The 137,531-nt window shown below is 36.3% G+C and overlaps 24 protein-coding genes and 1 pseudogene across 38 annotated transcripts in view; 10 read left to right on the forward strand and 15 right to left on the reverse strand.

Moving 5' to 3' along the window:
• Positions 1-1,362: 1,362 nt before the first annotated feature.
• On the reverse strand, positions 1,363-3,686 carry LOC114720234 (O-acyltransferase WSD1-like). The gene is made up of 5 exons (XM_028905864.1): positions 3,525-3,686; positions 2,825-3,394; positions 2,226-2,588; positions 1,938-2,075; positions 1,363-1,790 (listed from the first exon to the last, which is right to left on the reverse strand). The coding sequence occupies exons 1-5, from the start codon at positions 3,660-3,662 to the stop codon at positions 1,629-1,631; spliced, it is 1,371 nt and encodes a 456-aa protein (XP_028761697.1). The 5' UTR covers positions 3,663-3,686; the 3' UTR covers positions 1,363-1,628.
• Positions 3,687-8,342: 4,656 nt separating this feature from the next.
• On the reverse strand, positions 8,343-10,127 carry LOC114720235 (O-acyltransferase WSD1-like). Its single transcript, XM_028905865.1, has 4 exons — positions 9,589-10,127; positions 9,124-9,474; positions 8,814-8,951; positions 8,343-8,563 (listed from the first exon to the last, which is right to left on the reverse strand). The coding sequence occupies exons 1-3, from the start codon at positions 10,060-10,062 to the stop codon at positions 8,886-8,888; spliced, it is 891 nt and encodes a 296-aa protein (XP_028761698.1). The 5' UTR covers positions 10,063-10,127; the 3' UTR covers positions 8,343-8,563; positions 8,814-8,885.
• Positions 10,128-17,773: 7,646 nt separating this feature from the next.
• Positions 17,774-19,277, reverse strand: LOC114720200 (probable bifunctional methylthioribulose-1-phosphate dehydratase/enolase-phosphatase E1 2; annotated as a pseudogene).
• A 3,095-nt stretch (positions 19,278-22,372) lies between these two features.
• LOC114720201 (early nodulin-like protein 2) lies at positions 22,373-23,083 on the reverse strand. Its single transcript, XM_028905815.1, has 2 exons — positions 22,894-23,083; positions 22,373-22,788 (listed from the first exon to the last, which is right to left on the reverse strand). The coding sequence occupies exons 1-2, from the start codon at positions 23,081-23,083 to the stop codon at positions 22,373-22,375; spliced, it is 606 nt and encodes a 201-aa protein (XP_028761648.1).
• A 1,454-nt stretch (positions 23,084-24,537) lies between these two features.
• LOC114720202 (switch 2-like) lies at positions 24,538-30,456 on the forward strand. The gene is given in 9 exon segments (XM_028905816.1): positions 24,538-24,944; positions 25,764-25,870; positions 26,179-27,094; positions 27,776-28,023; positions 28,540-28,666; positions 28,784-29,058; positions 29,130-29,401; positions 30,045-30,082; positions 30,084-30,456. Coding segments are annotated over 9 exon segments (2,685 nt in total). The 5' UTR covers positions 24,538-24,554; the 3' UTR covers positions 30,396-30,456.
• Positions 30,457-30,773: 317 nt separating this feature from the next.
• On the reverse strand, positions 30,774-34,994 carry LOC114720237 (RNA polymerase II subunit 5-mediating protein homolog). The gene is made up of 13 exons (XM_028905866.1): positions 34,699-34,994; positions 34,529-34,588; positions 34,264-34,431; positions 33,978-34,044; positions 33,443-33,666; positions 33,192-33,284; positions 33,066-33,099; positions 32,827-32,942; positions 31,722-31,763; positions 31,552-31,629; positions 31,423-31,464; positions 31,268-31,345; positions 30,774-31,154 (listed from the first exon to the last, which is right to left on the reverse strand). Exons 1-13 carry the CDS (start codon positions 34,900-34,902, stop codon positions 31,098-31,100), a joined length of 1,263 nt encoding a protein of 420 aa, XP_028761699.1. The 5' UTR covers positions 34,903-34,994; the 3' UTR covers positions 30,774-31,097.
• A 2,076-nt stretch (positions 34,995-37,070) lies between these two features.
• LOC114720222 (transmembrane E3 ubiquitin-protein ligase FLY2) lies at positions 37,071-44,829 on the forward strand. Of its 2 annotated transcripts, none has more exons than XM_028905848.1 (14): positions 37,071-37,705; positions 38,706-38,772; positions 39,455-39,582; positions 39,708-39,823; positions 40,445-40,505; positions 41,154-41,220; positions 41,317-41,394; positions 41,592-41,749; positions 41,844-41,903; positions 42,051-42,144; positions 42,708-42,875; positions 43,543-43,871; positions 44,339-44,455; positions 44,538-44,828. In XM_028905848.1, exons 1-14 carry the CDS (start codon positions 37,526-37,528, stop codon positions 44,637-44,639), a joined length of 1,725 nt encoding a protein of 574 aa, XP_028761681.1. In that variant the 5' UTR covers positions 37,071-37,525; the 3' UTR covers positions 44,640-44,828. The 2 variants fall into 2 exon arrangements, with proteins under 2 accessions (XP_028761681.1, XP_028761682.1); XM_028905849.1 differs by lacking the exon at positions 37,071-37,705 and adding an exon at positions 37,775-38,195 and having other exon boundaries at positions 44,538-44,829.
• A 1,385-nt stretch (positions 44,830-46,214) lies between these two features.
• LOC114720224 (leucine-rich repeat extensin-like protein 4) lies at positions 46,215-47,695 on the reverse strand. Its single transcript, XM_028905851.1, has one exon. The coding sequence runs from the start codon at positions 47,693-47,695 to the stop codon at positions 46,454-46,456; it is 1,242 nt and encodes a 413-aa protein (XP_028761684.1). The 3' UTR covers positions 46,215-46,453.
• Positions 47,696-49,872: 2,177 nt separating this feature from the next.
• On the reverse strand, positions 49,873-54,237 carry LOC114720223 (mitotic checkpoint serine/threonine-protein kinase BUB1-like). The gene is made up of 14 exons (XM_028905850.1): positions 54,125-54,237; positions 53,898-54,045; positions 53,344-53,501; positions 53,159-53,249; positions 52,775-52,885; positions 52,574-52,661; positions 52,130-52,233; positions 51,971-52,042; positions 51,798-51,887; positions 51,565-51,722; positions 50,732-50,786; positions 50,525-50,659; positions 50,326-50,447; positions 49,873-50,136 (listed from the first exon to the last, which is right to left on the reverse strand). Exons 1-14 carry the CDS (start codon positions 54,196-54,198, stop codon positions 49,947-49,949), a joined length of 1,596 nt encoding a protein of 531 aa, XP_028761683.1. The 5' UTR covers positions 54,199-54,237; the 3' UTR covers positions 49,873-49,946.
• Positions 54,238-55,176: 939 nt separating this feature from the next.
• LOC114720227 (squamosa promoter-binding protein 1-like) lies at positions 55,177-56,595 on the forward strand. 2 transcript variants are annotated; one of them, XM_028905854.1, is made up of 2 exons: positions 55,177-55,716; positions 56,138-56,595. In XM_028905854.1, the coding sequence occupies exons 1-2, from the start codon at positions 55,421-55,423 to the stop codon at positions 56,331-56,333; spliced, it is 492 nt and encodes a 163-aa protein (XP_028761687.1). In that variant the 5' UTR covers positions 55,177-55,420; the 3' UTR covers positions 56,334-56,595. The 2 variants fall into 2 exon arrangements, with proteins under 2 accessions (XP_028761687.1, XP_028761688.1); XM_028905855.1 differs by having other exon boundaries at positions 56,183-56,595.
• Positions 56,596-61,157: 4,562 nt separating this feature from the next.
• Positions 61,158-63,661, forward strand: LOC114720225 (probable protein phosphatase 2C 58). 2 transcript variants are annotated; one of them, XM_028905852.1, is made up of 5 exons: positions 61,158-61,239; positions 61,948-62,196; positions 62,439-62,715; positions 62,971-63,125; positions 63,236-63,661. In XM_028905852.1, exons 1-5 carry the CDS (start codon positions 61,207-61,209, stop codon positions 63,371-63,373), a joined length of 852 nt encoding a protein of 283 aa, XP_028761685.1. In that variant the 5' UTR covers positions 61,158-61,206; the 3' UTR covers positions 63,374-63,661. The 2 variants fall into 2 exon arrangements, with proteins under 2 accessions (XP_028761685.1, XP_028761686.1); XM_028905853.1 differs by lacking the exon at positions 61,158-61,239 and adding an exon at positions 61,262-61,316.
• A 4,427-nt stretch (positions 63,662-68,088) lies between these two features.
• LOC114720203 (zinc finger CCCH domain-containing protein 2-like) lies at positions 68,089-69,375 on the forward strand. Its single transcript, XM_028905818.1, has one exon. It carries the CDS (start codon positions 68,089-68,091, stop codon positions 69,373-69,375), a length of 1,287 nt encoding a protein of 428 aa, XP_028761651.1.
• A 6,190-nt stretch (positions 69,376-75,565) lies between these two features.
• On the forward strand, positions 75,566-78,061 carry LOC114720241 (reticulon-like protein B17). Its single transcript, XM_028905870.1, has 8 exons — positions 75,566-76,111; positions 76,225-76,378; positions 76,479-76,553; positions 76,642-76,783; positions 76,872-76,941; positions 77,072-77,137; positions 77,228-77,350; positions 77,597-78,061. The coding sequence occupies exons 1-8, from the start codon at positions 75,601-75,603 to the stop codon at positions 77,827-77,829; spliced, it is 1,374 nt and encodes a 457-aa protein (XP_028761703.1). The 5' UTR covers positions 75,566-75,600; the 3' UTR covers positions 77,830-78,061.
• A 205-nt stretch (positions 78,062-78,266) lies between these two features.
• On the reverse strand, positions 78,267-79,763 carry LOC114720204 (putative pentatricopeptide repeat-containing protein At1g10330). The gene has a single exon (XM_028905819.1). The coding sequence runs from the start codon at positions 79,761-79,763 to the stop codon at positions 78,351-78,353; it is 1,413 nt and encodes a 470-aa protein (XP_028761652.1). The 3' UTR covers positions 78,267-78,350.
• A 7,550-nt stretch (positions 79,764-87,313) lies between these two features.
• LOC114720219 (protein Mpv17) lies at positions 87,314-90,376 on the forward strand. Of its 2 annotated transcripts, none has more exons than XM_028905839.1 (6): positions 87,314-87,663; positions 88,555-88,710; positions 88,794-88,926; positions 89,009-89,048; positions 89,936-90,078; positions 90,159-90,376. In XM_028905839.1, exons 1-5 carry the CDS (start codon positions 87,376-87,378, stop codon positions 90,021-90,023), a joined length of 705 nt encoding a protein of 234 aa, XP_028761672.1. In that variant the 5' UTR covers positions 87,314-87,375; the 3' UTR covers positions 90,024-90,078; positions 90,159-90,376. The 2 variants fall into 2 exon arrangements, with proteins under 2 accessions (XP_028761672.1, XP_028761671.1); XM_028905838.1 differs by having other exon boundaries at positions 87,315-87,663; positions 90,154-90,376.
• A 1,054-nt stretch (positions 90,377-91,430) lies between these two features.
• On the forward strand, positions 91,431-92,703 carry LOC114720220 (uncharacterized protein At4g28440-like). The gene is made up of 2 exons (XM_028905840.1): positions 91,431-91,788; positions 92,336-92,703. Exons 1-2 carry the CDS (start codon positions 91,545-91,547, stop codon positions 92,524-92,526), a joined length of 435 nt encoding a protein of 144 aa, XP_028761673.1. The 5' UTR covers positions 91,431-91,544; the 3' UTR covers positions 92,527-92,703.
• A 108-nt stretch (positions 92,704-92,811) lies between these two features.
• LOC114720221 (protein NUCLEAR FUSION DEFECTIVE 6, chloroplastic/mitochondrial) lies at positions 92,812-95,987 on the reverse strand. Of its 6 annotated transcripts, none has more exons than XM_028905846.1 (4): positions 95,763-95,987; positions 95,218-95,339; positions 94,450-94,503; positions 92,812-93,160 (listed from the first exon to the last, which is right to left on the reverse strand). In XM_028905846.1, the coding sequence occupies exons 1-3, from the start codon at positions 95,903-95,905 to the stop codon at positions 94,496-94,498; spliced, it is 273 nt and encodes a 90-aa protein (XP_028761679.1). In that variant the 5' UTR covers positions 95,906-95,987; the 3' UTR covers positions 92,812-93,160; positions 94,450-94,495. The 6 variants fall into 6 exon arrangements, with proteins under 6 accessions (XP_028761679.1, XP_028761680.1, XP_028761678.1 ...); XM_028905845.1 differs by lacking the exon at positions 92,812-93,160 and adding an exon at positions 93,292-93,716; XM_028905843.1 differs by lacking the exon at positions 92,812-93,160 and adding an exon at positions 93,885-94,217.
• A 793-nt stretch (positions 95,988-96,780) lies between these two features.
• LOC114720218 (probable transcription factor GLK1) lies at positions 96,781-100,710 on the reverse strand. Its single transcript, XM_028905837.1, has 6 exons — positions 99,939-100,710; positions 99,249-99,389; positions 98,563-98,901; positions 98,036-98,092; positions 97,785-97,901; positions 96,781-97,347 (listed from the first exon to the last, which is right to left on the reverse strand). The coding sequence occupies exons 1-6, from the start codon at positions 100,422-100,424 to the stop codon at positions 97,198-97,200; spliced, it is 1,290 nt and encodes a 429-aa protein (XP_028761670.1). The 5' UTR covers positions 100,425-100,710; the 3' UTR covers positions 96,781-97,197.
• A 9,875-nt stretch (positions 100,711-110,585) lies between these two features.
• Positions 110,586-111,429, forward strand: LOC114720211 (signaling peptide TAXIMIN 2-like). Its single transcript, XM_028905826.1, has 2 exons — positions 110,586-110,955; positions 111,219-111,429. Exons 1-2 carry the CDS (start codon positions 110,714-110,716, stop codon positions 111,340-111,342), a joined length of 366 nt encoding a protein of 121 aa, XP_028761659.1. The 5' UTR covers positions 110,586-110,713; the 3' UTR covers positions 111,343-111,429.
• A 239-nt stretch (positions 111,430-111,668) lies between these two features.
• Positions 111,669-112,121, reverse strand: LOC114720205 (protein DMP7-like). The gene has a single exon (XM_028905820.1). It carries the CDS (start codon positions 112,119-112,121, stop codon positions 111,669-111,671), a length of 453 nt encoding a protein of 150 aa, XP_028761653.1.
• A 3,770-nt stretch (positions 112,122-115,891) lies between these two features.
• Positions 115,892-119,378, forward strand: LOC114720209 (NAC domain-containing protein 73-like). 3 transcript variants are annotated; one of them, XM_028905825.1, is made up of 4 exons: positions 115,892-115,903; positions 117,009-117,171; positions 117,349-117,538; positions 118,270-119,378. In XM_028905825.1, exons 2-4 carry the CDS (start codon positions 117,055-117,057, stop codon positions 118,827-118,829), a joined length of 867 nt encoding a protein of 288 aa, XP_028761658.1. In that variant the 5' UTR covers positions 115,892-115,903; positions 117,009-117,054; the 3' UTR covers positions 118,830-119,378. The 3 variants fall into 3 exon arrangements, with proteins under 3 accessions (XP_028761658.1, XP_028761657.1, XP_028761656.1); XM_028905824.1 differs by lacking the exon at positions 115,892-115,903 and adding an exon at positions 116,728-116,901; XM_028905823.1 differs by lacking the exon at positions 115,892-115,903 and having other exon boundaries at positions 116,728-117,171.
• A 2,835-nt stretch (positions 119,379-122,213) lies between these two features.
• LOC114720239 (zinc finger protein NUTCRACKER-like) lies at positions 122,214-122,950 on the reverse strand. The gene has a single exon (XM_028905867.1). The coding sequence runs from the start codon at positions 122,910-122,912 to the stop codon at positions 122,355-122,357; it is 558 nt and encodes a 185-aa protein (XP_028761700.1). The 5' UTR covers positions 122,913-122,950; the 3' UTR covers positions 122,214-122,354.
• A 15-nt stretch (positions 122,951-122,965) lies between these two features.
• Positions 122,966-124,679, reverse strand: LOC114720206 (zinc finger protein MAGPIE-like; the record flags this gene model as incomplete). Its single annotated transcript, XM_028905821.1, has 3 exons — positions 124,308-124,679; positions 123,777-124,173; positions 122,966-123,182 (listed from the first exon to the last, which is right to left on the reverse strand). Coding segments are annotated over exons 1-3 (753 nt in total), but the record flags the coding sequence as incomplete, so codon positions are not given.
• An 8,649-nt stretch (positions 124,680-133,328) lies between these two features.
• On the reverse strand, positions 133,329-134,094 carry LOC114720243 (glutaredoxin-C9-like). The gene has a single exon (XM_028905872.1). It carries the CDS (start codon positions 133,916-133,918, stop codon positions 133,511-133,513), a length of 408 nt encoding a protein of 135 aa, XP_028761705.1. The 5' UTR covers positions 133,919-134,094; the 3' UTR covers positions 133,329-133,510.
• A 2,505-nt stretch (positions 134,095-136,599) lies between these two features.
• The window catches only part of LOC114720215 (prohibitin-1, mitochondrial), a 2,903-nt gene continuing 1,971 nt past the window's right edge, over positions 136,600-137,531 (reverse strand). For all 4 annotated transcript variants that reach the window (XM_028905830.1, XM_028905831.1, XM_028905832.1 and 1 more), the window contains exons 5-6: positions 137,164-137,376; positions 136,600-137,006 (exon numbers count right to left, since the gene is read on the reverse strand). In XM_028905830.1, coding sequence (XP_028761663.1) covers positions 136,815-137,006; positions 137,164-137,376 — 405 coding nt within the window. In that variant the 3' untranslated portion in view covers positions 136,600-136,814. The remainder of the gene's footprint in view (positions 137,007-137,163; positions 137,377-137,531) is intronic.

The raw sequence follows: 137,531 nt of genomic DNA on the forward strand, positions 1-137,531 counted from the left end.
ACCAATCGAGCCCCTTCTACATTCACTCGAATGAAAATCCAGCTCTCATTCTCGTCTCTCCTCCACTTGATGGCTCAAATTATCACGGATGGGCCTGCACCATGAAAATGGCTTTACTATCAAAGAATAAGTTGAAATTTGTTGATGGATCGATTACTCGTCCCACGGCCTCTAATAAACTATTTCTAGCATGGGAACAATGCAACAACCTTATTCAAGGGTGGCTAACGAAGTCCCTTTCTCCCATGATCATTGCTAGGAGCACTCTTTGATTCGATATAGTTGCTGAGATTTAGACTGACTTGAAGTCTAGATACACTCAATCTGATATTTTTCAAATTGCAGAGCTTCAAGAAGAAATTTTCAGTCTCAAACAAGGCAACCTTACTGTAAGTGAGTACTATATATACTTTGCCTAAAGACTCTCTGGGACAAATTATCTAATATTTGGTTGATTGAGTCCTGTACTTGTGGCGTGGGTAACAGTGCTAAAACTCACTGGGAATAGGATTATATAACCCCATTCTTGAAAGGACTCAATGGGCAATACGGTAGTGTACAATCACAGATTATGCTCCTCAATCCACTTCCTTCCATCAATCGAGTATTCTCCTTAGTTCTTTAGCAAGAAAGAGAAATTCATCCCTCTGTATCGATGCGTGTTGACTCCAAGATTTTGCTAGCCAAAGCTCCAAACTGACCGCCGATTAAGTCTACTGATGGATCTTTAAAGCGGTGCTCCTACTATGGGAAACCAAGACATATGGAAGAGATGTGCTATAGGAAACATGGTTTTCCTCTGGGCTTCAAAGTTCCAATCTGGTTCTCCTGTTTTGGTGAATAATTTTTCATCTCAAGATTCTAGTAATGTTCAATTGAAGACAATTATATTTGAGATACTATGGAGTATTAAATGTGAGCACCTTTTTTAACATGATTTAAAATTTGGTTTGTCACATTATAAGGTATTAGTTCCTTCTGCTAGACTCAATTCTTATTGATACATAATTTTGTAGCTTATAAATACGGCAGATTATGATTTTCAGCAGACCCTCATTCACTTTTACGCGTGTGGATATCATACATAAATTTAAGTGTCATTGTAAAGTTTTTCTGTTGGCCTGAGGTCATTGTAAAGTTCCAACCCGGCCTTTCTCAAGTTCCAAAGTTCTGCCATTTTCTTCTGTGTTTCTGTAAGCTTTGAGGCTTATTTTTACTCTAATGAATTCAATTAATGTGAACCTTTCTTTGTTTTTTTTTTGGTTAAAATTTAATGAATTGGCTGTGTTTGGGAGAAACTTGGTTCAGTTGGTAAGAAATCAACTCAACTTATAAGATCTTTTTTTTTTTAAAAAAAAAAGAATGGCTCAAGGAGCAAAGGAAGTTTTATTTATTGCTGCAACTGACAAATCATAAATACTACTAGTAACTATTACGTGGATTAAATGAAGACATATCCCTGCGTGCATTTTCGGGGGGAAGACCACATTACCTAAACACAAGACATGACACAAATAATAGATATAGAAACAGACACAGGCAGAGCCACATCTGGCGTTTTATTTGCCGAAGAAACGCAACAGCCCTCTTAAATCTTCGCAGTTCGTGAAGGATTAGCATAGCTATTTCTACAACTTGGTTTTGTAGGGAATCTCCATTGCTGCTTTGTGGATCATTTCAAAGGCATAATTCACGTACGACGCTAATTTCTTCTGATCCATAAATCCTTCTTCTGCTCTTGTTGTCACCCTTAATATTCCCATATAGCTTGTTATGGTAATAACCAGACTCTGCAACAATATATATAGCAAGTACCAAGAGAGGGAATTTAATTTCTTCAGCACACGCACGGAGATCAGAGATATATGGTATTAAAGAAAACCCAAAGAAAAATGATGAGAAAGTGAACACGAGAGGTAACAATACATTTTATATACCTGAGGTACGCCGGACAAGGTAAAGTATAAGCTTTTTATGGGGAAATGAGCCATAGCTAGTTGATCCGAGGGTCCGACCATGTTTGATATCAGTACACTTGAGTTTCTCATCGTCTTATGAAAGTGTTTACCCACTGCCTGCAACACATATGGAACAATGCTTCATTAGCAAAAAGTATCTAGAATTAGCTAAATCTGATCAAAAAAAAAATCTAGAATTAGCTAAAGAATAACGAGAGTATATTATTAATGAAGCAGTGCAGTGAATATATACATCCGTGCACTCACCTCAGGGCCACTGAATTCATGCTCCATCTGTAGAAACATAGAAAGGAGAGAATAAACCAAATGGCCTCTCTTCTTCATCTTCATAGAATGATGAGCTTCCCAAACAAATTGAAGCGGATCGGAAACAAGGGTGTCTGTCAATTCCGGAACTGGTACATGCGTGTAGGTGAATTTGTTCCCCCAAGTACCCTTCCTGTCTATCCCCGTTCTCATATTATTCTCCTTCGTCTCGTAACTCTCAACATTTCTCATATTCAACATTGGCAGCAGGGTGCACTTTTTGGTTCTTGAACTGTAATCAACATCTTGCATGTATAACCGAATCGCGTAGGAAATTATTCCGGTGAGCACATCATTTACTGTCTGTACATAGCAAAACAAAAGTTATGCACTGATATAAATAGACACATGATGCACACTGAGTAAACAAATGGGCAAAAGGATGAAAAACCACCACATCTTAAAACAATTTCATAGTTCCTTCCATACACACACACACACGCATATTCGATGTAGGTTTGACTTCCCATATCTCGTTAAGTCCATATTCACACTGACATCTTAGCGATAACTTGACGGAAGAATTAAAAAGTAATTACCACTCCAAGCTTGGACTTGATATTTTTTATATGATCAACTGGGAATGTGATACTGGACAAGGTAGCGGGTTGAAACTCGACTCCTTCTTGTCCAGATCTTATGGGTGTTTTGTCATCTTCATCGTGAGTGCTCTTGAGTAAGCTCCACCCGAAATCTTTTATAGAAGTGTAGATATTGGGCACGAAACTGGGAATTCTGCTAAGAAAGGGTTGATCAGAAAGTGTCATTGTTTTCGATGACTTGAGTAGTGAAGGAAAAGTCACGGGGGAAGAGGGATCATCAGCTCTTTTGAGCCAAGAGAGAAGGACACTCATGAGAGTGTAGCCATCTCCAATGGAGTGATGAACTTTCAAAACTAAAGTGGTAATGGAGCTGTTGATCACATGAACTTCCCATAATGGTTTCGAATGAGGTAGCTGCGGCGTTGATATGTGAGATAAATAATCACTGAAGCATTTGGCATATTCATCCTCTGACATGGATTCCCAGGAAATTGTTGGTTCAATGATATGGTCCTCCAGCTTCACTTCAACCCGTTCCCATCTTCTGTCTCCACTCCCGTCTCTAACCTGTCATCAAACACAAGTCCTTGGTTCGTTATGATATGCACATCAGATATATATAAAAACTAGCAGGAGCTAGCTAGGTGATTAAATGCAAGTGTATGTGTGAAATTAAGGGACAGAAGCAGAGAGAAACCAGTATAGAGTCGAAGCGTGGGATTGAAAGAAGGGACTTAATGCAAGAGATGAGGTGCAAATGAGGGACAGGAACTTCAAACTCTAAAACAATAAGGACGTGTAACCAGAAGGAAGAGCTGTCCAGGGATTGTGCCATAGGACTCAGAGGCTCAGGTAAGTGATCCATTGAAGTGGACAAAGTGCAAATAGCTTATGGAAGGAGGATTTTCTGGGGAGATAGGTTACGAAGACGGATGCATTTGAACTACGTGATACGATGTGTATTTATAGACTTACATAATGTGCGCTAAACCACACACAAACGAGCAGCGATGGCTATATTCTCTCACGTTTAGATATTGATCAATTTTTTTTTTTTTGGGTTATGGTTAATGCTAGTCAACACTAACGCAAGATGCTGAGAAAATTCAGAGATTGAAAAAAAAAAAGAAAAAAAAAAGAAGACAAGTACGCGATCGGTGTAGAGAAGCAGCAATTGTTAGCTAGAAAAGCCTAAAACCAAAAGCAAGGTAGTTGAACTTTCAATTTCAGGGACACGCGTCTCCTCAAGTGGTCACTCAGTTACAGTTCATGGCATCGTACCGAGGGAGTAAATCATCACATCTGTAATTAATGTTCAAGACACGTCATTCTAATTTTATTATATAGAAAATTAATGGCCAAATTAATTCGAACATTGAAATCTAAAGGAATTTCAGGTTGGCATAGAGAAAATAAACCTATAGCTGGCGACGGTGGCACTTAACTGTCTTACTTTACGAGGAATTAAACTGTATGCCGGCCCTCTCCCGTCGCTACTGAAGTAGTACTAAATTTTCCCCAGCTGGATCCTACGCAGTAGTGACAAAAAAGGTAGAAGAATAAAGATTATTGAATGAAACTGTGTTTTATTCTGATACAATAATGGTGATAACAGAGCTATATATATACACAACTGACATAGACTTGTGGGGAAGATGCAACAGAAAGCTAACAATTAGTTGAGCTTCAACTAACCAGCTGCAACGTTAAACTAGTCCAAGCCTCCTAATTACTCCTTAACATGGTACTTGTTCACAACCGTCGTATGTTTCAGTTTACCTTCTGCGTTATTAAAGCGAAGAGACATTTATATTGTGCTGTTTCAAAGGGAGTGTCTTTGAGATTTACTTTGAAAAAAGAAAGCGGTTTATTGTTTATATATTACGCACACAAACTTAAGCTTCAACCATCTTATGGACGGAATGGTTTGTTCTGCTTTGTTAAGAAGATTTATAGCTAACTGATTGAAGTCAAATTTTGCAGACATGATAGGTTCTGAAGGAAATAATTAAATAGACGTCAGAACAATATCTATATACTCCTTCGGTCCCAAATATTCAGTTCTAAATATAAGATTTATTTTGTAGTATTAATATAACTCAAGAGAAAAAGGCCATATACGTTGGCAAAGAAAAAAAAAAGCCATATACATGATTGGTTTGATGTTTTCAGATTAAAAAGCATCAATCTTTCAAAACCCAAATGCTGAATGCTGAAACTCCCATATGACACTGTCTGTGATATTCATGATCTCTTTGTGGCGCCATAGCTTGGCGTAGACCAATCCTGCCCCAGCTGATGAAGCTATATGAAGTGAAATAATAGAAAAAGACCGTTATATAGTGCAAGTGAAAGGGAGACTTGAAGACAACATCATCAAACTAAAAAAGAAAAAAAAACACAAAATTTAAGGGGCAATGATGGCACACGACTTCAGTTTTAAAAATTATCAGCTCTCCTTCATAGTACTACTTTTGTCATCATGTTACAATTTCAATTTTTTTCCTTCATTTATAGATGATAGATGTTGAAAATGGGGACAATGCCCAAGCTGAACCACACACAATGACACAAACGAGCGCCGGCCATATCCTCTCATGTTTAAATAATGATCAACATTTGTATGGTAAAAAAAAACGATCAATATTCATCTGCTGGCCTTTTTCCCTTTCTCGATCGTCCGTGGGCCCAGATATTTCATTACTAGTACGTAACTGCGAATAACTGCTGCGCTTGGTTTGCAAAGATCTTAGTTTATTAGATGACCCTTTTCAAGGCCAACAATTAGTGTTGAAAATTGAGTGGTAGAGCCTGAGAAACTTGGAGTGCACATTATCCCGTGAACCTCTTATATTTTGGATTAAAATTTCTTTTAATCAACTTCTTACTTACATATTCTGATTTTTAATTTGGTTCTAAATATATGAATCCAATTCAATTTATCTTTCATATTTATGTATTTTTTTAGTATAGTTCTTGTAGTAGTTGTACATATTAAATGTTTCATCAAATAGTAGTTTTAATTAATACATATGATTAGTAAAAGTATTCTAAAAAGATAACACTTATTTATTACAAATAACTAATGTAACTAGTTTCTTTAATTTCTCTAAATTAGTCAACTAGGTCTTATATTAAGGAATTGAGATGATATTATGAAATAGAGGGAGTACTATTGATACATCAACTTTCACATTAATTCTCACATACTCCTCTATAAGTCACTTCTACATGTTTCACACAGATTAAGAAAAATCTTAAACTTTATTAACTCTCATTTAAAATTCAATAACTTTTCAACTTTATCTCTATTTAATATATATTATACTTCATGTAAACAAAGTCAACACAATAATAAATGAAGGGTAAAATTATACATTCATGCAACAAATTTTTCTTAATACCCTATAAATAGGATTGAAAAAATATTATCTCTCTGTAACTTAGAAATAGGATGAGATGACTATTATGCAGCCCGTCTAAACCACGTGCGAAAAAAGAATGGTGTCCTCTCAATCACGGATCATGACATTGAGGAAAAACAAAAATTCATTAACTTTTTCTGACGGAAGTGAATGAAAATTAAATTTCATATCATAGGAAGCATTTAATTGTTACGCGTTAAGCGTGGCTTAGGTAACCGAAGCTAATTGTCCAAATACAAAGAAATAATTAAAAAAGATAGATGCACATGCCTTTGAAGGTAGTTAAAGGGTTTATGTGATTCGAACTCATGTCATTGGTCTGATTACAGTAAATGTACGTTCTTTGATTTTCCAGCAAATCTCCATTGTTCCAATACGCAGTGAAGACTTGAATTGAAAACAAGGTTTAGGTTCTGATTCTTCGGAAGAGACACATTTTGAGAACATTGCTACGTTAATGTGCAGCGAAGAAGAAAAAGTGTACGTGAATATAAACTGAGTGTTTTATACAGATACAATGGTGAAATAGAGCTACTCATCTGGTTTTCTTTACAAAGTAGAGAGAGGTTTTTTTTAGTTATATTTATAAGTCACTTCATTAAATTTTTAGTATGAATGTACTATTTTGTCATTCATTTATATAATGTAAATTTTTTTTTGAAAAAAAAATATATATACTCCCTCCGGTCCTTATTATAAGCTTTAAATAACTAATTTGTGAATAACAAACAATTAGTTAAAATTAGTTAAAAATAATAAATAGGTTAAAAATATTTTTGATTTCAAATATGCCCTTGTAATAAATGAGAAAAAAAGATGAAAGAGAATATGTGGAAAAATGTGATAAGAGAGATTATGGCAAAAGAGAGAGAATGAATAATTAAGGGTAAAATTGAAAAAAGTGTGTTAAATGTTAAGACAAACACCAAATTAAATCTTATAAAATGGACTACACCTCCAATTTGAAGCTTATAAATAAGACCAGAAGTAGTATTAAATATGGATAAAGTTAAAAAATTGTTATATTTTAGTAGGATAGTTGATACAGTTTAAGGTTTTTTTTTTTAATATATGTGAAATATATTGCAAGTGCTTTATAAATAAGATTAACATAGACTTGTGGGGAAGATGCAACAAAAGAGCTAACAAATTGGTTAAGCTTCAAAGGTTTCGTATGCTTCAGTTTACGTTCTGCAACATTAAAGAGATTTATAGCTAAGTGATTAAAGTCAAATTCTGCAGACATTAAATTTGCAGTCAAAGGTTCCGAAGGAACTTATATTATATAATTAAATAGACGTCAGAACAACCACTATATTAATGCAACTCGAAAGGGCAAAAAAAAAAAAAAAAAAAAAGACCATATGCATAGTTGTTTTGATTTTCTCAAATTAAAAACTATCAACCTTTCAAAACCCAAATGCTGAATGCTGAAACTCCCATCTGATACTATCTGTGAGGCTCGTGATCTCTTGATGGGGCCATGGATTGGCGTAGACCAATCCAGCCCCAGCTGATGGAGCTTGATGGCAGCATCAAATGGATCGATAATGATAGCACTCAGCCTGATACACATTGAAGTAATTCACTAATTAAAAGCTGTGTTAATAACCTCAGTTTTTCCTCACCCAATCAGTAAAGACCTGCATCTTGGCACTTATCCACGACTCTCCCTATATGAAAACTCCATGATTGCGTACTAGCACCGCATTTGTTCTTGGGTATGCTTCAAGCTATATGAAGCACACCAATAATAGAAACATAAAACAATTACTGTACAATTGAAAGATAGAGATAGTTAATTAAATGACCCTTTCCAAAGTGCTTGTTCTGAGCAGTGATCAAAAGTTAATGTTGAAAATTAAGTGGTAAAAGCCTTACAAACCTGGAGGGCAAGATAGAGACATTCGTTTTAAAGATGAATTTCTCGCACTCAAATACAATTATTGTTTTTGGCCAAAAAAAAAACTATTGTTTACTTCTTCACTCTGTTTTGTAACTTCATTCTCACGTCTCTCACTCCACTCTTATTTTACAGCTGACACTGATGGATGTTTAACATAAGCTTACACATCTCATTTTATTTGGTGCATAAACACATTGCACTCCCACTTATAATTCTTCTCAGTTCATGAGGATTTAATTTTCAGAATTTGGTTTTGTCTGCAGGAATCTCCAGCGCTGCTTTGTGTATTATGTGAAAGGCATCATTCACGTACGACTCCAATTTCTTCACATCTATGAATCCTTCTTCCACTCTACCTGTCACTCTTAACGTTCCCATGTAGCTTATTATGGTAATAAACAGACTCTGCAGAGTAAAGTAAGCAAACGGCATTCAAATTTAATTTCTTTTCGACGCATGAAAAGAGAGGGTATAGAGAAAAAACAGGACAATACTATATGTTATGTATCCCACGAAAGAACAGGAGTACTATTACTTGGTAGGACATGATTATTTATCATTAACTGCGTTAAGCTGACTCTTCGTGATAATTAGTTGATTTTCCCAGGTCAAAACATGATGAGAAAGGGGAGGAAGAGGAAACAGTAATATATACCTGAGGCATGCCAGACCCAGTAAAGTAAAAGTCTTTTATTGGATAATTAGCCACAGCCAACTGATCCAACGGTCAAACCATGTTCGTTATGAAACAACTTGAGTTTCTCAATGTCTTGTGCAAGTGTTTAGCCGCTCCCTACACAGCACGCCACAATAATAGTTAACCTTAATCTGAAACAATATAATCCCACTAAAACCAAATGCACACACACACGCGCGCGCACACATGTATGTATATATATCCGACGAAAAAAGCGATTTAGAAAAGGCATTCAGAGTTAGCTGAAGCAAAACGAGGATCTACTTACCTCAGCGCCTTTGAGTCGATGCTTCATCTGCACAAGCGTGCCATGGAGTAAATAAACTAAAAAGTTTCTCTTCTTCATTGTATGATGAACTTTCCTAACAAATTGAAGTGGATCTGAACTTTGGGCGTCATTCAATTTTGGAATTGCTACATGCATGAAGGAGAATTTGTTCCCCCAAGTACCCTCCCCTTTAGCCTCTTTCATATTTTTGGCTGCCTGGTAACTTTGAACATTTCTTGTATTAAGTATTAGCAGAAGGGTGCTATTTTTTGTGCTTGAAGAATGATCGACGTCTTGCATGTATAACCGGATCCCGAGGGAAATTATTCCCGTGATCACATCATTTACTGTCTGTATTAATACAATAAAACAAAGTTATAAACTTTTATTGTCAAGCAAATACAGTAGAACTAACGAGAGTTTATCTTCTTGCCCGCATAAAAATATACGTTACTAATTACATACCACTTCAAGCTTGGACTTCATTTCTTTAATACGGTTCATTGGAAATTTGACATTGAACATGGCAGCAGGTTGAAGCTCGACTGATCTATTTCCAGACCTTATTGGTGTTTTATCATCTTCAACCAAAGTACTTTTGAGCAAGCTCCACCCAAAATATGTTGCAGAAGAGAAGATAGAGGATAAGAAGCGGGGAATTCTCCCGAACAAGTTTCGGCTTTCAGGCTCCATTTTTGACGATTTGAGTGAAGGAAAAGTCACAGGGAGAGAGGGATCATCAGCTCTTTCCAGACAAGAGAGAAGAACACCCATGAGAGCGTAGCCATCTCCAACGGAGTGATGAACTTTAAAAACTACAGTGGTAGTGGAGTGTTTGATCACATGAACTTCCCATAATGGCTTGGAACGAGTTAGATCCTCCAACGAGATCTTTGATAAATATTCACTAAAGCATTTGGCATATCCATCCTTTGACATGGCCTCCCAAGAAATTGTTGGTTCGGCAATATGGTCCTCCAGCTTCACTCCAACTCGTTCCCATCTTTTGACTCCTTTCTTGTCCCTAACCTGTGGTCAAGCATGAGGTCATGGATCATTAGATTTGAGAACCTAGCTAGGCAATAACGTTATAAATCAAATGCAAGTGCGTGCTAAATTGAGAGAAACAGAGCGGGGTAGAGAACCAATATCGAGGAGAAGCGTGGGATGGAAATTAGGGACCGAAGGACAGAAAAAAGAGGCGAATGAGGGAAGGCAACTTCAAATTCAAAAACAACAAGGATATATGCCCAGAGCGAAGAGGTGTCTAAGCACTGTGACATAGGACTCAATGGCTTGGTTAAGGGATCCATTGAAATGAATAAAGTATGGTACATAAGGTGAGATAAGTTTTGTGTGCACCAGTCGTCTATCTGCATAATTTGTATTTATAGAGACTCTCTCTATCGCACAGGTACAAAACATGATAAAAATATTTCTTAAATATTTCGTTATTGAAAAAAAAATCTCATAATATATATTTTCAACTATTTATTTTGTCTTTGTAAAATTTTTATTTACAACTCATTAATTAGTCTATCTGCATAATAAGTTGAACAAGCGTAAAGTTTATTTTCCAAGGACCAAATTATGCATTTAGTTTCAAATTTTGAGAATTAAATTGTTGAATCTTATGCTTCTCTCTTGTTTTCTTTTTTATTCATTTATACTTGAAAGTCACTTAAATATTCTACTTGTTTACCGATAACATCCTATTTAACTAAATTCAATACTGCCTAGATTTTCTTTTCATGAAAGTCTGATTCATGCAGATTATTATTCTCCCAGGGATATTCACAGAATTGCCTTGCATAAAGTTGAGCTCAATTTTGCAAAGAAAGAAAATCCAAATTAATCTCTTTCGGTGTTAGAAAATGAAACATTTCTAATTATAGTCATTTCTTATTTTAGCTACGTGGAGAAGTCAATTTTAATAAAAATCAAAAGAAGTGTATCCATCAGTTTTTATCACACGTATCCACAAAATTTATTATCATTGATACATCAAGTTTTACATTAATTCCTAAATTTATGTGGGTTGTTGAAGATGGGGCAAAGCCCAGCTAAACCACCGGCGCCAAAAAGAATGGTGTCCTCTCAATTATGGGTCACGACATTGAGAAAAAAGATGTTCATTGTCTAAAGCCGACGGGAGTGGTTGAGAATTAAATTTCATATCAAAGGAAGCATTTAATTTCTATGCGGTACCACCTTAATTAAGTGGCACTCAATTACAGGCCATGTCATTGTGCTGGGACTTAAGCGTGGCTTAAGTAACTGAAGCTAATTGTCCAAATATAAAGAAATACTATCTCAATGCATAATATAAGACCTAATTAACTAATTTGAAGTAATTAAAAAAATTAGTTTATTTAGTTAGTTGTAATAAATGTATCATTTTTCCTAGAAGACCCTTGCTAATCATATATATTAACTAAAACTACCATTTAATGAGATTTTTAACATGTACAATTATTATATTAAGCACCGGAGGTAGTAATAATTTGGGGGAAAAAAAAAGAAGATACTTAGCGAAGAAGAGGGGAAAAAAGGTACATGCGCATGCCTTGAAAGTATTTAAATGGTTAATGTGATCTGAATTCACGTTATTGGCCTACAAATATACGTTCTTTATTATCCAGCAAACCTCCCTCATTCCTGATGCAGTGAAGACTTGTGCTGAAAATGAGGTTTAGGTTCGGATTCTTCGGAATAAACACATTTCGAGAGCATTGTTACGTTAATGTGCAGAGAAGAAGAAAAAGCGTATCTGAATACAAACTATGTTTTATACTGATACAATGATGAGTCAGAGCTATATATATAACTAACATAGACTTGTGGGGAAGATGAAACCAAAAAGCTAACAAATTGGTCAAGCTTCAAACATGTTGAATGCTTCAGTTTACGTTCTGCAACATTAAGGAGATTTATAGCTAATTAATTAAAGTCAAATTTTGCAGACATTATATACTTGCAGTTGTAGGTTCCGAAGGAACTTATAACGGGACCTATAATTAAATAGACGTCTGAACAACTACTACATATATATATATATAATGCAACTCGAAAGGGCAAAAAAAAAAAAAAAAAGAAGAAACCATATGCATATTTGTTTTTACGTTTCTCAGATTAAAAAGCATCAACCTTTCAAAACCCAAATGCTGAATGCTGAAACTCCCGTCTGATACTATCTGTGTTGTTCATGATCTCTTGATGGGGCCATGGCTTGGCGTAGACCAATCCAGCCCCAACTGATGGAGCTTAATGGCAGCATCAAATAGAAAATGATAACACTCAGCCTGATACACATTGAAGTAATTCACTAATTAAAAGCTGTGTTAATAACCTCAATTTTTCCTCACCGTACCCAATCAGTAAACACACTGACCTGCGTCTTGGCACTAATCCATGACTCTCCCCATATGAAAACTCCATGATTGCGTACTAGAAGCGCGTTTGTTCTCGGGTATGCTTCAAGCTATATGAAGTACAATAATAGAAAAACAATTATTATTATTGTACAATTGAAAGATAGAGAGACTTGAAAACATCATCATGAAACTGTAAACCAAAAGGCAAAGGGACAAAGATGATATACCATTTCAGTTTAGAATTTATCAGCTCTCCTTCGTGTGCGGCATTCTCAATTATTGGAACCATAAGTTCGTCATAATACCCACGTCCATCAATTCCTTCTATCATTTCCATGTCCAGCACTGCGCATCTCATGAATCTGTTCACATATTTCATATATTTTTTTAATTCTTATTACTAGTTGATTATATGTATTTTTTTTCTTATTTATTTTGTTGCATTTTTTTACGGCTTATTTTCTTTCGCATATCTTCCTTATAAACAAGAACATATTTTTTTAAAGAAAAAAATTTCTTACACATTTATGTCTTCAACCAATAACAGATTTCCACATAACTAAGTTATTTTCTTTGCTACGTGTAAGTATTTTCTAATTGAAGACAATTCTATTTGAGATATTATCGAGCATTAAATGTGAGTATATTTTCAAATAGGATTCAAATTTTGATTTGTCACATTGTAAGATATTAGTTCTTTCTGCTATACTCAATCTGGTATATAGTTTAGTTATTCAAGTAGCTTAGAAATAGGGTAGATTATGATTTTCAGCAGACCCTCATTCACTTCTACGTGCGTGCATATCAATCTGGTATATCTTCTCTCTCTACCCTATGGTCCTATTTATAGGGTAGAGAGAGAAGATATATTTTGAACCTCGGGTACTGAAAGAAATTTTTTATATTGATGTATAATTTTACCTTTCATTTATTATTGTGTTGACTTTGTTTATATAGGGTATAATGTATGTTAAATAGGAATAAGGTTGGAAAGTTGTTAAATTTTAAATGATAGTTAATGAAATTTAAGATTTTTCTTGTTCTATATCAAACATGATGGAAATGACTTATAAATAAGACCAAAGTGGCATAAATTTAAGCGTCATTGTAAATTTTTTTTTTTCTTGAAGTTATTGTAAAGTTCAAACCCGGCCTTTCTCAAGTTCCAAAGTTCTACCATTTTCTTCCGCGTTCCTATAAGCTTCGAGGCTTATTTTCACTCTAGTGAATTCAATTAATGTGAACCTCTCTCTTTTTTTTTGGTCAAAATTAAATGAATAGGCTGCTTTTGTGATGAGCTTGGTTCACTCAGTAAGGAATTAGCTCATAACTTGTAACGTCCAATATTTTTTTTCAAGATTGGCTGCTATAATAAGGAGCAAAGGCAGTTTTATTTATTGCTGCAACTGACAAATCATAAATAATACTAGTAACTATTACATGGATTAAATCAAGAAATATCTCTTGCATTAATTTTATTTGCTAAAGAAACATAACAGCCCTCTTAAATCTTCTCAGTTCGTGAAGGATTAGCATAGCTATTTCTACAACTTGGTTTCGTAAGGAATCTCCTACGCTGCTTTGTGTATCATTTCAAAGGCATCATTCATGTACGACACTAATTTCTTCTGATCTATAAATCCTTCTTCGGCTCTTGTTGTCACTCTTAATATTCCCATATAGCTTGTTATGGTAATAACCAGACTCTGCAACAATATATATAGCAAGTACCAAGAGAGAGAATTTAATTTCTTCAGCACACGTACGGACATCAGAGATAGATGGTATTAAAGAAAACCCAAAGAAAAATGATGAGAAAGTGAACACGAGAGGTAACAATACATTTTATATACCTGAGGTACGCCGGACAAGGTAAAGTATAAGCTTTTTATGGGGAAATGAGCCATAGCTAGTTGATCCGAGGGTCCGACCATGTTTGGTATCAGTACACTTGAGTTTCTCATCGTCTTATGAAAGTGTTTGGCCACTGCCTGCAACACAATGTAGAACAATACTTCATTAGCAAAATGTATCAAAAAGTATCCAGAATTAGCCAAAGAATAACGGGAGTATATTATTAATGAAGCAGTGCAACGAATACATACATCCATGCACTCACCTCAGGGCCACTGAATTGATGCATCATCTGTAGAAACCTAGAAATGAGAGAATAAACCAAATGGCCTCTCTTCTTCATCTTCATAGTATGATGAGCTTCCCAAACAAATTGAAGTGGATCGGAAACAAGGGTGTCTGTCAATTCCGGAACTGGTACCTGCGTGTATGTGAATTTGTTCCCCCAAGTACCCTTCCTGTCCCTCCCCGTTCTCGTATTATTCTCCTTCGTCTCGTAACTCTCAACATTTCTCGTATTCAGCATTGGCAGCAGGGTGCACTTTTTTGTTCTTGAACTGTAATCAACATCTTGCGTGTATAACCGAATCCCGCAGGAAATTATTCCGGTGATCACATCATTTACTGTCTGTATATAGCAAAACAAAAGTTATACACTGATATATATAGACACATGATGCACACTGAGTAAACAAATGGGCAATAGGATGAAAAACCACCACATATTAAAACAATTTCATTGTTCCTTCCACACACACTTATTCGATGCAGGTTTGACTTCCCATATCTAGTGAAGTCCATATTCACACTGACATCTTGACAATAACTTGACGGAAGAATTAAAAAGTAATTACCACTCCAAGCTTGGACTTGATATTTTTTATATGATCAAATGGGAATGTGATACTGGACAAGTTAGCGGGTTGAAACTCGACTCCTTCTTGTCCAGATCTTATGGGTGTTTTGTCATCTTCATGGAGAGTGCTTTTGAGTAAGCTCCACCCGAAATCTTTTATAGAAGTGTAGATATTGGGCACGAAACTGGGAATTCTGCTAAGACAGGGTTGATCAGAAAGTGTCATCATTTTTTATGACTTGACTAGTGAAGGAAAAGTCACAGGGAGAGAGGGATCATCAGCTCTTTTGAGCCAAGAGAGAAGGGCGGTCATGAGAGTGTAGCCATCTCCAATGGAGTGATGAACTTTAAAAACTAAAGTGGTAGTGGAGCTGTTGATCACATGAACTTCCCATAATGGTTTCGAATGAGGTAGCTGCGGCGTTGATATCTGAGATAAGTAATCACCGAAGCATTTGGCATATTCATCCCTTGACATGGAATCCCAGGAAATTGTTGGTTCAATGATATGGTCCTCCAACTTCACTTCAACCCGTTCCCATCTTCTGACCCCACTCGCGTCTCTAACCTGTCATTAAACATAAGTCCTTGTTTCGTTATGATATGCACATCAGATATATATAAAAACTAGTAGTAGCTAGCTAGGTGATAAAATGCAAGTGCATATGTAAAATTAAGTGAGAAAAGCAGAGAGAAACCAGTATAGAGTTGAAGCGTGGGATGGAAAGAAGGGACTTAATGCAAGAGATGAGGTGCAAATGAGGGACAGGAACTTCAAACTCTAAAACACCAAGGACGTATAACCAGAAGGAAGAGCTGTCCAGGGATTGTGCCATAGGACTCAGAGGCTCAGGTAAGTGATCCATTGAAGCGGACAAAGTGCAAATAGCTTATAGAAGGAGGATTTTCTGGGGAGATAGGTTATGAAGACGGATGCATTTGAACCACGTGATACGATGTGTATTTATAGACTTGCATAATGTGCACTAAACCACACACAAACGAGCAGCGATGGCTATATTCTCTCACGTTTAAATAATGATCAACATTTGTGTGGTTAAAAAACGATCAATGTTCATCTGCTGGGCTTTTCCCCTTTCTCGATCGTCCGTGGGCCCAGATGTATTTCATTGCCAGTACGTAACTGCAAATAACAGTTGCGCTTGGTTTGAAAACGTCTTGGTTGATTAAATGACACTTTTCGGGTCAACAGTTAGTGTTGAAGATTGGGCGGTAGAGCCTTAGTCACTTGGAGTGCAAGATAGAGACTTTCACATTATCCCCTCACCCTCTTATATTTTGGATTAAAATTTTCTTCTCATCAACTTCTCACATGCTACTTCTGATCCTTAATATAAAAGCTAATTTGATTTTTAATTTGATCCTAAATATATAACATATAACACCAATCCAGTTTATCTTTTATAGTTATCCATTTTTTTACAATATAATTTTTATAGTAGTTGTACATATTAAATTTTCCATCAAACGATATTTTTGACTAATACGCATGGTTAGCAAGAGTATTCAAAGAAAAGCAACACTTATTTATTATTACAAATAACCAATATAACTAATTTTCTTAATCTTTTTAAATTAGTTAATTAGATTTTATATTAAGAAGCGGAGGTAGTGTTATGAAATGGAGGAATTACTATTGATACATCAACTTTCACATTAATTCTCACATATTATGTAGCCCATCTAAACCACGTACGCAAAATGAATGATGTCCTCTCAATTACGTATGGGTCATGACATTGAGAAAAAACGACATATATTCATCGACTAAAACCGAAGGAAGTGGTTGAAAATTAAATTTCATATCATAGAAAGCATTTAATTGCTACGCGTTAAGCGTGGCTTAGGTAACCGAGGCTAATTGTACAAATACAAAGAACTAATTAGAAAAGATACTTTAACGAAGAAGAGAAAAAAGGTGCATGCACATGCCTTTGAAAAGTAGTTAAAGGGTTTATGCGATTCGAACTCGTTGTTGGTCCGACTATAGTAAATATACGTTCTTAGATTTTCCAGCAAACCTCCATTATTCCAATACGCAGTGAAGACATGAATTGAAAACAAGGTTTAGGTTCTGATTGTTCGGAAGAAACACACTTTGAGAGCATTGTTACGTTAATGTCCAGAGAAAAAAAAAGCGTACGTGAGTATAAACTGAGTGTTTTATACTGATACAGTGGTGAAACAGAGCTACTCATCTGCTTCTATTTATAAGGTAGAGAAATTTTTTTTTTCTTTTGTTCTATTTATAAGTCATTTTATTAAATTTTGACATGAATATACTATTTTGTCTTTCATTTATTATATTATAAATAAACTTTTTTTTAAAAAAAGTGTATTAAGTATGAATAAAGTTAGGAAATTGTTATATTTTAACGAAGAGTTAATGCAGTTTAAGATTTTTCTTAATTTGTGTGGAACGTGTTATAAGTGTGTTATAAAGAAGACCAGAGGAGTATATATATAACTAACATAGACTTGTGGGGAAGATGCAACAAAAAGGCTAACAAATTGGTTAAGCTTTAACGGTTTCGTATGCTTCAGTTCACCTTCTGCAACATTAAGGAGATTTACAGCTAATTAATTAATTAAAGTCAAATTCTGCAGACATTAAATTTGCAGTTATAGGTTCCGAAGGAACTTAAATAATTAATGCAAATCGAAAGGGCAAAAAAAAAAAAAAAACCATACACATAGTTGTTTTGATGTTTCTCAGATTAAAAAGTTTCAACCTTTCGAAACCCAAATGCTGAATGCTGAAACTCCCATCTGATACTATCTGTGTTGTTCATGATCTCTTGATGGGGCCATGGCTTGGCGTAGAAGAATCCAGTCCCAGCTGATGGAGCTTGATGGCAGCACCAAATAAATAATGATAACACTCAGCCTGATACACATCGAAGTAATTCACTAATTAAAAGCTTGTGTTCATAACCTCAGTTTTTCCTCACCCAATCAGTAAAACACACTGACCTGCGTCTTGGCACTAATCCATGACTCTCCCCATATGAAAACTCCATGATTGCGTGCTAGAAGCGCGTTTGTTCTCGGGAAAGCTTCAAGCTATATGAAGTACAATAATAGAAAAACAATTATTATTATTATTATTGTACAATTGAAAGATAGAGAGACTTGAAAACATCATCATGAAACTGTAAACCAAAGGCAAATGGACAAAGATGATATACCACTTCAGTTATAGAATTTATCAGCTCTCCTTCGTGTGCGGCATTCTCAATTATTGGAACTATAAATTCATCAAAATACCCATGTCCATCAATTCCTTTAATCGTTTCCATGTGAGTGATCTGTTAAATTAGTGGAAAAATCTATATACCCAGAGGAAAAGCCTTAATTCACCCCGTCAAATTTAAAACTAGGCATACAGAAGCTGACTTCTAACAGCAACAGTTAAATCAGATAATTACTCGAAAATCTTTAGACAAAGGCCTGATCATAGATACTAGACAAGCCTCCATATCATGACTGTGTATAATAGCACCAGCACTGCGCATCTCATAAATCTGTTCATTCAGAGACGGGACAATACCACAAAAGCAATTAAATGCATCTATAGGGGCATACAGTAAATAAACCAGAAAGATTAATGTAAAATAACAAATTAAACACTGTTTGTGTGTGACCACCTTCATGAACAGAGGATCACAGTCGCTGCCCTTGGGAGGGTTGTGAGGATATGGCTTCACAGGAGGTGTTAGCAAATCAGACCCGTCCGAAGACTTACAAACGTCTCCTCTGCAGCCATTCTCTCCTTTTGAACCCCTTTTCATTTAAAGATAGTCATATTTTTCAGATATTGAAGTGAATAGAGTAAACTTGTTATATGTGTAAAGAAGGAGCGGTGATTATGCACCAGAAGGGGTCACGACGATGAGGCCGAGATGGTCCAATTTGACAGACATAGCTCCTCCAGTACCTGAAACCCAACCCATTCTGTAGAATTTCCGGCATAATTCTGCCACTAGAGCCATTGCATCAGTAACTTGCTTGTCCTTCAAAAATCGACCATATTTACAATGGGAATCCATTTTCTTGGCTTTTCAACAGTATATGAAGCGTAGCAGTCAATTATATAGATGCAGATAGAAACAGAGACGCATCGTTTCGTTGTTCTCCATCAAGTTTCTCAGCTTGGAAAAACTAGAAGCCTAAAGCGTCGCTTGAAACCTTTTTTCATTTGGGATTGTTCTCCTCCTGGAAGACTATAATTCAATTTATAGTTTGGGGAATCGTAAACGTCAATATTAGTATGATTTATTGGGATCTTGTGAAGCTATTTCATTTTCGATATCTGTTGTGTGTGTGTGTGTGTGTCTATATATATCTTGATGATACTTGGCAGATTTTTGTACGATGGAAACTCCTAACGGATAGGCTCCCCTCCAAACGAGACCTTTGGACTATTCAAGGTGATAGGACACTTCGAATTATGAATTATTACCAGCGAATATATGAATATTTTTGTTTCTCTGCTAGCACCGTAGTACTATTAACTAATTAATAACGTTGTGAAAATTTAACTGATGAACTTCTAATGATTGCCAATGTGAAATTACATTACAATGTACTATCTCGATCCTTAATATAAAGCTTTGTTCGACTTATTTTCTTAATCTCTTCAAATTAATTAGTTAGCTCTTATAATTAGGACCGGGGGTAGTACTATATTTGTAAGAAAATTTACGAATAAATTATTATTGAAATATATAATAATTAAAACACAACATCAAACAAAATTTGACTGTGAATCCCTTTTTGCAGAGTTGCAGATTCTCAGATTCCAGGACCTGGGGGCAGAGGAATAGGATTGAACAAAGCCATGAAGTTTAGAGCTAATTCATGCGAAGTGACAAGCAGATTAGCAGGCAAGAACCTTGCATTGGCCATATATATCCAATTAACAATCACACATTCATTACAGAACTAAAGGCGATTAACAATTCTCATCCTACGGATCTTACTTATTTTGTATACATATATAAACAAATTGAAAAGGAAGAGGTAACAAGTGATCAAGTATTGCCCTTTTAGTTGGTCGAGTTAGTTGATACACAAATGAGAAAACAGAAGAGAAGAGAGATTCAGATGATGTATATATGTCCATGCATGAAAATTAAAGAAAATGAAGAACATACATTTATACATGCAATAAATTAAATTTAAAGGGCCCATTATTATTTTTGCTTCTGTCATTCTATAAAGATCTAAAAACTGGAAAAAAAAAAAAAAGCAGTGAGAGACGTGGGATTAATTAAGACTATAAGGAAAGAGAAGAAACTATATAAATAAATAAATTAAAATTAGATGGGAATAGTGTGGTTACATATTGCATATGCATGCAGGTGCAGTGAGAATATATAGTTATAGAAAACAAGGATGGATCAATCAATCAATCAGTGTTTCTGGCGCAATGTGTAATGACGGTGCAACCACGTCGATAAGGGTTGGCCCTCCCGCGTTTGTTGCAATTATAGTAAGAATTTCCACGTCGGTTGCAGGGAATATTATCCTTCTTAAGAGCGTCGTAACTTATATACCTCACAGTCCTGAGGTTCCTGGATCTGCTCTTACCAGTAGATCTCATCATTAAAGACATTCCTTTGATCTTGTCGGAACACTGATCTCCTTGCAATCCATTGTTGTTATTGTTGTTGTTGTTGCACACTTGATCCTTCTGAAACATGTTGTTGTATGGTTTTGATTTGGACATCGAACCCAAAACCATGGCTAACAAAATTATGATCACAAGACCATGCTTCATCTTGATGATCCGATGGATGGATGGAGGGGTGGGTGGGTGGATGGATGAATTCTACTGATTGATGATGATCAGGGAGATCGATGGGGAGGAAGAAGATAAAATATGCAGGAGGGGAGAGTTTTTAGTGATACCATAATAATAGCAAAAGGTTGAGGGCCAGTTGTTGGGTTTTCTATACTGTTTTTTGTTTGTGGTTGGCAGAAGCAACAAGTGTTTGGTATTACCCTTCATATATTTGAATTTTGGATTTTATTAGCTAAGAAATAGTGATTCTGTTTTATGAATGGCAATGCATGAACTAGCGCTTGTGATCCGCGAGATCCGTTTCTATTTGTCCGGGCTTTTCTTGTTAATGTGAAGCTATATATAGATGCCATGGTTGTTTTTCGTATCGCACAATCTTTTAGAAAACGGGCGTTGAGGGTAAAGACCTATTTATGTTGCGTCAATATAATTTGAGGTAATTGTAATAGTCATTATTACTCAACGGACCTTTTGGCCCAAAAAAAAAAATTACTTAGTAGACCTCACAATTCATCACTCCTTCCAAGAGATAACTCATTGTTTATTGTGACAATACAAGGTCAGGGATCTATAAATACTTTTATAAGTATTATATGAGCATGGAGTCATACTTTGATTTTGAGTTCTGAGATTCAATTCACTTAAACTTTTTGTTATTAAAAAAAAAGAGATAACTCATTATTAATTAAGGATAAATGTTTTCAACAATTTAAATTAAGTGAATGTCGGTGAAAATATTATCGACGTGGAAAAAAGAAGATACGCATGTTTCAACTTTCAATATAATTGATGAAATAAACATCCAGTATAGTCGGATAGTAAGAATATAAGTTTTGTCTCTTTTTTTTTTTTGTTGAATTAAGTTTTGTCTCTTTACACGCACACACATATAAGTTTTGGATGAGTTAGTGAGATTTAATTTTTTTTTTATTTGAAAAAAATATGAATAGAATCACAAGGGTATACATAGATGGTAATCTGTTATCGACAAGAATTTTATTAATTAATTGCTAATTATTAGCGATATGCTTGGGGCGATTAATTTTTTAATTTGTGGTACAGGAGCCATAACCATAAACCATCGAAGTAAGATAATGCTCTTAACACAAATGGCGGGGTAAGTATACAAAAAGAATCGAAATTGTTTGGGGGGGGGGGGGACAAAAGTATCGAAATTCTCTAGATTAAAATCATACTTCCCTAATTAATGAAAGCTTGCTCTATGCTCGCCGTTGATCGAGCAAATAGATACACATACACTGAAATACCAGGAAATCAATTCCAGACACCCAGCCAAACACAAAAGAAGTCACTTCTGTTTCAACGTCCATATAACAATTAAAGCAGCCCACCAATGCTCCCAAAGATCAAGCTTATCCCAAGGCTAACCCCCGAAGCCAATCCCACCACCGGACCAGCAAGCCTCAAACCTGGGCCGGAACTAGCCGATGGCGATGAAGTTGGTGTCTTGGCTGCCGGAGATGGTGCCACAACCGGCGCCGGCGCCGGCGCCGGGGTAGGAGGTGACTGGTGATGAGGCTTGCCTCTCGCAGCCATAACGACGACGATCAGTTTTTGACCCTTCTGGCAATGCTCAGATTTGCCACTGATGAAGTAGAAGGGACCGGACCTATTAAGAATGAAAGATGAATCGCCATCCTCCATCTTCTGCAAGGGATTTTTGGTGTTGCACGAATCGTAATCCTCCTTTTTCACCACCAAAACCGAATCAGACCCTTTCTGGTACTTAAAACCTACATCCACCAGAAACAACAATCAATGATAATAATGGAGAAAAATCACACTACACATTGTGAAATCTATATAAATATGGAGAAACAAAAATGTACTGGACTTACGGAGAGTGTCATTCACTTGAAACCTCATTCTTTGAGCCCAGTGATGGTAGTCTTCTGAAGGCTTCGTTACCCAACCATCTTTGCCACCAACGTAAAACTCTCGTGCTTGAGATAATGACGCGAAAAGAAGCCATGTGAACATGAAAAAGATCAAAAAGCCTGGAAACCTGCAGCCAGATTCAGACCCCATTTCTTAGAGAAGTTAATTCCGAGCTGATCTTTTGAGAGAGAGAATTGATGATGAAGGTGGGTGTGGATTGATCCGAGTGTGATACGCTCATAGTATATATAACGGAGATTGAAGAAAGAGAGAGGGAAGTGACCGTTGCGGAGTAAAACGTGAAATATGCTGTGGAGGGTTGGCATACAAAGCTGAGGGAGGGAGCGTTTTGTTTGTGATTTCTATGCTCTGAACCAGAGTACGTTACTTCCACTTGGCGACATGCAAGAGACTCAACGGTAACACTGTTACCCACCAACCTGGATCCCCTAGAAATTTGTTATATATATATTTTCAAGTGATTGAGAATTTAATTTAATTTAATTTTTTTTTTGCCAGAGAGACTGAGAATTCGATTGAAAAGGGAGTGAATGGTTTTTTTTTTTTTTAAAGAATATGTGTATTTTTTTATCTGGGGAAAATTATTCCAAAGGTCCTTAGCATTGAATTGAGTGGAAGATATCAAGGAAATTAACATCTATTAATAATTAAGCAAGATTAATGAAAATTTAAACTTTTGAAAGAAAATATACCTTTATTAATTCATTAATAGTTTAAATTGAGGGTGTTCATTGATCAGAAAACTCTTTGGCGGTTAATGAGTTGGCAATTTGCAATATCACCTCCAAATTTTGGGAGGGAAAAAAAAACAAGTCCCTTGCTTCTAGAAAATAAATTAAGAACTCGTGTAGTGCAAAACTGAAATTTGCAAAAAATAACGTTTGTAAATTGAGGTTAGGATAAAAGTTAATTAATATAACATGATTCATAGTAAAATAACTTTTTATAAAAAAATTATGTTTAACCAACTTTTTTTGGGATAATATAACTAAAAAACATATTTAAATGTATAATGCCGGAAAATGACAGTCATTTTATTATATATATTATATTTATATAATTTGATAATTTTAGAAAATTATTATAGTTTTAATTATAATTGCCATATATTATTTAAAACATTTAGAATGTAAAATTGTATATTTAACCTTTAAATATAACGTTTAGTATATAGTATTAATATTCAGCTAAAAAAAAAAGCAATACCCTCCGCTCCTTAATGTAAAAACTTATTTGATTTTTATTTTGGTCTTAAATATAAAATCCTAATCCACTTTATTTCTCATATTTATTTATTTCTAAGATAATTTTTGTAATAATAGTAGTTCTAACCAATATACTTGATTAGCATGGATATTTTTAAAAAAATAATACTTATTTATTACAAATAAATAAGTTAATAAATTTTTTTAATTTACTTGAATTAGTTAACCAGTTCTTATAATGAAGATGGGAGGAAGTAGTCTATAGTATTATTAATATTAAAAACAGTAAAATTCTAAAATGAATTGCCGGCAAAAAAAATAAAATAAATCTAAAACGTATTAGATCAAGCGCGCTCTCAGGAGCGAAGCGGTTTCCAGAAAGGCTCTCCTCTCCCATGTCACTGCGCGCTTTCAAGGAGACTCTCAAGCCGTGCACAAGCCAACCGTCTTCTCCATCGGTTAGCCAAGCGCAATCTTCGATTTTCCGAGATTCCGACTTCCCAATCCCGAGGAAACCCCCAAAGTCCTCTCTCACCCAGCAGCTTCGTCGCCTGCAAGACCCACTTGCTCCTCCCCTAATTCAGCCTCGCAATTCACCTAAGCGAGAAAGGGAACAGAAATGTAGTGACGTCGTGGATGATGATGATGAGGAGGAGGAGGAAGAGGAGGAGGAGCCAGAATTGAAGAGGGAAAAATTCGGTAGAGCTAAATTGTGTCAATTTCAGTTCGATCATACTGGACCCTTTGAGCCTCTGGTATTGTCTTCGGATGGAGAAGTTCCAGTAGTACAGGTGGCTCCATGTTTTTGAAGCTTAATGGTTTTCATGAACGCAAATATTTTTTCGATGGAGTTTACTTTATGCAAAGGTTTCAGTCCAGTTAATATGCTTGAAACAGTCGAATAACTGTTTGGGAAGAAAAAGACTCTGGTTGCATCCTTGGCTGAATCTAGCAATTGGCTTGAACTTTAGTCAAACTTAATGGTTATTCGTGGTAAACAGGTCGATGAATTGGTTTAAGTAGGTCGTTTAAGTAGTTTTGGCAGAAAATGTGTCATCATTTCTTCCTATTTTTTGTGTATTGAATAAATAAAATCATATTCTCCTGGAACTAGTTCAAGAAATCATCATAACACCCTCGAGCTGTTTTCTTTAAGAAAAGAAAAATGACTCTTACGCACCCACATCAGAGATGTAGTTTCTGTGCATGGGTGTAATTTAGCAATTTACAGTTCGGGAATGCGGACATACCTAAAAAACAGGCTTTACTTGCCCCCCCGTCTGTGGCATTGTCAGGAGCTTGTTTGTTAATGCTATGATAGATTAAATACTGAGTCATTTGTGAGGTGATTAACGGTTTTCTTAGTTATACCAATGCATTTTACGATTTCAGCAGTGTGCTACACAGTTCTATAGGGAAATAACGGTATAGTTCAAACATTCATGGACATGAGTAACACAGTGGATGCGTTATAAATAGACGTTTACAGCTGTCTCAACATTGATAACTGTTAGACAGCATATGGCGTAAAACCTTTTGCACTGAAGTTTTGCAGTTTGAAATATGAAGAAAATTATTCTTTAAAGAGTAATTCATTGTTTCAGGTTCCTGCATCTATCAACTGCAGACTGCTTGAACATCAAAGAGCGGGAGTGAAGTTTCTGTATAGTTTGTATAAAAACAATCATGGAGGCATTCTTGGCGATGACATGTGAGTCACATGTTTAATCTTTTTCTCTTCACATATTATGCTAACTTAAGCCGTTGCAATCCATTTTAGTGAATCTATCTGTCATATATTGGCATGCTCAGTATTCTTAATCATTTCATTTTCTTATGTAATTGCTGAAACTATCTGTTGCAATGTAAATTCTTAGCTTTTACCTTGTGTGATATCGATATTGGCTGTCTTTCCTCCCTTTTTTTTGGGGGGGGGGGTGTGGGGGAATTTGGTTATTTTGCCTTTTTGTCACAATTTCTTCTGCAATTTCAATTTTTATTGTTGGGATTTTGAAACAGGGGTCTTGGAAAGACCATTCAAACAATAGCATTTCTTGCTGCTGTGTTTGGTAAAGATGGAGAATATATGCCAAAGGAAAATCAAGCAATGAAAAGAGACCCTGTATTAATAATTTGCCCAACTTCTGTTATCCATAACTGGGAGAGTGAGTTCTCTAAATGGGCAAACTTTAGTGTTTCCATTTATCATGGTTCAAACCGAGATCTAATATATGATAAATTGGAAGCACATGGAGTGGAGATACTTATTACCAGTTTTGACACATACAGAATTCATGGTAGCATCTTGTCAGAAATCAAATGGGATATTGTGGTCATTGATGAGGCTCATCGGCTCAAGAATGAGAAATCAAAGCTCTACAGAGCATGTTTAGAAATAAAAACCCAAAGACGTTTTGGTCTTACTGGCACGATCATGCAAAATAAGATCATGGAACTGTTTAATCTCTTTGACTGGGTTGTTCCAGGATCCCTGGGAACACGGGAACATTTTCGAGATTTCTATGATGAACCCCTCAAGCATGGTCAGAGGTCAACTGCTCCGAAGAGGTTTGTTGATATTGCCAACAAGCGAAAACTGCACCTTGTTACAGTTCTTCAGAAATATATGCTAAGAAGGACGAAGGAAGAGACCATTGGGCATCTTATGATGGGAAAGGAAGATAATGTTGTGTTCTGTGCCATGAGTGAATTACAGAAACGGGCATATCGGAGAATGTTACAACTTCCTGACATCCAATGCCTCATTAATAAGGATTTGCCTTGTAGCTGTGGAAGCCCACTCACACAAGTTGAATGTTGCAAGAGGATTGTATCAAATGGAATCATTTGGCCTTACCTCCACAGAGATAACCCTGATGGTTGTGATTCATGTCCCTTTTGCCTTGTCCTTCCTTGCCTTGTCAAGCTCCAACAGGTTGAGTAAGATCTTGAACATTTCTGCACCTCTCTTTTGGTTATAGCATCTCCGCAAGTTGTATATCTTAAAAGATGCTTTATTCATAGCTATGGCCGTCGTGGCTTGCTATTTTTGGTAAATTTTGTAATGATTCAGCTCAACAATTCTAACAGGGAATTGAAAGCAAAGCATTGCCTCAATTTTAGAAGATATGCATGCATGATTTGTGAAGATACAATAGATGAAGTAGGATGAGTGACTTGACTCAAAAAGGACATGATATGACTGTCTTTGTTTGAAATCTTTTGTCTAACTCATCGATATTCACTTTAGTTGAATGACTTCATTTTGCTATGTGGAGATAGCATCTACTCACTTGAATTTATCGGAGGATTTGATACAAAGGGAACTTTTGGAACCGATGCGTTTGGACGTTATGAGTATGTTAATGATTTGTGACTCAAATTGACTAATTCTATCAGTGCCTTAGATTAGCTAACCCTGTAATTATGCATGGTGCTTTTGATTTCTCAACAACTAAAATTTAGATTTCACTTTTCTTTGCAGAATGTTGAGCATTGTTGCCTTTCTGTTTAACTTGGTTTTGCTTTATTTCTTTGAAGAAAGTATACCATCTGTCTCGTGCTAATAAGACGTGCTTTCATTACTTTGATGTTACCTGTTTTGTCTTTATGCCAGATAAGCAATCACCTTGAGCTGATCAAGCCAAACCCCAAAGATGACCCAGAGAAACAAAGAAAAGACGCAGAGTTTGCTGCTGCTGTCTTTGGCCATGATATAGATTTGGTGGGTGGGAACACGCAGAATGAGAATTTTATGGGTCTAAGTGATGTCAAACATTGTGGAAAAATGAGAGCACTTGAAAAACTTTTGTTTTCATGGATCTCTCAGGGTGATAAAATACTTGTGTTTAGCTATTCTGTAAGGTGATACACCTCAGAACTTTTTACTTTTTGAGCACCTCCAGTTCTCTAGATTTAGCTTGTATGGTTCATTAGGTTTTATTGATCTTTTTTTTCTTTTTGGCCAATGGTAGACAGTGACTTTTATGTTTTAAGAATATTCTGTTTTTCAAAGTCATTGTTTCAAGGTATGGATAATAGGCCAATTGGCAATCAGACTGAACTTTTTATCCACGTTTGGAATGGCTCAAGACTGAGTTCATACATTTTACCATTATCCATAAGCAAACCCCACTTCTCTTCCCATCCCCGCTCAAAAAAGTCTGAAGACCCTTCTGCGGATTATGACCTAACTGTGGTTTAAGTAGATACTCCATGGATTGTAGAGATTTTGTTTGATCTTTTGCTTATAAACAGTCCATGAGGGCGCATGTTCTCAGATACTGAACAATACTGGGACTTGCGAAGTGCTATGCCTTCTTTTTCCTGGAACAAATTTTTATTTTTCTCTTGGTATTGTGCTCCTTTTGCACTTTGCAGAATGCTTGACATATTGGAGAAATTTCTTATAAGAAAAGGCTACTGCTTCTCAAGGCTTGATGGATCTACTCCAACTAATTTACGTCAGTCTCTGGTTGATGACTTCAACTCAAGTCCAAGCAAACAAGTGAGCCTCTCAAGATGATACTTCTTCTGGTTTTCTTTTTCGGCCGGGGCCTCAAAATGATACTTGTTTAGGGCCATTCAATTCAATTGGCCATTGGGCTCTTATTTATGATTGTAGGTATTCTTGATATCAACTCGAGCTGGCGGGCTTGGATTGAACCTTGTCAGTGCAAATCGTGTGGTGGTATTTGATCCCAACTGGAATCCCGCTCAAGACTTACAGGCACAGGACAGGTCGTTCCGATTTGGGCAGAAGCGACATGTTGTGGTATTCCGGCTTCTTGCAGCTGGCTCACTTGAAGAGCTTGTTTATTCTCGTCAGATCTACAAGCAGCAACTGTCAAATATTGCTGTCTCTGGAAAAATGGAAAAGCGTTATTTTGAAGGGTCCAGGTACCAAATCTATGCATTTTGGTTGTGGATATCTATTAACGTATTCATACATAATTCTTGAAAGTGAATAATTACTCGTTAGTATTCATGCAGGACTGCAAGGAATTTCAGGGGGAACTTTTTGGAATTTGCAATTTATTTCGAGATTTATCTGACAAGCTTTTTACAAGCGAACTAGTTCATGTGCATGATAAGGAAGGAAAAGAGCACAGGCGTAGAAGAGAGCGAGGAGAAAAACTTGTTCCTTCAGAAGAAGCTGATATATTAGTATCTGGTTCTGGGAGCAGGTTATCAACCAATTATAAGAGGACTTCAACTAGTGAAGCAGATCTGGAAGATCTTGGTAAGTCATTTTACTCTTCGTCTCCAGTGTTGAGGATCCCGTCCATTGTTAAGTCCCCTCTTTTTTGGAACACGAAACCTGCGTGTTGCCATTCAACAAATAGTTTTTAAGTTGAAACTGATTAAATCATTTTACTCTTCGTCTTCAAAGATACCTTGGTTAAAGTTTTTACTTTTACCGGCACACATCGTAATGGGGAATGGCGTATTAGAAGTAGGGGCATCCTTGGTCCGTAGCAAATTTACACTGATCAACTTCGACCTGCCTTTTTGTTTGCCTTATCATGGCTGGTGTCCAAGAGACTGAGGGCAAGTAGCTGCGTGCTTATAATGTTGGTTTTCATGGTTAGCAAATATCATTTGGTCCTGCGGCTTTGATTTTGAAATGGTGCGTTGAACCTCCTAAGATGCGCATCTTTTTTTCATTTTTCACTTCTATTTTGGGTAAGACATGAAGATGCCCCTTCAATTAACTATGGGACTAATCCTTGTCCGGCTGTGTCTTGGTCCTACTCCGATTTGAGAAGCAAGGTCATAGAGCTCAATTTGTCAACTGAACCCCACGTCTTTTTCATTTTGCTTTATTGATTTGGGGAATGACAAAGTGATTTTTCTTTATAATTAACTGATGCTTTGTGTCTTAGGCATTGTCTATGCTCATCGGAATGAAGACATAGTCAACTTCGGTTCCGCCATTCGAGGGAAGACAGACCACCATCCATCACAGTGAAAGCCAAAGCATGCCTCTTGTCCAGGGAGAAGAACCAGAGTTTGCAGTTAAAAAACAGAAAGTTCCCATCATCAATGAGAGGAAGAGAGCCCAATTTAGGCTGCTCGCTCGGTCTAGAGGCATGGGAGAGCTTGAATTTAGCATGTGGTTATTATCAGCGACTCCAAGAGAAAGAGAGGAAGTGCTTCAAGAATACAGGACTACAGGAGGAAGGAGATACCTTGAAGCCGAAGGGTACAGTCTTCCTCTTGCCAGTGAAGGCTGAAGGACTACTATACTTATTTGCACATAGGGCACTCGTTGATAGAAAATGAGAACAGTGTGCAGTATACATATCAGGATGTACAGTCATACTTGTCTTTGCCAAGAATTGCAGTAAGGCTTTCTGCATTTGATTGATTAGTCTTGATGTTATTCTTAGCTGTGTTATAGATCTCCAGAGGGCGTAATATAAAGAAAGCGAATACATCAACTACTCTGATTGGGATACCTCACTATAAACATGGGGAGAATACAAAGAAAACAGAAAAATCAACATATGTTTCTACTCCCCTCTAGCTTATAAGTTAAACCAAGGAATTATGCTTAGCAAATCAAGTGACAAAAAAAAAAAAATCAATATCCCTTTCTCCCTTGTAGAGGCTTACGAGAAATTCTATATATTTTATTACGAAAAAAAAGAAAATTCTATATAGCTAATAAAGTGTCTGTGTTCCCAATTCCACGTGAGCAAATACTAGTAGCAAAATTTGTTGACTCGTAATCATAGTCCAGGAACATCAGCAATTCCTAAACCCCCCCCCCAGTTCACTTTTACCAATGAACATTGATGCTCATTTCCCTCTTGGTTTATCCTACAATAACTCTTTCCCTTTTGATTCTACAAAGACATCGTTGACCTTGACCGAATATGGACGCCATCACCATTGCCAACTTAAAGAACCTAAACATTTTCCAAATATTGCAGCTACTTTCTCTGCATTTTGAATCTCGAGACTGGTTTCGAAGGTTGTGAACCAGAAACCTGTAAAGGCCATGACTCATGATTATAATGGGATTAATTGTCATTCATAAAAAGCATAAAGAATTATACTCATGTAGAAACACCACACTTAAATTAACAAATCTACGCAGTACCAGTGATGATGTTGAATTTTGTTCTCTTGAAGTTTTCTGTAAATTCTCAGCATGCTCTATGATAGAGCCTGTAAAAGCCTGCAGATAACATATATTTGACGGACTGATAATCTGCCGCGGAATGTGTCATGGGGAGCGAGAGATTGTAAGCATACCTTGCGACTATCAAATGATGGTTCTGAAGTCTGGCGTCCAACCTGTTAAGGAAATAATGGTACATCATGCCAATGATGATTAAGCTACCGAGCATGGTACTATAAACATTTCTGCATCAGTAAATCTACCTGTGATGCAGTTGAATTTTCTATTCTTGAAGTTCCTTGTGTATGGTCAGCATGCCCACCAATGGAGCTTGTAGAGGCCTGCTGACAACGCAGCGTACAAAATTATCAGCCAGTGCTCATTTAGTCATGGTCCTAGTACAGCAAAAAAGAGATAATAGTTGTCAACATACCTTTTGACTATCAAATGATGGGCGTGAAGCTTGGTATTGGACCTGTAAAAGAAATAATTGCACACCAAGTTATAATCTAAAATGGAGTTTTGCAAGGCTGCAATAATTTGCACATAATCTAGAGTTTTGCTCATTTGGGGTCATTTTACATTTTGGTTCCAGGGATGAGAGGCGAAAAAGAAAGAAGTAACTACTGAGAGAAGGCTAAACCAGATGCATCCGCAAAGACCTCAAGAAATTAAGATGACACATCAGGATGAGCATCTCATTGACCTTTTAGCCTCAAATGCCTAGCAGTAGCACCCAACTCTGGCAAGATATTAACATAATTATTTTTCTCACTGAGTTTCAGTTATCTGGTCCAAGCCCACAATGCCCGGCTGGCATCACAGTAAGCACAAAATCTGACAGACACTTATCGGATTCCTCACAGTCTTTGGTCTTTGCTCATTATTACTTCAATATTAGGGGGTTAAAGCACCTAAACAACTTTACGTTATATGTTAGCGACAAATCATCTGATATTACGTATTACTTACAGTCCTTTTGTCGAGAGATAACCCACTCTACACATTCAAATACCAAATTTTAAGCTCTCAATTCCTTTACTCTGGCACGCACATGATTGAATTCTCAATCGACACCTATATCAACTGTGACCTGATTACACCCTTGAATATTCCAGACCTTTGTTATTGTCATGAGGACATTATGGAATGCAAAAAAAATTTTTAAAATGTTATAACTGTTATTTTCTTTTCTTTTTTTTGGGGCTAGCAATAAGTAAAATACTTCTTTTTATGTATTTGATTTATTTGCACATCAAGCAACAAATAAAAGCAGGCATTATCAGATGTTAGAGGATGACAAACATCATTTATCACCTTGTGAAGGGCGCTCATCAACAAGCGGGGAAGTTTAATGATATTAAGAACCAACCAAGATGCAATATTTAAAAATGTAAAGAAAAATGATAGTGGCATTGCTACATGCATAACAAAAAATAGACTAATTTGCATGTCATTTCCAATTTAAGAAATTATGAATGAAATTCAGAGCACACGAGGGGATGATGCAAGAAGAATTCATCATAAGATCTATATACCTCAGCCTTCGATGAATTTCCTGCTTGAACTGTCTTCCGTTCAGGATATATAGTTGACTTTTCGCTAGCATCAGAGTTTTTCAGATTTTTTGGCATAGTTTTACCCTCTGAAGATTCTAATACAACAAAAGAAGATGTATAAGAATGAGTGACGAACAATATAGCCATTTTAAGGGACAGAGAACCACAAACACGCATCACAGCAAAATAAGAGAGCACAGAAATCATTGAAGTCTCACCTCCAACTTGAGATTGCAATGCAAGGCTTCCAAACTGCATTTTAAAATTACAATGCAAAAGAATGCTGCATTAGCTGGATTAAAGAACTTTAAACCTGAAACTAAAAGAACAAGATGATATCTTACATAATCAGCTATATCATCTTGATACTTATGCTCTTCAGGAAATTTAGTTGTTACATCATTAGTCTGCTTCAGATCCACCGTTCGTTGGATGTCCTATATGAGCAGTGATCAGAATCAGGTGATAAGCTATCATAGTCCAATGTGCTGATAGTCTCTCTCTTTTTTTCTTTTTTTTCCCCTTTGGCTCTCTTTAGCCAACTACTGTACAAGATTTATAAAATGAAATCCAACAAATTAATCTAGAACATTACTTCTGAATTTGGGAGATTGTCATCAATAGGTCCCTGATATGAGGCCACATCAAAATCACTCATAGTTCCCTCGTTTTCATCACCGTGATTACCCCTTTCAGCAGCAAGCTCTTGCTCCTCTAGTTCGTCCAACCTGGACATCATGCGAGTAAATTCCTCATCATCAGCTGAAGTTATTTCTTTCTCAGCACCAGCAAAACCAGAAACATCTTGCTTCAGTGGACCTGAAATAAAACATTGGCATCTTTTTTCAGACTAAAATAGAGACAATAATGACAATAATGAGACAGACCTCATTTCTCATGTGTCACATTCAACACAAAATAGAAGACAATAATGACACAGGAACAAAGAAGAAGCATAAAAGGTTGATCAAGCCCTAAACCGCAAAACTAAATAAGACTGAATCTTTCATAAGAGGATTAAGATTCCAATAGAACTTCCATGCTTTCTACCAACTTCATTTTACAGGGAATACCAACTATCATTTTCCCCTATCTTAAATGATGCAAGGCAACGGAAAGCAGGGACAGACCAGATTCAAATTCCTGTTTGACTGAGTTTTCCTCCACGTAATCTTCCCTTATCTCTACAAGACCCTCCTGTGCCATATTCAGCCAACACATCAGTTAATCATCCAATGAAAGTAAGCATCAACACAACAATAAACAGAAATATACCCATCATAATCCAGTGCATCCACAATTCATGGTAAAATTTGGGTACCAATAACAGAAGTCTCACGCACGAACTTAATAAAGCCGTTATCTTTATGATTTCAAGTTTATACAGAAACTGTTCCTCCACTGCACAAAACCTACCGCCGCTTCAGAAGCTGTGGCACTGAAAAATGATGCCTCGGCTCTATGGTCCTTGATAATGGCCTCAAGAGAATTAACCTGGGACTCCAAAGACTTGCCTCTTCGTCTCAAAATCTCAATGGTTTGTTTGGACGTTCTATCCGCATAATAACCTTCTCCTAAAAGAACCTGCAAGGAAAGTACTAGCTACTTTCAACTGAAATTCTCGCCTCAGCGAGCATAGACAAATCAGCAATTCAAAGAAAGGGGCACTAAAATTCAATACCAAAAACTCATTGGTGTGAATCAAACGTCCCGGGAAGAATGCTGCTTTCCCAAACGGGACCTGAGAACAATTAGACAGAGGATTCACATCCCAAGTTAAAAATTTCTTTCAGTTACCAGCAGGAAATAAGTACGATAAAGGAGAACCAAAGCTTGGTTATGTGAAAGCACCATTATATCGTGATGGAGCTCTTCGGGGAGCTTCTGAACAAGGTTGATGAGGTTATTGTTGTCCGCGATAAACCCTCGAAGACGGTCAAGTTCCTTATCCTTCTCAGCGATCGCGTCCTGCACGCGCTTCGCAGCGTTCTGAGCCTCCTCTACCGGAAAGAGAGAGGCCAGCGGAGTCACTGTCCCTTTGCCTGCACCGTCCATTTGCACCGCGAACCCTGCTAGCACTACAGTCTGCTTTCTCCACTTTTTGGTTTTGGCTCCTTTTTTCCTTCAATGTGGAGTCTTCCAAGTTCACTTCCCAGGCGGATGCGCGGGTGTGTATTCAGCACGTTGACATCATTTTATCATTTGAAAACTAAAATACCCAAATTATTTCAAGAACACAAAAAATAAAGCCGGTCAATATGAGTTTCAAGCTGTGCAAAACATCACACAAGAAGTCGAAAAAAGACCCGACTGGACTTAAATATACCAAGTATGTGAAAATACACTTAAATAAGAAATTCAAATCAACAATAATTAAATCATATTTAATCATATTAAGAAGAAAGACGCTAAAGTATCCCAAATCAAGATCCGAGATGACCTTATCAATATGAAGTTCCTGTGAACGAGCTTTGAATTAAATTTTATAATAAAATTATCTAAATCATGTAATTTAAATTCTGAGAAATAAAATGACAACAACAATGTAGTGAATAACACCAACCAAAACAATAACAATTAATGATATTTTTGTAATTTTACTACAAAATTTAGGCTCATTTAAAATGGTTTATAAATAATTTTTTCAATCTTAATTTACAAAATACTACCTCCGATTTTTAATATAAAAACTTGTTTGACTTTCATTTTGGTTCTAAGATTCTATACATTATGTCTCTCATATTTATTTATTTATTTCTAAAGTAATCATTATATTAATAGTAATTCTAGTCAATATACTTGATTAACAAAGATATTTTTAAAAAAATAATATCTATTTATTATAAATAACTAATTTAACTAGTTTTCTTAATATACTCAAATTAATCAACTTATTTTTATATTAAAAATTAGAAGCAATACTAGATAAGTATATGGGGAACTCGGCTCACTTAAAATGTGACGTAAGTGCTTACAAACATGATTTCAAATAAGGCCTTATTCTCATACTAATTCATAGGAAAGTCATAATAATCAGACCAGTTTCAAAATCCTAAATTAAGATTTGCTTAAAGTACTCCTGTATCTTTCTGCCATTACATTACTAAGAATATGGATAATTGCTTGTTTATTAAAAAGAGCGACGCAAAAAAAAAAAAAAAAAAAAGAAGCCAAATTCAAAGGGGCATTCTTTTTGTTTTTTCCCCCACCAATTCTCGTACTCCGTTCTATGCTTGAGTGGGGACAATAGACAAGCGCTTATGCGTCTATTTATTTATTTGGGGAAATTTCACTGTAAGACCGCAGAAGATAATTAATTTCAGAAAACCCCCAAAACTTTTTAAAATTTCACTGCAGGACCAAGGGGGCAAACTAATATTAATTCCACAAAGAAAATGACCCTATTGCCCCTCGTGTGAACAAGTATGGGAGAACCCATTTGCAAGTGAGGTTAGATAATTTACAACATGTATAGATATATTTACAATTAAAATTAGTCCATTTACATATTATCTTCTTCACCTGAAGAATGTGTCTGGGTGAACAAGTGTGGGATAGCCCATTTGCAAGTGGGACTAGACAATTTGCAACATACATATATTTATTTACAACTGGAATTAATCCATTTACATGTCACTTCCTTCACCTGAAAAAGGTCTCCGTGAGTGAACAAGTGTGGGAGCGCCCATTTGCAAGTGGAATTAGTCAATTTGCAACATACATACATTTATTTACAATTAGAATTAGTCCATTTACATATCACCTTATTCACCTGAAAAAGGTGCCTGTAAGTGAATAAGTGTGAGAGAGCTCATTTGCAAATGGGACTAGTCAATTTGCAACATACATACCTTTATTTACAACTGAAATTAATCCATTTACATGTCACCCTGCAATAAGTATTATGAGGGGCAATAGCGTCATTTTCTTTGTGGAATTAATATCAGTTTGCCCCTTGGTCCTGCAGTGAAGTTTCAGAAAGTTTTGGAGGCTCTTTGAAATTAATTGTCTTTTGCGGTTCTACAGTGAAATTTTCCCTATTTATTTTGTGGTGAAAGAGATTTATATTTATTATTTTACCTCTATATTGTGGCAACTAACTCGTAACTTCAATCCAGACCGACGCTCTAACGTCCCACCCGTGAGAACCACGCATATCTCTCAATGAGGAGGACAACTGCTGAATCTTTTGCTGCAACTTGCTTGATCGGGGCGTGGTTCCACTTCCCCTGGAGAGCGTGAGATATTCCCTTCTCTCCTTCCAGAATGACCCCCGTTTACCAAAAACCGGTGTGGCGCGCTTGTCAACCACCGCCGTTTGCGAACTCAATAAAGAAAATCTCCCTCGGTTGAAAAATCTAATTTTTTTTGCCTTCCAATTATTACTAATTTAGTATAACGTGAACTACAATTGTCAGAACCAAGCGGAAGAAGGAAGCCTTTGCTTGGTAAATTGCCTTTGGTGGTCTATTTTATCGTTGGGCTTTCACTTTCCGTTTCTGATCATGTTGTGACTCGTCGTTGCGCGCCGGCTAGCACTAGTGTTTTGCTCCTTTTGAAGCAACCTATTGTCCTCTTTTACTTATTTGCTATGACGGGCTTCGGGTTATTCTCCTGGATTCGATGCAATCAGCTGCGACTAAGAAGTGGCTTGTCCAATTGGAGTTGAATTTTTGATATGTTATGCTTAGTATTTGATATGGTTTACCCTGAAAAATTGAACTTTTCGTTGTTTAAGAGGAAGGAACTAGGGTTTTTATTCCAGATTGTGTATGTGTGGTGGGTTGTTCTGCTGTTGCTTCGACCTGCTGCGGGTCTGAGACCATTAAGAGAAAGAACTCGATCATGGAGCGATGAGGTTTGTATCGGAGCATGTCTTTAACCTCCGTTTTACCTATTGACCAATAACCATAGTGATTAGTATGCATCTTGTAACTTGGATTATTGATTCAAGTTTAATCTTGGTTCAAGTTTATTCACCGTAATCTTGATCATTGAGTCTGGTATTTTAATTTACTTTGATATTATACTGCTAGGGTTCCTCTATCTGCTACTGCTGTATCCCCCACTCTGTTGCGAGCTGAAGCTCGGAAGTTTGTGAATGTTCTGTTCCAATAAATTAAAGGGGAAGTCGTTTTGGGGAATGCAGTTGCACCTTGCACATTGGCGAGGAAAAACCGCACCTCTGGATAGGATAAGAAATTACCTTAGTTTCCTGGATGAAGGAATTAGTGATGGGAACCACACTTCTTGATAGGAGAAGAGAAGCGGGGAACTATATTGAGACAGTTCATATATGGTTGAAGAAGTTTGTGTCAAAATGCGCCCTTGTTATATTTGAAATTGAGGTTGGTTAATGTGCTCAGAGGCTAGAAGAATTTCACAATCACCAACTGTTTGAACAATTATTGCTTTTATATCACCATAAATCTGCTGAGAATTTGATCAAGGTAGGACCTATATCATCTCAAATGATGTTTAAGATTGGACATTTGCTTATGGCATAGCTGCGTCTCCAGACAATCACCGTACTAAAAAGTAGCTCAAGCATACATCTTCTCTTCAAGTGTAATGTGAAATAGAAAATGTGCAAATGTATTTAATTTAAAGGACTATTATATTTATTGTGCATGATATGGTTGCAGGATCTTTTCAAAATAAGGAAATTTTATTGACGTTATAGCATCTCAAGGACGTTCACTTGATCCTGTTATGATCACTTTTATTTAAAAAGCTTATATATGGTTGCTTTTGATGTAAAACAAAATATCTTTTGCTCATTGATATATTATGATTTTATGATTAAGGAAAAATCTGACAGACACGTGCTTGCGTTTGATTGATATTACTTCTTTCAGTGGCTCTTTTCAACGAAAGATGAAAGTGATCAATTTTCACAATGGAACATAACAGGAACTTACAAAGGTTTGTATGCTTCGCTGCTCCTAAGCATGTGTGGCTTGGCTATATCTTTTGGGTAAATGTTAGATGTAACCACAGCCCAGATTGATGAATGATGACAATGTTCTTTCTTTAAAACATAATCACTTGAAATTTGTATATTTTGATTCCCACATAATTTTAATGGATCGTGCTCTTTCTGGATTAGTGCCTTTTTTCTTTTTATTGACTAGATTCTCGTGTCCTGTGTTTTTTTGTTACTCATTCTTCTCTTTGATAAGCTTTCCTTTTTTTTTATTATAAAAATTTGGACTTAATTTTCTTCTCAGTGTTGTTTTTTTGGGCAAAAGATGTTCATTTGCTCTGCGCACTTTGCTTTAGTCAAAGGCACGCTTATTTGACTGCCATTGGATAGATGGTTCATGTGAAGAAACTATGGCAAAAAGGCTGGGGCCCGGCGTAATGTAGGACCCCTGATCCTGAGTTACTTTCAATTAACTTGTGGCTTTTGGACTGCTCCTGTACTGACGATTGTTCATGAGAACACTAGAATAAATGAAATGTGTACACTTCGACAAAAATATGCTTTATGTTACTGCGTTTGCATCATAGTTTTGAATGAGCTTTACGCAATAATTTATTATGTAATGAGTTTTAAGTTTGTCAGAACTTGAAGATGTCTGTGTGTTGACCTTTGGAGTTACAGGGACATGGAATTTTTTAGATACTGCAAATGGCTCTTCAAGATTTTCAGACATCAGGAAAACAAATGGCAATTCGGTAATTGAATTATTTAGTACGCCCACAAAAATAACTGGTGTGCATTATGTTCAGGTGAGATGAATGATTTGAACTAATTTCATATAGAAGTTGGCTTTCTTCGCTGTTAGGGTTTCTGATTCTTTCTATTTTATATTATTCCACTATTAAAAAAAAAAATTGTTCATGGATGTTATTAGGGGGTGGTTATATTCCATGATGTGTTTGACAATGAGTACAATGTTGGTGGTGCTCAAATCAGAGTGGAAGGTGTATATATATGGCCTTTTAAACAGCTTCGAATGGTAGCTAACAGGTGAGTTCTTAAATGCCTCATTACTACCATGATGTGTAGCTCAAGTTTATTGGACACCTTATATATAACATTGTTCAGGTTGATATATCATTAAATATTTTCTGTTCCCTCAAATTAATGAGTTAATAAATATTAATTAGGAAAAGTTTGAAATTTAAGAATGAAATGTATGTACTCATTGACTTGTGTGTCCTTGGCGAGTATGAGGAAATAGAGCTTATCGACTATAAAGTTTGAGACCTTGCTTCCTGAACTTTGCAGTTGATCATACTTGGAACATCGTAATGAAGGATGAGCTCTCATTAGGAAATATAATATTAATTACTTGTAAATTACACATTATAAATACAACACATGATTTTAAATAAGATTATGAGTATTTGAATTAATAATAAATTAGGATTAAGATTTGAGGTCTTAATGTATTTTAAAGTTCTCAACTTTATTTTTCTCCGTATATGGAACTTCGCCTTGAAACACTTCTTTTGTGTTTTTGTTTTATTGTGTAAATTCTTTTCATTTGATAGTATAATTCCATTTGCAATTGAAATATCATATTTCCTTAGATTAAACACTGATTCTGAATATTCTAAAGAGTTTCTTTTATTCCACTTATTGCAGTGGGAAAGAGGGAAATTCAAATCAGGATGAAGATTATATCTTATCTAATCCATATCATCTGGTAACACATGTTTTTTGATGTATCATTGAGCTTTTCACTATTATACTGATTATATGGCATACAATAGGTGCAAATTTTGTTTTGATCGTCTGTCTGTCATTTCATAATATAAGGAAGTGTAGTAAACTTACACTTCTTGGAGTCCAAAAACGTCCTAAGAATTATTGAATGTTTTATGATTCAAATTTGTGCCATCCTTTTCATAGGCAAAATTTTCTGCTCGTCAGATTGTTGGCTTATCCTTTACCTCTTTTGCGTTATTTATCTTATCTTTCATGCTGGACGTCAATGTTTGTAGTGGCATACTTCTACCTGGGCTAGCATGTTCTAATGAAATTCTTAGCCTTTGAAGTATGAGAATGCAGCTTTAAATTTTGAGTGCCATATTCAAGAATACTAAACGTTAGAGATTAGAATTTTTTCTTATCTTCTTCTCAAAAGGTTTCTCTCATTTAGGTTCTTTAAATGGGATTTTGAAATGAATTAGACATCATGCCATAGTTTCAATAAATCCTTGTTATCTTTAAAAGAATACCACCTCGCAGATCCTTTCTATAAATATCAGATTGTAAAGAAATACAGTTTTTATATATGTTACAATAAGCATTCAGAGTACTTACCTCCACACGTATGCCTTTCTTGGCACAGCTTGGATTGTTCTCATCTCAGGTATTCCAAGAATCCTCACGAGATAAGACACGGAGAAATAAACATTGTAAGTTATTTACTTTTTTACCATATTTTGAAGCATATTCTTCTTCTCTTTTTGTTTATCTTTTAGTGACTGCCTATTTTGTCCTTCTTACCTCAGCTCCATTATATGACATGGAGAAACATTGCAATATTGAAATTGCAGGACAGTTTTCCCGCCTATCAGCATCAAAGAATGGTACTTGAATTATCTCGGCCATATAAATACTTCCTGTGTTCCTATACAGATAGCTAATAATAGTAGATGTGACAATTGTATCTGATTTGTATCTACACCAAGCAACGAATTTTCTCCATTTCATGTTCATTGATTGGATTCTCGTTTTCACTTTCTGTCCTCTAAAACTCACCTAGTTGTTACGTACTCTCCTACAGATGGGGATCATGATCGATTCCACCTAGGAGGGTTGATGGAGAGTCCCTCAGTGGACGATGATGGGGATTGCTTTTCACCTTTAATGTTAAATGCAACTTCTGTTAACATTGAGGTCTACTATAACAAAGCAGTGAACTACACCTTGATGGTTACCTTTGTATCCTTTAATTGTAAACATTCATTCAGGTTAATGGTACTGTTATGTTGTTGTGGTCCATCACTTCATGAGCTCCTTAATACACCTGTATCAGATCTCTTTCTTGCAAGTTCTTCTGTTGATTCGGCAAATGGAACATAGCAACACTCAATCTGTAAGAGTTTACTTCAAAAATTTTGTTAGACTAATGGATGGAATTGAAATGAAATTTTTTATATTTTAAACAGATGTACTTTACACCTATTTCATATTTCACAACAATGATTATGGGAATGACTATAATTCTAATATACCATTTCAGGGAGCTGCTAAGGTTTCAATAATAATGATTGGCCAACAGGCTATAATGGATGCTTACCTTTGCCTATTACATCTGACTGCAGGAATACTAGTTGGTAAGTTTTTCAAATCAATGCTAGAAAATACTGTTACTACTCGAGATTGCTCCATGGGCTCAGATAAACACACACACACACACACACCCCCCCCCAAAAAAAACCGAAAGAAAACAGGGAAGACAAATAAACATAAACTTATCTCTTGCGTGCCTATGGACTGAAGTTGCAGCTTTGGAGTGATATAAATATATCAAAATATCTTCTTCAACTCAGATCGTGCCAATTTTTTCGGTAGTAGATTTTTGCCTGCCTTGCATGAGACGTAACATCTGCATCATCACAACCCAAGATATAGACCGACTTGCAGCTTTGGAGTGATATAAATATATCAAAATATTAGTGCTTTACTTTAGTCTAAACCTTTCCATCTCCATCATCACAACCTGAGACCTCCAGAAAACCGCGGTTCCCAGGTTTCCTAAATATGTTTATATTTGCATATATTTTTATTCCCTCCCAATTGTTAAGCAAAAAGATTTTGTGGTTGATTCAGGCTTGAGTGGCTAATTATCTTCCTCTTTGCATCATTGGATCAGTAACTGTTGCTTTCTGCCTTGCAGAATCCTTATTTAATGCTTTTGCAACTGCTGCTTTTTTCAAGTTTGTGGTCTTCTCAATATTTGAGATGAGGTATCTCCTTGCGATATGGAAGGCAAATCGGCCTCTGAGTAATGGAGAAGGCTGGGAGACAATGAGGCGTGAGCTTTCATCTTTATACATGCGTTTCTGTAAGTAAATATTTGAAATTACAATGTTTTGTCTTCAATCTTTGCTTTTATTTCTTCAATAATGGTTTGCCATAACTCATTAGCTTAGGATTCATGATCATGTTATGTTATTCCTGAACCATTGAACTATGACAGTTACTCTACTCAGGAGCCTATCAGCACCGGGTTACACAATTTTTAATTTTAACAGTCAAGTCTCAGTAATAGCTTCTATTTCCCCCTTAAATTATCAGAAAGGTATAGTATGTATTTTGCTTGACAATATCATGGACATAACAAATAACAACATAATGACTGCACTTCCATTTTGTTCATTAAAATATAGATATATTAATTGAGAATTTCACATATTCTTGACATCATTTGCTTTTGGGCCAGAAATGCACTTATAGCTTGCATTAGTATCTCAGGGTCAGCACATTAAATCTAGAGTAATGAAATGGCAAAAGTCACATATAATATAGTGATATCTGTTTTCGGGCTTTTAAACCTTCAACCTTCCGTATCCACATTTTTCTGGTCCTCTCCATTGTTTCTTTTTTTGGGGGGCCAACGATGGTTCTCTTCATTGTTGAAGCATGTCGAAAAATGCTGTTTTAAGTGACGTGAAGAGTTCCTTTGTGAAGTGTGGTTCGAATTTGGGTTAATTATCCAACTTCTTTTGCAGATGGGATCCTGGTGGGAGGAATTCTGCTTATGTACCAGTTCCATAATTATTTGAGACCTATACTTCTTCTCATGTACTCATTTTGGATACCTCAGATAATTACCAATGTTATTCGTGATTCACGCAAACCATTGCATCCTCATTATATTTTAGGGATAACTGTCACTCGCCTAGCAGTGCCATTATACATATTTGGTTGCCCCAAAAACTTCATGCGCATTGAACCGGACAAGAGCTGGTGTTTGTGTTTGGCTGTATTTATTGGACTTCAGGCTACAATTCTTCTACTTCAGAACTATCTTGGTTCCCGCTGGTTCATCCCTCGTCAGGTTGGGTCAGCTCTTGTCTTTTTCATTTTTCCTCGATGCTCTTGTAAACCCTTTTATGCATTCAGAAGGCTTGATCAATGCTTTTCCCCCAGAATTTTTTTTTCTCACTAAATTTAACTTGGTTCTTGTTTGCGAGACAAAAAGAAGAGGGAGAGGATATCAGAAAAATGGAATTTTCATTTCTCGATCTTTCCCCTTCTCTCAATGTTTCCCGGGGTCTTAGTTGTAAACTGGGTTGCTTCAATAGTATCTGCATCCGCGGATGCTATTTTCTATTTTTTGTAATTCAGCTCTGGCAAAGATGGAAAAAATCATACATTCCTTATTGTTGAGATTCTGATCTGTGCACCATGGTCTCTAGTTTGTCTTTTCCCCCTCGCCAAACTCACATCATGATCTGGCATGCTTGCTTCTCTTGAATCTGCATGACGACTACACTCTTAAGTAGCTTTCTTCATTATTCTCAGATTCTGCCCGAGAAATACAGCTATTACAGGAGGTTTGGTCAAACTACAAATCATGCTACTGATTGTGTTATTTGCATGACGGTTATTGATCTTTCTCAGCGATCAAATGATTGCATGGTATTTGAATATAACCTTTGCCTTCATTTAGAATGAACTTTCCCTATTTCGAGGAAGTCAGTCTAATGCATTATCTTCACAGGTGACACCTTGTGAGCATTTCTTCCACTCTGGTTGTTTGCAAAGATGGATGGATGTAAAGATGGAGTGCCCTACATGCCGGCGCCCTCTGCCGCCTGCTTAGGGAGATTTCCACGGTGTTAATATCAGTAGGATCAACTGACACTGCTGAACTTACAAAATTTTGGTAAACTTCATGGCCCCCCTGGGGCAGCACGATATTGCTGTCAAAGTTGACATTTCAACATTTTGAGAAGGTTTCTTCTCACAGCAATTTGTAATTTGATTTTTCTCATTGATGCTACATACCAAGAATATATGATTCTGTACATAATTGAAAAGGAAATGAACAGTTACAGAGCCGCATATTTAAATTTTAGATTTACCTTTTAGTTTAGTGTTAATTATTATATAACCATAAGTCTGTAATTTAGTGCTACCTCCGGTAATTATCTAGTTGGGGGTTGGATTTAATTTTAAATATAAGATTTTAATTCAAGTTGTCTTTCTTTTTTTCCTAAAATATTCCTATTAATTACAAAGGTTCTCAGAAATACTTTAATCATCCAATATACACACATTTGTAATATGTAACTAACTTAATTAAGTTTTTTAATATACACACATTTGTAATATAAGAATTTGCTTGATTTTTATTGTGGTCTTAAATATAAGATCCTAATTCATTTTATTTCTTATATATTTTTTTCAAGATAGTTCTTATGATAATAGTAGTTATAATCAATACACTTGATTAGTAAAAATATTTTTGGAATGACAACACCTATTTATTACAAATAACCAACTTAACTAGTTTTTTTAATCTACTCAAATTAGTCAACTAGTTTTTATATTAAGGACTTGAGTAATATATAATTTTTATATTAAGAATAAGGAGGAGTAATATTGTACACGGTTTGACATCTGTGGTGTGGCATGTTGGGATAGAGACGTGTTCAGTATTATTGGTTTGTAGCTGATTAATTGTTTTAGGATCTTTTAAATGTACTACTAACTTCTTGCAATGGAAACTTCAGGCGGGACTATAATCATCTTAACGTCCGCTTGCGATTCTCTTGGTTTTTGTACGGACAATCCCCGTTAGCGATTGCCTTCTCAGAAAGAAAAGAATTGTAATTTCCATTATACTCATTCTCCCTTCCCACCGCTTCAGGGAGCAGGAAACCATGAGACTACTGATATTACTTTCTGTACTTACTTAATGTAAGAGTTAGTTTAACATTCAATTTAGTTTTAAATATAAGATCCCAATTTATTTGTTTCTCATATGTATCTATTTTTTCCAAAATAATTCTTGTAGTAGTTGTACATGTTAAAAATATTATCAAATGATAGTTCTAGTTAATACACATGATTAATAAGAGTATTTTTCAAAAAGATAACACTAATTTATTGCAAATAACTAACTTTAATAATTTTCTTAACCTACTTAAATTAGTCAACTCTTATATTAAGAATCGAAGTTAGTATAATTAGGGAGGGAAAAGGTTACATAATTAAGCTTTATAATTGGAAGAGAAGGCAATATGCTCAAAATGGAAAATTTTAGTTTTTTTGCAAAAAAAAATGATTTATTAATTAGCTTTTCCATACAATATAAATAGAGGAATGGCTGATATCGACTTTATTTAATAAAAAACGGTTGATATTAAATTTAAAGGGAAAGCAATAATTGTAGAATGTTGAATGAAGGAAATCATTATATATCCAGTATATTTCTGGTCCCCTTATGGTACGCGTTTGAGCCTATAAATCTATAAGAGGATCCTTTTAACAACACTTTTCTAAGAAACAGGACAGTATAATACAATAGGATTTACATAAAATTGAACACACAACTTAAAACATTAAAGTATATGCACACCGTAAATCATCCTCGACCTTGTTTTGCCAATGTGTATCAACAAGCACACTTGTTCATGGATAAGCTGGCGCTGTAATAGGTGAAGATACAGGCATTCCTATTGGAGATAGAACAGGTGGCATAGCCACTGAAGCAGAACTTGAACCTCCAACACAGCAAAGCTCAGCACAATCAACTGGGTGTTCAAGCACTGCATTGCATTCCTTTTGGCTCCTCTGCAATGGCTTCTCCGGCAAGCAGTTCCGGCGATCATCGAACACGATGTGTTTAGACGTCAGGTTCTGACAAATACCTTCTTCCTCGCAGAAGAAGTTATAGGAGAACGTGAAATTGTTCAAGTTTGGCAGTTCACAAACCCCCATTGGCACTGCACCAGTCAACATGTTATGTCCCAAATTTAGCTGCTCCAAATGAGACAACCCTGCAAGGCTGTAAGGTATGGGACCAACAATTTTGTTAAAGCTCACATCTAACACTCGTAGTTTATATAGAAAACCAACTTGCTGTGGCAAACAACCAGACAAACTTGTGTTTATTAGGACCAGTTCTTCCAAGGTATTCGCAAAGTTGACTATGCTTTCGGGGAGACACCCTCCAAATTTGTTATGAGCAAACACGATCACAGAGGCTGAGCTTTGGCCTAAATTTGTTGGGATTGAACTGCTGAAGCGATTGTTGTTGACGAAAATGGCATCAAAGGGTTTGTTGAATAGTTGAGGAGGCAATGGCCCTTCAAACTCATTATAGCGAATGTCAAGATATCGAAGGGTAGGAAGGGAAAGCACAACAGAAGGGAATGGCCCTACAAATCTGTTGTTGCTAAGATCAAGCTCATAAAGAAGAGTAAGGTTGCTTAGGCTCAACGGAAGGATGCCACAAAAGCGATTACTATTGAGATGGAGAAGAGCGAGATCGCAGAGTAGGCCTAGTTCATCAGGTAAGAACCCAGCTATGTCTGCAAAATTAAGATCAATGCCAGCCACAACCGTGACTTTAGGATCATCCACAGATGGAGCGCAATATATACCATTATAGTTGCAGACTGAAGGTCCTACCCAGTTCTCAGTAACGTTACGCGGGTCAGAGTACATCACGCGCTTCCATGCTTGGAGGGCAAGAAAAGCTCGGTAAAGCCGTGGGTTTAATGGAGGATTCTGGGTATGGTGGAGGTGACGGTGGTGACGGTTGGCCACACCGTGTTTTGCTGCACAGAGATTATTAAAGATGGAAGACGAATGCAAGAGAAGAAGAAACAGCACACAAGAGACAAAGGAAGAGAATGAAACCGAAGCCATCGCTTTGTGAGAATCTGGTAATGAGGCATTCAATATATGAAGGAGTCAAGGATTCTTTCACTTTCAAGCGGAAAGGCCTAGTCTTGCGCTTAATCATGTGTTGTCTTGAGGGTATATGGATTGGAACAATCCACATGCTTAGACAATGATGACTTCCAGAGTCTAAAAATCATCACAACCACCTGTTAAAAGTGACAGTTAACCGTTACAGAAAGAAAAACCTACGAAGAATGCTGCGACTGGTTGTATCTATATATTTCTGCTCTCTCATCAGATAAGCATCGTATAGAAATTTTGTCTGTCTCATGGGTCGTTGTCTGTACCAAAGAATGTTCAAAGATGACACATTCTGCTTGCACTTGACATAAATTCTGATGAATCTAGTTGAAGACAAAAAATTTTCGAGGGGTGGCCTAGAAGCTTGAAGATGGTGACTACGCGCATTACAAGGACTTACCTCCTTCCTAGTAATTTAAGATGCTCTTTAAGTGGAGTTAGAGAAGGACAGCTTCAGAAAATCTGTGGTAATGTAAATGAGAAACGGGATTACTTTAAATCGAAGGGATAACAACCGCATTTAATTAGAAGTTGAAAATTTTTAGCATTTAGCTCCGAATACAAAGTCACAAGAGGCGACTCCTCCTGTTTGAAGTTTGTCTGGTGATTGTCCGTTAACGTTAATTATTGTTGGTATTGCTAAAGCCTACAAGATCACATTGAATTGTATTTTTGGCATTATTCATATCCTGAAACCAGTGACAGTTTTTGCAATTTTTCCCTAGGCCAGGCTTGAATAATGTTCTTCATAATATTTAAGAAACAGGATTCTTTTTTTGCGTGAAGTACAAAGTTATCAAATACTGACAAAGCAGTTAAAATTGGAGTAGCCTCCGTTACTGTCAACATGTGATGTGAGTTTTAATAAAATATTAAGTGAAGTTTGTGTGAATAGACTTAAATTATATTTATATTTTATTTCATTCAAGCTATGACTAATTTTTCTAGTCTATCTTCTTTTTATTTACTCTGCGTGAATTGCCATGATTTTGAAGAAAATAAAATTTGTAGTTCAATAATCAGTTTTAACAAATATTAATAGCTATTATAATGATTATTTTGATCACAAACAATCAAAAGGAAAAGTTCTAGAACAGAACAAGGCACAAATTAAAGATTCCTTTCTCACTAGGTATATATTTTTCAATTAAAGAAAATGTCACTAGGCACTAGGTGTATAGTTAAGTCCGCATATGTAAACTTGACAAGTAAATGTAATAATTTCACCAAGAGTGTATTTAATAATATCATCATTCTAAGGAAATAGATATTTGTAGTACTCAAAATTTTTTTCAATTGAAGTGCATGTGCAAATACCAATTTTCTAATTTTGGATCGAGGATGTCTTTAGCTTCCAATTTGCAAAACCCAGTTTCCTAAAAGTAACTTTTTTTGGGTTTGCAAAACCCGGTTCTGGCTGGAACATTTTATTTTGTATAAGTCAATTTTTTCAAGTCACCTAAACAAGCATTATCAAAGCTGGGTTTTACAAAATTCAATTTGAACATTCATAAGTGTAACCAAATGCACACAGAAGTTGTAGAGCCAAATTAAAGCATGGTAGCTAGCAATATCATCATGAAAGCGAAATGCTTTAGCTGAATTCACGCCACCTCACTGGGGCATGCAGATCTGTTGTAATATTGCATGCCGAATGTCACGTACAAGGCCTCACCGCCAATAAATGAAAAATCATATTTTCCATAGAGCCTATACGGCTTCCCAACATTTTCATAACTATACACGAATGGGGGCTATTGGGCACCATTGAAACACGAACACTTGTCACTTCCTGTTGGAATCAAGCTAGTGTGAGGGTACTGAACAAAAGATTCAAACACGATGCAAATTATGCAATAGGTCTTTAGTATTATTATTTTAGTCATTGGTTTCGAAAAGCTAGCGAGATTTCTAATAAACAACACAAGTACAGTGGAACTTTTACCCTAGAAAGATGAAATTGATACACGATCGGACCAGTTTACTTTACATTTGCGTACAACCTCAAATAAAACGCCCAAATGGAGATCATTACATGCCTCCTCAAACTACAAACAAGAGGAATGAACATCATGATTGACATTATAAAAAAAGATACGATGCTTCTTTTTTTTTGTTTTGGATTAAAAAGGGTGTGCATTATGCACTCAACATGCTGCAAGAGGATTGCAGTAAAGGCTATATGGTATGTACACTAAGCAGAACACAAGGAAGACCTTTGCTTCACCAGTAACTCCTTTAGCTTCTTTATAAGCTGCGGATTGGAGCCCATATATTCCTCGAAGGACTTTCTCAACTCCTGCAGCAACCTTCTATCATCATTGCCAGGGTATTGGTTTAACATCTTGGTAAAGAAAGTCTTCCAGAGCTCAACGTTCCAGTAACTGGTATCCAACAAGCAAGATATAAGAATGAAAGAGGAAGTAGACTGCCAAAGGAAGTAACTGCTGAAACTGACCTTCAGGAAGATGGGAATTAACGGAGTTTTCACCCAACTTCTTTTTTGAAACGAATTACAAATTCATATAAAACAGAAGTAACAATTTCCTACTGCTAGATGTTGAGGAATGTACCGTTTAAACGGCAATCTGGGTAGATAAACGTGGCCTCCATCGGATGATTCTTTTTTGACAATCTCCATATAAGCATTATGCAACATCAAGTGGACAACAGCACAAAGGCCATATGCGTCTACCTGTCAGCAGGCAGCATTGAACTGTGAGGGCATTCCAAAATGAGAGCATTTGCTTACCACTTCAAAAAGAGACTGACCTGAAATTTCCATGTTCTCTTCTCTTGCATCTCAATGCAACGAAACCCAGAAGTTCTGCAGTCTCCATTAAACACTGTGTGATCCGTAAAGAGGCGTAGATCGATTCCTCTTCCCCAGTCAACAAGGCAAAGACCCTGCATGACAAAATCCTTGAATAATGAATACAATTACAATTAAATAGAGATTATTGCGGAGAAAAAACTGACCTGATCACGCCAAGGACCACTTCTGTTCAAAAAATCATCTTCTTGAAGGATACCACTGTGAAATTGCAAGAAATGTAAAAAGAACTATCAACAAAATTTTAAGATCGTGTAAGCAACTTGACGCACTGGCTATTTAGAATATGCTAACCATATAAATGCTTACTAAAATAAAATATTGGAAACATTTCCTTCATTTCATAAATTTTCTTCTCAATCGACCATGACATCAATATTTTCCATTATACATAAACTAATGTTAACACAAACCCAATAAAATCTCGCGGCTTTGCAGGCCACTATAAAGCTATAGCTCTTGGACCAAAATTCTCTTAGTTCCCCGATTTTCAATCTTTTCAAGTTCTCTTTTCCGATCTTGCGCACAAACACACACACTATCTCTAGGATCACGCTATTAAAAATAAAATGACATCCAAATTCGCATTAAATATCATTGTATTGTACAAAACCAAACCTATTCTTCCCCATTAGGTGCATTCTGTATTACAGTGATGCTTCTTCCATCGCGGCAGAGGAAGTTTTAGCGTATGCCGAGGTCCTATAGTCATGCGGATGCAGCAAATTGATGCTACTAACTAGTGGGCACAAAGTCTGTACTTTACATAACTGAATCGTGCCTTTAAATTTGGAATGAAAAACATTTAAAACCACACTTGATGCAAACAAGCCAAAGGGTAAAAAGGAATAATTGCAAAGAATAGTTAACAAATTCATGGTATTAGAATTCAGATTATTCAAGCAGGAGCCATGCCCTTAATATGTGCCTCGATATATTTCTCCTACGAAAAGTCATTAAGTAGCGCATACGTTGTTACCTAGCGTAGCGAATAAGCAGGTTATCTGGCTTGAAATCACCATGAATTATGCCAACATCGTGTAATGTCTCAAGCATATGTAGCATTTCTATAGTGTAATAAATGCACAGCACTTCTTCCATGAATTTCCCCAGGACCGCATATGAATTTATGACATCCTGCGTGATATTTTATGAAAATATTACTACTTTGGGATGAACCGGAAAGAGGAGCAAATTATGAAAACAACTGACCTGTAATGTCCCATGAGCTAAATAGTCACAGATGAGTACGCTACAGTCAGAATAGATATGAATTCTATGGGCAAAGCCATAGCTTGGTCTCTGATAAAAATACGTGTCATCAATTCACAATAAGTATTTGTTCAATGAAATGGCAGGTCGATGGCGTAATGGAAAGGACATACTTCACTCTCTAAGATACGTTGATCAAGCAGACGATAGATGTAAAATTCCCAAGGGAATGCTGGTTTTTGGATCTGCAATTTAACGTTGAATTTTCAGTCTGATGAAACAATCGGTCCGCATCAGGGAAAAAACTATTTTCAATTAGGTAAATCAATCACCTTCAGTGCGACAACTTCATCGGGATTACTATTAACATATGCCTTGTATACTTGAGCAAAACCACCTTGTCCGGCACAACCCTTGATTTGATACTTCTTTCCACCTTTAAATTTCACAACAACAATATTCGAAAGCAACGGCATCCTTAATATAGGGAACTGAACATGTATACGTTGGGGAAATAATTGAAACGCCAACTGATAATTTACATTAGAAGGGTGGCTTAGAATCACCGCATCTAACAAATTTTTCGGGTTAATTTACTCCTGGCAATCATTAGTTTTGCAAAAGGTTCCATATCCTTTATAAATATAAGAGTGCAGCTGAGGAAATAAACAAGCAAGCCCGTAAAGATGGCTCTGCTACTAGATCCTATTTATGCAATGAAAGCTGAAAAACAGTGAGAATGATATTCAGATGATATATATGATTTAGAAAATAACCTATCTCCACAATTTTATTCCTTGATGAATTCTTCAAAGAAGATAAGGCAACTTTTCCGGCGTAAGCTTTGTTACTTGAATGATACCCCTGAAATGTATAAAGTACAAAATAGAAGTCTTAGTACTTTTCCAATGAAAACTAGTTCTGTCTGATTTAATAATACAAATAAATGTAAACAACAAACTTATAAAATGTCTGACATCAAATTTTGTGATCAAAGCACGTATCCTCTTCAATAGATCATTCATGATTGAGGGGCTCCATGGATTGATGGCGCCGTTTTCAAATTTCATGGATCCATTGTCGTCTATCTGAAATATAATAATAGACAAGAATTTTTAAGGTTGTCAATGCAGTCACGCAAGTAAACTTTAAAACCGAAGAGGCATAATGGTGATTAAGTATGAGACAGAGAAACTAAAGAACAAACGGTATGTTATTTTCATGGCGTATGCAGCACAAATTGAAATCAATGACATAGCCTATAAAGTCGCAATCTTTTGGATTTTCCTTGTGATATGATTCCAGTTTGGCTCTTTCTTATTATTATTATTTTCAGAAAAGAACTGTTCCAATATTCATACCTTCTGACGTTGAGCAACAGTCACTATTTCAGATATTCTATTGAGGAACAACTTATGCGCTTTCTTTAACCATTCAATTGGTTCTGCATTCCTAGTCCAAAAAATAATAATTAAAACCATTGCAGCAGAACTTGTGATAACAAATCAAGCAGGTACTGCTGGCTGCAGGTAGACCCATCACTGACCTGGAGATGCCAAGCTGATAGACCGTGTGAGCGTCGTGCAATCTCCCTTTGGATTCAAAAAAATATGCAGACCATACATAAAGTGAAGAATGGTTGGCACATACATTACTATCCAGCAATTCTTTGAACACATTATTAAAATCCTGACTAGCATCCATCTATCAAAAACGAGAAAATCAAGCTAAGCTCTCCGATATTCTTAAGCAACCAGTATGCAAGCAGCCAAAGGAAAAAATGAAGAAGTAATTTGTGCTTGGTCAAAAGAAGAAGAAGAAGTGATTTGTGGAGAGAAAATCATGATGACATTGGCACATGCTAAAGAAAGCGAAGCTTCATAGAGAAGCCAAGTTAACTCATGAAATAGCTCTTAGTTTTGCAACAATCTTCCCTAAATCAGTCAGACACCGAAAGGCTTTCAAATAAATTATATTTAAAGAGAGGTAATGTGAAACTGAATGAAGACAAATGGAAGCTAAACAAGCATCAAGGATTTGAATGGAATATCAATAAAATGGAGATAAATAAAAAGTAAAAACGAAAGATTCACAAATTACATATAGGAGCCAAATCTTAAGAAATCTAATGTCATTGCTGTACTGGACATTGTGCTTGAACTTTCTGACGCAATCTTGTAGAAGGGTTACGAGACCCAAATTGGATGTTCGGCCGGAGATGGGATCTTCAAGAGCTTCCCTAATGGACCTAAATTCACAAATGATTAGAAGTTTACGAGACCCAAACCCAGCGTGATTGTGCCAATGTTACAGAAAAGGAGGAGTACCGAAGGAAAGGTAACAGAGGATCCTGAGCATCTTCGCTGACTCGGGAAATTAGGAAATTATCGATCATCGTCATCCTGCTCGTGGAACTGGAAATTGAAAATGTCTGCGTTTTGTGAAGCTGAGCAACTGAGAACTGAGATGAAGCCGGGAAGGCGGGAACCGCCGAATTTTGAATGGGGCTCTTTTCTTGAAATATGTTTTTTTGTCCATAAGCATAATATCCAAAAAACCCTGGGCCTCCGAATCATGGCCCACCATGATGTCCAATGGGCTAAAACCACACGAGGCTGAATTAACCGTGACTCCGCAATTTTCAATGGAATGTGCTCCCATTGACTTCTTTTGACTTATAATTTAAAAAAAAAAGAGAGAAGGAAACTAAATAATTCTGACAGTATATTTTAAAAAAATGTCGTCAGAAAAAAATTCATATATTATATTATCTTCTCTTTTTTAATTTCACACGCAGTTGATTTGAAAAGATTGAAGGAGAGTCCGTCATGAATGTAAAAGCTAGGAAATTCTACAGCTATATCCACCACGAAAAAGAGAAAAATTCAAATTCCTGAAACAAGCTTTCCAGGAAGAGGCCGGGGGTCACGCAATCGTAAATCCTCGTCCCTACCACTATCTCTAGAGGACAGAGACATATCCTCATCCTTCCGTTGCAAACCCAAACGTACTTAACACGTTTCACTTCTTCATTGGCCCCGTGAAACACTTTTAACCTACAGCCAACCATATTCTGCCACCTCACCCGGTTTCTCCCTTCGTAGCCTCATCGAGCAGCATGGGATCTGGACCCTTAAGATGCCGCCTGCACAACCAACCACACACGTACACTCACTCGTCCTCCCAACAATCTCCGGGGGGCCCACCACTTCACGGGGATGCTTCTCTCCTCCTCCTCGGTTTAATTTCTAGTTTCCTACATTCTGCGGCATCCAAATATTTTGCAGTTCCTGTAAATGATTCGGCCATTTGGAAAACAGACAAAATTGAAGGTTTAAGTCTAACGCTAATGATCAAAGCAGTTTTGTTTTCGTATTAAAAATAGCTTTTTTTACCGCGCATGTAATTGATCTGGTCTCTCTCGAGGCACAAATCCGTGTTGCCGCGTGCTTATTGCTTGCTTTTTTTCACCCGTCTTCCCCCATGGACGTACAATTACAAGAAGAAAATTAATGGAGCAGCTGGGGCACACTCCTATCTCGCTTTTTCTCTCAATATAATTCCCCCTCCTCCTCAAACTAACCACCTTGTTTCCTTCTGGATCTCCCTCTCTCGAGGCCTGAATGGATGAGACTAAACCAAAGACGGTGGTGGAGAGGGAGGCCTTGGGGGGTTACGAGGAGAAGAAAAATGGATTCTTCTGGGGGGAAGATGACCAGAGGAAGAAAGTGTCCGTCAAGAAAGGGTCTGCCGGCGGCGGAGGAAGTGGTATGCGGTGTTGCCAGGCGGAGAACTGCTCTGCGGAGCTCAGTGATGCGAAGCCGTATCATAAGAGGCACAAGGTGTGCGAATATCATGCCAAGGCTCAGGAAGTGGTCGTTTGCGGCATCCGACAACGTTTTTGCCAGCAATGCAGCAGGTTCGGGGAGGTTCGACTTTTGGGTTTTCATCCCATTTCTTTCTCTGTTACTTCTATATACTCTTGTGTCTTGTCTGGGTTTCTCATGGTTGCTATATTTTGGTTCATTTATACTCAGAGGAATATAATGATCTTCAAATTCAAAGGTTCCTGTTTTAACTTATTCTCGTGTCCCCCGTTGGGATGCTTTCTTCATCATGATTTGGGGAGGAAATATTCTTCAGAACATATCGGCTTGTCTTGTTTTTTCAGCATTGTGTCAGAAACATAGTATTAGGTCTAGTACTCCACTGATTGGAATCTTCCGTCATGCAGTTCTCTGTTGATTCAAGTTGATATTATATATAATATATTATATAACACATGTGGATATGCATCGCGCAATACGATATTTTAGTGGGGTTTTTTAATTGATGAGCAGATTCCATGAGTTGGGTGAGTTTGATGAGACGAAAAGGAGTTGCAGGAGGCGTTTGGCTGGGCACAACGAACGACGAAGGAAGAACTCAGTGGGTGAGGCTCAGGCAGAAGGGTCGGGCCAGAAAAGAACAGGAACTCATCAGCTGAAGGACGGGGTTTGTGGTGATGATAGAACCAGAATCCAGATCACTATATAAAAGAGAATGCCCTCTTTGAAATATTTTCCCAAATAAGATGAGAATGCGATATCATTCCATTTAATTGCTTGCTTTTCTATTAAAGCATGCTCTCTCTCTTCTGTCATCCCTGGGCATGTGTTCTCTAATTGCTCCTAATTTGTATGCGTTTAGATCAAAGACTAGTGTATCAAACAGGGCAATAACATTATTCCTTCACTGGACTTACTGTTGCCAATCTATCAGCAGAGATTATTATTATGATTATGAACTTCTTGTTCTACTCATTGTGTTCAGTCTTTATAAACGCTTTCCGTATATTGCTTTTCCCTCCTTCATCATGCTTTATCCTGCACTTCCACCAGAGAAATTAGACTGGTTTAGCCATTTTGGATTGTCTGGTGAGCTCAATGCTAAAGGGTTATTGTCCGGTCCATGATCATTTAGACTCTGATCAGAGCCATTGTTATGTTATTGACCGGCTTTAGTTCACTCAAATTCACTCGCATGTACTTGATGAGGAGATCATGATCATTTCAGTCGCATATACTAGATTTTATATTTATGTCCCAAGTTAGTAGCTCACTAGTACGTTGTTAACTGGATAGAGAAGTTTTAAATTTTACTTTGTGCTGAAATTTCTCGGACTGTTGAATGCTTTGCATCGACCACATGACTATTTTTATTAATTTTTATATTTAGAATCGGAATGGTATTGGAAGAAAAAATCTTGTCGGCGATGCAGGCATGGGTAAAATGTGCGTCCAGCGAAGGAGGAGAGCGAACGTGCCTTTGTATGCTAATAAACCAAGAATGAACAGGAAAACGTCTTCTCTTCCCGGCCGCTTGAGCGTAGGGCCACTTCGTGTCTTTTAATACTCCTCCGGTCCTAATTATAAGACCCAATTGACTTATTTGAGGAGATTAAGGAAGTAAGTTAAGTTGGTTATTTATAATAAATAAATGTTGTCATTCCTAAAATATCCTTGCTAATTAAGTATATTGGCTAAAACTATCATTATTAGAAGGATTATCTTGGAAAAAAATGCATAAATATAAGAGACAAAATGGATTGGGTCTTATAATTAGGATCAAATAAAAAGTCAAATTGGATCTTATAATAAGGACCGGAGGAGTAATTTATAGTACTGTATTGTAGTTTAATTTTAATCTTCTAATTGTTAAATCATTTTTTAATTTATAATATTTCTATTTTATTATTATTCTTCATACCAAAATGTCATGCACATGCCAATAATTCACCCAGATCAAAGCATCAGTTTCCCACCTGCTTGTGTCCATATAGGAAGACTGTTATGTTTTGGTTTTATCAAATTTTGAGTAAAAACACAGGCGGAGGAACAACAATGCAAATGCAGGGAAGCACCCTTTTTCAATTTACTCAAGGACTTTCAATGAAATTAATAAATTTATAAATCAATTAAGTTAATCTCTCGAATGGTGGAAGCCTAAAGACTCGGGAGGGAGACGTTGCTGGGTATCTGAACAAATCCAGCTAATAGGATCACGTATATTTATTATGAAGGCCCTCTAAGCCTTTTTTTTTTTAATTTTTTTTCTCGATATCCTGAGCCAAGACTATCTTCCAAACACATCAACAGATTCAGACTAAACCGGAACGTACCGTGGAGGTCCCAAAGGGGCATTAGTGCTGGCTACGATTCCTGCTGCGTACACATCCCCATATCAAACCTGGGACGGATGCTACAGCAACCCAAGTACCTGCCACTTGTGCTGGGTCTCGTGGTTAAGGCCCTCTAAGCCTTTAATGCATCATCAATTAGATGACAAAGCCAGATGGTAGCTGCAGAGAAAGTGACGGGGAGGAAATGGACGAAATTTTTCACGCCATACATGCTGTGTCAAATCAAAAACCTCGAAACTTAATTGAGGAAATGATGGTGAATTCATTCATTTTTTTAATTAGTTAATAATAATATTATTATTTTATAATATGTCAAATCTCATCGGTTAAAGTTTAGATCTAATAATGAATACTATCCCCGAACTTAATTATAAGAGCTAGTTGACTAATTTAAGAAGATTAAAAAAATAAGTTAAAGTAATTATTTATAATAAATAGGTGTTGTCTTTTTCAAAATATCATTGCTAATCAAGTTTATCAGCTAGAACTACTATTATTAAATGGACTATCTTAGGAAATAATACATAAATATGAGAGACAAAATGTATTAGAGTCTTGTAATTACAATCAAAATAAAAATCAAATAAGATCATATATTAAAAACTGAAGATAGTAACTTGTTTCTTTCGGGAACGAAGGGTACCTAGGTTCCTTTGTTTAATTTTGCCATTGGAAAAAGCCAGTCCATAGTCTAAGGATTGGTCAAAATTATGAGGAAAAAAGACAGAATTCAGTTGTTTGGTGAATTTCGGTAATTCAAATGCGTGTGGGTTAATTAACAAAATCCGCCCGCGGGTATTAGATGAGATCAACCAGAAGCGCAGACAAATATATATGCAGCTACGCAGCACTGCAGAATTGGAGACTACGTTGATTAAAGGGATCTCCAGATGTATATGCATAAAGTCAACTTTACCCCCGCCTTCAATTTGCCAAAATCAGTTAGCATAAAAATTACTTTCGCTAACATTAATCCAAACAAGCTTGTTTACGAAGTGTTTGAATGAAACCAAACCATAATTTGAAGAATAGTTTTTAGAAAATAAATTTTCAGAATAGATTTTGAAAGAATAAATTTTGTAAAAAAATAATTTTGATAAAGTGAAAATATTTGAGTGGTTGTTATCATAATCATTTTTTCCTGTGCAAATTACAAAAATGGACATAAGTTAATATAATAATTATAAGAAAAAGATTTTGTTTTTTAAAAATAATCTATTTTTAAATAATAAGTTGTATATAAAAAGTATAATTAATTAATATTACTTCCGGTCCTTAATATAAGAGCTAACTCGATATTCAATTTGATTTTGAATATAAAATTTTAATCAATTTTATCTCTCATATTTATTCTTTTTTTATATCTTAAACCATGGTTTTATACCTTCAAAAGTATAAAAAAAAAAAAAATTCACTTTATGAAAAACCATGGTTTAACCACGTGATTTTCAATTCAAAAGTGATTTTGCAAAAACTCATAGTGTTTGGCTATTTTTTTTTCGAACCAGGATTTTCAATCAAAAAATGATTTTGTAAAAAATTGATATGTTTCGATAGTTGGATTCCCAAACCATGACTTTCAAACATGTACAGAAACATCTGTACACTTGTAAATTTAAACAGAAATGCTATCTGGCTCGTTCTAATGGACCAGCATAAAAACTAGATGGTTCAGCCCTTAATTATTAAAAAAAAAAAAAAGAGCTCCGCCCAAGCTCATGTTTATCTTGGTAATTGTCAGCCAAAATTCTATAATTAATTATAAATCCAAGGAAATAATTCATCACTCATCACAAGTAATGAATGGTAAATCATTCATTTTCTGGTAAAATGTTAAACTAAACAAAAAAAGGTTCTTGTTTTTCTTGGGTATTTTCTCAGAGTTACGAATCACAATCACAGCAGCATCATGCCTTTGGAATACACAGGCCTTTCTGATGCATTGTATATAGACACGAACACATATCTTGTTTATCCAGCCTTTCACATGTAACTGATACTGTATCTGCATGCATTTACATGTATTATAAACTCCTCGCTCTTAATTACATGGTACTTTCAATATGTTTTATACAGGTTAAATAAAATTTTAAACCGTATTAACTCTGTCTTAAAATATAATAATTTTTTAATTTTGTTCATGAGTTGTGTGTGTAGAGTAGATCATGGTTTTGTTATAACTGGTTTCGGTTTGGATAAAGAAGTCTAACTAAAAATATTTGAGAATGTGACAATTGCATGGTTGGTATCAACTGAACATGTTTCTCGTCCGTGACTCTAAAATGTCAAATTTAACCACGAGATAACAAAAGTGTGGATTAGATGTAAAAGTACAATGCATTTTTTTTTTTCCCACAGAAGACTACATAGAAATTTGTTGCATAAAGTAAAAATCTGGATCCTTACGAAACCTTCTCATATGATACAATTATGCATCAGCAGCCAACCAATCCAGCACATCGTTCAAAAGAAGCGTTCTCTCTTTTCCCTCATTAAAGTAATCCCTTTGATCATTTCCCCGCCAGGTGGCTGCTAATGACCGACTCAAGCCATCAACCACACCACCTCATGATTGATTATGATGGTATCCAACCACGTCTCTGTAATCAAATCCCCTGTTTTTTTTAATTAATCCCCTGTCATTAAAAATCACGAACATTTTAATTTTTGATCATTTTTACTTGGTTCATGAAAGGATATTAATATTTTATACTTAAACAGTACCGAGTGGTTCAGTTGAATAAGTAGAAGGCTTAAAAAAACTAATTAGATACTCCTCAAGTTCTAAATATAAGACCTTTATAAATATACGACCCTTATACAAGTATAAGGGTCTTATATTTAGGATCAGAGGAGTAATTCATTTTTTCTGTAATAAAGAGCAAAAGAAAGAAAGAGAAATTTTGTTTTGTGTATCGGAAAAATTTTCCATGAACCCAAACAGAACCAAAGAAGGAAGTGGGAAAGAAGCAAGGGCGATATATGTTGTGAAAGCGAAAAATTGGAGGGCAGAGAAAGAGGACTAATTAATTAAGAAAAGAAAAGAAAAGTCATCCTCGAGAACGCGTTCCTTTTCAAATAACGCGGTCTATAAAATGTTAAAGCAACCCGGTTGTCACGTGCTTCCAAGTCAAAGCTTTCTTATTTATACACCTGTCCTCTCTCTCTCATAGATCTTCATTTTCCATCTCTCTCTAGACTCTCAGAATCTCTCGTTGCAATAAAAACATGACTGGCAGGGAAATCCTCATCAAGATGAAGGTAACACGACAGCATCCAATCTTCTTATGCTTAATTAAACGTGCCCAACTGTTCTGATCCTCCCTTCTGTTGAAATGGTAGCAGATTATTAGTGGAATTTGTTCATGTTTCTTTTCTGCAATTGCAATTGCTTACAATATTCTGTAGTTATCTTCAAGTTACAGATTTTTTTTTCAAATGAGTGATGCAGCATGTTTAGCCCTTCGACTAGTTTGATTAACAGTATTCGAAGTTAGAGCTTTACGTTGGCCAAAGACCAGAAATTTAGAGCTTCATCTTTACGTTGTTCATATGGGTTTGTATTCGGATAAGGATTAACTCTCCTTGAAGAACACCACGATAAAATGCTATGTGGTTATATATATCAGGGGCTTTTTTGTGCATTGCATCAGATATGCTTAAGTAGAAAGCTGAAACTGATGGCGACTATTCTTAATGGCATATTAACGTCTAAAATGGTGGCCATAAAGACCTGTGGTAATTTGAAGAAATTTAGATGTTGACCTTCCAATGAGCCGATACTGCCAAAAAAAAATTTTCTTTCAGATTCTTATTCTTTTTCAACATGAAATGACCTTGTACAATTTAATAATCCCTTTTGCTTGCCCTTTCAATATTAAAAGTTGAAGTCCACGAGGCTTCATTTCAATTCCAGAGCTTGGCTTTCAAAGGAATGAAGGCTGAGATTGATTTTACTTTTGCTTGTAGGCCAAGGCTGGGTTTGGGACATCAGCAACTGACACAGGAAAAGGAAAAAGCAAAATGTCAAAGCATATCACACATGGCTTCCACTTAATGAAGGGAAAATCAGGCCATGCTATGGAAGATTATTTAGTTTCAGAATTTAAGCAAGAAAAGGACAAAGAGTTAGGATTGTTTGCTATATTTGATGGCCATTTGGGTCATGATGTTGCAAGCTACTTGCAGAACCACCTTTTTGACAACATCTTGAAACAGGTAATTGTCAGATTATTTCAACTCAGGTGCGTTAACATGGAAAGTAGCTGTTAGGATGTGTTCGGATTGAGGGAAAGGAGGAAATATTTCATTTTAGATGTAATTGAACCTTTGTCTCTCCTCCATTCTCCTTAATCCAAACAAAATCTTAGATTTGGTGTTTTCCATAGTTTTTTTCCCCTTTCTTTTAAACCCGCTTCGCGTGTTCTTCTCTAATGCATTTTTTTCTTCCCTGCAAGCAGCCTGACTTCTGGAATGACCCAGAAAGTGCGGTAAGGAGAGCTTATCTTACAACAGACGAGGAAATATTGGGACAAGCACTTGTCTTGGGACGAGGAGGATCAACTGCAGTAACTGCAATACTGATTAATGGTCAGAAGCTCGTAGTAGGGAATGTTGGAGACTCTCGAGCTGTAATTTGCAAGAATGGAAAGGCAGAGCAACTATCAGTTGATCACGAGCCAAGCAAGGAAAAAAGGTTGATCGAGAGCCGTGGTGGTTTTGTGTCAAACATTCCAGGTAGCCAGCTGTTTGAGATGTTCTTATGATCTTCTGTCAATGTAAAACTCAATTTTTTTTTCCAAATCTAGAAAGTAGTACAGTTAAATCCCCCCCCCCCAAAAAAAATCTAGAAAGTAGTACAATTGCATGAGTTTGAACTGCTGGATCTTTTAATGCCAAGTAATTGACTTGCTGAAAATATTGAGCCCAGTAGTGTTACCTGTACTCTGAATCTGGTTTCTAAGAGCAGTTCTAAATTTCTGATTCTTGCAGGCGACGTCCCTCGTGTGGATGGACAGCTAGCAGTAGCCAGGGCTTTTGGTGATAAGAGCCTGAAGATGCATCTTAGTTCAGAACCTGATGTGGCGATCAAGGAGATAGAAGATGATACAGAATTCCTTATTCTGGCAAGTGATGGAATATGGAAGGTAAAATTTCTAGCCGTTTTCTTACTCTTCTAATCCATGCTTCATATTCTAATACACCTTAGAATTCTCAATCTTCAGTAAAGATTTAGATATTTTGTTGACGTTAACAGGTTGTGTCAAACCAAGAAGCAGTGGAGTCTATTAGACAAATAAAGGATGCTCAGGCTGCAGCGAAGCGTTTGATAGATGAGGCCGTTGCTAGGAAGAGCAAGGATGACATATCCTGCATTGTTGTGAGGTTCCAATGATATGTTCTTGAGACATGAACTTAGGAAGTCACAGCAATCGATTGTGTGTATAAATGTCAGATATGTTTCTACATTTTTCCTCAAGATTCTTTAATATGTATGTCTAAATGAATTAGTTTGGATGGTTGCAACCCCATTACAGGATCTGCTTCATCTGTTTAGGATTTGTTATTTAACCGTAAGATCTTTGTGCTTGAATGTGGCTGGCTTTTAAGTCGCCTATCCTTCTGTTTCTACCCCCTTGGAAAGTGAAAACCAGTGCACAAATAGAAGTTGGTTTAAGTGCTTCTTAGTATGAATAGTTTTTTTTTTTTTTTTGCATAGTGCACTGGGCCAGCTCTTATGTCATGAGAAACTCAACAAATCTAGACTAATCTGGATTCGAAGCATGACAGGAACCGTTAAGGTTAGAATTCCTGATTCCTAGGATGTTGCATTCTCATGTCTTAAACTCCAGACCTATACTTAAGCTGAAATAACTCTTGGCAGTCAATTCAACCTGTCGAGGTTTAGTATGAATAGTTTATCTGATGGATCCATAAAACTTAAAGTTCACAAAAGCTTTTTGATAAATCCAATTAATAAGTAATCTAAATAATAGGGAAACGAGCATAGAGAAGCATGATAATAAATTGCCCGTCATTAAATTTGCATCTCTGTTTCCTTTGTTTCTTTGCCTTTGGTTACTATCACTTTCACCAGATTGTTCTGTTGAGCAATTTTATTTGTAAATGCAATCATTTTATTCACTCTTAACTAAGCAATAGCTATAAATGATTCATATAATTCAAACTAATTAATATAAACGCATCAATAAGAGAAGTTATAGCTCAAAAGAAGAAACATGAAATACTGAGAGAGAAACATGACGAGACAGAGAGAGACGCATAAGGAATGGCCACTCTTTCTCACTACAGAGGCTCTTATTACTTCCATCTGACTATTTCTCATATTGATCTCTTTTTTAAAAAAAAAAAAAATTGGTTGGGGGCTGAGCTTTGTGTATTATTTTGGGAGAATTACAACTAAGTCCAACAGAAAAAAAATAATTATTAAAAAGTCCCAATAACAATCTGAACATTCTATAATGACAAGTCTTACAGTAGAAAATAATAACTTTTAGGACTTGTTTTGTTATTTTTTTTCTTTTATAGGACTTGATTGTAATTCTCCCTCTTATTTTGTCTCTGCTAGAGAGATGATTATAGATGTCTGTTGATTACACTCATCAAGAATGATGCTCCGGTTATAAAATAAATTTTATCCATTTATATTTATTAAGAAATTAGTTAAAATTAGTTTAAAATGATAAAATGTAGGGAATACATTTTTTCACAAATATACCCTTATTGATAAAGAAAATAAGTAAAAGATACTCCTTCGGTCCTTAATATAAGATCTAATTATGGAGTTGATTTTGGTACTAAATATAAGACCCATTTCTCATAATTATCAATTTTCTCTAAATTACCCCTATAGATACTCCCTCAACTATAATCAAGTAGAAGAGGAAGAGGGGTATTAAAAAAGATAATTATGGTATTTTAAGAAAAACGTGTCACATTTCTTATAATTAACTAATTTACCTAACTTCCTTAATCTAATCAAATTAGTTAAATTGGTCTTATATCAAGGACCGGAAGAGTATAATAAATGAATCAAAGAAGAAAAAGAATATATTAGGGGCAAAATTTAAAAAAATCATTAATAATCAGACGAAGGTGAAAGTTATTTTATAAAAAAAAAATTAAACATCTCTAACAAAGTTTATCTTATACTCCTCCGGTCCTTATTATAAGACCCAATTTGACTTTTATTTGGTCCTAATTATAAGACCCAATCCATTTTCTCTCTTATATTTATGTATTTTTTTCCAAGATAATCCTTCTAATAATAATAGTTCTAGCCAATATACTTAATTAGCAAGGATATTTTAGGAATAACAACACTTATTTATTATAAATAACCAACTTAACTTACTTCCTTAATCTCCTCAAATAAGTCAATTGGGTCTTATAATTAGGACCGGAGGAGTATTTTTTAACCGGAGGCAGTACCTTCTATAGTATGCCACGATTAATTTCTCATTTGATTTATAACATGGCCACGCATCTGATTTGCAACACCCCTTTCTTCATTTTTTTTCATTTTATTGAAAATAAAAAATACACATTACTCAGAATTTTCATATGCACATATTTAGGGATTAGGAGGGCTGCCAAATGAAAGTTGGCTCATTAAAAATGTTTTAAAAAAGCCTGCAATACATTCTAAAAGCATCTTTCTTTTTTTTGCCCGCCAACCTTAAAGCATCTTATTTAAAGTTATAATCTATATTGATTTCTATTTCCAATAAGATCAAAGTAGAAAAAACAAATAAAATCCTCTGTATATTATTAAATTAGACTTATTTTTAAAAAAAATTAAAAAAGGACCTAGTGAACAGGAGAGGGTAGGATTTATTTTGCATGACATTATTATTGAATATAAAATTATTAAATGAAATATAGTAAAATTGACTTGAAATCAAAGGGCGGATATGTTGGCTAAATCTGCTAACAAGTCACGGAAAAAAAATTTTATCTTTCATCAACCTCCACCTCTTATTTAAGAGGCGAGATTGATGAGAAAAGATATGCAACAGAGGAGCAGAAAAAGAAAACATTTTTTGTCACAAGACACTAAGAAATTTTTTTTATATAGATATACAATTTTATCTATTATTTATTATTATATTAAATTTATTTACATAAAATGTAATGTATATTAAATAGGAATAAAGTTAAAAATTATTAAATTTTAAAAAACAGTTAATAAAATTTAAAGTTTTTCTTAATCTATATAAAATATGTTGAAAATAACTTATAAAGAGGATCAGAAAAGTTGTTTTAGTCTCTTACTTCTCTGGCCCTATTTATAAGGCAGTGAGAGAAGGTTTTACTTGGTGTTATTTATAAGTCACTTCATTAAATTTTCAGTGTGAATATATTATTTTGTCTTTCGTTTGTTATGATGTAGGTATTTATTTTTTTAAAAAGGTATATATATTAAATATGGGTAAAATTGAAAATTTGTTATATTCTAATAGAGAATTAATACATTTTAAAAATTTTCTTAATCTGTGTGAAATATATTAAAAGTATTTTATAAGTAGGACCGGAGGAGTAGTACAGTTTCCTGTGATAAAAAAAAAATAGTACGGTTTCCCATTAAAAAAGGGGGACGATGGATGGATGGGAGTCAGCAAGGAGTCAATTAGAAGTGGAACAAGTGTCCACGGGAATGAATTATTTCATATTTATCGGGAAAGAAAGTGCGGGGAAGTTACAAGGCGTTGTCCTAAAAGTTAGTTGCCAGATGAGTTCCATTTTTCACGATTCGAGGAACCCTTTTGTTTAGTTTAATTAATAATATGGGCTTCACATCTCTGGGTTCACTGAAATTAATGGGCTCGGTCCAAACTCAGAGGTGGCCTTCTTCCTTCCGCTTTGCCCGCCAATTCCAGACATCTGGCTCCGTTCTTCTCTGATTGGCCCCAAACCAAACAACCACCTTTTTGGCCCAAAAAAATGTAAATCCACGTGGCAGCGTATCCCTTTATCAATTATGGAGAATTTGATGACTTTGCGTTTCACGTAAAAATCAACTGAATGTATCTCTTTTCCCTTTAATGCGAGCTTCTTCTAGATCAAACCAGTGAATGTGAGCAGTGTCCACATCTCCCTTCAGAAACAGTTCAATTTAATTAATAATCCTTGGAATCATAAAAATACGTTTCTTTGACTATCATGGTGCAATAATAATCTCCCTTGACGCTATTACAGTAAATCGGGGGAATATTTTTTTGGCTTATTTTAATACATGCATGATATTATACTCTTATTTAAGTTTTGAAAATTAATAGGTCATTAAACTAATCGATACAGTAATGTAATAGTCAAGCAATTTAAATCAACATCAATATAAGGTTAGGCCCGCTATAATTAAATTACTAAATTTTGACTAGAATATAAAAATATTCATATATAACTTTTTTTTTAAAAAAATCATATTTAAATAAAACGATAGTGATTTATAAGCAAATAAAATGGTTATGTATAAATCACACATGATTTAATAAAATGAGATTACAAAATCATGAATCTCACAACTTACCTTTTCTTTTTAACCCTAACCAATGTTATTGCTGGTTTAACTCAATAGAAATGTCCGAAACTCTCAACCCAGCTAGAGAAAAGATTGATTTACCGATTCAGTCATATGATGAATGAACTCAAATTGAATTTTAATATCGTGAATTCATGAAACGGGTTGTTTTTTAATCTGCAAGTTATGTCCTGTAAGAATATTGAAGAAAAACAAAACAAAACAAAAGGGGATATGGGGGAAGTGAAAGGGAAAGAGTAAGAGAGAGGGTGAAGTGATCTAGAATATTCAGACAGATATTTAAAGGGGAAGAGAGATGAGACAGCAACACATAAGCCGGGCTCTTATTGGGACACTGCCACATACCCTCCTTTGCATGCCCATCTCAAATCTGATGCAGCCACGCTTCTCCTTCCTCCTTTCTCTCTCCCCCTTCTGATTAACCACCTTCTTCTTCCTCCGTCTCCTCTCCTGCTTTTGGCTCTTATATATCTCTCCCCTCTCCTTTCGTTCCATTCTGTCCTCTTCTTCTTTCCCTTCAACCTTCTCACCTTTCCCTCTCTGCAACAATGAGCAGCGTCTGTGCTGATCAGCACAAGTTTCTTCCCTTCTCTCCCAAGAAATCCCTCCCCGACATCCCTCCCCGTAAGCTCCTCACTCGCCGTTCTCCCGCCTCCGCCATCCACGACCCCGACATGTTCCCTGACTCCCCCCGCTTTTCCTCCTCCGACGAGGCTTTCCTTCACAAGTTTCTCCCTCGAAACAACCTCAACGTCGACTCTGACGACGATGATTCTGATCCCTATTCCTCTGACCACTTCCGCATGTACGAGTTCAAGGTCCGCCGCTGCACCCGCAGCCGCAGCCACGACTGGACTGACTGCCCCTTTGCTCACCCCGGTGAGAAGGCCCGCCGCCGCGACCCCCGCCGTTTTCATTACTCCGGCACTGTCTGCCCCGAGTATCGACGCGGTGGGTGCAGCCGCGGTGATAGCTGCGAGTTTGCGCACGGCGTGTTCGAGTGTTGGCTTCACCCTGCCAGGTACAGAACTGAGGCTTGTAAAGATGGGAAGAATTGTAAGCGAAAGGTGTGTTTCTTCGCTCACACACCTCGCCAGCTGAGAATTTTGCCTGTTAATTCTCAGTCCCATAATTCTTCATCTGCCGACCATCACGCTTCGTGCAAGAATCATAATAAATTCCTGAACCCCACCTCTGGATCCAACAATTGCTGCTTGTTTTGTCATCATTGCGCTGCTGGTTCTACCTCATCTCCAACATCCACGCTGTTTGGAATGTCCCATATGTCACCGCCACTTTCTCCGTCGTCTTCCCCTGTTTCACCGCCTCTTTCACCGGTGAAACGCCGGTCGATTGTGAATGGAGTGTCACCAATCTCTCGATATTGTGACAGACTTGCAGGGTGCGAGACATTGTCATCTAGTAGGCTGATGAATAGTCATGGGCTGGCGAGCTATAAGGATGCTCTCACTGAATTAATGAGCTCCTTGGAGGGTCTGAATTTCATTGAAGCCAACGCTTCGCCTGTTTCTGCCACAAAATCCCTAAATCTTCCATGGCTTGACATGTCTTTGATTAACTGTGAAGACCAGCAGCAGCAGTTCATTCTTTCACCCGGCGCTTCTTTTAGCTTTGAAGATCAGCAGCAACAGTTTATTCTTTCGCCATCTGCTCATAGTACTCCAACAACATCTTCTGTTTCTTCAAGCTTCTCCAATGGGAAATTGTATCCAAACAGCACATATCTCAGCAGTGAAAGCAAGGCTGTTTCAACTGATAACGGGTCCTCTTGCTCAGCCCCAGATCTCGGATGGGTCAACGAGCTGCTGATGTAGAAGACGACGAAACCGGTGACGACGACGACGAAGGAAGTGTAAATACAATATCAAGCAACATTACTTGTCTGGCGTATTGTTATTGTCATTATTATTATTGGTATTGTTTTTAAGTTCATTTCTTTCTCTGAATTTGCAGCCAAGTTTGTGACTACATGTACCTGTGATTTAATATACGCATTTAGATTTGAATGTTCCTGTGTAAAGGGAATTGCTGATTCATGGAGTAGAAATGAGCCATGATTTTGGTTTGTTCCTGTGCATTAATTAATTATTTTACATTTTCTTCTGTCATCTCCATGCCTGAGGTATATTACGTGTCAAAGCTAACCTTAATAAAAGCCTGTATATTTGGTTTGCGAAGTCTCGTGCTTGGGATATTTTTTTGTCATTCTTTTAGACTCTGCTAGTAAGGCGAATCTTTACACATGGCAAGCATGCAATGTTTATCGTGGTTTCTTTCAGGAATTTTGTTGGCTATAAAACGGAAGTTTTAGTTTTACCCTTGTAATGGTTAATCATGATGATATAGTAGTAAGTCAAGAAAAAGAGAGCAGCCGATGTCAAAGGAAAGATAGAAACACACACACACACACACACACATTTTCATCTATCACTGCGACGTTCACATAATTTAGCCTTTGCATTAAATGCTTATCGTTTAAAGAAACAAACAAAAATTTGAGTTGGAGTAAATTTGATTGATTGTTTTACGAGCACAGATTGTACTGTAAAGTTCGTTTTACTTTCTTTTTTTTGGAGTAAATTCGTTATTATTCCTACTCATAAAGTTAGGATAATGTTAGGCAAAACAAGTGGGAGAGAAGTGCACTGTCTAGCATGCGTTGATTAAAGCTTTGTTTTGAATCACAATTATAAGCATGTAAGTCCTCGTATTTCATTCGTGATTAAAAAATTGTTTATATGTCTAAATTGACACCTTCCATCTTTTCTGAGAAACATTTTTGTTAATTTTTTCCCAACGGAGTGAATTAAGCGCAAGAATGAGACGGGAATATATAGATATCGCATTTTATTTTATTTTTCTTATTCAGATTCTTCCAAAAGAAAAAAAGGTGGGAATCAAACAAGAATTAATGGCCAAAAGTGTCCCATTACCAAACGGAATTATGACTCTAACTTGCGCGACCACCTCAATTAATTGGATGTTGAACTAAAACGTACGAATTAGTTATGCATAATGATGTTTAGGTAGTTAGCCGTGGTTGATTAGAGAAAAATATCCGTGCTTTAAAAGCGCAAGAGGTTAAATCCATTATCCATCAAATGAAAACAAGGAGACGAGAAACTTTCGAATCTTCAATGGTAACGTCAAGCTAGAAGGGGAAATTAAAAGTCATTTCATCAGCCGTAACCCACAAGATTTCCGACAACCTTATAGAGAATGATACAGTAAGCACCGTGCAAAGTATTGTTCATGGCAAAAACTACAGGGAAAATTGACGATGTAACCATGCCCACTAATTAATATTCTTCCGATTTTAAATATAAAACTTATTTTTTTATAGTAGATTGGAGAAAATAACACAAGAAAAAACCATTATTTTTCCTTTTCTTCGCCGTCTGATGAAGAAATAAAAGTTATAATATTTGTTACTATTCATTAAACATAAACAATAGGCCAATTCTGAACTCAGTGTGAAACATGAGATCAGTGTTCAGTATTCATATTGCAGGAGCTTTTTGTACGAGTCATTATTTAGCTTAGAACATGGAGATGGTCGTGCGGGGACTTCCAAGTACGAGAGACATTATTATCTACTTAGTTGCACTGTATCCCTTAATTGAAGGTTTGAGTTATGTATCTAATTAATTTCCATTATTCCAGGAATTGTTTGTTAATGTATGTGGTCTTTTTGTTAGTAATTGCATTCGCAGTTAAACATAACGAAGATAAGGAATTGTGTTATGTAAAGTTTCAAAATATACCAGTTTTTTCAAGCCATCCCAACGAGAACGTGCATGTTTATCCTAAACAGCAAACACGTATACGGGTGACTCACACTATCAATTAAATTTTATGTCCATTATATTGATTTGATGATTTGAGTAGGGTTCATGCACCTTATGATGAATCTATTTCTTTATTTTATATATATTTTTTCTAATCCAGTAAGGATAGCAATCAAGCTGCCAATCATATATACGTGTATGCATCTGTATCTGTTTGCGTGCGTTCATAAAGCACATCGAGTGTTCACGAATTTGACAAGGACTTGCTGCATCCAATAGTTAGAATGAAACAAAGCCCATTGAGTTGAAATTATATTCAAATGATAAGATAATAAATACAATGAGAACACATTTGTGAATTGGTAATCGGAATACGATTCTATTCTAATGTTTTTTGGAGTGGAAACTGTAAATGATAAAAACTGAAAAGACGGGAAAATAACTAAATACTCATGGAGAGGAAAAAATACATAATAAACTGTAATTCTTTGAATTAACATTACCATTTACAATAAACATTTCAAAATTATGACTAAAAAATAAAAAAAAACATAATTAGTTACAAGAAAATTATAATCAATCTCTTCAAATAAAAATTTAACCTCTCGTAATATTGAAAACTATCTTTGTTTACTTATTTAGAATGAAAAACCGGAAATTCGAAGAAGTGACAGTGTCTGAGGTCAGCAAAAAGGAATCATTGATTTTTCACCAAAAAAAAAAAAGAATCATTGATTCATGATTCTCTATCCAGTGCTAACCAAATTAACCTGCTTCTTGAACAGTATTTTTGCCTCCCTTTTTACCCTCCTTTCTCATTTTCTCTTACATTCATATATAGCTACGTGCCAGACTTGTAGTCAAAAAACCTCCAACTCATTAATGCTAGTTAAGAAGTAATGTAGCTGATCAAAGCCCTTGGACCAAGGTCGGCATTCACATTTACATAAAACCTTACTGCCAAGCACTTCGCCCATATATGTAGTATAATCAAAAGTAGGGTTATGTTAAGAGAGGATTCTAGCTAGACGCAAAGAATTTAAGAGAGGAGAGAGCATTTCAATATCAGAATACCATATTGGAGTATAAATCCAAAATAGGTAGAGGGGCGATAAAATACAGATCTATATACGTGTTGCTATTGATTGCTGAGTAAGGAAGAAAATTGAATCCTCCGCAGGAAAGTAGCTGAGCTAGGGCGCTGTTAGTATAGGGCACCATTCCCTGATACTGATAGAATAATACTTGTTTCCTAGGAGGCCAGCTCAATTATATCCTAGACAGGCACAGTGGTGGGGGCAATATAACCCATAAGGTGTGTTTGGAATAACTCTTTTGGTGGGGTTTGGTGACAAGGCCATTAGGGTTAGGTAGTGATTGCCAGCCAAAAACCCTGCCATGAAATGGCGTGGGATAGGGGAGCAACCCATGCTAAAACGACCCTTCCCTCATAGATAGAGGTTTGTGTGAGGTCCCCTAGCTATCTGCCTTACCTTTTGATTTGATGTGTCTCTCGTTGGACTTTAATTTCTGTTTTTATGGCACAGAATTAAAACCAAAGGCCTTTCGTGGGACAAGAAGCCCATACTGTGTTTTTGCTTCTTGTGACTTTCTTCGGCTCTGGAAAATACTGCCGACACGTCTAGATGGGTACGTTTTCTAGCTTGTCATCTCTCTTTCTGCAGTGTCTCGGCACAGAATAATTCTGATGAAGGACTCAGTATTTTTAATTGTTTCCTGACAATGGTTGGTGACGAGGGAAAAAAAAAAGAAGAACAAAAGTCTTTTAGCAGGTTATTACAACGTTGTCTTCTTGCATATGATGACATTAATTCATCCCCAGATCACCCATATGATCGAGAGACTTCTTTGCCGAGAAGAAGAAACCACGCCAGAAAGTTTTGCTCTTGTACAAACACAATGAACCCAGAGCGCTTGAAGGAGCCAACAACCAAATTATACCAATGGTTAAGATTTTGCAGATGGGGCGGCTTTTAATTAAAGACTTGTAACTTTTATATTTGAGGAAGAGAATGTATGTAACACACGCAAGTACACAGATGCGAATGTTTTGCATCAAATAACAAGGAATGAAATAGTTAGTCCAAATTAAAGAAGGAAATCTAATATAGTACACCTGTATTGTAAGACTGTGGACATATTATTCTTGTTCTGTTACATGACATATGGCCACGGAATTGTATTGTACGGCACCAGAGAGACTGACCGTGAAGAGAAAAATGGAATGAGCTAAGTTTGGACCGCCTACGTTAAAAGGGGAGACAGTTTACTTCATGTGTAGAAGGATACAAATTAATGAAGATAGAAAGGAATAAGAACAGTTTCGGTCATCTTTACATGTCAGATGCAGCTTACAAAGCCTTTCTCTTAAAATTTGAAACTACTTATATGGGACATCTATATCATATTTCACTCTCATATTTATAGGACGATATTATTGGAGTACTGACAAATTAAAATTGAGGAAAGTAAAGAACACGAAAATATATAGAAGTCCGGAGAGCATTCCTTCTATCCCTTTTTTTTTAAAAAAAAAAACTGGATTATATATGTAGGGGAGAATTCAATTTCAAATTCTCTCCATATTTGATATGGGGTATTTTGTAATTTCCCCCCTAAATCACTCTCACTCGCAAGACATCCATTGAATACCCCGGCTGCAGTGTAGGAAAATGATTATCTACTGTCAAGTGAAACAAGTGGCATGTGAGTAAATATCTCAGATGCACAGAACCATAAAATCAAAGTGTTGTAGTGTGTAGTTCTGGTGGCGCAGGAGGGAACTGGGGAGAGGGACCAGGAGAGATTCCAAGACCTCTGATGTAGCTGATGGTTGGAATGAGTTTGGATGTTCTGTTAAAACAAACATGAAAGCGCACTATAAGCAGGTACTAATTAAATTGTAATTGTAGTTACCTCCTAGTATTTGTTTGGATATATACTACTTCCGGTTCTTAATATAATACCTCGTTTGACTTTTATTTTAGTCTCAAATATAATACCCCAATCCATTTTGTCTCCCATATTTATCTATTTTTTTTCAAGATAGTTCGTCTAATAATGGTAGTTTTAGTCAATAAACTCGATTAGTAAGAATATTTTAGGAAAGACAATATTTGTTTATTACAAATAACTAATTTGACTTATTTCTTTAATATACTCAAATTAGTCAACTAACTCTTATATTTAGGATTGGAGGTAGTACATACTGGCAAGATGCATCACTTGTTTAGATGTCTACAATTGGATTCTGTATTATTGTTTATTCTAGCAATGGACTCCTCTTTCATTAAAAATAATTACAGATTGTGCTTTTAATTGTGAGTCTGGTATAGCAGCAATTTCTTTTCTGGCTAGAGATTCAAATGGCTGGCTTCTTGATGAATTCATGGCCAATATTCACGCATCCATGGCCAATGTTGGGAGCCATGGAATATGTACAGAGAAATCAGTGAAATATGATGTTATTTTTGAAATAGATAATCTTTCCCTTGCTAACTGTATTACTTCTCCTGATTAGAGAAGTGATATTATAATTGAGAACATCCTTCAAATAAGAGAATTTATAAGAATGTGGGTTTCTAAGAAGACTAATTTGATTGCTGATTGAGTCGCCAAAACTTCATTGAAAGGGTCATGTCTTGATGATTGGATTTGGAGACTCCACCAAGTTTGAAGAAGTTTTAAAATGAAGACATTACTTCTGCTACCTTTGGTGTTGGTTAATTAGTTTAGTTTCTTCATTTGAATATTTTCTTTTGAGGTTGTACTTTTGTTTCTTGATAGTTGATTTTGAGTTGCTTGCACTGTCTTGATAATAGTGAAAGTTGAGTTTTGTTGTTGTAATAAAAAGGGCAACGGAGTCCTCTTTCTTTATAGAAAAGAAAAATAAACAAGAAAATTGATAAATTATTATTATTATTATTATTATTATTATTACTACTATTTTGTAAAAAGTAAAGGCATCCATGACCGGGTCCATCTCATTGACCCCACTACCCCGCCGCTCAAATAAGCATAAGTTGTTTCGTAGGCATTTTACCGTTGAAAAGGGGCTAAATTTCAAAAAAGACCCGCCTCTCTCCAACGGCTACTACACTCTCACTGTCTACTTTCGAGAACTTCGATCTCCACGACAACCCATAAATGTTGCCACCAAATTTTCCGAAACTCTATGAAACGGTTACTCCCAATTAAATTTGCCATCAGATTTCAGGATTTCACTCATTAATGGATCCTTCTACGCCTCCATATCATCGTTCCGACAAGTCTCGAAACAAATCCTCCTCCCGCTTGGCCCGGATTGGGGATAAAGCACACCAAGAGTCCCTTCGCATTTCGCTTGACCTCGTTTCATCTCCCACCAAATCCCTATCACCTTCTGCCTTGTCTCTCAAATCTCCTCCCTCACTTCCCATCAGAGACCTCCTCCTTCTTTCACCTTCGCCTCGCAGGAGGTCTAAGACCCGCCTCACGGATCGGCTTGAAATGGCGGAAGAATTCGTGGAGCCTGTTGGCTTACATCGGCGATGCAAAGGTAGAGGAGCCCAAATGGGTACGCTAGCATCCCCGAGGAATTCTCGAAGGTCAAGGAGGCGATCGGAGCTTGAGATTCGAGAAGAGAGAGATACGGGGTTGGCAGATGAGAATGCCAAGCCTAGGAAAAGAAAGAACAGCGGGCGATCTAAGAAGGAGAAACTGAGTTTGGTTCCCTATGTCCCTGCTTCAAGTTCATCTCCAAGTATGTCTAAATGATTTTTGATTGCTTCAGCCTTCAAATTAAACGTTTCCAATATGGCAGCTAATGTGCGCTTGTCTGTTTCCCTCTTCTTTTCTGCGTGGTTTGTTGTTCAGAGGCTGATGAAGAAAATGGAGGTAATCTAGATCGTATTGGACAGCTCATAACTGATTTGATTATGTGGAAAGATACATCAAAATCAACCCTTTGGTTCGGCTTCGGCTTCCTCTGTTTCTTATCTTCTTGCTTTACTAATGGTCTGAACTTGAGGTTTGCAACTTCTCTCTGCTTTTCTTTTGTTTTGTTCAATTTCTCCACTTTCCAATCAGGCAGCGAAAATTCTAAAGCATTCTTAAACTCGTGATTGCAGCGTATTCTCCGTCGTGTCACATCTAGCAATTCTATATCTGGGTGTTTCTTTCATCTCAAACTCTATCTGTCAAAGGTAAAACCTTCCAACATGTATATTTATCCAGCATAGTCCACTATCCTTGTTTTGGATGTGTTCTAAATCTTCAAAATTTGTATTTCAGGAACCAGATAAAAAAGAAGAGTGAAGAGAAGCTGAAAGAAGATGACATTTTACGTCTCGCAAAATTGATTCTTCCCGCTTTAAATCTTGCAATTTCAAAGATACGAGAGCTTTTCTCAGGGGAACCATCCATGACCCTGAAGGTAATCCCCCACGACCAATCTTTCAGTTTCAAAGATCATTTCTAAAATTGCTCAATTCGTTAAAACAGCTAGTCTTTAATCGATGCAGGTAGTTCCTTTCCTTCTTCTAGGAGCAGAGTATGGCCACCTTATTACACTTTGGAGGTTGTGTGCCATCGGTGAGTACCTAATGGACTCCATAGCCTGTTTGTAGAGAAAAATGAAACAACATAATCATCCTTGCAAGTTGCAATCACATATGAGTTCTGTCGATAAATATCTTAGCTTTTCTGCAATATGGAATCACAGGATTTTTTGTCAGCTTCAGTGTCCCAAAGCTTTATTCTTGCTACTCTGCTCAGATGAGCCACAGAGGTATAATCCTCCCGCTTCGTGGAAACATATAGGTCTTTCCCACTTTTCAATACTTGAAAAATATTTTCTTTTGAAAAATATGTGATGCAGCTGAATGCTTCAAATTGCGGTTGATGGACACGTGGAATGGTTGCACTCACAAGAAGTTAGTGGTAGTATCGGTTGTCACAGTCTTCTGGAATCTATCATGTATAAAGACCCGAATCCTCACAGGTAATTCCAAGCCAGAGATTTGACTGTAATTCATTGCAGCAAAGATAGTAACTGGTCAGCTGCACTTCTTCAAATAACTTTGAATCCCACCTGCAAAAGGTTGAATGGCTTATTAAGCATCTATCTTAAAAATGTACGAAAACCAACCAATTTGCTGAAATTAAAGTCAATATTTACCTGGGCCAAAAATGTTGGCTCCTTATTCAACTTTGGTTGACTCACGATATAATACTCCTTCCTTTTCAGCATTTATAGGGCTCGTAATATTTAGATATTTTCGGCAACATGCAATGCAAGAAGTAGAAGATGGGGAAGAAGTGGGAGAGAAGGAACAGCAGCAAGCGCTTGCGGCGGCAGAAACAGAGGAAAAGGAACAGCAGCAAGCGCTGGTGGTGGTAGAAACAGAGGAAAAGGAAAAGGAGCAGCAAGAGTTGGTTGTGGCAGAAACTGAGGAAAAGGAAAAGAAACAGCAGCAATAAGTCTTTTGCTGCCAATATTAGCACTTAGCCATATGTTGACACTTAACACATCAATAAGTATATTACTGATGATATATATGGAACCCTTCTTAGTAATTTGGTGAAGAGGTTGAATGTGCTTTGGCCTATGTTCAATATTTTTCCGCCATATATGATCAAGAAGTATAATTTAGTAATATGATCATAGATGTGCACAAATATTTCAACTATGCAAGGAAAAAATCTTAATATATCATCGTTTTGAACTGGCTTAACTGATTCACAGTCGAGAAACATGAATGGGCATTACCCATTGAGTACAGTAGTTGCAACATTTAAGAATAACTAGAGTTACATGCACCTAATTTTGACAGGGATAGCTAAAATAACTGTCAGGAGCCCTAACTATCGTTGATTACGATTTAATACTCAGATGCAACATTATAGAACTTGGTCCCCTCCTCCTTTCTTCAAGTATCCGTTCTTCTCCTCCTTTCTCCAAGTATCCGTTTGGGTGGTCATTTGGTTGAGAAGGGAGGAAATTATTTTAAATGAACCATGCTGAATGCTGGAATTTTCTGAATTCCAATCTGCATCATTTCTTTCCTCATATCAGCAGCATGATCCCATCTTTCTTTATCTGCGTTGATGCTTGATAATAACACATATTGGCCGCAATGTTGTGTCCGAGACTCAAGCAGCTTTCTTCCCATCTCTTCTCCAAGGCTTATAGCTCCATGAATTCTACAAGCACTCAGAAGAGCAAGCAAAACAGACGTATCCGGCTGAAAAGGCATATTATTTATGATGTCAGCTGCTTCCTCCAAATGCCCTGCTCTTCCCAAAAGATCAACCACGCACCCATAGTGCTCCATTGATGGTACTACATCATAGTAATTTGACATTGATCTAAACAAGTCCAGTCCTTCCTTAACAAGTCTTCCACGAGAACAGGCAGTAAGAACTGCTACAAAGGTGATACTGTTGGGTCGCAGCCCTTCGGCCTCCATATATTCAAACATATTCAGAGCCTCCTCCTCTCTACCATTTGAAGCTAGTGAAGAAATCATTGCATTCCAAGTGCAGACCTCTCTGGAAACCATACAGTTAAAGACATTCACAGCATAATTAAGGCAACCCATCTTCCCATAAACATCCACCAGTGAAGTTCCCACAAAAACTCCCAAGAAGATCTCATTCATTACAATGTATCCATGCAGCTGCCTAGCACAATCGAGTGCTGCCTTGCCATCGAGATTAGCACAGGACGAAAGGACACTCACATACGTAGCCTCGTTTGGCATAACCAAGCGATCCAAGACATCCCTATGAGCCATCATCTTCCCAAAAAGCTGAATGGCCCTGCCAAACTTGGCGCTCCTTGCAAACCCATTTATCATAGTTGTCCAAGAAACAACATCCCGCTTACACATGCGTTCGAAGAGTGACATGGCAGACTCCATATCCCCATGTGTACAGAAAGCGTGAAGCATTGCATTACACGCCACGATGCAGACATGAGGAATTTCATCGAACACCTTACAAGCATAAGCTAGATTGTTACTACGAGCATAGAGAGCAATAAAAGTGGTCTGTACAAACTGGTCACTTAGAACGCCCCGCTTGATCACTTGCGTATGAAGAGCTCTTCCCAAAGAAGGAGAGGGAGAAGCAGCTTTGATGAGGGGAGGAAATGTATGGTCGTTGGGCGGGACTTGGCCAGCGAGCATGTGGGTGAAGAGAAGAAGGGCCTTGTGAGAGATTCCAGAAATGTGATGAGCTCTGATCAAGGCGTTGTATAACAGAGTGCTCGTCCATCTTAGATGTGACGGTGCATTAGAGTAATGGAGGAGGTGGCCATTGATGATTACCTGGGAATGGATTTGGGCGACCAATCTGGTGTGCTTGATGAATCGTTGCAGAAGGGTAAGGAAAAACTCAGGTGAGCGAGTCATACAAGCCGCTCTGCATTCCTCAAGCTCTGGGAAGCATCATTCTCTTCAACCAAAAGATAAACACGGCATCCAATCACCGACTAATTTTATTTTTTATTTTTGGTGGGAGAATGGCTGAATTTTATCAACTACGTACACTGCAGTCAGTTGGCTGAACGGAGAGAATTCCCATCCCGCCTCGAGAACGCGTCTTCCCTTGTTGACGATAGTGATTAAGATTAATTTTGTGAATTGCCTTGTTAGTTATTAGAGTTGCATAAAAAGATTCATTTGGAAACGCTCAAACAAAATATGTTGCAGAACAAAATTGGGAGACATAGGGCTGGTCTAAAATAGCTTATAAGTATTTTTTTAATAGTAATTCAAGTATGTGAAAAGAGTTTTTTTTTCAATTTATATAAAATGTGTTTATAAATGATTTCTAATATTCTGCCAAACAAGTCCCTAGAAAAGAAGATCAGAGGAGGAGAATAATAAAAAATACAAAAGAATAATTTCATTAATAATTTGTATCAGGTAATTGGAGTCGACCAAGAATATGAATAATATACATATCAATGGGAATGCTACACTCCCAAACTACATAAGACAAATGTCATTGCTTATTTCCATGTCACCTAACAACAAACACAGTCTCTCTCCCGATCTCTACCCGGCCGCATCAAATGTCATGTCCGTGAAAATCTAAGAGACCATAAAACATGTAAAACGTTTTTTAAAATTTAATTTGAACCGTTTAGATAATTATGTTTTACTCGTGGTTACAAAGAAACTATACAACGGTATGAATGAAAAGAATATATCTATATATAGTTAAAGTTTAATATTACTTTCGGTTCTAATTATAAAATCTTATTTGTAAATTACAAACAAAATCTTATAATTAGAAAACATGTTAAGAAAAATAATGAGATTTGGAAAGAGTGGATGGTGTCAATGGTGGATGGGCTGGTCGTCGCCGGAGCGGCATCCTTGAGAGGGATTACAGCCGCGGGTGTAAGGATTAACAGGTTGAGGCTTGCATCCTGCTGGGTTTCTGGGGCTGCAACCAATTGCTGTGTTTCGACGCATTGCGCCGTAGCCTATGTATTCTTCCTCCCCCTCCTCTGCTCCTGCCATTATTATTATTCCCATCACCATCACCACCACCACCATCGTCGTCGTCGTCATTTTCCCTCCTCTTCCTCCCATTCTTCTTTCTTTCTTCTGATCTGTTCTACAATTCTGCTGCGTCCGGCTATATCCTCCCTTTATATAATCTCTCTTTTTTTCTTTCTTTCTTTATTTTGGTCTATAATAAGTCTTATCCCTGATGGTGCCGACTCCTCTCTGAGCCGTAACTCCCTCCTGATCGCTACCTATACATATTACTCGTTCGTATATGCATGGGATTCATAGGTCACCCTTTTTTCCCTCCCTACTTTAATTATTTATTTATCAGTACTCACCACGTCTAATTAAGTATAAGGTCGTGATGAGTGACAAAATAATAATGGCAAAACTGATCAAAACTCTGTGGAAACTCCATACTTCAAAATGTTATATTGGCAAGAATAATGACTCAACATATTTTTATAAGTATCGGTATTTTATAGGATTTTACTATACACATAATAATAGACAATAAATTTCACCTCATTAATTTTTTGGGAAAAAAAATTACAATCTTCATGAATAGGTGGAGGAGCTCTTTGCCATTGGCGCATTGGCTTCAACCCCAGCTGTGCTGCTTCCTGTGGCCAACAAAAGGCATTTTTTCATGATTAGGCAGGTGTTCGTCAAAAATTTAAAAACAAACAAAGAAATTAAAGGCTTTGGAAGTTTAATGTGTGTGAAGATTTTGTATTAATTACCTTCTGCTTTAATTACACGCCTTAATTATTCCATTAATCTTGTCTTATTTCTACTGTTGGCCCAACTAATACTAATATTGTCTCATTCATATAATTAGAACAAATACTGCATCTTGTTTTTAATATAATAGCTAGTTTGATATTTAATTTGATCTTAAATATAGGATTTAGGATCCACTTTGCCCCTTATGTTTATTTATTTATTTTTTAAAACAGTCTTTGTAAGTTGTAATAATTACACATGTTAAATGTTTCATCAAATACTAATTCTAGCTAATACACATGATTAATGAAGGTGTTTTAGAAAAGACATTATGCATATTGATTACAAATAACTAAATTAACAAACTTTCTTAATATATTCAAATTAGTTAACTAGTTTTTATATTAATTATAGGTGTAGTATTATCTGTGAACTTTGTGATCATTACATGTATTAGTTCGCCTAGAATATAACGATTTATACTACTGTAAGACAGACCCCTTTCCCTTGTCAACAGAGGCCATGTGTTTAGAAAATATCTGTGAGATGCAAATTAAATGGCATACGAAAGCTCGAGACTTGAACACGATATGAAACAGAAATTTTTCTATTGCCAGTAGAACTTCAAAGGCTTGATTTTGTGAGTTTTCAATTCGAGCCGCGTCATTTTCTAATTTCCTCGAGCAAGTCAATCCTGCCTAAATGAATACTTTCTACAATATCAAAATTAGTTTTGATTCTAAATACAAAATATCAATTCATTTTATTTCTGAAAGTTATAATTTTTTTTTGTATAAATTCTTCCTGATAACTGTACTTATTAAAAGTGTTTTTCAGTAGTTTCCCAAGCAAATAATTAAAAACAATATTTTAAAAAAATTAATGCATATTTTTCTATAAATAACTGATTCAATTAGATTTATTAATTTGTATAAATTAATTATCTAACTCACACGTTTAGGAACAAAGAAAATAACACAAATTGGCTGCGCAGTGTTGTGTCCATGATTCAGTCGCATTCATTTTGCCATAGGAATGAGTAAAACACGAATGCGTTGGTTATGTCATTAAAATATTGTGCAGGTTAATTTGTTAATAAAAGGTGGTAAATTAAATAAAATTGCAGAACAAAGTGAAGAGAGTAGGAGAACAATAAACATAAATAAAAAAGGAATAAATTGAATTAATGATTGGCCGTAACATAGAGCTTTACAGTTGACCACATTATTAATGGGAAAATGGCTTGCTGTTTAGGGAGCAAGAGGGATAGATGCGAGAAGGCGACGGAGAAAAGCGGGGGAAATATTATTAGCGGGCGTGGGGCGGGGGTTGATCACCGCTGGAACGGCAGCCTTGAGCGGGATCACAGCCTCGGGTGTAAGGATTGGCGATAGGTTTCTGGCATTGAGACTGGGATCGGGGACCGCATCCGACCCCTCTGTCCCGACCCAATGCCCCGTTCCCGATCTCCTTTCCCTCTGCCCCGCCCGTCACCATTCCCATTATCAGCATCCCGCATATCAGCACTCCCATTATTCCCCTCCACTCTCCCATCTTCCCTTCTTCTCCAATCTCTCTGTATGTCTTTTTTTTTATTATTTTAAACCAGCTATCTGTATGTCTATTTACCTTCTACCAATCTCCCCCCCACACACACATATATATGTATGTATGTCAACTTTTTAGTAAATCCTCCCATAAAATCTCTCACTCCATATATATCCTTGTCTATAATAAGCCCTGTATATGCGCATGCATGCATGTTCGTATATTTGCCACAAAAAGGTTACGTTGTGTGTTGTGTCGTGACCTTCCCCTTCCTCCGGTATCTGACCCTCCGTCTTCGCTCCTGAATAGAGATATTACCCATTATATATATGTGTGTATATGGCATGGGATTCATATATGCATGCATACCTCTATCCATCTAACCATTTGATGGATTCAGAGAAACACTAACTCCTCCGCCTCCAGAGCACTCTCATTAAACTAATTTGAAGAGATTAAAAAGACTAAATAAATTATTTTAAAATACTTATATTTATCTTTTTTCTTCTAGATTAATTTATCAGTCTCATGAACTGATATACAATCAAATGATATTTCTATATACACGTATGTATGGCATGGGATTCATATATGCATGCATACCTCTATACATCTGACCATCTAACCATTTGATGCATGTAGAGATATACTACCTCCTGTCTTTTTATTTGACTAATTTGAAGAAATTAAGAAAATTTAATAAATTACTTTAAAATATTTTTATTTATTATTTATTTCTAAATTAATGTGCCTGTCTTATGAACTGATATACAATCAAATGATGCATATAAGTATTTTAGAGAGAGATCATGTAACATATGATATAATCAAGCAATTTATTTAGCTTTAATTTTTTAATATATTTAAATTAGTTAACTAAACTAAGTTTTATATCAAGTACAGGAGGTGGTAATATTTTACAAGACTGTACGGTCCCGTTTGGTACAAAGCGTTGAAAATTATGGGTAGATATTGGTATTAAGATTAAGAAAATCTATTAAAAAAGTATTTAGTACGAGATATTTCTTATTATATGGGATTGGACAAACTCATGTATATGGGATTGGATAATACCACGGGAGGAGAGGGTATTCTCTAATCCTACATCTGTAAGTTTGTCTAATCTCATATAATAAATAATTATTTATGCTAAATATCTTTTTGATGATTTGTTTCAATTACAATCCTAGTTTCTATTTCTAGTTTTAAATGCCTACATATGGTAATCATATCTCATATTATCTCCTATGCAGACATATATGACACTTGGCGACACGCGCGGAGTGGAGATGGATGAGTCCAAGGCGCGAGTGAAGATTCGCAGACGGTAAATTTGCCTTCAATCCCTCGAACGTCATGCAAAGAAGCCGAGAGACTTCCAACAAGCGTTGTATTTATTAATTGAACGTGTGCTAACTTTAATAGCCTGAGTACGTAGTAATTATATGTCTTTTCAAATATAGTAAATAATTTCAAATAATAAAATATTAAAACTCAAATTTCTCATTCAGATATTAAAATCAAATTCACATACTCTTTACTAAAAATATACTCTCTCTCCATTTTTTTTATAAGCTTCAATCTTTTAAATGATAAAATATTAAAACTCAAATTTCTAATTCAGATAGTAAAATCAAATTCACATACTCTTTACTAAATATATACTCTCTCTCCATTTTTTTCATAAGCTTCAATCTTTTAAATAAATTGGTTTTTTTATAAGTTATCCTTTGAAGATGTATAAACGCTTAATTTTTTTTTTTCATTTTCATCTCTAATTAATTATATATCTTTTTTTTAGTCTCTATTTCTACTCATTCTCTTTTATTCTTTTTTTACTATTCTCTCCGTAAATGTATTTGAAAAAATAAATTATATTTTTATATTTTTATTATTTTTAACTCATTTTAATCAAGTTTTAAATTGGAAAAATCATAAGAAAAGATATTGAAAATAGAAAAATTATAAACAGAAACTCATTATAATATTAGTACTGATTTTGATAATAATTTTTATAAACGGATTCCTATATGGAATTTTTTAATTTTTAGAGTTTTTTTTAGCGATTTCTCCTTTTAAATTTGTGTAATTTAATTACTTAAAGCTTATAAACATTGGCTGCATTCATCATTTACAGGGCATCCACAAATCAGTATGGTTTCGTACTTTATGGACATCGCAATTCAATTCTCATCGAAAGGGGCGGTTCTCGCGTAGGCAGGGCGACAAGTTTTGTCATTCAAACTCAAAAACTAATAAACAAACGAAATCGTTTTATAAATTTCAATTAATAAAAGAAGACCATAAAAATTAAATTATTGTAACATCAATTCATAGATGGAAAAATATCAATAATATTATCATGAATAAATTGTTAAATAAAAAATTCATCAAAACTGAACCACATTACTCCATTGGTTATTTCGATTTTTGAAGATGTAAATGTTCCGTCTGATTTAGAAATTCTCGAGGTGGAAACCGAGTGACTGGACGGCCGGAACTATTAGTCCAACTCTAAATATTAATTGCCGGTACGGCAGTCTTCAGAGGGATTACAGCCTCGGTTATAAGGATTGGCCTTGGGCTGCTGGCATTGAGATCGGGAAAGGGGTCCGCATCCGAGGGACCGGTCCCTACCCAGTGCCCCGTACCCGATTTCAGCTCCTTCTGCCCCACTCATCGCCATTCCCATGATCAGCATCCCACATATGAACACTCCCATTATTTCCCTCCACTTTTCCATCTTCCTTCCTTTCTTGGCTTCCCCTTTTCTTCTGTTCTCTTCTCTGTCTATCTTCTACCAATCCCTCTCTATATATATGTGTGTGTGTGTGGGTGTGCCAACCTTTTAGCCAATCGTCTTTTAAAAAATTTCACTTCGTAGTTCGTGTCCCCATTCTTTTTTTATGATTGTCTATAATAAGCTATACGCATATATGCATCTTCAAATGTTTACCACCAGAAGTTGCACTGTGTCGTGACCTTCGCTCTCTTCCTGCAGTATCTGACCCAGTCCTCCCTCCTAAACATAGATATTACCCGTTATGCGTCCATGCTGCCACTTTGATGTGGCTGGATTTTATTTTCGCCTTTCGTTGTACGCGTTACTCCCAAGGTTTTAATTGTCTTTTGCAGCTAGAATGGTACACACGGTTATTTTTCAATTCATTATTATTATTATTATTATTATTTTTTAAATCTCAAACCTCCTCAACAAGTTTAGGCATACTTATTGGCTACTGTGAAATTGGAAGAATAGAAGTATATTTGAGGATGAGTTTAGGTGGCCAGAAAACCCAAAAATGATAACTGATCATTATGTAAACGAAACTTTATTTACTTTAGGGAAATATGGTGGTGTGGGGGGAGGAAACAGGAGAGGAACATCATATGGGAAATGCCTATGGAGGGATGGATGAATCTTAATACTGATGGAGCAGCTAAGGGGAACAATAATCTTGCAGGATGTGGTAAACTGATCCGTGATTGTAATGGAAGATGGTATAAAGGCTTTGCTAAGAAGTTAAGTTTGTGCTCCGCTGTGAGGGCTAAAATTTGGAGAGTCATCATAGGTTTAAATACTGTAAAAGATTCTGGAATTAAATTTTTTATTGTTAAATGTAGTTCCATTCCTGTTGTTAATATTTTGCCAACCCTAGCTTTGAGACGAGTGAGGCTGTTAATGTTTTTGAGGAATCTCCTCAGTAAGTGAGAAATTTGTTGTATAGGGATATTGTAGGGGCTGCTTGTCCAAAAATGGCAACAAAGTAATGAGATGGGCTTAGACCCAGTTTTATTCACCAAAAAAAAAATCTCAAACCTACAATAACAATGAAACTGGCCACGATTTTCCCACCGGAAAATAACGCTTGAAATTTTGCCCCTGCAGCATTTTCTTGGTTTTTTAAATGGATCTATTTTGTCTGTCAAAATTCTTATTTAGAGACATTTTTTTTCTCCCCAAATTCAACTCATTTACATTTTTTCCTCACATCCTCTCCCATTTCCTTGTACCAAAAATACCCCAGAGTCAAGTCCCTGGTCCCAATCTACTAAAAAGAAATTATACCATTGTTTGAAAAATAAAATTTTAAATTTTCAGATTCTTCCTTCTTTCGAGCTAAAGTGAACAGCTTAGCCACCGCTAATAATAAAGCGCGCTTTGTTCTCTAGCCGCGCTTCAACTAGAAACACTCACTCCGATTCGACGTTTTCTTTTCTAGCAGAAATGGACGCCATCGGCAGTGGACATTACGGGCTCTGGAACTGGAATCCTTTGCCTGGGAAGCCCAATTCACGTCGTCCTCGGCGGCAACGACGCTTCGATTCCAAATCTGAATCCTATGATTCGGCCGACTCCGCCTGCAGCTCCGGTTTTCGTTTCCCCTTCAAGCAGGCCGTGGCCGCTGGCTCTCTCGCCCTCACCGGCGATACGATTGCTCAGCTGACGCAGCGTTGGAGGAAAGCAGAGGCTACGAAGAAACGCTCTGCTCTGGATTCTGGTGGGGCCGGTCAGGTCAGTGGAGATTTATTTCAATCTTTGGTCTTATTGCAATGAAGATTTTATCTGTCCACTTCCAATTTATTGTTTAGTCATAACAAGACTGTGGGAACGGATGGCTCAGGGACGCTATGGCTGATTGGAATACAGCTAGGTCTGATAATTTTTAAGACAAGTTGCCGTATAAGTTGTTAAATTTCGGCTTTACATGAAACTAACCTGACAATGTTTCTTGCTTCTCTGCCTCTTTGGGTAGGACTTTAGTGGTGCTTTATTTCAGATGAAGTGAGAAAAAGGAGTAATATTCCTATTGTTGACTTTTGAACTGCTTTCTGTGGATTGAGATAAGAAGGAACATATAAATCCACACTACTCTTTATTTAATTGAGATGAAATTATGGACCTGCAGGGAATTGTTTTTGCCTTGATAATATCGAACTGCTTAAACGATGATGACATCAATATACGTGAGGATTGTCTAGAAACATTTTGCTTATGTTATGTAATATAGTCATCTAAACTCATATTGCCCTTTCCTGGACCTGACATTGACTCTGAACACTAGCCTGTCCTTGGATGAGGAATTTGGTCTGACAGATGGTTGAGAAACTTGATGCTACAAGGTCTGACACTTGACGTTATCACTTCAAGTTATCGTTCTACTTTAGATTAGTTTTAAGGCACTTCAACCTATTGTTCCTGTATAGATTACCAAAAGGTCTGGACACACTTAGTCACCGTACAATCAATGCATCGTAGGATTTTATGTAAACTGCAAGCGTAACGGTTAAATCTTGTCAAAAGCCCCGTTTAATGGATCTAGACATTTTGCGGTCAAAAGAGGGCTCCTAAGAATTGCTTTGCTGTTGTAAGTAATGTTATTATTGATCAAAAGCTTTTTGTTAGGATGAACTGTGGAACCACCTCTTGGACCATGATTGGCTACGTGCCTTGCGAATGACTTCCTATGGTTTCCTTTTATATGGCCCTGGATCTTATGCTTGGTACAAGTATCTTGACCACATTTTGCCCAAAGCAACAGTGAAGAATATAATGGTGAAGGTATGTTTAATTTACAGCTTTATGCTTTTGACAGCCACGAAATGTTTAGTTTACATCTTTATCCTGTTTTCCTCTCTTGGCAGGTTTTACTAAACCAGATTGTTTTGGGACCTTGTGTCATTGCTGTCGTTTTTGCTTGGAACAATTTATGGCTGGGAAAACTCTCAGAGCTTCCAGAAAAATACAGAAAAGATGCCCTTCGCACACTGCTTTTTGGTAGAAACTGCTATCATTATCATGATTTGGTGATGCATATTACTTATGTGTTAATGTCTTTTGATTTGATTTTTCTATGTAGGATTTAGATTCTGGATCCCTGTCAGTGCATTGAATTTCTGGTGCGTATATACTTGTTCTCTTTTAGAATCTTTTATTGTTTCATAACCCTTTTATTATCTCTTAACCATTCAAGGTAAATGATGGGATATTTTCTGATATTATAAAATGGTGTAGAGAGGGACTGCATCTATGGATAGACTTAAAAACTTAATCAAGATTTTGGAGATTTTAAATATTCTAAAACCATTGCTCCAGGTCTAACTTTTTAAAGATTTTGTTCCCGCCAATTCATCAAGAGATCGTGGGCTTAAAGATTGTTGCTTGGATTAGGGGCAATTGCATGTCATCGTAATAAATCAATTCATGTTGAATTTGTGACTTAGTTAGTTATATTGTTACATATATAATCATGACCTCAGATTTGTTTGGTGATTTTAAAATTTGTTTTCTAATTAAAAGTTTTGCACTCTTAATCAGTGTTTTAGTAATTATTGAAGTTCAAAATTGTGCCATGGCTATTCATTTAGATGCCAGTTGGATATGCTGTATTAATAACATCTTACTTGTGAGTATGACATGAGTTCAGTTCAGCTTGTTAAAGGGCATAAGAGTTCAACCGGTAATCCAACGTCAAGAAACTTCTGTTTTTTGCTTATTAACTGCAAAAGTTTAAAACAATTTGTATGCTGTGAAACTTCTCGGCACATTTTATTGAATGAAAATGAAAGATGGTATTCTAGTCTTGAGATTGCTTGAGTAGGATTTTGTTCTATGGGTACCCCCGAGTATTGATTATGTTGGCCAAATGTAATGGGGAATTTACTGATATCACATGCCTGTTTTCGCTATTTTCTCGAGTACTATCATGTCACTGTTACATAGTGATCATAATCTGGTTAATATATTAAGCGAGCATTCATTGGCAATGTGCATGGCATCTGAGCAGGGTGGTGCCACTTCAAGCTCGAGTGGCTTTCATGTCTACGGGCTCAGTATTCTGGAATTTCTTCTTGTCATCAACAATGAGCAAGTAAAATGCGTGGAGGAAATTTTCCAGCAACTTGGGTTGTTTGAAGATTTCAGCATGAGGTATTAAATTATATGAATACATTGTCTTCTTATTAACCAGGGTAGTTATAACATCAAATCTTGTTATGTGTGTAGATTAGCTCATGGTCTTGCGGACTTGGGAAAGGATGGTTGTGTGGAACAGGCAATGATTTCAATATAACATTCTCAGGGTTCCGTTCATTCATTTCAGTTGAACGTAGGTTGCTGTGAAAGCCCCGCTGAATTTTTGTTCTTGCCGGTTTTTAAATGAATATACAGACTACAGAGACGACGATAGCTCATTTCTTAATTGTATCGCAGAATTCTACTACATTAAATAAATCCTTTTTATCCGGCATTAACTTGGAACCACGTGCATCCAAAGCACCTTTTATAAGATCAATGTAATTGTATGTAAACCTAGAGCAATAGCATGATGAACCTAGAAGTCTCCGGCCCTATTGTTAAAAAATAGGCGAGAGGCCTCGGTCAAGTTAAACAATATTAGTGAACGAATACTTTTATTTTTTTGGGCCTTTTGGAATAGAACAAATCTTGTTTCTAGTAACTCTGTTTTCTGTTTTTGGTACCAAAATTTTGTAACTCGAAACAGTCGGACGTTCATGCCACAAGATCAAATAATATGCGTGCTGCGATTGATTTTTGGGAATAAATAATCAGATTTTAGTCTTTGTATTTCGTATTTTTATTATTAAGATGTAAACTCCTAAAATTGTCAAAATACTATTCAATTTAGACTCTGGAACTGGCGAAAAATGACTTCGGAAAAATCGATTATTCGTTTATTATCATTGTTTCATTTCGTTATTTTTTGAAAATTTATAAATTTTTTCAGCGATTAAAAAGAAAAGAGAAGAAATCCATGATTCCATCGAGAAACGGTGAGATATACCCCTTGTTTAATTGAAAATCTTTGCCATGGAAAATGCACTTTGTTTTTTACCAGCATGAAAATGTACTTGTTTAATTGCACAGCATCCATATTGATATATGAAAATTAAAACAAATTAACACGGAACCAAATACTAATGATGAATCCATATGCTAATTATGAACCTGCCCCCTTGCAAGAAGAATAAGAATTATTGAGTTTTTATCCTCACGTCCATATTTCTATTTTTCTCTCTTGAAAAACACCAAATTTATAAAAAAATTTAACGCCACACTAGCACTGCAAAAATGTCAAGCATCTCTCTCTCTCTCTCTCAAAAAAATTAATATGGAAATCCTAATCAGACCTGTGAAAAACACTTTTTGGCCAAATCGTTCGTCCTAGTGGTTTTTGGGCAGCATCTTGGGCCTCAGGCGCTTTAGACCTACATTGTAATGGGTGAGTAGAAAAGCCCATTAATTTCCGCTCAGGAAATGAATCAAAATTCCCAAATCCGAAGAAACGGAGCCACTAGGGTTAGGGTTTCACTTGGACGCCTTTGATCGATCAATCGATTTCATCCTCAATCTCTGGAATCCTGTTGCTTGAAGCCATGGCAACGCCTGCGACGACGAAGAGAAAGCCAGTATTTATCAAGGTGGATCAGCTAAAACCCGGTACAAATGGCCACACGTTGACCGTGAAGGTGATCAGCTCTAATCCAGTGAAGACTGTCAACAACAAGGGCAGTCGATCGTCAATGGTCCTTGGGCGGCCTGCTCGTCCCACACTCATCGCTGAGTGTCTTGTAGGTGATGAGACTGGCACCATCATTTTCACAGCTCGCAACGAACAGGGTATGTTAACATGTTAAAGTTTAATTATCATTGCATTATTCACAAGAAGTTCGGTTCGATTCAAATGAAGGGTCACAGTAGGATTTAGGAGTCTTTTTATTGCCTGGATTATGAGCACTCGCTAAAACCTACTATATATCCCCAGAGAAATGCTGAAGACAGGCTAATCATAATTTTACTCAAACCAATAAAATCACCAATGCGGTGTCATTTCATTCTTTTCACGACTCATTTTTTCCGCGTTTTACACTGTTCTATCAAGTTATTGTAGTAGCGTGAAGCATGCCAGTGTTGGGAATTGGGACTTGTGCTGCAATTAGCGTTTTGCCTAGTAAGATGGGTGGAACATGGGGCTCGTGCATTGGTAAAGATATGATTTTCGGGGAATCTTTCTATGATCTCTGGAATTAATGGTTTCATTGATGGCTCGTACTTCTTCATGTAGTCTTTGCTAAATGCCATCTTCTCTACTTGTGTTGAAAAACACAGGAGTATATGTTTAGTCCACATGTTGTAGATGGATCATTAACCGGTGACTTTTGTACAGTGGATATGATGAAGCCAGGCGCCACCTTGATTTTGCGAAACGCAAAGATTGACATGTTCAAGGGCTCGATGAGGCTTGCAGTTGATAAATGGGGACGTGTTGAAGTAACCGAGCCAGCAAAATTTGAGGTCAAAGAGGATAACAATCTTTCTTTAGTGGAATATGAACTAGTTAATGTTGGTGAGGAGTAATTTTAGCGTCAGGAAGCGAATGCTTTGTATTAAGGGAGAGTTTCTATCTTTTTCACGTGGCCATTGAACTATTAACTGCAGCACAGTATTCATTTGGCACAGCCATGACTGTTCAGCCTTGAAATTTCTGTAGTAAAAGTAAAATTTATCTTTCAGTGAGCAAATACAGTTGCCTAACATGCTGAAGCAAATATTTTTATAGAAGACCTGTTACCAGGCAAAATAAAAGAAAATTTTCAACTCAGCAGATTCATGGATGCTTCAATTTGATGTCACGTTCCATGCTGTATGAGAGATTGATGAAAGATCTGTTCCCATTTTCACTTTGATTATACAACTGTTAACCCATGGTGGAGTTCAATAATGGCGGGGACGTTGTTGCAACATCGGGTTGCATCCTCGCTCGTCTTTTTGAAAAAATAAAGCAAAAAGAATTCTTTAACAGTTGACATCAGAGTTCTCAGAGTGGCTAATTCAGTTTAACTTGCTTGATGAAATGTGGAAGCAAGAAGAGAATAAAAAAAGAAGGATGGCAGATGTAAGAAAATAAATGTTGTAAGAAAACCAGCATCAAGAAGCTTGGTTAATCCCGAAGTCCTCTGGTGCCAATGTTGCGTTTAGGGAAGTCACAGATCTAGATAAACAAATACCCGAATCAGATTTTGAAAGAATTGAAGAAAGGCAACCGAATTTAACGTGTTCAACCACAAGTCTATATAGCCAACTCATTGAATCGAAATCGTTGATGCAAAGAAAACAAGTCGATCCTACTTAAGCCCTCATCATACTTTCATCATCTCTTCGTAATACAGAATTCTCATTTTCACCACATACTTCGTAATCGAAATCTTTAAGCGATTCAACGAGAATTCAGGATAAATTCAAAAGCAATTTAATAAATATTCAATACTTGCGACACATTTTCCCCTTATTATTCAGTTATCTGCCTGAGTTCCAAATTTTGAGCACTATGGGCGACATGGATATAGGTAACAACCTTAATGCGTCTGAAACAGAGAAAAGTACAGCTGGTCTAATCATCAAGTATCATAGTCCAATTTACCATCTTCCCCCTCCAACGGCTCAGTCAAAACTCCTAGTTTTTCAGCAGTGACGGTTTCACAACGCTGATTTGTACATAATAGATTGCTCGAATCTTCTGAACACTTATCACACATCATCATTGCAATCTGATTAAACAAAATTCATCAGTATAACCCTTCGTTATCTATTGCCCCTTAGCATGCAAGAAAATCAAGGAAACGGCATGGATTTGAATCATAGTAGTTATTATGAAAGGTTTCAAGCAGCAGCACAATCACGCTGCACAGAAATGTACAATAATTGAAGTCAGCAGCTCATCAGTTAAAAAGTGCCCTTTTTATTTTTCATAATTCCTGGAATTTGTCTTCTACAAGTGTAAAGAAGTTTGACCAGTATAACTGAAACATAGAGACATCACTATATTCCACCACGCAATGCAAGCAAGGCGTATAGTGCATCCGTTCAAAATGTCAAATCAATAAAAATTTGGAGAGCGCACAAATTGCTCTAAATAATTTTAAGCCAGCGGTTATAGGAATCTAGTAATTCTTCCTAATGATCTAGAAAAATTTGTTTAAAACCCAACACAGCAAGAAGTCCATATCATCCATTTTTGCTTCTTGATCTTCATCTAGTCTTCTGTAGGCCTACAAACAAGAGGAGCAGCGTGTATGGCTTCACTAAACGGTTTAGATGCAGGAGTGGGGAATACTAAAGACATAATCCATCAAATTGATGCAGCGGATGTAGTAATATTATAAACATATGTTCAAGAATTAATATATGAAAGGCCTCCTTTCATATGTATATCAATAGCATTCATATCATTTCTCATAAGACTCTGGTAAGTTTAACCCAAGGATTGAAAGAAACACTAACCTGAAGATTAAATTGAAGAAAGAACATCAAGGAATCCTACAGATGTTTAGCTACCTAATTCAAAAGTAAAATCCAATCATCAGGCAAGCTACTAGAAGAACTACCATCTTCAGTGCATATGAATAAGATATGGCTGCAATACTAAACATGTTTGCTCCAGGAATCCTAGCAACCCAATTAAAAAGAACAAACAAGCTTATGTTGTCAAAGCGATCATACAATTAAAGACGAACCAAGACTAGCGACCCAAACAGTCCAACAGTGGGCCCACGTTACATGATCTCTTTGGTGCAATATTTATATCCATGTTGATGTGTAAGTGGATCTTAATTTTAATTCTAAATCCAGAAAATTGTCTCCTCTACCATGCCTCTGTAAAGTTCCAACCCATGCCTCTGTAAAGTTCCAACCAGCATGGGCATTCATACTAACTATACACCGAAACAGGAGTCAGTAGATTAAGCTTCAAGCTAGAAGCATACTTCATCTTAAAGAGCCACCCGCAACTGCTTCTATACTGTCCAAACTAGCTTTTGTGGTTTTTTTGTCCACTTCTTTATTATTACACAAAACTGGCACTCACTTGCAAACGCAAGGGGGTTGTTCTAGTTCTTAATAAATATTGAAATAAGCAGAGGAGAATATTATCAAACCCATTAAGTCAAGCTAATCACAACCAGATCAACTATCTTTCACATTTCAACCTCATGAACAAAACAATCACATACGAAGAAACACAATGATTGACGCCAACGGTGTGGAAGTTACCTTCAGGAAGCCACCCACAACTGCAACGAGAGATGGAGAGCATTGATGTCATCAGTGCTGAAGCAGTTGCCGTATGATATGGCAGCATGGATTCCACACAGAAACTCAATTCGACAGGACACCTAATTTAAAAGCATGGATTCCACACAGAAACTCAATTCGACAGGACACCTAATTTAAGTAAATAAGAGAATTTCCATCCATAAATTTGTCTTATAAACAACGCTACACAACGTATTATAAGAAAAACGAACACACCATCCAGTTTTGAAGCATCCGACCCTTGCTACCATTAAGAAGGTTCAAAAGTTAAGCTAATAATCTAGCACCGCGTTTGGTTTATGAAAAATCGTCTAAAGGCAAAAAACAAAAGGTGGACAAAACCACGAATAAGTTCTCCAATGTTGTGCCAAAACAAATGCAATGGAGTTTAAAGTACATTTTACTTTTCTAAAGAAATAGATTGAAAAACAGAAAAGCATAATGTTCATGTGGCTTGCATTCTCTCCTATACCAGAAAATAATAACAATGTTATGCAGATTACCTGACAGTGGAATGGGATGAAGGTTTTCTGGATGCGAGGCGGAATGAAGAACGAGTCGCTCTTGCTTCCGATGCAACACGGAAAGCAGAGGAGCGAGACGAGCAAGAACGGAACAACGACCTAACGGCGGCTGAGGATGCCATTTCGTGATCGGAAACGATAGCTGATGCTTAGCCTTGGGAATGGTTAGGGTTCTTGGGCAATGGCTCGGCAGGGCAAGAAGCTAAAACCTTGCATGAGGGTTCGGTTACAGGGCTTAGGAATTCCTGACCCGGAAAAAATTAACACGGGTCTCTTTCGGTTCGGACCTTGCTGAAGGATCAGGAATCTGTCTTCAAGTCCAGCCTCCGAGTGGGTCGGGGTCCGATTCGCCTTCGGTTTCCCCGTCCGAAACCCCTCTCTTGGCACAACAGCCTGTTGGGCCATTAAACAACCTGGACTTCGTCTGGCCCAAAATGGACCGTTCTCAACCATAGGCCTCGTTTGAAGTCTGGGACTCCTGCGTGTATTAAATCTGGGCTTCACCATGTTTTTCAAAAAAAATGTAAAAGGTAAATTGAGCTCAACTTTTGCAGAGGAAGATAATCCATTTCCACCCCTGAAAGTAAGAAGAAACTACATCAATATGAATTTATTAACATTTAATGCCCGAGTGTTTAGTGTTTACGCAAAGGAAATAAACTAACGAAGAGATCCTAAATAGTTTCTCAGCTTTTATCAGTGAATAAGCTTTATTCAGGAGAATGAATTAGCAAAACTGGCTGGCCACAAGCGTGTGTGATGACTCCGAAGTTCATAAAATTCATTTTAACCGAAGATAGATGTGTCTTTTCTTTTAGTTTCGTATGAATATAGATGTTTTAATTCGATGTACAGTATCTGCCATATCAATTGGTGAAGTATTGTTGTGAAGAACGCATATAAATATAATCTTTCATATTTCAGGCCCAATACTATATATTTCTCATGTTCTTGATCAGCAGAGCCGACGGAAATTCAACAGTGCAACTCTTACGTATAGCACTTAACATCATATAATTTCTCTTTGGTTACGGTCCCTTAATTTCGTCAAATAAAATATCGACTTGATCCCATGCACACAGACATCGAGGCATATGAAAGTTAAAAAGAAATTAGTCTCTAAAGCTTTTCCAAACACTTTTGATCGAAGTGCTTTTATTGCCTGATCTCCCAGAAACTAAGACTAAGACAAAAATTAATTACTTTATTATCACATACACAAAAAGGCTAGTGAACAAGTTGAACTGTGATGAAAGAGAGAATCCTCAAAAGTAACTCTCTTAAGCAAGTTAATGAGAAGTCGTCGAATTAGGGTTTCGTGGGGCCTTCACAGCTGGTCAGCACGCTTAGCAGCAACCCAGAAAGGGGGAAAAACCTCCGATGTAGAGGACATCATTGCTGTTGAAAAGCGAGGTCAAGCACACGAGGGTGGAATTTTTGGAACTCCTTGTCTCTGTAATTCACCCATCACGCTGTCTAGCTCTGGAGCTTTAAGCCCAAGAGGAAGCGGCAGCCATGGCTTTGATAAAACATCTCCAATAGCTGCATCTACGCTCTCCTTTGACTGCACAAATCAGACACAATATTGTTTCATTCCACATCTCACACGCATGTAATCCATTATTTTGCTCACTCAACTGTGTTTATGTTCAAGCTATATATTTCTTCTCTTTTTTTTTTGAAACAAAAAGTTTCTTTCATGAGTTTAAATGGCAAAGTTTTTGTATTGTAACTGGCGTTGCTAGATATGACGAAAGTAGGAAGATGATCTTTAATTTGAGAAGTGCATGAACCAAACAAAATGCTGCCCTTGTTCACAAAGCACATATAGACCATTTTATAGGAAAAAGCCAGAGAGGAGAATAATATAATGAAAACAAATTGCATAATTATAGTGGTTTCTTTCTTGTGTTTAGTGGGGAAGTAAAACAAATAATTGTATAGACCTTGGGTTCTAATAGTATCCTTGAGAAAGAACGAAAGAGATGGAGAGAAACTCACTGGATGCGAATCAATGAATGGCCGAGGACTGGGTTGGTTGGTGGGGACGCCAATGCCAGGATCTACTTTGTACATGGCATGGGGTGGAATACCCGGGACAGGAGGAGAGGGAAATCTCTGCGCATATATACACAAAATTTCTTAATTTCTATATGGTGATATTTGAATTTGCTGAAGTATGCAAAGTAAAGTGAAAAGGAAGAAGACAGCCAGAGTGGCTCCAAAAGAGGCAGGAACGAGTAGTCACGTACCGTTGTAGTCAGAGGCTGAGGAAAGCAAGCTGGTCCTGGCGTTAGTGCATTGGGAGCCTGTAATGGTAACCAAGAATCTGCTGTTTAGACCCAGAAAGTTATACGCACATGGAATATTTCAAACTCTACAGACTTGGTTCTTTTCTGAAATTTCTTCACGTAACTGCCAATTAATTATTAATTGCTTTCCCTCAATCAAGCCACCACAAGTTGATTTTTCTTATTTGTGTCAAATCATTTTAGTTTCTCAACTTTGTTGAGAACTTTAATTCGATTAAGTGAGAAGAACGTTAGCCCCAATGGCTTTTGCTGTTTTTGAATTTTTATTGCGAGGACAAAAAATTAAAATTGTCAAATTAATCACCTAATAACTGATGAGAATACCTCTTTTTTATTGGCTTAATTATTCCATAATCTTTTTCCTCAAATTATATATTCTTATGTAAACGACGGGGTTTAAATTTTTGAATGGGGATGAAAGATTAAATACTAAATAAATGAACTAATATTGAAGGATAGGGAGTTACCGGTTGGTGCCAATAGGAAGGATTAGGAGGCGGAGGAGTGACAGGAGGCGCCCAAGCGAGGTGCGGCGGCGAAGGGGAGTGTGGAGGGAGATGCTTAGGCCACAATGGCAAGAAGGAGTGGTCCACGGTGGGATGGCCCCACACATGTAAGGCTCTAAAATGCTGCATTGGCGGCGGCGGTGTCACCGGAGGGAAACCAATTGTCGGTGCTACTGGGAGCCAAGGGCTTCCCTCTCTCTTCCCTCCTCCTCCTCCTATACCATAACATTGTCTTCTCTTACTCCAGTTTGCTGCTTCTGCTTCACGTGCCAACAGGTGTTTCCTGTGGGATCGATATTTCTGCGTTTCGAACCACACATCTTAGAATTCTCTCCTTCAGTATATATCTCCTATTCTATACATACTGCTCTAGTCTAAGTACCCAAACATATTTGTGTCCGTTTTTGGCTGGTGCGTGTATATATAGTAAATTCAAGCTTCCAACAATTTTCGCGTATGAAGAAATTAGGGAATTTTACTTGTTTTCTTTTTTTGGGACCGAAGGAATCTTACTAATTGGAATAAAAATATTATTACGTGATAAGATATATGCTGTAGAAAAGCATTGTTTTTGTTTGGCCTCTTGGAGCTTGAGATTTACAGTAGATGAAAACCAAAAGGCGAAGAAGAAGAAGAAGGATATATACTTGAAGATGGCTGGCTATGTTATGGCGAGTGAGACAATCGATTCCCATGATTTCCAAAATTCTCGAAGGCACCGCCTTATCTACTCCTAGTTGCTCCACTGCTTGCACGAATCGTCTGTGCAATTCTGGAGTCCAGTCCACCTTCATATCACCAAGCACAACAAATTAAAATAAATAAATAATTCAGATGAAGATGACGATGACGATGAACCATAATACTCCTCCGGTCCTTATTATAAAACCCCATTTGACTTTTTATTTGGTCCTAATTATAAGACCTCAATTCATTTTGTCTCTTATATTTATGTGTTTTTTTCCAAGATAATCCTTCTAATAATGATAGTTTTAGTCAATATACTTAATTAGCAAGGATATTTTAGGAATGACAACACTTATTTATTATAAATAACCAATTTAACTTACTTCCTTAATCTCCTCAAATAAGTCAATTGGGTCTTATAATTACGACGGGAGGAGTACTAATCATAGGTCAGTATTTCTCTCTCTTCTGGTTATCGCACCCGTGAGCTCTTTTGGAACACAGGCACTTTGTAAAAGCAAGACCGTAATTAATGACTGTGACAGAGACAGGACCTTCAGGACTAGCTCAGCCAGCACATGAACTTCATCGGAAATTCGAAACCTAACAAAGGTGTTTGTGTTGTGAGTTACGTGTAATTAATTAATTACCTTCACTTTTCTCTTCCCTTGAGAATTCTTTGACTCCGCTGATGATTTTCTTCCCTTGTCAGCTTCCTTCTGAGACGGCTTCACCACCGCGGATTCATCCCTTTTGCTCACTATCTCCTCTCCAGAATTGGAACCCGAGCCGAACCCCGAATCCGAGGACACCTTATCTTCTTCTCCTTTCTTCGTCGACGTCGTTATATTCTGGTCAACTTTATTATTGACGTTTTCCAACGAGACCGATGAGGTGGCCATCTCCGATTCCTCGCCGGCGCTGAGAGAGAATTCGGCGAAGATCTCGGGGTCCATTTCCAAATCCGGTAGGACATCACCGACGTTGATGCCGACAAAGATGTCGTCGAAGTTGATGCTTTCCAATAGATTCCCATCGGAGAGGTCAGCGAATTCATGGGACTCCATCGAAAGTCTCTCCATCTCTCCTTGTCCTTCTTCATCTTTTGTGCTTCTAAGAGGTGACACCGCGAGCATCAATAATCCCGGACTCCCACCTCTAACGAAACAAACCTCAATCTTCTAATCTATAATCTATAATTAACAATAATAACGAACTCTTCTCAAAATATACTGTAGAATTAAGCAACACAAGCTAGTGCTCGAAGTAGTGTGATTTGAAGCGACTGATGAATCTACTGGGATTTGAATGGCTTTGTTGCTCTTTTTTCTGAGTGGGGGCGTAGTGTAGAAGAATTGAAGAGTTTGGGATGTGAACCACCACTTGGAGAGAGTTTCAAAGACCGAAGAGGGATTTGCTTTAATGTTTTTGTTCGGGAGTGTGCTAGTTGCGGTAGTGTGCGTGTGTTGGTATGCATGTATATAAATTTTGGGTTTGTGGATGGGAGAGCTTTTCTTTTTTCTTTTTCCTTTTTTTTTGGGTGGAAAATTCCGAAAACGATCGTTTCGTTGATATACTATACTATAATTAATAAATGGACATTATTAACTTGATACATATGTCTGCAGCAAGCAGAGATAGTACAGTGAAAATGAAAGGGATGTGTGCTGCCTTACTGATGTTGGTGAACAAATTAATTGACCGCTGTATTTTTGTGGCTCCCTCATTAAAAGTTTATCCGTTCCCAGTCTTATCTTTGCCAATACTTCCAAATGCCCACTTAATCATTCTTAGCAGCTACCTAATCTCATGTCTTTAATTTTTTTAATCATTTTTGTCTCTCCTTACATCAGTGTTTCTTCTGTGCCTTCCTGCTTGGGATATTCTAGAGTGGTCCAGTTAGGGCGTGTGTTTCTTGGGAGTTAGAATTACTGCTCCTTGAGGTCTGTCGCTATGATTTGTGAGGTGGGGTTTGAGAGAAGGGAGGGGAGAGAAAGACGAAGGGCGAAGGTATTGAGCAAGGGAAATTGAAGGCCCAATGCACATATGAAAAGGTTTCACTAAAGTGTGAGTCATAACATGTCAAACTAAGATTTAAATTTCTGTCACGGGATTGATTTAAATAGAACGACAAATTTAGTTATCCAAAAAAAAAGAAGTTAAAGTGCAGATTTCTTCGTGATCAAAGTTTCAAAAGAAGAATATAATAATTTGATTGGAGATATCTGTAATTCATTGCCTTAAAATAATGAGTATTGATAAAATTGATAGCAGTATGAATTATATGAAATGATGCTGCATCACCAAGAGTTTTATATAACTGATGGCTCTGTTCTTGAGTAGAGCCGGGAAAACGGGCCGAGCCCGTCGGGCCGGCCCGTTTAAGCCCGTTTAAGTCGCGGGCCGGGCTTGTATTTTGAAGCCTTGAAAGAGAAGTCGGGCTTAAAAGGGCCAGTCCTGTAGGGCCGAAAAATAAACGAGCCGACCCTGTAGGGTCGCGGGCCGGCCCGTTTAAGCCCGCCAATATTTTTTTAAAAAAATTTATATTTTTTTCTTAACTTAAAAAGAAAAACCCTAACATTTTACACATAATATACTCTTAGTTTTACTTACCCCCACTGCTCACACAAATGGCATTCACAAAAAATAAATCACCATAATTCTAAGTATATTAACAAAAATGTGTTATTATTTATAAGTTGTCAAAACCTATTCAAATACTGTATGTGTTATTTTACAATCTTTATTTATCATTCTTTCATATTTTTTATACTTGAAATAGAATTGGTTAAAGAATCTTTTGAATTAAAATAAAGATCTATATCATTTTTATAGTTAGAAACAAATTTAGAACTGGGGATAATGAACTCTTTTCTTTTTTGTCAGTAGGACAAACAATTATTTTTTATGTATACTATGTTTGTTAGTTAAACTTTTTTGTTAATTATTTATAATTAAACAAGATCATCCATATTGTAATTATTTACTGAACTTAGTGTTTATTTAGTTGTTTATGTCTGTCCTCTATTTAGTTTGTTCATTCAATAGACTCTATTATATTGTGATAGATGTTTTGACATAATGATGTTTATGTTTGTGACTTATTTATATTTATATTTATATCTTTTATTAGTAATTTTATTGTTTCATTTTTATTATTTCGATAAAATAGGTAAAAATAATAATAAAAATACATTTTAGTTAAATGGGCCAAAAGCCCGCGGGCCGGCCCGAGCCCATTATCTCACGGGCCGGGCTTGGAAAAATGCTTCATTTTTTAAACTCGGGCTTAAACGGGCCAGCCCGTTTAAACCCGAGCCCGTGACGGGTTGGCCCTGTAGGGCCGGGCCAGTCCGTTTTCCCAGTGCTATTCTTGAGCAAGAATGGGAAGAATCGTCACTTGAGGGGGGGGGAAGGTAAATTAACAATGATTCACGTGGTTAAATTATTTTGATTAGTATCTTTCAAAAGATGCTTCCTCAAGAGCACATGGAAAAATTTCATTGAGATCTATGATATTTGGCATTTCACTTTTTTTTTTTTAAACATTAGAAGAATTTCAACTCTAATTCAAACTCTGCCCATGCGTATTTGTCTTGATCACCCCAAACGGTAGTATTTAATAAGTGTTTGTATATATATGCTAAAATGCATTAATTTTCAGAGAATTATATTTATTAATCTTGTACTTAGACTATAGATGACAAATTCATACTACAAGACATAATAAACAACTACCTCCAATCTTTAATATAAGATCCCGTTTGACTTTTATTTTGGTCCTAAATATAAAACCCCAATCCACTTTGTCTCTTATATTTACTCAATTTTTTCCAAGATATTCCTTCCAATAATTATAGTTTTAGTTAATACACTTTATTAACAAGGATATTTTAAGAAAGATAACACTTATTTATGACAAATAATTAACTCAACTTACTTTCTTAATCTCCTCAAATTAGTCAACTGGCTCTTATAATTAGGACCGGAGGTAGTATTGTATAAATTAAATAAGATGTTAAATAATATTTAAACACACACTTCGTATATAGGATTTTTTTGGGGAACTGAAATCAGAACATAAAGTGAGATGTTCTTTTTACTTTTTTGTTCAGACAATACATCGACCCATTTGACTCTTTTTGGCAATTATTGGCTAGATGGTCATCGACGTCATTTTGTGAATAGCAATAAAATATTTTTAAAAAAATATTTTTTTTGTTAGGTATTTTTTTATAAGAGGCAGTTCTGTTTGATACATTGTCGCTAAGTAAATATCGGAATCTCTCCCAACCATTAATATAAATCTATTATACAATTTTGTCCATATAAAATATAAAATCTATAACAGCCCAAACCCGATTCGATTGATGGATTGCCAAAAAAAAAACCCCGATGGATGGATTAAAAATACGACTCCACTGTCGGATTCCACACTATGGGAGGGAAGATACTGACTGTCATTTACTGTAAATTAAATGGCGAAGAGATCGATCGCGGATTTCGCAATTAATAGGCGGAGACCACCGTCTTCCAGAGAACTCCAGTGACGGCTTTGAAAGTGCTGATAACATTTTGCCAGCTCCCACCTTAACAATTGCATAATTTGTCACCAAATTTAAAATGCTTAACAAACTGCGATTATCTTTAGTTTATTCTTCCAAAAACAATACACGTAACTGGATGAAAATTATAAAAATTTTATAAAAGTATATATGCATGAAAAGTTATATTTCTGCAATGCTTTTTAGGTTGCTCTGCCTCTACCACTAAGTCATTTGGGGGAAAAGATTTTAATCATAAATACATATATAATTAAGTTGCTTTTTTAATGATTGTTTTCCTATTTTATCTTTATTTAATTCTTGTGTAGGAGAGAGGGAAAGAAAAGAGAGAGGTGAGAATAATTTGCAAATGTAGAGAGGATTTTAATAAAGATAAATTTTAAAAAAATTTGTATCAATTTAATGTGTTTCTTCGTGAGAATGGGTTAAAAGTGACTAACAATAAGGATTGATATTAGTTAATTAATTTGCTAACTGTATAAGGTCGTGTGTGTGGTTGATGCATTATCCAATTATCTCAATCTCTTTCAGTTATCTTTTTTTGGGTCAAAATTAAAGAAGAATCTCCGTTAATTATATGAAAATAGATAAACACTGGGATTAGGATAGATCCTGTTAATGGGTCAATGCCAACACATACTTTATTTTGCATAATGAAAAACAAATAGAAATATTTCAAGTTAACATAATGTCTATAGAAAGTTTGGATTACTCAAATTAAATTCCAATCATTCAATTTCAATGTTTCAATGTATTACAGTTACAGATCTCATAGTCATGAGCTACAGAGTAGTGGGAAACCAAATCCATAACTTTCCTTTTTTGGGACAGCCGAATCCACAATATGTTTTTTTTTTTGGTTCACAATATGTTAAACGCAACAATTATATAAACATTTGAAAGGTGTTGGTCATTATGATGAGATGAGAATAATTTAACGATGGAATAATTAGATCAACATTTACACTTCAGCCCGGGGACGTCGTTTTCTTCGGAAATATTCTTCACAAAGGCAAAGCATGAGTTTTCCTAAGATTTTTTAATAAGCTTTTTTTTGTTATGATAAAAAAAGTATGGTAAATTTTCTAGCTCCTCACAATTTGTTTTCAGTTTTCACAACCAAAATTTTTCAACTCCTTTGGGGGGGGGGGGGAGAAAGTCCTCAATTAAACATTTTAGACTTTAATGTCTCCTGCCAACTTATCTTCAAAATCAAAACTTTTAATCTTCAAATAATCGCTGGAAACTATATATATATATATATATATATATATATATAGCCCAAAAGAATCATTATACTGTAAGCTATATTAAGGATGAATGTTTAAAGTTGCACATGCATATATTGCATATCGCTCCCAAGAAATTCGTGAAGCACCCATATGAAGAGGAATACGCAAACGACAAACCGTTTCAGATCTTCTCCCCCAAAAATCTGATATCCTGTTCATGGATGCCATGGAATGCCTCTGCATAAAGAAATTTATTCACGGTTCCGAGTTTTTCAAGTTAAAGATATTCTTCAACCCTCCTAATGTCTTTTTCCCTTGCTTTCATTTTCTTTCCGTTTATTTAACATTAAATAGCTTATCTACAATATGTTTTTCTTTGGGGAAGAAAATGATACTCTACTTTTCTTTTTCTTTTCTTTTTTCCCTGGTTTGTGTTTGATATGCATCAATGTCTGTATTCATGCCATGGCATATATTGTGTTTTTTTTTTTTTTAAGTTACAAATTAGTTTTTAGTTACAATCAGTTTACATTTCTAGAAGGTTAATTAAAAATATAAAATTGGAAAAAAAATCTAATAATGCTTTCTTTACTATTTTAGGACTGGGGTGATCCTTAAACAGTGGATTCTGTGGCCACTCTTTTATCAATGACTCTAATATCCCAAGCCATTCTTTTGCTTAAAAAATATAGATTAGCGAATTGGAGTAATAATATTTTTATAAGAAAAAATTGTCCCCTCTTGTAATTAAACAAATCTTACTCGAAAATTAGTGGTTATCAAGTTGCAAATCATCAAGGTGGGAACATGCATGGAATCAAACTACTATAAGTCGTGGAAATTAAACTATTCTTTTTTCTTCATAAATATAGACAAAGCTCACTTACAAATTAATAATGACAAAATTGCATATAAAGGAATATGAGTATCTGAACCATGAGAAAGCATAGTATTTTCAAGAAGTTAAAATTTCCTCTTTTCTTTTATAAATAGACGAATCTCAATCATAAATTAGCGACTATGAAGTTACAAATTGGGAATATATAAGGGTATCATATTATTGAAAATACCTTTGATCCTAATTAAATTTGGTATTCTCAGACCTTTTACTTCTGTTTTTGAATTAATTCAATAATTTGCTTCCAAATATCAATTTCCCTCTATAAAGTCCCAAGTCGTCTCTAAGCCTCTGTTTAAGTTTAACCCATGGATGGTAACTGTAATAAATCACAAATAAAATGGCTTTGAAATTTTCATTATTTTTAATTTGTTTTAAATAGAAAGGCCAACCACTTGGATGAAGATGGTAGGACCACACACAAATGGAAGGAATCATCCATCTCTATTTAATTATTAAACCGGCACATATTCAATGAGTTCAAGATAGTTTGATGTAAAGCATAATAATTAGATCATTAAGTAGACATACTTAATTATAGGCAGTACTATAAAAAAGACATTAATTATGTCTTTACTGGAGAGCACTGTGATGATGATACATAATCTGCAGAAACATTTGTAGAAGCTTATATATATATATATATATATATATATATATATATATAAAGGAGCAATTTAAAATTGCAACAATTAATTATTGGGGGTGGTATAAACACAGGAAGAATCTCACTCTCTCTATCAAAGGGTCGCTCTCAAAGCCAATATCGAGGTCCCCATGTTCTCTCACCACTAAAATAATCCAAAACCATTTAGCACTGACACAGACCCACCGTCCTCAATAATTCAATCCAGATGGCCTCTTTATCACTATATATCATAACAGAAGATAGTGCTTTCTTTGTACACATATGTAGGCCATAATAATAATAATAGCAACAATCAATCAAACCTCTCTTTTCATTCTCTCCTTAAAGCCTTCAACGTAGTTAATCTGCTTCTCTCAATACATAATCTTAGCAATATTAATTTCTTATTCTTGCCCCACATATATGTATGTGTGTGTGTGTGTGTCTATATATATATATATATATATATATATATGAAGGTTACGTTGAAGATGAAGTAGAGCGGTGAAAAAATTATTGAGGGAGTGCATGATAGGAGGAGGGTAAAGCATAAAGGAACCGTATGTATTATATATGAGATGAAATGGAAAGAAAATGATGTTGAGAGGAACAAGACATGGGATATCCACAGATGATCTGGAAATCAAATTTTAAGAACTGGCCCTAAAGCATCTATAGGTATATGTGGAGAAGAACTTTTTGTCTTTCCTTGCATGGAAGTATTCTGAGGAGGTTTTTGTGGTGACAATTACTTTGTTTGAATCCCTATACAGTAACACACACTTTGTTCGTATCTGCCGCGTCAAACGGTGAATATATATCTATATATATATATATTATGACACACACACACACAGAGTATCATATATAAATAAATAGGTATATGTACAATACAATATATGGAGAAGGTCCTTGTTGATTTATGGCGCATCACTAAGAGACAGAGTGGGATAATGTTGCCGGCATTGGAATTGGACCCCCAGTCGCTCACCTGCATCAAATAACAGACTGATCAAGGTCAATAAATTTTAAAAGTCTTCCGGCTTAACGCGTCCTTTTCACTCTGCCTTTCTAATTAATTAGTTGGCTTGGATGATGAAATGAAACTCGACAATTTACAAATCAACTTGTAAGAGCGAGGACGACGGAGAATTAAGTTGGTTAATTATTAGTTACAGTTCTTGCCGTAACTATGAAATCAATGGGAAAGAAAAAGAAGTTAAGAGATCGAGCTGGTCTAATTGGTGAGCAGAGATGTGAAAAAATTGTAATAAACATTCAGATTCCAACAAGTTACAAGTTTAATACTCGTAGCTCGACTGCTTATAACAGCATTTTGAGACTGAGCGGGTGATAAGTATAATCCATCGGAATACCTTACAACATCTGGAGTCAATACGTCAAAGGTAAGTGTTCAGTTGATTTGTCAGAAATATTTGGTAACTGTTAATATAATTAGAAGCGCGGGAGATGATTGATATGTATTACTATTGTACGTTACATTTGGAAAACAGGTAGTATTAGCTGATGACCGGGTCGTCTGAGAACAACAATTGGAGAATGCACGTATCACAAAATTGAATGCCCGAGTTAAGATATAAAACTTTGTACATGCCAATTAACCAAATAAAAATCTATCATCCAAAAAAGAAAATCCGGGAGATGTGGACCCATGTTGTTTTTGAATTACAAATATACTAGCTGGTGGGCCTGATCCTACATGTAAGAGCTAATTAAGATGTTAATTTTGGTCATAAATATAATAAATTTTTTCCCAAACTCTCCCTGTTGATCATATATATTAAAGGAGATTTCTATAAATAGGAGTAATGATTAATGAGGTTAATACACATTTAATGCAAATGACTAATTTAATTAATTTTTTTATTTACGTAAATCACTTATCAATCTCTTATAAAGAGTATTAGACTTCAACCTCCGCACGAGCTATTAATTCATGTACTGAAAAGGAGCCCAAGAAAATAAAAATTATGAAGAGAAAGGACCTCACAAGTCCCTTTCCGGGAATGTTTGTTTGGTTGCAATTTAAGCTGCAGGAATCAGTGGGGCTTCTTGTTGTGAAATAATCTTTGCACATTTTCTTTCTTTATTTGTTTTCCGTTTTTCCTCCTTCATTTCAGGAAAAAACAAGAAAACGTTGCCTGCACACGGAGGGGGAGTGGGAAGGAGAAGAAAGGCAGTGGACACTGTGACTGTGCATTGCATTTTCTCGATTTGAAGCTATATATTTATTCATAAATAACACTACTATCACAACTAAACACATCGAAACTGTATTTGAGTCCTAAGTAGTAATTATTATAGTTTAATTTTAAACAAACACACACACACACACACACGCAATTCATATATTATGATATGTTGATTTGCTGGGGAAAAAAAGATATATTGACTCTTTTTTGGTTACAGAGTAGAAAGGAGAAACTTGATGTTGGGCTCCAACGGCCCATACTCGCAGCCGACACAGGTAATGAGTACAGAGAAATTTGGGTCGTTGGACATTTTGGATTGTTGTATTTGTCAAGGCCCAAAGCTAAGAAACTCCTCATCACTGAATCCAACCCAATACTGTGGCACCCGGATTCCACGTCACCGTCAAGCGTCAACATCGGAAAATCAGGTGCTCATAAACGTCTCTTCTAGTTTTTTTCCCCCTCCTCAAAAAACAGGATGTTAGAGCCATAGAAAAGGATTGATGGGAAAAATAAATAGGTATTTTCATTTTGCCACGGGCAGATAGGTAGTATTTATAAGGAAACATATTATTGAAATATTCCCGACAGTATATGTAACAGTCAAATTAAATTATTAAATTGGTTGAGAAGAAAAGTCAAATTAATTATTTATAATTGGTATGCAAATAATATGTGCTAATTTTTTTTTTAAAAATACTTCTTATATTTAATAATTTTTATAGCAAATAAATGCCACCTCAAATAGGAATATAACAATAAATAAGATGTTACATCATCTTCTTTCTCTTTTTTTTTTTGTGGGGGGGGGGGGTGTTTCTGTCAGATTGAAGGTGGACAGCCCAGACGAAAAAGTTAAACGTGGGAGGAGGGAGATGGCATGGCATGGGCGAACAAGTCGTGGGGAGGGCAATGAAGGTGAGAAGGAAACTTCGAGAGCGAGGTTCTCAAATACGCAAATGTAACATCCATTACGCTATGTTGGTACGGGGTTTTCGGAAGGGAGGGGAGGGAAGTTGCTCCCCTCCCCTTGTTTGGCTGGTATAATTTTTTAGGAGGGGAGGGGAGGAGCTCCCCTCCCCTCGTTTGGTTAAGATGTTTTTTAAAGAGGGGTTCTAGCCTCCCCTCCAAAAGTGGGGTTTTTTGGAGGGGAGGTGAGAGATGATATTTTAATTCCTTATATGCCCTTTCGATTTGTTAACCTCTAATCAATCATAAACATTTCTACATAATAGAGTTCTTTTGAGCATCTAATAAGAGGTTATTAAGATAATTATCTCCAAAATTAGTGAGCATTTGTAAACTTTTTTTCTCTTCTTCTAATTCTAAGAGGCCGTTGGTATTTTCTTTCACCTTCAAGGTCTTTTCTCTGATTGAAATCTATCACTTGTGACTTTTTGTCTTGATATTCTATAAGTGTGTGACTGTATCTTGTAAATCAAAATTAGTGAATTGTATTATATATATATAGTTATATCTTAACAAAATAAAAAATGAGAAAATTCATTTAAATTTTATGAGGCTAAAATAGTCAATTTTTTTTAGAACAAAATAAGGTATTATTAAAATTGCTCCCTCCCCTCCCCTCCAATCAATCCAAACAGGAGATCATTAAAATCCCTCCCTCCCCTCCCCCTCCCTCCCCTCCCCTTTGTAGCTACCCTCCCCTTTCCTCCCCTCCCCTTCCCTTCCCTTGATTAAAATCCCTCCCCTCCCCTTCCCTCCGTCGAGCCAAACATAGCGTTAAGTAATGAGAGAACATGGCGCGTACTGCGTAGAGAGTGGGGTTTTGGGGATTTTGAATGAGATTTGAATTGAATGTAGAAAATTTCGTGATTGGCGGTCGTTGACTCCTCATTTTATATTGATTTGTAGTTGTAATTGTATTGATGGTAGACGCCGTCCACACGGAATTGAACCCACATCAGTCGTCCCATAAAGACTATAATCTCTCACGCAGAATCGATTCCGAATCAGAATTTGAAAGACAGAGAGAAGCAGAGAAGACACGAGTCAGATTTTGGAGGGAGAGGATGGCGGAATGCAGGCCCTTAGGGTTCCTCATAGGATTGCCTTTCGCTCTTATTGCTCTCGTTTTAGCCGCTGTCGGCGCTGTTATCTGGGTTCTTGGGTATCTGATCTTTCCTCTTGTCTCTCATTCTCTGATTAATCACGTCAGCTTCGTCTTTATTTTTCCTTCCGATCATAATAATCAACGTATTTGATCTATTTATTCATTTTTCAAGAATCAGTCATGTCTTAAACTCGAGCCTAACAGGATCTTAATTACAACTTGTATCCGGCTGTGATTTCTTTGAGCAGCATTTTCTGTTGTCCTTTTCATTTAGTTTCTACGATTCGTTTTGCTGATAATGTTTTTGGCGATGAACGCAGGAGCATATTGAGTTGCATATGTCCGTGTTGCTTCTGTTGCAGTGCATTGGCTAATTTGGCTATGAAACTCATACAGCTTCCAGTTAAAATCATCAGATGGTTCACTGATCAAATTCCTTGCTAGCGACTCACACATAATCTTCTCCTCTCTTTATTCATTTTCATCTTGTTATTCTTACCGTCATCACATTAATACATCTCGATTCTTCAATGGCCCCTTCTCTCTTTTCCCTGGTCTGCTTTTCCTGAACTGCTGTTATCTATTATTTCTGTCTTGCAGCGTTGAAAATTATAAGCTGAAACACGATTAATTCCCCCCCCCCCCCCCGGGGGGCTGCGTTTGAATTGAGAGTACTAATTTTTTATATACCATCAAACAAATGTGCGCTGAACATTCTAATTTGCTGGCAAAAACAAAATCCATACTCATTTCAAGTATATCGCGAATGGCTACAGCGAAGACCACAGAATCGACGCGCATGCATGGAAGAAATCGATCAACTTTAGCCTGAACTTAGCTGCTTCTTCAGCCGAAAGCTTCACAGAGCCATCAATGACCCAAAGCCCATTCAACGAAGCAACCCCATATCGAACTTTCCCCCTTTCGTCCCTGAAACTATCTGTGAAGCTCAGAAGGAAGCACGAAATGCCACAAATGGCCAAGAGGCACGCCGTCATGGTCTGGCTTGTGTGTGTCTTGCACTGGCCTTGGTGTGTCACGACCGGTGACAGAATCTGAAATGACAGGACGCTTCCTGTGGGAAGAAGATTGGAAAGATTTGCTGTGTTCTTGAATGTCTTTCTTATCACCTTCTGAGTAGGCGTTTTGGGTTCTTTTAATATTGGGGCGTTTTCCAGAAGAGGTTGTTGTTGAGATTCTTGAGTGTTTACATTTGCCTCCATTGTCGATGATTAAGAGTAATCTGTTTTTTCTGCAATGAAATCCTGTTGTTCTTCAGATTTTTCTTCTACGTTGTATGGCCACAAGCAAGAAACTGTATATATAAACTATGAAAAGATCAAAATGTGGGGTTTGGTTTGTTTGAGCGAGGATTATCTTTAGTTGGAGGTTGTTATTTGTTAGGACCAAGTTATTTAAAATTGGGCAGCAAATTTGTGAAGTTATGGAACTATAAAAACGTTATGATTTACCTGGTTTATGTTTTGTGGGAATTGAAAGAGGTTAATTCGCTTTAATTAGGGAGGTTTTCACTTTTTGTTTCATTTTATTTTGGTTGTTTGTTGCTTTGGGCCTAAGGGTGGAAATAAGCCAGGCGGCCTGTCAGGGGCCTGCAGCCTAACCTATATTTGATCTAGTTTGGCCTGGCTTGTTTCAAAATAGGAAAAAGCTTAAGCTTTTTTTATGGCCTGTTTAGCCTAAGAGGTTAGGCCTAGGCTTTTTGGAAAGCCTGTTAGGCCTATCCTGACCTGTTTTTATCTTATTTTTAATTTTTAGTTTATACTTATATCTAGTCTTATTTTAATTTTGATATATAATTATAACTTGTTTTTAATAATATTAACTAATTAAGATTTAAAATATTACTTATGACATTAAAATTAAATAAAAGATAATAAAAAAATAATTATTATGTAGCATGTATTTTTATATTTTTCATTAGCTTATGTATTTTTTACTATGCATTTTAAAAATTTTAAAATTACAAGCTTTTTTAACAGGCTCGGGCCAGGCTAGACCTTTATACAGACCAGGCTCAGGCTAAAAAAAAGGCCTGTTACAGGTCACAGGCTAAGCTTAGGCCAGCAAGTTACTAAACAGGCCTGGCCTGTTAAAGACAAAGCTTGGCCTAGCCTGGCTTGTTTTCACCTCTATAATCAACCCTTGGGATTCTTGTTTACATAATCCTCTTATTAGTTTCTCAGCATATACCCTAACACTGTCATTTTTTAATAAAAAAATTACTTCTATTTATTATGTGTTAAAAATTACCCTTTTAATTAAAAATGTCAAGATAATATATTATTAATTATTTCTATAATTTTATCCTTATCTTCAATTACTAAATAAGTTAATGACATAGCAGGCACAATAAAAGGAAGCTTGACATATTAATATTATTTCTTAATTTTTGTACTTAAAGTCTTAAACCTTAAACAAGAAAAATGGGAAGGAGTGTAATAACCAAGATGCGAGGAATCCAAACACTAAACCAAAGTGAACAATGAAAATCGAATGTAGCTCTTTTTTTCTTGCCCCAGACGTGAGGAATCCCAAACAAGGCAAGACTTTACAGCTCTCAAATTATGTTCTCCCCACTTTTTTCGTCTTAATTATTTGAGCAAATTAGTCGATAGTTGATTCAGACTTTAAAACCCTAAAGATTATTAATGGGTTAAGGTGCGCTCACCCCGAACTATTTTTCCAGGTGCATCCAGTGTCCTATGTCCCAAACTAATTAAAACGGTGCATCCATATCCCGGGCTAACAGAAAAGTTAAGTTTGACTGTTAGTTGACCAAAAAATCTGACGTGACAGACACGTAGGCGTCTGATGTGTATTATTTTAACGAGTTAAGGTGCGCCCAACACCCTGAACTATTTTTCCAGGTGCGCCCAGTGTCATAAAGTAATTTTTGATGCATCCAGTGTCCCAAACTAATTAAAACGGTGCGTCCAAATCCCAGGCTAACAGAAAAGTCTCGTTTGACTGTTACCTTGTTGATTTAGCTAAAGGTTAACCAAAAAATCCTACATGACGGACACGCAAGCGTCTAATGTGTATTATTTTGACTAAAAATTCATTTATTTCCTCCTCTTCTAACATTTATCTTCTGCCAGTTTTTAAACTTAAAAAAAGAAAGACCACTGATCCACCCTCTTAAATCCTGGCACATGTACCACCCATTCAATCCCATCCTCGCCTTTAACATTTTATCCCATTTCTTCTATCACTCCGATTTGAAACCACAACCGCTGTCACACATCACACTTCCATCTTCATCTTTGTCGACTCCTCATCCAACTCGCATTTGCTTTCCTCCTCATAGAACACAGTAAACTTCCCATTGATTACTCCATCGACATCGTCGTCGCCCGAGAAAACACCCACCGCCACCAGGCTCGTCTCGGGAGCTTTAGTCAAAATAATACACATCAGATGCTTACGTGTCCGTCATGTAGGATTTTCGGTCTCAGCAAGGTAACAGTCAAACGAGACTTTTCTGTTAGCCTGGGATGTGGACGCACCGTTTTAATTAGTTTGGGACACTGGATGCATCAAAAATTACTTTAGGACACTGGGTGTACCTAAAAAAATAGTTTAGGGTGCTGGGTGCACCTTAACTTGTTAAAATAATACACATCAGATGCCTACGTGTCCGCTACGTCAGATTTTTCAGTCAACTAACGGTCAAACTTAACTTTTTTGTTAGTCCGCGATATGGATGCACCGTTTTAATTAGTTTGGGACACTGGATGCACCGAAAATTATTTTAGGATACTGAGTTCGGGATGTTGGGTGCACCTTAACCCATTATTAATTTATGATTTCGTCAATTTTGTCCTGCGGAGACAAATTCTCGAAATAACTTCTTCCCAGCCGAAGTCAACATAGTTCATTTGTAAAGGCACCATTTTTGGGGAGATAATTGATAGTTATATATACAATAGAATAGAATATATACTATTCCGATCTTAAATACAAAACCTATTTTATAGTATAAATAAGCCTTATATTTACAATCAACAGTGTGTGTATATATATATGCGCGCTCTAAAGTTATAATTATATCCAACACCTGCCTTTCAACTTTAATTTATCAATCTTACAATTCACTTTGTTTCATAGGTTTTTTTTTTTGGGGACCAGACTGTTACAAAGTTTTATCAATCATTATATATGTTTTTAACGTCTTTCAGGAAAAAAATTCCAATGATCAATGACATATTCTCACATCGGAAATTTTAATTGCAATTTAAGCGAAAAAAGGAGAAGAATTTGGACACAATGGAAAAAGGCCAAAAAGAGTATTCGAACTGTCCCATCTTTTTCACTTTTTTCCAGCTGATAATATGATGATGCAAGTCATAGGGGCCTAAGTAGCCTGTCCTTAAATAAGTCAGTGCCTTTACATCATACGGACGTTGTTCGATCTCCATTCCTAGGAAGAACACACAAGATCATAAACTTTGGGGATTAAAGTGGACCACTCTCTCTTCTATGCATGGGTCCCATCTCCAGCCATGATTCATGATCAACGTTCTCCTTATAGCAATATATAATTTTGCCAGCAGCCTATACATTCACTAGTAAGTTTATTTTTTACGTGGAGTGAAACATTATCTATATACTTCTTCTGCGTCGATCATTATATTTATACAGATATATAGAAATTAAAGCACGCTTTGTCTTCGTAATTGCTACTAAAATATTATACATTTTCAACATCTCTTCTCATGTGTCAGTTTAGGTTTGGAAAATACTACTAATGTTGTTCTCATAAAATGATAATGTTCAATAAATTGTTGCATCGCTGTGTAACATATATATATATATATATATATAGGATATTTTCCAGGGAAGATACTTTTTTTCTGAACATGAGAAAAACTCATAAACATTTGATAATGCTGATTTTTATTTCTATGTGCCTGGGCATGAAAAAAATGTATGTCCACCAGCAATAAATTAATCCCAACAATAATGGGCAACCAAAAATAGAAATGTGGGGACAGATTTATTCCGAACTTGGTGAAGCTCATGACATTACGAAATCTTTTTGGTAGATATATACAGATCAAGCATACATGTGGCATGGGGAAGATCGTGTAGAGTTTGGTGATGTTCTGAAGGGAGAAGAAGATTAAAAAAGAAAATATGGGATTCTGGTTCTTAATTAAATGTTGTCTCTTTCCTTCACCTAGTATTGACACATTATTAAGTTTTCCTTTACCATATGGCAACAGATAATATGCGTGGAACCATTGTTGACATCAAGGTCAGGACTGTCGAAATAAACTCGACAAGAGAGAGAAAAAGAGGTTTCTTGCTATGCATGAAAAGTCTACGTGAAGGAATGGAATTTCTGGTTGGCTCAACATATATGGCCTAAATATTTTTTTTCCTTCTCTTCTTCTATATATGTTTTCTCATTATCAGTTATGGTATTTATATCGTTTAGCTTTATCTACACTCCAGGGTGACTTGGGACCTAAATTCTTACTCTGTGACTTGCGTTTTATACATTAGGTTGCCCCAATCCCACTCAACTCTCTTCCACATATCTTATTTGTTTCTTTTCAAGTTAAAATCTGATGCAAGTCTTGTTTTTTCGGAAAATTCATTAAAGCTGCCTTTAGTCAGAGTAACAAAGGACAAAAACCTACATTTATTCTTCTACAAGTTTTCGTACAAATATATATACAAAGCGCACACAACTTAACTTGAGATCAAAGCAAGCTTATATTATTTTCTTTTTCTTTATTCTCTATATCTGCAACTAACCCTGTCGCTCATTTGTTTAATGTTTCATTCTTTGTTTAGTTTTTAGGTCTTTTATCTGTGTCTGTGTCGTCCCTCTTCTTTCTCGTAAGAGCAAAGGAGGTTGGGAAGGTCACTTCGTGATTCATGCAAAGCAATTAAAGCGATTAAAAGTGAGAGAGAATTTAATTCCTTCCCACTCCTAAACATGAAGTAGCATGAGGGGGCCAAACTTTATAAGAGGCAAGTTTCCCCTTTTTGTCCCCTCTACTGTTACTTTTATGTCCTCTTAATCATTCTCTTCTTTTTCTCGCTACCTCTCTCTCTATTTCCATTTTTTATAGCTCCAGATCCAGAGAGTAGTGGAATGTGTGATATTTAGAAGATCACGAGAAAATGACTCAGTGCAATGACTCAGAAAATAGTCACAGCAACATCATCGTGGAGAAACGCGAAGACAGCTTAATTACAACATGCCCTTCCTGTGGACATCATATCAGATGCCACGAACAGGTTCTTCCTCTATTTTAGAAATCCTTTGTTATAAACGCGCGCGCACATATATATCATTCCTATTCTGTGTTTTTTTGTGTAGCGTGAATGTTGAATGATCTCATCAGTTATTAATTTCTCTTTCGATAAATAGCTTTCTTTTTGGATGTAATAAGCTTTATGTATTCAACTTGTTAGGCTGGGATCCATGACTTGCCTGGACTGCCTGCTGGAGTGAAGTTTGATCCAACAGATCAAGAGATTCTTGAACATTTGGAAGCCAAAGTTCGACCTGATATTCATAAGCTTCATCCATTAATTGATGAGTTCATCCCGACTCTTGAAGGCGAGAATGGAATCTGCTATACTCATCCTGAGAAGCTACCAGGTCATTAATCAATTAATTACAAACTAGCCACAATCCATGCTTGTGTGATTCATGCTTATTTCCGCCTTTTACTTTTTCAGTCTTAGAACTACGTATACTCTCATGTTCTTTACAAATATTTTTCATTATTATTAAATGAATTGCTCGTTAGAAGTTGGTTTCTAGACTTGAGAAAATGAAAACAAGAGAAAGAAGCGCTTTCGTTGAATGAACACTAGTTATGGAAGAATGACATCTACTATACTCGTCAAAAGTCACCAGGTCATTGAGTGATCAAATATAATAAACTCCCGAAAACAATCCGTGTTCGGTGTGATTAATTTTTTATCTCTGCTTATACTTTTTCCTTCTGAGGTCTACGCTACTCATATCTGAAGTTGGTGTTCTTATACTTGCGTTAAAATGAAAACGAGAAAGAATCGCTTTCCTTGATAAACACCATGGTGTAGAAGATGTGACCATTTAATCGCCTGTTATTCCCACAACATATGTCTCTCTCTCCATATTGGGATAAAAACCTTGCAACCAACCTTGCTATTACAAGGCACCTAACCTCTGTACTTTTCCACCTTTTTTTCTCAATTATTGTCAAAGAGCCCTTCATGATAATTCATCTAATAGTGACTACCAAACCATATATATATATATATATGTATATTAATATATCACGTGGAATAGATACAAGCTAAAAATGTTGTTCATTAATTAATTTGAATATGCTTTGACTGCAGGAGTAAGCAAAGATGGTCTGGTCCGCCATTTCTTTCACAGGCCATCGAAAGCATACACGACAGGAACAAGGAAAAGGAGGAAGGTACATACTGATGACGTGGACGGCAGCGAGACACGTTGGCACAAGACAGGCAAGACGAGGCCAGTGTATCTGAGCGGGAAGCTAATAGGGTACAAGAAGATTCTGGTGCTTTACACAAACTATGGGAAGCAAAGGAAGCCCGAGAAGACAAACTGGGTGATGCACCAGTACCACCTGGGTTACAACGAAGAGGAGAAAGAAGGAGAGTTAGTGGTGTCCAAGGTTTTCTATCAAACACAACCCAGGCAATGTGGTTCCATGCTCATGAAAGATCAGCCAGTCACTCCTTCAAAACTCAAAGCCCAGGCCATGTACGAGGCTGCCAATAATCATCACAAGGGCAGTAATAATGGGTTTGTTGAGTTCTACGGTTCTTCTTTCTTGTCCTTTGACCAAGGGAACCAACACAGGTCTAGCAATTCTCAAGTGATCTCCCATTTTCCTGTCCAGGATGGTTCTTCTTTCAATATTCCCTGACCTTGAAGTAGTACTGGAAGTCGCAGCTGGGAAATGTGTGAAACATATATAGGGGATCATATTTTCACATATGATACGACAGTATTACAATATTATTATGCATAGAGAGAAGGAGGAAATAAGTTAATAACCAAAAGTCTAGTTAATTAGGAGGGGAAAAGGTGGACAAGAATAAAGAAAGAGATGTTGCTTCATCTGATCAGGAAAAATGAGAAGTCAGCGTGAGGAGGAGGAGGAAGAGGAAGAGAATCCAGATGTTGCCGTGACCTTTTTTGGTTGATGTTAATTTTTTTTCTTTTGAAGATGTCGTCTGCATCATGATTTGTACAGTGTCAGAGAAACATAAAGTGTGGGTAAACTGAAAAGTGAAAACTAACTAGCAAGCTGTACAAACATGACTTTTTACTCTGAGCAGTAATATGCATGTTCCTTTTTAATTGGAAGTTTGAATTGATATATACATGTCATATTTATCAGCTAGAAAATCCAATAATGTATGCTGTACACAAATTATATTATGAAGATTTTGGCTTAAGGCTGCAACTTCAACTAGAAACGACTATGGTGGGAACTGGAAACAGAGTGTTTGAAAGGTCGACGTGTAAGAATATATGGAAGCAGAGAGAAAGCCGATCGATCACCGACTTCACTGAAAACGCAAATCCAGATACCTGCGGTTGTTTTGTTTGTTAGAGAGATGCGCGCCGCGGCCATTCTTATCATTTGTTTTTGGGAACACATTCTTATCATTTTTCTTCACAAAACGCTGAACAGCTTCACAAGTCAGAGTTGTGGCCCAAATGGGGCCCATATGGGCCTGGGACTGGATGGGATAGGCTCCTTTACAATTTTATCCTATAAAATATTTCCTTTATGTTTTAGTCCATCTTTTTATTGTCAACATAAAAATTCATCTATCAAACTCTATAACTTACAAGGTACACACATTATTAGGAAGAAATTAGAAACGGAGAGACTCTCTGTTCGAAAAGGAAGTGCTGCAGCTTTTTTAATTCCTCACTAAGCACATGCATGTATGATCCTATTGAAGATAATTCTGTTCGAAACACTTTCGAGGCAATTGGTTAGATCTAGTATGGATTGTATATAGACAGCAGTTGGAGTCAATGGCTCCCCTGGGACACTAAATGTGTGAACATTTTTCAGCAGAAATTCAAACATCAATTTGCTATATTATGAGAAACTAATCACTCCCTAGATCATACCCCTGTTGCTAGTGTTGTGGCTTTTGATAGCATCATAAAATTGTTAAAGTAGTACTCCTCTGGTTTTATTTATAAGGCAGAGAGAGAAGACATTTTTTTGTCTTATTTATAAGGCACTAAGAGAAATTTTTTGTATAAATATATAATTTTACCCTTTATTTATTATTGTGTTGACTTTATTTATATGAGGTATAATATATATTAAATAGGAATAAAGTTACAAAGTTATTGTATTTTAAATGACAATTAATGAAGTTTAAAGTTTTTCTTAACTTGTATAAAACATGTTAAAAGTGACTTATAAATAAAACAAAATGAGTGTTAATTAATTGTAATAAATTATTGGAATTTAATTAGGGTGGGTGGAGGTTGTACGAGTCAAATTATAACCCACAAGAACCCAAAACGCAAAACGGGAAGAAAGGCTTTTTGGTGTTGATGGACAATCATCGTATGACCTAACCAATAATTTTATTCAGAGCCATTATTCTAGATAAACTCTGAGTATATACCATCCGGTCCTTAATATATAATTTAATTAATTAATTTAAGTAGATTGAAAATATTAGTTAAATTAGTTAATATGATATATTTTTTCTAAAACATCCTAATCATACTCCTTCGGTCTTTAATATAGGATCCAATTATTGAGTTGATTTTTCCTAAATATAAGACCTATTTATCACATTTATCAATTTTTTTAAATTACCCCTATAGATACTCCTTTAACCATAATCAAGTAGAAGAGGAAGAGGAAATATTAAGAAAGATGATTGTGGTGTTTTTAGGAAAAACGTGTCACATTTCTTATAATTAACTAACTTACCTAACTTTCTTAATCTAATCAAATTAGTTAAATAGGTCTTATATTAAGGACCGAAGGAGTATTTCTTAATTTTTTTACTATCTCTTCTACATGATTATTGTTGAGAGAATATCAATAAGACTAATTTAAAAAATTAATAAATACATAAAATAGGTCTTATATATAAGACTAATATCAATTTTCAAATTAATTCGACATGAAAGATAGAATGAGTGCATATATATATATATATATATATATATATATATATATCAGAAAAGGGGTTATAATGGCGAACAGTTTGATAAATCTCATGTCCCACTCACCATGTCATAATGCGTCCTAAAGTGAAAACAAAATCAAAGAGTTAGTACAGCAATAAGGCTGCAGAAATTGCCTCATTATATTCTTTTCCCTTCTTTTCCCCTTTAATTTCATTCTTACATGCATTTTTCTCTTTTTGTACGTTCTGAATCTGATTCATGTAACCCAACTGAGCATGCCAGAATATTAATTATTCTAATTAAGAGAAATTCGAGGATTAAAACGTAAGACCATTCTTTGCATCATAATTGGAGTATCATGAGAATATTTGGTGTACTTGTCTAACGCGAAAATATAAATTCAAAAAAAAAAAAAAAAAGGAAAGGGGTGATAGTTTTAAAGAAAGCTAGCAGCTGACAAATTCTGCTAGAGAGATATTAATATAATCATATATAATTCAAACTTTCTTCCCTTCTTTCTTTTATTTTTCTCATATCGTCTGGATTAAATTTCATCATTCTAGGTTTTTTTATAAATCCTCTTTTTGTATGTTGATTGAACACAAAAATAAGGAATCACTTGACATGGTTACCGCTATATATATAAAATCGAAAATATTTACTAAACTTGCGTGTATATAACCAAAAAAGGAATTTGTGATATTCTATGCAGAAAGAAAAAGTATTAGTAATCACAACGCCTGGATTCTCATTTCTTTTTCTTTTTCTTTTTGTCTTTTTCATCGGTTCTTAATCATTCATACTAATTGAGTTTTATCTCGTTAGGTTTATTTAATTTTAATAACTCAGTAATATTGATTCGTAAGGCTTGTGAAGTTGGGGTACGATAGAATTAGAATTATTTGTATGTATGTGGGTCATTGAAAAATCTGTGGTGAGCCCGGTTACGTTGGAGAGGGCAATAATGGAGTCCAAAAGCTGCCTGTACTGCTCCACAATCGCCACCTTTGTAAAAGGGGCCACCTTTCAGTATTCAAAAGAATATGCATTCTCATGCTTCCACTTTTTTCTTCTTCCTCGTTTATCCATCTCTCTCCTTCCCTCTCTCATCAAACCCTTCATTATTACGTTAACAAAAAACTTAACAATATTACTCTTTCAAGTAATTACATATGGAATATCACATTATCCATCGCTACACATGCATCATATCATATTTAGTGTTTCAATCCAGTTTGGGAATATTCTGGAGTGCCTTCTGATATATGCTTCAAATCCATCCGTTGATTGGAGCGGCATGGCAAATGGATTCTATACCCACACCCAGAAAATCCCTAGTTTGCTCTCCTCCATTATTGTTCTCTTCTTTCTGCTGTATATTCCTGCGTTTTGCTGGGTTCTCTGTCTCGCTTTCCAGGCTAGATACGAGTACTGAACCTGAACCATAGATCCCACAAAATTTGTTCCCTTCCTGTCCGTGACTGTTGCTGCATTTCAACCCTAAGGTTCCCAGGAATGATCTGTCGGTTGAGGTTGCCCCGATTTGAGCAGCTTTCTGCAACAAAGCTGTGGCAGACATGTTTGCCGAGGATGTTTGATGGCATTGCTGATGTTGGGAGCTGTACAAGGAAGGAACACTGATCAGCTGGTCTTGATGATGACGACTACCGTTCTTATTATTACCGCCAAACACCCAATTCAGCTGAGGATTTGAGCACGAAACAAGCGGGTTGTTCCCGTATAGTATTGATCCTGATGTGACTGACCCAAGTTGATGGTGATGAATCTCAAACATGTTACTGTTATTATTGTTCAAAGTATTGGCCATTGTGTCATGAGCTCGAGGACCTTGCGTTTGAGCTGGACCCATCCACAGGATAGTCCCCCAGGTGCTTGATGCTTTGTTTCAACACCAGTGTTTGAAATTGGCTTGAAAATGGAAGGAAAATGTGTGGTCATGCTTATGGCAGGCCCTTGGGAATTTTCCATGATGTTGTAACCCAGAAAGGAGTTATTCACTGTAGATGCTGCATTCACTCTTGCCGTCTCTTCTGCTAAGGCATCGCAGAATGCCCTGTGGGTTATGAAACTGTCTCTCCTGCACAACCAAATTTCATAAATTAACCTTAACTAACACAAACTAGCTAGCCAAATATCCAAAGAGGCGTGCAATTAAAAGATTCCAAATGTGATTTACTTATTGCTAGACCAGGCATAATGACCAGCTTGTAATAATAATATTAGCCTATGGGAGTCACACCTAGGTTAGTCTTAAAAAAAGAAACAAGGGTTAAGTCATTCCAAAATAATTAAGAAATAACTACGATAAGAAACTTTATCAAAAACTTGTCTGTCTTCTATCGAGATTTCCGTCTGCTCTCACAGTCCTTCTCTATTTACTGCTAAAAGCCAAATTGACAGGAACAACCCAGATACGCACAATCCCTCGGGCACCAGGCCCCAGAGAGAGAGAAAGAGAGAGAAGGGGGGGTTAATTAGGGACAACGATATCATCTTGTCTTTGTTTTCATCTAACTTGTTTGCATGAAGGAACTGTGGTGCACTATATTTTCGTCAGGAATAAAGGAGTAAACTTGTATGATTCTAGACAAGCTACCACTTTTTGCACAGAATTGATGTATCACGCTAGAATCAGACTTGATCATGAGCAAGAGGTATAGGGAATTATTACCGTGAAAAGACAGTCCCACAATCACATTTGTATTCTCTGGTGCCACAGGTCTTAGAGTGGGCTTTCCAGTCTGACTGGACAGCGTATCGCTTTGAACACTTCTCGCACTTCCATTTCTTCTCTCCGTGCTTTCTGCAAAAGTGCTTCTTTATCCCTGTTAAGTCTCCCAGAGCCCTTGAAGGGTCGTGGTGGACACAAGTCTTTTCAGGGCACACATACACTCTCTTCTTCGGTTCTTTGCTTGTCCTCTGCTTCAGCTTCCATGGAAGATTGTGTCCTCTTCGATGGAGCTGAAGATTTTGATCCCTTTGGAAACCCTTCCCACATATTTCACACAAGAATCTGTTGGTGGCCATCAGTGTCTTCGGCGACAAGGCTATGACCTCTGCTTCAGGATCTGTGATCACAATATTCTCATGGTAAATCATCATTGTGTTTTATGAAAGAACAATTGACTTTTGAATACACACACACACTCTTCTGATAGAAAGCTAATCAAAGAGAGACAGAGAAAGAGACTAAACTTATTACCTGGATTTCCTGGAAGGTTTCTCTTCCTCTTCAAAACTGGAGGAACAATATTATTACTGGATTCAAGATGATCAGTTGGGTTCTGATGAGAAAAACCACTTGAAATTTCTGCTTCATCCATCTTTTGTTGCAGAAGCATCTCAAGCTATATTTTTTCTGGAGTTTGACTCTGTTTAGAAGGAACCCAGAAACACTTAAAGCTGGGTAAAGTGAGAGAAGGAGTCCTAGTGAGCAACAATGAATTATGAGACGAACCGAGAGGATGGGCAAGCTTCTTATTTATGGTTCGAACCCTAAACAGCACAAACTGAGTTGATATATGCAAGATGGGATCTCTGCGAGAGTTGGAATAAAATAAAACTATAAGATGCTATAGCAGGCAGGGAAAGTTAAATTAAAGTAGAGAGAGAAAGATATAGAAAAGAGAAAGAGATAGTGGGTGTAAAGACTAGGAATTAGAAAAGGGAGGGAAATACGACCCCCCAGAAAAGATAGCAGAGAGGAGAGGAAGAAGATGAAGCAAAGGTGTATCATGACCATATGATGAGGTCGGAAAAATAAAAAGTTCATCTCCATTAGGAATTAATGATTATCCCATAATTGTTCCTTTTTGTTTTGTTATTTTTCTAATCCTTTCTCGTCCAATCACCGTTTTTCTGTTCATTATTTCCTTTCATAGATTTGGTCATTTATAATTACTTATTGGTAAGTAACCCCACTAATGTTTTTTAAATGCAAATTATGCCCAACGACGTATTATATCGCACACACACACCACACTCCACCCTCTGCAAAATCGATTTGTTGCTAGCAACATAATACAAAGTGTATATAGTCAGAAAGAATCACAAACTCCTTCTTCAACGCACATTTTACGCGCAAAAGTGGGGAAATGGGACCTATTTTGAACCTATCTATTAAAAGTGGAAGTGTCCAAAGAAGATTGCTGCTAGTAAGCCAGAAATGTTGTGAAATGCATGCATGCCCTCTATATTGGATTATTCAAGGGGAAGAGGCCTATATGTAATTAAATTACAAATTACTAAGACGAGATGGCTAGCTGTAAATTACTTTGACACTCTTGGAAAACAGCCATGCACGTGTGCCCATGCACTATCCAAACTGTCAATGAAGGTAATTCCACAGGAAACGACGAAACAACACAGAAAAGGGAATAATCGTCCAGATGACAACATGGCATGTCTCATAATATTGGCTGGATCGCTTGCCCCACTTGACTTTTAATTATATGTGCCTATCAAACTATTTGTTTCTTTGTTCTTATTATTGTTTGTCTTATATTACTGTCATCACATCATGTTTACGATGATGTAATTCTGATAAGTCCTGAATTCCTGGATTTATATATAATTAACACCGGTAAAGGCCAATATTGACAGACCTTGATTGATTGGACTATATTTTTGAGCCATATCCGTGTAGAATATGAACTTAAAGTAAGTGCCTTTTATTATCAATTTTTGGTGGGTTGGTAGATATTTCGCTTTGTAGCCGGCCAAAAAAAAATTATTTCACTTTGTAGCTTTTTCTATCACATCTATCTTTCACGTACGTCTATTTACTTTCATGTAACTTTAAAAGATCCCAAGTTCTGTATGGAAATGTTTAGCTTCCATTTACAAATAGTGTATAGTCAGAAAGAATCACAAACTCCTTCTTCAACGCACATTTTACGCGCAAAAGTGGGGAAATGGGACCTATTTTGAACCTATCTATTAAAAGTGGAAGTGTCCAAAGAAGATTGCTGCTAGTAAGCCAGAAATGTTGTGAAATGCATGCATGCCCTCTATATTGGATTATTCAAGGGGAAGAGGCCTATATGTAATTAAATTACAAATTACTAAGACGAGATGGCTAGCTGTAAATTACTTTGACACTCTTGGAAAACAGCCATGCACGTGTGCCCATGCACTATCCAAACTGTCAATGAAGGTAATTCCACAGGAAACGACGAAAAACACAGAAAAGGGAATAATCGTCCAGATGACAACATGGCATGTCTCATATATTGGCTGGATCGCTTGCCCCACTTGACTTTTAATTATATGTGCCTATCAAACTATTTGTTTCTTTGTTCTTATTATTGTTTCTTATATTACTGTCATCACATCATGTCTTACGATGATGTAATTCTGATAAGTCCTGAATTCCTGGATTTATATATAATTAACACCGGTAGAAAGGCCAATATTGACAGACCTTGATTGATTGGACTATGAACTTAAAGTAAGTGCCTTTTTATTATCATTTTTGGTGGGTTTGGTAGATATTTCGCTTTGTAGCCGGCCAAAAAAAAATTATTTCACTTTGTAGCTTTTTCTATCACATCTATCTTTCACGTACGTCTATTTACTTTCATGTAACTTTAAAAAGATCCCAAGGTTCTGTATGGAAATGTTTAGCTTCCATTTACAAATGGATGTATTAAGATATTTGGTAGAGGAAGATCGCATATTCACCACAACTTTGATTGCAAAAAGAAAATGCAAGAGAAGTTTTTGAAATAAAGCCTCACGCATCTTCCTAGCTTCTCATCAATCATCATATGATCCTAATCAAATTATAAGGTATATGGGGGCGTGGGAGTATTTCAGTATTTTAGCAATATTTCAGAGGATATGAAGATCGAGTATCTTGTTTCTAACCACCAGAAGAAGAAAAAGAGGAGGAAAGAAAGTGTGATTGACCTTAAAATGTGATTCTCAAGGCATATGTCCATGCAGGACCAATTTACTTTGAATTCACAGTACCTTGGAAATGGCATAATTGGTATAATGTGAGGGTGAGTTTGAAGAGGAAAAGGTTAAAAGACAGGGAGCTGACAAAGGCAGTGAATATTTGGAAGTGTGGGAGTCGTCACCTTGTGGGCTGACTTTTGCCTGCAACAATGGCAGATCCTTAATCATAATCTAATGATGTTTTTTGATTTGAGGACATTGTTTAAGATAAATCTTTGGAGTTTAGCTGTTGAACTTTGGTGGCCTTAGAATATTCTCTCTAACCCCTCCCTCCCAGCACTCCTCCCAATGGCTTCAACTTTCAAGGCCCCTTCAACTTTCAATTTTTTTTTTTTTTGAACTCCCCACCAACCTCTCTCTCTAGCTTCACGTACGTCCATTGGAAAACAGAATATCAATGAAAGCCAAATAGTATTCTTTCTTCTTCTCTTCAAAAGGCATGTTGTTATTGGTGGTTTCATTTTCTACAGTGCTCCTACAAAGTAAATCACGCCTACATAAAGACTCTCTAATGATAGCTTTTAGTTGACAGACTTATGTGACATGGTTAACATTTTCAAGTGATAAAATACGAGGCTTAAAGTTAAGCATAACTCAGCTATCAAAATTCATTTTTGAGCTTTGAGCTGTATATAGCTTACTGATATTTAGAGAAGGTCCAAATTCAAAGCTGGCCAAAATAAAAGTTGGATTTCTGGCTTGAGCGTTTTTAAATTTCAAAGTTGTTAACTTCTATTTCACTTTCAAAATGAGTTTAGGATCGGATCAAATGTAATGACGAGGTTTTAGGTGCAACATAATGAGTTGTGAAAATGATGTTGGCCTATTATGGATAACCCTGTTAGTGGTAAGATGGTGGCTGACAATTTGCTGTAGTAATTAAAAGGAAAATGATTTCCATTATTTAAATAAAACAACCCCGACAAAAATTAACAAAGCCTATATATGAAATAGATTGTTTATGGGAATGGATATTGATGAAGTGTTAATGAGAAGGGAGTTTGGAGGGTGAAGAGGCAAAGCACTGTGGGGTGGCATGGGAAAAGAATAGATTACCACTATGCCTTACATTAACCGATTATGATATTGCCATCATCTTTCTCATATACATATACATATATTTAACAACACTATGAGGGTTTCTCCTTTTAGCTTTGAAAAGCATGACTCAAAAGCATCCACTTCTCTCTTATTAGCTTCCTTTTGGAGGCAGGCCTTCCCCCTTATTTTATTTTTATTCATACATCTATGCCTTTAAACAGGGAGGGACCATCCATGCAAATTAAAAAAGAAGAGAGAGAGAGAGAGAGATACAAACCAAATAATGCCCAAATCAGAAGCTTAATATATTTGTTTATTTTCAAATGACCAAGATCATGCCCTATGGTAATCAAATTAAAAGATGAGAGTCGCTATCTGTTCTTGCTTTCTGTTGCGAGGAAGGTCATAGTGAGCACTCAAAATGCTCCACTATGGAAATAAAAGAAGAGAAGCCAAAGGTTTGAATTTGATACGATCCGCTGGGGATATGATTGTCAGCTCCTTCTTCTCAATTATTGCCAAATAATTTTGCAGCAATATGACAGATTTTCAAAACCCTAGCTAACTCCTTCCCCATGGGACGGAATTATATTCAAAGACAAAGGAGGCCCAGCTTCCACTTCCACCATTCATATCCTGTGCTTTCGTTAATATCGCACACTTCTTTTCGTACATTATATATTTATATGTATTGTCCCAATCAATGCAATGTCATGGCCGTAAAAAGTGACATTTGTTATCTTCCTTCTTGCTTGCCTAAATCTGTGGTGCCTTTTTCTTGTAAATAAAATCAATTAATTATTTGTTTCTTCTCAACAAAAGTACCCCACATTAACGATGGATGAATACTTGGGTTTGAAAGAGATATATGCATGTATAGACGAAGAATTATATATATACATGCAACTCTAATTAAAGGTGGAAAATAACCAGAGGCCTCATAAACAAATCTAATCATTTTGTTGTTAGAACATTCTAATTAATAATTACACACAAGAAAATAAATAATGTGATTTTTCCTTTGAAAAAAATCTCTCAATTAGAATTTCTCATGAAGAGATCCCAAAAACAGTCATTTGTACTGCGTAAAAGTTCGTTTAGCTAACCCAGACGCCCCATATGTTGTCACTGAGGGACATCTAAAATATAAATAAATCACATTTTATTATTACTACCCATCACGGGTTACTTAGCAATATTTAGCTGACATTTGTATATGATTGCAGGAGATCAATCTTTTTTCCCCCTAAAACATAGGTATCCTTACTGTCAGGCACTAAATGTGAGTACTTATCCCAACAGAAATTTGAACCTTAATTCACTATCTTGTGAAGGACTAGCTTTTTTCGCTAGACCTAACTCCTGTTGATTGGTTGCAAGAGATCAAATTTATTTTTATTTTAGAGTCAACATTTCGGAATTGGACCGACGAAGGCCGTGAATAATTCAAGCGATTGACACCGAGTGTGATGGGACCCATAAATGAATGAAGGAGGATAAAAGTATGGGCCGTTTACTCTTGGGCCAGTTCAATATTCGGCCCAAAATTTCAGGCCCATCGGTTTTGCAGTTTTCCAACGCCATGCGAACATTTCTCATGAAATACTATCATACAGACTTCCTTGCGAGTAACCCCGGGAGGGGGGGGGAAGAAGAAGTCTTTTTAGTTCAATTTTAAAACTTGAATTAAATATTTTTAAAATTTTTTAATAGCATGTTTAAACCGATAAAATCTGGCCTATAAAACGCCGGTTAAAAAAAATTAGCAATAAATTTGAGCATGTTTTAATTAAATGCTGTGAATAGACTAACGGGAAGGAAATTGAAAGGAGGCGAGAATTCTGGGAGTCATCTTATGGAATAAAGCAATAAATAAGGCGCAGAAAACTGAAAAGTAGAGAAGAAGTTTTGAAGGAGTTATATTTTGATAATGTTTTTCTTTCACGTTTTTCTTCCGTTTTCGTAATCAAAAAGTTATAGACAGTCATTTTTCCGTAACAATGCCCACTTATTTTGGTTGGTACGAAAAAATAGAAATAAATATATAAATGAAAAAACAAACAAAGCACGTGAGTTTGATTTAATCATCTGGATTTTGGAATAAACCAAGAGATCACATGGGTCATTTTGAAATTATTAGTTTTTTGCTCATTAATATAGAACCTAATTAATTAATTTGAGTAGATTAAGAATATTAGTTAAATTATTTAACATGACCGTCCTAAATTTCTTTGATTATTATTGAGCGAATACCAATAAAGTTAATTTAAGAAAAATAATACTTCTCTAACTCTAAATATAAGACCGTTATACAATAAACATATGTCGGTTGTACACATAGGACTATGGTCAGTTTTTCAATTAGGTCCTAGGAGTATTTTTTTAACACACACACTATCAAGTAAAGTTATTGAAGCCCGGTTTTTAAGCAAAGTCTTAGAAAAGAACCGTAAAAGGAACTTTTGAGTAAAGAGGTGAATATGATAAGTAAATATCCTTTTTTTAAATAATAATTAAAAAAAAAAAGGTTACGGAGTAGGTGATATATAATTTTGGCAAAATGAAAGGCAGCTCATACCCATCACATATGGTAATGAAGTTGAACTGCCCTTAATTGTCGTTTTGGGGTTACTCCAAAAATTAACCGAATTAATGCAATATATTGCAAAACTCGGGTCGTTTCACTTTGAGGAGCCGAAAACGAAATTAAACCCTAGTAAATGAATGCAAGTAACCTAAACTATAAAAAGAGATTTTTGATTTTGAAAAGCTGTTAATTAAATACTACGAATCAAATTGAAATTAAAATACTTTTTTTTGTTTTTATATAAAAGTGATTAAAATGAATGGAGATTAAAGAAATGAAAATGAGACACACAGATAACACTGATAAAAATCAATCCTCCAATTCAACAACGCAGGCAATCATCACTCTAAAAGATGTGGGAGTTAAAAACAATGAATTAAGAATTATAATTAAGCTTTTGATCCAACAACCGAGCCACCTCGAGTTGTCACAAAATATTTTTCTAAAATTCAAATTACTAACTGCAACCAGAATAGTAAAATGAAATTAAGGATACTAAAAACCAATGCTTAATTAAATTCTTAAATCCACAACAATAGACTTAAAGCTAACAAGAGACAATATGATCCAAGATTCCAAGCCACCTTAGAAAATCACAATATATTAACTCCAAAATCAATACAAATGTCATAACCACAACATCATAATTGAAATCAAAGCTATAAACAGCCCAATGTCAAATGTTAAACAATAATCCAGCCACAATAATTTCCATAGATAATCAGATTTAACAATACAAAATTTTCTAATAATTAGAATAACTATCCTAAGACTTAGGAATTGTTAAACAATTATTAGACAGGAAGTTAAAGTAACTAAACTCCCTTTTGATGATCCAAGCTCCTGCCATTATTGTTGAATTAGAGAATTATGGGACCTTAGCCACGGATTGCCATAAGGAATGCCATATTCAGAATTTTGTTGCGGTTTGCCATGGAAAAATACTGTTCACGCCGTCAGCTCCCTGCTTCGTCGCCGTCGAGCTCGTGTGCGTGTTTTTATTTCAGCGACGCTTGCGTCCTCTGCCTCAGCGTGTTGCGTCTCCTCTGTTCTTTTCCAGGTCCGTCGCTCAGCTCGTGTGTGTATTCTTATTTCCGTTCGGCGTCTTCTGTTTTTCCGCTGGTCAGCTTCGCCGCCTCCAGTTCGCTTGCGTCCCTCCCCGTGATGAAGATTCAATTATTAGATATTAGGTTGGGGGGCAAAACGTTGCGTTTTGCTCCCCCTTTTATTATTATTATTTTTTCTTTCTTTTTTTTTCATTTTTTTTATTTTTATTTTTATTTTTAAATCTTCTAAAAACCTGCCAACAAAATTCAAAAATAAGGTAACATTAATTGTCCTAAAAAAACCAATTACTCACAATTAAATCAAAATATGACAATTTTGCCCCTATAAAATAATAATTCAAAATAAAATAAATTAAATCAATTAAGACAAAAAGGGACTAATTAAGCTGACAAAACTCATATAAAAGATACCAAAAATATATAAAAATAATTGAGTTTGTCAGGCAACTAATTGACGTGTTTTTATGCATCAGAAAAAGTTGAACCTAGTTAATTACTACCTCCGGTCCTATTTATAAGAGCCAGTTGACTAATTTGAGGAGATTAAAGAAGTAAGTTGAATTAGTTATTTGTCCTAAATAGGTATTATCAATATCTTTACTAATCAAATGTATTGACTAGAACTATTATTGTTAGAAGGGTTACTTTGGAATAAAATATATAAATATGAGAGACAAAATGGATTGGGGTCTTATATTTAAGACCAAATTAAAAGTTAAACAGGATCTTATATTAAGGACCGGAGGTAGTACTATCTATCTATTAGTCCACATTAATTAATTTTACCACCTGAATCAAACTTTTATGTAGCCCACTAATCCTTTTTTTCAGTTGCGTATGAATGAAACCGAATTTGGATCTCGCTTGGTGTGTTTTTGATTCGTGTAAAAAGAACACATTGGCTATTAGCACATTTTGCAACATCAAGTGAGTACTGTTTAAAAAGGGGTAAAACATGAGAGAGAGTAATGAAGAATGATATGTTAATTGCGGGCATTACTAAGAGTGACTGGATCCTATTATTTGTTGTTTTGCTACAAAGGTGCATTGGTTAAACAGATTTGAACAATGATTGCGTGCAAATCACTCCGGTACAGAGATGAATCTGCTGTTTTAAGTCTTGCATTTGAGTTTTAATTGGATCAAGTTGGTGTAGAAAAATCAAACAAAATTAAAATCTCAAAATCCGCCAATGAAGCGAGCGAAAGATGAGGAACAGGGCTATGAAGGGTTGCTGGAAGAAGATAAAGGATTAGCACCAAAATCCACTGATGAACAGAGCAACAAAATTCTTTATACTCGTATTAAAATTGTTTTGCTACCACAGCACCAGCCAAGATCTGTCATATTTCTTGATGACCTTTCTTTAGTATAAGAAACCTGAATGGGATCGGCCGATGATTATAATGGATCAACCCTAGTGATTATTTAGTTCCTTGTCGGATTTAATGTATAACAATTCACTCACGTCTCCGTGAAGGCTCGTTTTATTTTCCTCACTTTCGATTCTGATGGATAAAGTATAAACATGGAACCCTGCGAACGCAAAGGAAAAACAGAGAGAGAATCACGGAGTAAAAACATTCCATCTCTTGCCTGTCATATCATAATATTCGGTGCTACTGCCCATTTCTTTAATACAGGAAATTAATCATTTTTCTTTTTTGCTTTTTCTTCCCGTTCTTTACAATTTCCGAAACAGAGAGGGGGCGGGGAGACGAGCGTTAACCTGCTTGACAAATAAAGGTATCAGAGCCACAAGGCGCCAGCTTTTTTCAGAATGGGAATCAAATCACCGGAAATATGGGTGGCCATGAGACGATCCAACCCCCCGAACAATTTTCCCCCTATGAACACCGCCGGAAAATGAAGCACCTTCTCATCTTTATCCCTCCCATGAATCAATGCCTCGAGTTCTGTACGAACACCCACCTCATCCTTCTCCTCCACATCATAAACCGCAGGGTTCACGCCCAGCCCCAGGAGAAGCCGTTTGACGACGTGGCACATGCAGCAGCCACTCCTCCCGACGACAATCACGGCGTTGTCGGCGACCATCTTAGCCACCATTCCGTCGCGCCTGGGGGAAGCAGGGGAGGGACTGTGGGTGATCAGAGAGTGATGGAATGTCGTCCTGTAGGGAATCGCTTCCTGCATCGTGTGTGCGTGAGAGAATATGAGAAAGATCAAATCAATCAATACAATGAGTTGGAAATGGTAGGATGAGAAAGAGAAAGCCAGTGTGTGTATTTATATATGTGTGTGGACCGTGGAGAAAAGGGGAAATTGGGGAGATGTGAGAGAAGAAGAGAAGACGCGGTGTGGGATTTGGTCTTAACAAGAGGGTGTGGCGATTTGGTCGTAACAAGGGGGTGTGGCTGACGTTTGTGGTTGGGTCACTTCCCCTCTGATCTGCTTTTATTGTGAACGTTTTTGTTTGGACGGCGCCCCACTTGACCGCTTTCCATTTCCCTGGCTCGTCTCGTGTTTCCCAATATTAATATTAATATTAATATTAATATTAATATTAGTAATACATAAATAATTATATCACGTTCCCGAGCGCTAAGTAAACGTGACGGTGATGGACGAATGGGCTGGGGGAGAGAAGGGGCCAAATTAATGATCACAAATAGAAATGCCCTAATGAATATAATGGGAAAGAAATTAGCAATGCATGAGATAAAAAAAAATTAAATTTTATTCTGGCAAAAAGAAAATTGAATTTTACAATAGAACGGAATTTACAGTGTCGATCAGAAAAGAATTGAGAGGAAAAGGAGTTACTATACGAGGAAAACGAGGAGGGGGGGAAGGGAGCGTAAGGGGAAGGAGAGGAGGAGCATGTGAGCAACGTTGAACTCACTCATAGTCCGACATCAGAAGGCGTGTGGTGTAACGTCAGAAGAGAGGGCCCGCCACGTGTGACGGATAATGCTGTATTAACTCCTTATAACGTCACCCCTCCGATGCCGCCAACCAACCCCTCCCCTGTCGTCTTCCTCCACGTAATCCCCTCTCCAACCGCATCCATGACGTCATCTCCCGCCTGCCTACGTGTTTCTCTTATCAGTCCCTATCATCCCCTGTTTCGCGCTCCTCTCCCCGCCTGTTGCGCCCATCCAATCATCGCCGCCACGTCTCATTCATCATTCATTCATCCATTCCCCCTCTTCAAAATCAAAGCCTCACTACTTCACAGCTACGGCCCCCCGTTGTGTTGGTTGCGTTGCATAGGGTCTGATGTGTGCCCTGCCGCCCTTGGTGAGTAGTAAATGCTTCCTGCACAATTCTTTTTCTTAAGAATGTTTTTATTTTTTATGAAGTGATGATTCGATTTCAAAGCTAAAACTTGCCAAGTTCAATGAAGCTAAGCCTTAAGAGGCTGCATCGTTTGGATCGAAGAAGACAATAATGCCTCGTTAAAAGTCATAATAATGCTAATAGTAGCCGACAAAAGCCATGTTTATGCATGTTCATTGTCCAAGCACACCATCTCCTCATAAATTCCATTTTATCCTTTAGCACCCGATCAAGGATAGGTCATGGCTTTATCCCATCGCTCACGGAATTCCATCGTTTTATTTTCGGCTCGCCTACAAATATTTAGTACTCCTCCAGTGTTAAGACTTATTTAACTAGATTAAGGAAGTTAGATAAGTTAGTTAATTATAAGAAATATAACATGTTTTTCCTAAAATATTATGATCATCCTCCTTAACATCCTCCTTCTCTTTTTTACTTGATTGTGGTTGAGGGAATATCCACAGAGATAATTTAAGAAAATTGATAAATATGAAAAATAAATTTTATATTTAGAACCAAAATCAACTCAGTAAATTAGATCCAATATTAGGAATGGGAAGAGTATATTAAAATGCGTCAGTCTTCGTTCATGGTACCTAATCTTACTGATTCGTACGTTAACACGTGACGTGCTCCAAGAACCAAACTTCAAAGGAAATTGGCAATGAGCCAATGTTCATGCGACTTGTTTAAATTCCACGATCATGGGTGACGTACTTGCGTGGGTGTGTGAATCACAATCTAGTAAATTATGCATTGAAAGACAACTCTAATGCGGCCTTTTTGGCTTTTTAGATGGGAATCACATTCAGCAAATGAATCTAAGAATATCGGAATTATATATATGACCCACCGCCACAATCATGCGAAGTTAGGAATTTTGTGTCGTTGCCCCGCCAGAACCCGAAACTTTTGACCAAATAAAAACTCATTTTGCATCCAACTGTTCAAGCAACAGCACATAGAAATAGGATGGACGCCATTTTCTTTATTCAAAAGAACGCGGCCGAAGCCTGGGGTCGCCCACAGTCACGCGCTCCTCCATATATTTATAAATAAACGACAATTTGTAACGACCAAGAATGTGCATACACACACATCACTCTGGTTTTAAACGCAACTCACTTGTAAAGCAAAATTTTGATTTTAATTGTAAATTATTTATAATATATTTAATGCTGGTTTTAAAATTTTACTTTTATTTAATTCTCATTTAAAAAAGAAAGAAAGAAAGAATAGAGATGTAAAAATGATTTATGAACATAGAAATGAACAAAACTTCAATAAGGATAAAATTAAAATTTTTTATAAATTTTATATATTTCTTAACATGTGAAAATTTGTTACTAGTGGTGTGTGTATATGCATAGTGTATATATATGGAATCAGGCAGTCGATTTGGAACACGGGGGTTCATTCACTGACATTTTGCGGGGCGGGAACACTTTCAGAATAATTTTCCCAAGTAGTTTCGTTGGTATTTCCATCTGATCAAAAGCGGACAAGAAGAAAGAAGTACTTGCCAAAAAGAGTTGGAAAAATTCAAAATTTTTCTTACCAACGGCGGCATGATTAATGCAGCATGCCCGCCAATTTACTTTAGCATGTCCAACAATGCAGAAGTTTCCATCTTTTATGCATTTTTTGGAAAAAAATAATCTCTGGCTAAACTGATTCCCAGAGCCTCCTTATTGAACTATTGAACCGTCCATTAGATCGACTACATTCCAATTTGCTACGGAGGTGCTCAGTTTTTCTTTGGTTCCAAATTCAACTCTTGAAGATTCAGCAGCAGATCATCGGAATTCAAGTACACCTTGTTTGCTGCATTTGAAATAGTATGTGCGATCTCTCTTGCAGCTTCTATCTTCCTCAGCGTGACAAAAGCCGGATTGTTGGCGATAGCTTGACCGATCAACTGGGCACTTTTTGCCTCACCCTGGTTATTAAAGGCATCTAAGATGAGTAGGCTGAACTAATATAAAAAGAATATAAAAAGTAAGCAAAATTGTGCCATTGTGGAAGGCAGATGGCAGCAACTTAATTCAAAGGGGTGGGTGCATATGATTCAGAGTACTCAAAATTCCTAGTCTCACCTGTGCTCTGATTACAGCGCCTTTCTTGTCCTGTTCAGCTTTTTCCACAATAAATTTTGCCCTCTCAGCTTCTTGTGCAGCAATCTGCTTGGCTTCAATTGCAGCTGTGAACTCCTTGCCAAAGGTCAAAGAGGTAATTGACACATCATCAAGCTCAATATTGAAGTTGGCTGCCCTCCCTTTCAGAACATTCCTGATTTCCCTACTAACAGCCTTCAAAGAACAAACTCACTCAATATACTTCCTTGTTTTCATTGAAGCGGATTTTTGAATTTCACTTTGCAAGCAGCACAGAAAGATTGATAACAAGACAAACCTAAATATAACATTTTCCTTCTTTTCATTGAAGAGAATTTTTTAATTTCGCT

This window comes from Neltuma alba, unplaced genomic scaffold (genome assembly GCF_004799145.2).
Source record: "Neltuma alba isolate B1F8T4 unplaced genomic scaffold, ASM479914v2 tig00011970_pilon, whole genome shotgun sequence".
Taxonomy (NCBI): Eukaryota; Viridiplantae; Streptophyta; class Magnoliopsida; order Fabales; family Fabaceae; genus Neltuma; species Neltuma alba.

Coding starts and splice junctions, on each gene's coding strand:
- LOC114720234 (XM_028905864.1), bottom strand. CDS start 3,662: ATGGCACAATCCCTGGACAGCTCTTCCTTCTGGTTACACGTCCTTATT. Junction 3,395..3,524: donor CACGCTTCGACTCTATACTG/GTTTCTCTCTGC, acceptor GTTTGATGACAG/GTTAGAGACGGGAGTGGAGA. Junction 1,791..1,937: donor CCTTGTCCGGCGTACCTCAG/GTATATAAAATG, acceptor ATATTGTTGCAG/AGTCTGGTTATTACCATAAC.
- LOC114720235 (XM_028905865.1), bottom strand. CDS start 10,062: ATGTCAAAGGATGGATATGCCAAATGCTTTAGTGAATATTTATCAAAG. Junction 9,475..9,588: donor TGAAGTCCAAGCTTGAAGTG/GTATGTAATTAG, acceptor GTATTAATACAG/ACAGTAAATGATGTGATCAC. Junction 8,952..9,123: donor ATCGACTCAAAGGCGCTGAG/GTAAGTAGATCC, acceptor CGTGCTGTGTAG/GGAGCGGCTAAACACTTGCA.
- LOC114720201 (XM_028905815.1), bottom strand. CDS start 23,083: ATGGGGTCTGAATCTGGCTGCAGGTTTCCAGGCTTTTTGATCTTTTTC. Junction 22,789..22,893: donor TCAAGTGAATGACACTCTCC/GTAAGTCCAGTA, acceptor TGGTGGATGTAG/GTTTTAAGTACCAGAAAGGG.
- LOC114720237 (XM_028905866.1), bottom strand. CDS start 34,902: ATGGACGGTGCAGGCAAAGGGACAGTGACTCCGCTGGCCTCTCTCTTT. Junction 33,285..33,442: donor ACAATCTCCCAAATTCAGAA/GTAATGTTCTAG, acceptor CTGCTCATATAG/GACATCCAACGAACGGTGGA. Junction 31,346..31,422: donor CATCATTTGATAGTCGCAAG/GTATGCTTACAA, acceptor TGTTATCTGCAG/GCTTTTACAGGCTCTATCAT.
- LOC114720222 (XM_028905848.1), top strand. CDS start 37,526: ATGTTATGCTTAGTATTTGATATGGTTTACCCTGAAAAATTGAACTTT. Junction 37,706..38,705: donor CTCGATCATGGAGCGATGAG/GTTTGTATCGGA, acceptor TACTTCTTTCAG/TGGCTCTTTTCAACGAAAGA. Junction 42,145..42,707: donor GACTGCAGGAATACTAGTTG/GTAAGTTTTTCA, acceptor TCTGCCTTGCAG/AATCCTTATTTAATGCTTTT.
- LOC114720224 (XM_028905851.1), bottom strand. CDS start 47,695: ATGGCTTCGGTTTCATTCTCTTCCTTTGTCTCTTGTGTGCTGTTTCTT.
- LOC114720223 (XM_028905850.1), bottom strand. CDS start 54,198: ATGACGATGATCGATAATTTCCTAATTTCCCGAGTCAGCGAAGATGCT. Junction 54,046..54,124: donor CCTCTGTTACCTTTCCTTCG/GTACTCCTCCTT, acceptor TTGTGAATTTAG/GTCCATTAGGGAAGCTCTTG. Junction 53,250..53,343: donor TATCAGCTTGGCATCTCCAG/GTCAGTGATGGG, acceptor TTTTTGGACTAG/GAATGCAGAACCAATTGAAT.
- LOC114720227 (XM_028905854.1), top strand. CDS start 55,421: ATGGATGAGACTAAACCAAAGACGGTGGTGGAGAGGGAGGCCTTGGGG. Junction 55,717..56,137: donor TTTTGCCAGCAATGCAGCAG/GTTCGGGGAGGT, acceptor ATTGATGAGCAG/ATTCCATGAGTTGGGTGAGT.
- LOC114720225 (XM_028905852.1), top strand. CDS start 61,207: ATGACTGGCAGGGAAATCCTCATCAAGATGAAG. Junction 62,716..62,970: donor TTTTGTGTCAAACATTCCAG/GTAGCCAGCTGT, acceptor TGATTCTTGCAG/GCGACGTCCCTCGTGTGGAT. Junction 63,126..63,235: donor CAAGTGATGGAATATGGAAG/GTAAAATTTCTA, acceptor TGACGTTAACAG/GTTGTGTCAAACCAAGAAGC.
- LOC114720203 (XM_028905818.1), top strand. CDS start 68,089: ATGAGCAGCGTCTGTGCTGATCAGCACAAGTTTCTTCCCTTCTCTCCC.
- LOC114720241 (XM_028905870.1), top strand. CDS start 75,601: ATGGATCCTTCTACGCCTCCATATCATCGTTCCGACAAGTCTCGAAAC. Junction 76,379..76,478: donor ACTAATGGTCTGAACTTGAG/GTTTGCAACTTC, acceptor TCGTGATTGCAG/CGTATTCTCCGTCGTGTCAC. Junction 77,138..77,227: donor TGCTCAGATGAGCCACAGAG/GTATAATCCTCC, acceptor TATGTGATGCAG/CTGAATGCTTCAAATTGCGG.
- LOC114720204 (XM_028905819.1), bottom strand. CDS start 79,763: ATGACTCGCTCACCTGAGTTTTTCCTTACCCTTCTGCAACGATTCATC.
- LOC114720219 (XM_028905839.1), top strand. CDS start 87,376: ATGGACGCCATCGGCAGTGGACATTACGGGCTCTGGAACTGGAATCCT. Junction 87,664..88,554: donor ATTCTGGTGGGGCCGGTCAG/GTCAGTGGAGAT, acceptor GCTTTTTGTTAG/GATGAACTGTGGAACCACCT. Junction 89,049..89,935: donor GTCAGTGCATTGAATTTCTG/GTGCGTATATAC, acceptor GCATCTGAGCAG/GGTGGTGCCACTTCAAGCTC.
- LOC114720220 (XM_028905840.1), top strand. CDS start 91,545: ATGGCAACGCCTGCGACGACGAAGAGAAAGCCAGTATTTATCAAGGTG. Junction 91,789..92,335: donor CACAGCTCGCAACGAACAGG/GTATGTTAACAT, acceptor ACTTTTGTACAG/TGGATATGATGAAGCCAGGC.
- LOC114720221 (XM_028905841.1), bottom strand. CDS start 95,905: ATGGCATCCTCAGCCGCCGTTAGGTCGTTGTTCCGTTCTTGCTCGTCT. Junction 95,340..95,762: donor TCATCCCATTCCACTGTCAG/GTAATCTGCATA, acceptor CTTTTAAATTAG/GTGTCCTGTCGAATTGAGTT. Junction 93,717..95,217: donor TTGTGGGTGGCTTCCTGAAG/GTAACTTCCACA, acceptor TTGTTTAATCAG/ATTGCAATGATGATGTGTGA.
- LOC114720218 (XM_028905837.1), bottom strand. CDS start 100,424: ATGCTCGCGGTGTCACCTCTTAGAAGCACAAAAGATGAAGAAGGACAA. Junction 98,902..99,248: donor ACATAGCCAGCCATCTTCAA/GTATATATCCTT, acceptor TTCGAAACGCAG/AAATATCGATCCCACAGGAA. Junction 98,093..98,562: donor CTTCCTATTGGCACCAACCG/GTAACTCCCTAT, acceptor TTACCATTACAG/GCTCCCAATGCACTAACGCC.
- LOC114720211 (XM_028905826.1), top strand. CDS start 110,714: ATGGTAGACGCCGTCCACACGGAATTGAACCCACATCAGTCGTCCCAT. Junction 110,956..111,218: donor GCTGTTATCTGGGTTCTTGG/GTATCTGATCTT, acceptor CGATGAACGCAG/GAGCATATTGAGTTGCATAT.
- LOC114720205 (XM_028905820.1), bottom strand. CDS start 112,121: ATGGAGGCAAATGTAAACACTCAAGAATCTCAACAACAACCTCTTCTG.
- LOC114720209 (XM_028905825.1), top strand. CDS start 117,055: ATGACTCAGTGCAATGACTCAGAAAATAGTCACAGCAACATCATCGTG. Junction 117,172..117,348: donor ATATCAGATGCCACGAACAG/GTTCTTCCTCTA, acceptor TCAACTTGTTAG/GCTGGGATCCATGACTTGCC. Junction 117,539..118,269: donor TCATCCTGAGAAGCTACCAG/GTCATTAATCAA, acceptor CTTTGACTGCAG/GAGTAAGCAAAGATGGTCTG.
- LOC114720239 (XM_028905867.1), bottom strand. CDS start 122,912: ATGGCCAATACTTTGAACAATAATAACAGTAACATGTTTGAGATTCAT.
- LOC114720243 (XM_028905872.1), bottom strand. CDS start 133,918: ATGCAGGAAGCGATTCCCTACAGGACGACATTCCATCACTCTCTGATC.